The sequence below is a fragment of the Abramis brama genome, assembly GCF_963993115.1.
Source record: "Abramis brama genome assembly, chromosome: 18".
Lineage (NCBI taxonomy): Eukaryota > Metazoa > Chordata > Actinopteri > Cypriniformes > Leuciscidae > Abramis > Abramis brama.
The window spans coordinates 21802008-21946186 of NC_139980.1; the positions used below are offsets into that span (position 1 = coordinate 21802008).

A 144179-nucleotide genomic window follows, 5' to 3' on the forward strand; every position below is an offset into this window, starting at 1 on the left:
CGCCCGGGTACCAGCTTCAGTCCGGCCCTGATGGCCGCGGGTTCTGACCTGTGTGCAAAATTTCAAGAGTTTTCGAGCATGTTAAGGGCCCCAAAAGTGGCCGAAAGGTTGACAAAATAATAATAATAATAATAAATATAGCTGCGAGCAGCGATTACGGGCCCAAGCCGGTGGCACCGCAACCCCGGTGCCTTTAGTTACCTAAAGGCACCGGGTTGGCGGTACCGCCGGCTTTGGCCCTCCATCGCTGCTCGCAGCTATATTTATGTATATATATATATAAATATATATATTACCGTTCAAAAGTTTGGGGTCAGTAAGATTTTTAATGTTTTTAGGAGAAGTCTCTTCTGCTTACCAAGGCTGCATTTATTTGATTAAAAATACAAACAAAAACTGTAATATTGTGAAATATTATTCCAATTTAAAACAGCTATTTTCAATTTTAAAATATTTTACATAGTAATTAATTTCTGTGATCAAAGTTGAGTTTTCAGCATCATTACTCCAGTCTTCAGTGTCACATGATCCTTCAGAAATCATTCTAATATGATGATTGATGCTCAATAAATATTCATTATTATTTTCAATGTTGAAAACAGTTGTGTACAGATTTTTTTTATCAAAATGCTTTGATGAATGTAAAGTTCAAAAGAACAGCATTTATTTCAAATATAATTTTTTTAACATTATAAATATCTTTACTGTAACTGTTGATCAGTTTAACTCATCCTTCATAAATAAAAGTATTGATTTATTTTATTTCTTTCCCCCAAAAATAAAATTTAAATTATTACTAACCCCAAACTTTTGAGCGGTAGTGTTATGTTACAAAAGCTTTAGATTTCAGATAAATGCTGTTCTTTTGAACTTTCTATTCATCAAAGACTGTACACAACTGTTTTCGACATTTAAAATAATAATGAATGTTTCTTGAGCATCAATCATCATATTAGAATAATTTCTGAAGGATCATGTGACAGTGACTCCGCTTTGATCACAGGAATAAATAACAGTTTAAAATATATTAAAATAGAAAGCAGCTGTTTTAAATTGGAATAATATTTTACAATATTACTGTTTTTGTTTGTATTTTTAATCAAATAAATGCAGCCTTGGTGAGCAGAAGAAACTTCTCTGTTATGTGCGCGCCACAGACTGCACGCACGTCCGCTTAAGAGTTCCGCCTTTTGCGTTCCGTCAATATTACGTTATTAGAAAAATATTTTTTTAGAGAATCGATTTTTTGACATTTGTGAATTGATTCAGAATCGTCCACGTCCGCATCGCGATGCATCTAAGAATCAATTTTTTCTCCCACCCCTAGATTTCATACAACAGGTTAATAAACAGTTACAATTAAGTCACTTACATTTTAGATGCAGTATTGACTGTTTTTTGTTCTGTTTCAGCAGCGAAAATAGTTAAAGATCACAGCAGAACCATCACGCATCACGTGTTTTCTCATAACTGAACGATTCAGCATTTTTAAGGAATCGGTTGACTCAAAGTTTGAATGATCAATCCATAAACATCTGTCTTAATCATGATCGACTCATTCGAACGAATCGTTTGAACGACTGAATCAATGACTCGCTTATTAAGATGGATGCCTGGCGACACCTAATGGCGGTTTAGTGTTGTTTAAAAGCATCATTCTTTCCAACGTGTGTGTGATTTGTGTGTGCAACATTATCAATGTCAGTGTGGAAGTCTGTATTTTTCTTTCACTTTTATATTAGCAATTTAAAAGCACCCGCTTGTGTCACACGTCGAATAACCGGTGGGAAAATATCCTCAGACACATACCTAATAAATGTATCTTTAAATAGAATATTGGCCTACCTGGTAAAAAGTTTTATATACTATTTTGATGTGCTTTTGGACACAAGAGGGCAGTATAGCCCTATGTATGACTTGTTTTTTTTTATTTTTTTATTTACTGTTTTTAATTTTAGAATAAAATTAGAATAAAATTCTTTTTAAAAACAGGATAAAATGGGTTTAGTTGTGATATTTGTATACTTTTATATAGAAATAAATGGTATATAATTACATTTTTAGAAGATTTTAGGCTTTTAGTGTTTCCTTTTTGGACATTATTTTAATCCCTCGCCATAGCAAAACCGTTTGAGATATTTATTATTCTTTCACAATTTAGCATATTTAATGTATTTTCATCACGTTGAAAAAGTCTGGTGGGAATAAAATAAATAGTGTAAGAGGAGTGGCTAAAAATTCAGAGGCTGATTTTGCAAAAAAAATCCACATTCAGACCAAAATATCTGACTTCCTGATGGCCGGAGCTAATGAATGTAAATTAGAAAGTTGTCCGGCTTGATGAGAACAATATAAAAACTTTTTTTTTTTTACTGTACTTAAAACTAACCCCCCCATTTTGTCAAAAGCATGTTGAAAGTGACACACTTCCTGTTGCCAGTTGGTGGCGCTATAACTTTGACTCACAATAGTTGCATCCATCTGACCGGCCTCTTACCACGAACACACTGCTGAAGTTTCATCAAGATCAGTTAATGTCTGCAGAAGTTATAACACTTCGTGTCTCTCTTTTCTCGCCATAAATTTGTTTCCTCGCCACGGCCAAACCGTTCGAGATATCAAAAATCTGTCCGCAATTTAGCATCCTCAATGTCTTGACTTCATGCACACCGAGTTTGGTGGGGATGGGATGAATTTTCTAGGAGGAGTATTTCACATTCCACAGCAAGCGTTTTCCAAACAACCCATAATAGCTGACTTCCTGTTGGGCTGGCGTGAAACTTGACAGAGGGAAAGTTGTTCGGCCCGATGAGATCTATATGTGTACCGAGTTTCATATTAATTCATGCAAGCGTGTTTGATATATGGACCAAGTTTTCAGACCCCGTTCAAGGGGGCGCTGTTGAGCCCCCCTGGCACGCCCGTTTCTGAAACTTTTCACATGTCTACTGGCTAATAAATGGGATGTATCTGTCGAGTTTCATCCAATTTCATGCATGCTAAGAGTCTCAAACGCATCCGAAAAGAATATTAAAGTTTGATGCGTTGCCACGGCAACAGTATCTAAGATATCAATAATCCTTTCACAGGTCTACATCTGCCGTGTGTCTACATTATACACATAAAGTTTGAAGCAAATCGGGTAAACATAAGAGGGTGACTTCAAAGAATTTTGAAAGTGACACACTTCCTGCTGCCAGTTGGTGGCGCTATAACTTTGACTCACAATAGTCACATCAATGTGATCGGCCTCTGAAAACGAACACACTGCTGAAGTTTTATCAAGATCAGTTAATGTATGCAGAAGTTATAACACACTTCCTGTTTCTCTTTTCTCGCCATAAATTCGTTTCCTCGCCACGGCCAAACCGTTCAAGATATCAAAAATCCGTCCGCAATTTAGCATCTTCAATGTCTTGACTTCACGTTGACCGAGTTTGGTGGGGATCGGATGAATTCTGTAGGAGGAGTACATTAAATTCCACAGCATGCGTTTTTCAAACAACGCATAATAGCTGACTTCCTGTTGGGCGGAGCTAATAACATAGAGCGCGGAAGTTGTTCGGCCCGATGAGATCTATAAGTGTACCGAGTTTCATATTAATTCATCCAAGCGTGTTTGATATATGGACCAAGTTTTCGGACCCCATTCAAGGGGGCGCTGTTGAGCCCCCCTGCCACGCCCGGGTACCAGCTTCAGCCCGGCCCTGATGGCCGCGGGTTCTGACCTGTGTGCAAAGTTTGAAGAGTTTTCGAGCATGTTAAGGCCCCCAAAAGTGCCCGAGAAGTAGAAAAAAAAAAATAATAATAAAAAATATAGCTGCGAGCAGCGATTACGGGCCCAAGCCGGTGGCACCGCAACCCCGGTGCCTTTAGTTACCTAAAGGCACCGGGGTGGCGGTACCGCCGGCTTTGGCCCTCCATCGCTGCTCGCAGCTATATTTATATATATATATATATATATATATATATATATATATACACACACATACATATATATATACATATATATATATATATATATATATATATATATATATATATATATATATATATATTATTGTTCAAAAGTTTGGGGTCAGTAAGATTTTTAATGTTTTTAGGAGAAGTCTCTTCTGCTCACCAAGGCTGCATTTATTGATTAAAAATACAAACAAAAACAGTAATATTGTGAAATATTATTCCAATTTAAAACAGCTGTTTTCAATTTTTAAATATTTTACATAGTAATTCATTTCTGTGATCAAAGTTGAGTTTTCAGCATCATTACTCCACTCTTCAGTGTCACATGATCCTTCAGAAATCATACTAATATGATGATTGATGCTCAATAAATATTCATTATTATTTTCAATGTTGAAAACAGTTGTGTACAGATTTTTTTTTTTTTCAAAATGCTTTGATGAATGTGAAGTTCAAAAGAACAGCATATATTTCAAATATATATATTTTTAACATTATAAATGTCTTTACTGTAACTGTTGATCAGTTTAACTCATCCTTCATAAATAAAAGTACTGATTTATTTTATTTATTTCCCCAAAAAATAAAATTTTAATTATTACTAACCCAAAACTTTTGAGCGGTAGTGTTTAACGTTACAAAAGCTTTAGATTTCAGATAAATGCTGTTCTTTTGAACTTTCTATTCATCAAAGACTGTACACAACTGTTTTCGACATTTAAAATAATAATGAATGTTTCTTGAGTATCAATCATCATATTAGAATAATTTCTGAAGGATCATGTGACAGTGACGACTGGAGTAATGATGCTGAAAACTCAGCTTTGATCACAGGAATAAATAACAGTTTAAAATATATTAAAATAGAAAGCAGCTGTTTTAAATTGGAATAATATTTTACAATATTACTGTTTTTGTTTGTATTTTTAATCAAATAAATGCAGCCTTGGTGAGCAGAAGAAACTTCTCTGTTATGTGCGCGCCACAGACTGCACGCACGTCCGCTTAGAGTTCCGCCTTTTGCCTTCCGTCAATATTACGTTATTAGAAAAATATTTTTTTAGAGAATCGATTTTTTGACATTTGTGAATCGATTCAGAATCGTCCACGTCCGCATCGCGATGCATCTAAGAATAAATTTTTTCTCCCACCCCTAGATTTCATACAACAGGTTAATAAACAGTTACAATTAAGTCACTTACATTTTAGATGCAATGTTGACTGTTTTTGTTCTGTTTCAGCAGCGAAAATAGTTAAACAAAGATCACGGCAGAACCATCACGCATCACGTGTTTTCTCATAACTGAACGATTCAGCATTTTTAACGAATCGGTTGACTCAAAGATTGAATGATCAATCCATAAACATCTGTCTTAATCATGATCGACTCATTCGAACGAATCGTTTGAACGAATGAATCAATGACTCGCTTATTAAGATGGATGCCTGGCGACACCTAATGGCGGTTTAGTGTTGTTTAAAAGCATCATTCTTTCCCACATGTGTGTGATTTGTGTGTGCAACATTATCATTATTTTTCTTACACTATTATATTAGCGATTTAAAAGCACCCACTCGTGTCACACGTCGATTAACCGGTGGGAAAATATCCTCAGACACATACCTAATACATGTATATTTAAATACAATATTGGCCTACCTGGTAAAAAGTTTTATATACTATTTTGATGTCCTTTTGGACACAAGAGGGCAGTATAGCCCTATGTTTGCTTTTTTGTTGAACCAAATAGCACTAAATAGCCTGTTTTAACTTTTTCATTCTTCTTGAATTGCAAAAACAGAATAAAATGGGTTTAGTTGTGATATTTGTATACTTTTATATAGAAATAAATGGTATATAATTACATTTTTAGAAGATTTTTAGTGTTTCCTTTTTGGACATTATTTAATCCCTCGCCATAGCAAAACCGTTTGAGATATTTATTATCCATTCACAATTTAGCATATTTAATGTAGTTTCATCATGTTGAAAAAGTTTGGTACGAATAAAATAAATAGTTTAAGAGGAGTGGCTAAAAATTCAGAGGCTGATTTTGCAAAAAAATCCACATTCAGACCAAAATATCTGACTTCCTGATGGCCAGAGCTATTGAATGTAAATTAGAAAGTTGTCCGGCTTGATGAGAACAATATACAAACTATTTTTTCTTTACTGTAGTTAAAACTAACCCCCCCACTTTTGTCAAAAGCATGTTGAAAGTGACACACTTCCTGCTGCCAGTTGGTGGCGCTATAACTTTGACTCACAATAGCTACATCCATCTGATCGGCCTCTTACCACGAACACACTGCTGAAGTTTCATCAAGATCAGTTAATGTATGCAGAAGTTATTCCACTTCCGTGTTTCTCTTTTCTCGCCATAAATTCGATTCCTCGCCACAGCCAAACCGTTCGAGATATCAAAAATCCGTCCGCAATTTAGCATCCTCAATGTCTTGACTACATCCACACCGAGTTTGAAGGGGGCACGGTGAATTTTCTAGGAGGAGTATTTCACATTCCACAGCAAGCGTTTTCCAAACAACCCATAATAGCCGACTTCCTGTTGGGCTGGCGTAAAACTTGACCGGGGTAAAGTTGTTCGGCCCGATGAGATCTATATGTGTACCGAGTTTCATATTAATTCATGCGAGCGTGTTTGATATATGGATCAAGTTTTAGAACCCCGTTCAAGGGGGCGCTGTTGAGCCCCCCAGCCACGCCCGGGTCCCAGCTTCAGCCCGGCCCTGATGGCCGTGGGTTCTGACCTGTGTGCAAAGTTTCAAGAGTTTTTGAGCACGTTAAGGACCCCAAAAGCCCCTGAAACCTTGATTAACAATATAAAAGCAATAGTCAAATCCCCCCCTCCCCTCACACACACACAGACACAGAGAGTGAGAGAAAATTCTTCAGAAAATCCACATTCAAACCAAAATATCTCTCTTCCTGTTGGTCAGAGATGGTTCATGTAAATTAGAAAGTTGTATACATACATACATACACACACATACATATATATGTATATATATATATATATATATATATATATATATATATATATATATATATTATTGTTCAAAAGTTTGGGGTCAGTAAGATTTTTAATGTTTTTAGGAGAAGTCTCTTCTGCTCACCAAGGCTGCATTTATTGATTAAAAATACAAACAAAAACAGTAATATTGTGAAATATTATTCCAATTTAAAACAGCTGTTTTCAATTTTTAAATATTTTACATAGTAATTAATTTCTGTGATCAAAGTTGAGTTTTCAGCATCATTACTCCAGTCTTCAGTGTCACATGATCCTTCAGAAATCATACTAATATGATGATTGATGCTCAATAAATATTCATTATTATTTTCAATGTTGAAAACAGTTGTGTACAGATTTTTTTTTTCAAAATGCTTTGATGAATGTTAAGTTCAAAAGAACAGCATATATTTCAAATATATATATTTTTAACATTATAAATGTCTTTACTGTAACTGTTGATCAGTTTAACTCATCCTTCATAAATAAAAGTACTGATTTATTTTATTTATTTCCCCAAAAAATAAAATTGTAATTATTACTAACCCAAAACTTTTGAGCGGTAGTGTTTAACGTTACAAAAGCTTTAGATTTCAGATAAATGCTGTTCTTTTGAACTTTCTATTCATCAAAGACTGTACACAACTGTTTTCGACATTTAAAATAATAATGAATGTTTCTTGAGTATCAATCATCATATTAGAATAATTTCTGAAGGATCATGTGACAGTGACGACTGGAGTAATGATGCTGAAAACTCAGCTTTGATCACAGGAATAAATAACAGTTTAAAATATATTAAAATAGAAAGCAGCCGTTTTAAATTGGAATAATATTTTACAATATTACTGTTTTTGTTTGTATTTTTAATCAAATAAATGCAGCCTTGGTGAGCAGAAGAAACTTCTCTGTTATGTGCGCGCCACAGACTGCACGCACGTCCGCTTAGAGTTCCGCCTTTTGCCTTCCGTCAATATTACGTTATTAGAAAAATATTTTTTTAGAGAATCGATTTTTTGACATTTGTGAATCGATTCAGAATCGTCCAGGTCCGCATCGCGATGCATCTAAGAATACATTTTTTCTCCCACCCCTAGATTTCATACAACAGGTTAATAAACAGTTACAATTAAGTCACTTACATTTTAGATTCAATGTTGACTGTTTTTGTTCTGTTTCAGCAGCGAAAATAGTTAAACAAAGATCACGGCAGAACCATCACGTGTTTTCTCATAACTGAACGATTCAGCATTTTTAACGAATCGGTTGACTCAAAGATTGAATGATCAATCCATAAACATCTGTCTTAATCATGATCGACTCATTCGAACGAATCGTTTGAACGAATGAATCAATGACTCGCTTATTAAGATGGATGCCTGGCGACACCTAATGGCGGTTTAGTGTTGTTTAAAAGCATCATTCTTTCCCACATGTGTGTGATTTGTGTGTGCAACATTATCATTATTTTTCTTACACTATTATATTAGCGATTTAAAAGCACCCACTCGTGTCACACGTCGATTAACCGGTGGGAAAATATCCTCAGACACATACCTAATACATGTATATTTAAATACAATATTGGCCTACCTGGTAAAAAGTTTTATATACTATTTTGATGTCCTTTTGGACACAAGAGGGCAGTATAGCCCTATGTTTGCTTTTTTGTTGAACCAAATAGCACTAAATAGCCTGTTTTAACTTTTTCATTCTTCTTGAATTGCAAAAACAGAATAAAATGGGTTTAGTTGTGATATTTGTATACTTTTATATAGAAATAAATGGTATATAATTACATTTTTAGAAGATTTTTAGTGTTTCCTTTTTGGACATTATTTAATCCCTCGCCATAGCAAAACCGTTTGAGATATTTATTATCCATTCACAATTTAGCATATTTAATGTAGTTTCATCATGTTGAAAAAGTTTGGTACGAATAAAATAAATAGTTTAAGAGGAGTGGCTAAAAATTCAGAGGCTGATTTTGCAAAAAAATCCACATTCAGACCAAAATATCTGACTTCCTGATGGCCAGAGCTATTGAATGTAAATTAGAAAGTTGTCCGGCTTGATGAGAACAATATACAAACTATTTTTTCTTTACTGTAGTTAAAACTAACCCCCCCACTTTTGTCAAAAGCATGTTGAAAGTGACACACTTCCTGCTGCCAGTTGGTGGCGCTATAACTTTGACTCACAATAGCTACATCCATCTGATCGGCCTCTTACCACGAACACACTGCTGAAGTTTCATCAAGATCAGTTAATGTATGCAGAAGTTATTCCACTTCCGTGTTTCTCTTTTCTCGCCATAAATTCGATTCCTCGCCACAGCCAAACCGTTCGAGATATCAAAAATCCGTCCGCAATTTAGCATCCTCAATGTCTTGACTACATCCACACCGAGTTTGAAGGGGGCACGGTGAATTTTCTAGGAGGAGTATTTCACATTCCACAGCAAGCGTTTTCCAAACAACCCATAATAGCCGACTTCCTGTTGGGCTGGCGTAAAACTTGACCGGGGTAAAGTTGTTCGGCCCGATGAGATCTATATGTGTACCGAGTTTCATATTAATTCATGCGAGCGTGTTTGATATATGGATCAAGTTTTAGAACCCCGTTCAAGGGGGCGCTGTTGAGCCCCCCAGCCACGCCCGGGTCCCAGCTTCAGCCCGGCCCTGATGGCCGTGGGTTCTGACCTGTGTGCAAAGTTTCAAGAGTTTTTGAGCACGTTAAGGACCCCAAAAGCCCCTGAAACCTTGATTAACAATATAAAAGCAATAGTCAAATCCCCCCCTCCCCTCACACACACACAGACACAGAGAGTGAGAGAAAATTCTTCAGAAAATCCACATTCAAACCAAAATATCTCTCTTCCTGTTGGTCAGAGATGGTTCATGTAAATTAGAAAGTTGTCCGTCTTGATGAGAACAATACACATACCAAGTTTTGTTACTGTTGATAAAACTAACACCCCCACTTATGACTAAAGGTGGCGCTACTGAGCCCCTCACCACGCCCGTTTCTGAAACTTTGCACATGTCTACTGGATAATAAATGTGATGTGTCTGTCGAGTTTCATGCAATTTCAAGTATGTTAAGAGTCTCAAAAGCATAAAAAAAGAATATTAAAGTTTGATGCGTTGCCACGGCAACAGTATCTAAGATATCAATAATCCTTTCACAGGTTTACATCTGCCGTGTGTCTACATTGTACACATAAAGTTTGAAGCAAATCTGGTAAAAATAAGACAGTGATTTCAAAGCATTTTAATAGTGATGTACTTCCTGCTGCCTGTTGGTGGCGCTATAACTTTGACTCACAATAGTCACATCTGTGCGATCGGCCTCTTACAACGAACACACTGCTGAAGTTTCATCAAGATCAGTTAATGTATGCAGAAGTTATAACACACTTCCTGTTTCATTTTTTCGCCATAAATTCGTTTCCTCGCCACGGCCAAACCGTTCGAGATATCAAAAATCCGTCCGCAATTTAGCATCCTCAATGTCTTGACTTCATGCACACCGAGTTTGGAGGCGAATCGATGAATTCCCTAGGAGGAGTACATTAAATTCCACAGCATGCGTTTCCAAACAACCCTAAATAGCCGACTTCCTGTTGGGCTGGCGTAAAACTTAGAGCACGAAAGTTGTTCGGCCCGATGAGTTCTATATGTGTACCGAGTTTCATATTATTACATGCAAGCGTGTCTGATTTATGGACAAGTGTTCGGATCCCGTTCCAGGGGGCGCTGTCGAGCCCCCCTGCCACGCCCGGGTACCAGCTTCAGTCCGGCCCTGATGGCCGCGGGTTCTGACCTGTGTGCAAAATTTCAAGAGTTTTCGAGCATGTTAAGGGCCCCAAAAGTGGCCGAAAGGTTGACAAAATAATAATAATAATAATAATAATAATCCTACCGAAAACAATAGGGCCTTCGCCCTTTCAGGGCTTGGGCCCTAATAATCCTAACGAAAACAATAGGGCCTTCGCCCTTTCAGGGCTTGGGCCCTAATAATAATCCTACCGAAAACAATAGGGCCTTCGCCCTTTCAGGGCTTGGGCCCTAATAAAAATAATCCTAACGAAAACAATAGGGCCTTCGCCCTTTCAGGGCTTGGGCCCTAATAATAAAAATAATCCTAACGAAAACAATAGGGCCTTCGCCCTTTCAGGGCTTGGGCCCTAATAATCCTACCGAAAACAATAGGGCCTTCGCCCTTTCAGGGCTTGGGCCCTAATAATCCTAACGAAAACAATTGGGCCTTCGCCCTTTCAGGGCTTGGGCCCTAATAATAATAATAATAATAATCCTACCGAAAACAATAGGGCCTTCGCCCTTTCAGGGCTTGGGCCCTAATAATAATAATCCTACCGAAAACAATAGGGCCTTCGCCCTTTCAGGGCTTGGGCCCTAATAATAATCCTACCGAAAACAATAGGGCCTTCGCCCTTTCAGGGCTTGGGCCCTAATAATAATCCTACCGAAAACAATAGGGCCTTCGCCCTTTCAGGGCTTGGGCCCTAATAATCCTACCGAAAACAATAGGGCCTTCGCCCTTTCAGGGCTTGGGCCCTAATAATAATAGAAAAAAATAATCCTACCGAAAACAATAGGGCCTTCGCCCTTTCAGGGCTTGGGCCCTAATAATAAATAATCCTACCGGAAACAATAGGGCCTTCGCCCTTTCAGGGCTTGGGCCCTAATAATAAATAATCCTACCGAAAACAATAGGGCCTTCGCCCTTTCAGGGCTTGGGCCCTAATAAATAATCCTACCGAAAACAATAGGGCCTTCGCCCTTTCAGGGCTTGGGCCCTAATAAATAATCCTACCGAAAACAATAGGGCCTTCGCCCTTTCAGGGCTTGGGCCCTAATAAATAATCCTACCGAAAACAATAGGGCTCTTCGCCCTTTCAGGGCTTGGGCCCTAATAATAATAATAATCCTAACGAAAACAATAGGGCCTTCGCCCTTTCAGGGCTTGGGCCCTAATAATAATCCTACCGAAAACAATAGGGCCTTCGCCCTTTCAGGGCTTGGGCCCTAATAATAATAATCCTTACGAAAACAATAGGGCCTTCGCCCTTTCAGGGCTTGGGCCCTAATAATCCTAACGAAAACAATAGGGCCTTCGCCCTTTCAGGGCTTGGGCCCTAATAAATAATCCTACCGAAAACAATAGGGCCTTCGCCCTTTCAGGGCTTGGGCCCTAATAATAATCCTAACGAAAACAATAGGGCCTTCGCTCTTTCAGGGCTTGGGCCCTAATAATCCTAACGAAAACAATAGGGCCTTCGCCCTTTCAGGGCTTGGGCCCTAATAATAATCCTACCGAAAACAATAGGGCCTTCGCCCTTTCAGGGCTTGGGCCCTAATAAACAATAATCCTAACGAAAACAATAGGGCCTTCGCCCTTTCAGGGCTTGGGCCCTAATAATCCTAACGAAAACTATAGGGCCTTCGCCCTTTCAGGGCTTGGGTCCTAATAATAATCCTAACGAAAACAATAGGGCCTTCGGCCTTTCAGGGCTTGGGCCCTAATAATAAATAATCCTACCGAAAACAATAGGGCCTTCGCCCTTTCAGGGCTTGGGCCCTAATAATCCTAACGAAAACAATAGGGCCTTCGCCCTTTCAGGGCTTGGGCCCTAATAATAATAATAATAAATAATCCTACCGAAAACAATAGGGCCTTCGCCCTTTCAGGGCTTGGGCCCTAATAATCCTACCGAAAACAATAGGGCCTTCGCCCTTTCAGGGCTTGGGCCCTAATAATCCTAACGAAAACAATAGGGCCTTCGCCCTTTCAGGGCTTGGGCCCTAATAAATAATCCTACCGAAAACAATAGGGCCTTCGCCCTTTCAGGGCTTGGGCCCTAATAATCCTACCGAAAACAATAGGGCCTTCGCCCTTTCAGGGCTTGGGCCCTAATAATAAATAATCCTTACGAAAACAATAGGGCTCTGCGCCCTTTCAGGGCTTGGGCCCTAATAATAATAACAAATAATCCTACCGAAAACAATAGGGCCTTCGCCCTTTCAGGGCTTGGGTCCTAATAAATAATCCTACCGAAAACAATAGGGCCTTCGCCCTTTCAGGGCTTGGGCCCTAATAATCCTACCGAAAACAATAGGGCTCTTCGCCCTTTCAGGGCTTGGGCCCTAATAATAATAATAATAATCCTAACGAAAACAATAGGGCCTTCGCCCTTTCAGGGCTTGGGCCCTAATAATAATAATAATAATCCTAACGAAAACAATAGGGCCTTCGCCCTTTCAGGGCTTGGGCCCTAAAAAGGATTCATATGAATGTGATTTTTACAAATTCTGATTCACCATTACATCCTATAACAAAATATAGGCTATAACAATTACAAATGATCCATGACCATGAGTGTTTTCATTTTTATAATTTTGACATTATTCAGCTCAGAATGCTATGTCATTTTACTTTACCATCACGGTTCACTATAAGGTTGTTGAATATGGTGTGCCACAACCCCAGAAGTGATGTCATAGCCACAGAGTCTATATTTTTTTATCACATACTTGCTTATGATGAGCTCAGTGTTGATTTTTAGTAATAAAATCATTTACATGTAAAGATAGAAATTAAGAAGCTTAACTGTCCCACTTTGCCAGTATTCACCCTATAATTTTGTTTTTGCCCATTTCACAGGTGAGAATAATTTTTCAATAAAATGATTAAATCCCACATAAATCTAAACAAATTGACAAATGAAAGCCTGATACTACACCACAAATGTAAAGTGGAACAAACATTCTCACACACACATCCTAACAGCAACAGACAGCATTTTTATTGAATTTCACAAATTGAGAGCACTTATTTGAAGGGGTGAGACCTAGCACCGACACTCATCTCTTGTGGTATGTCCAGTAAAGGACGTCCAGGTCCTTTAGTTGTCCTGTCCTTCACAAAAAGCCTGTTAGCTAACGTTACTTCACTGGGGTTGGCGTAGACAACATTACTGATGTTGCTGTTGGTCAAGGCCACGAACTCATTTAACTTATCCAAAACGAAATGGCTTCTGAGTAAGAGGACATCTGTAGAGGATGTACTGTCATCAACTTGCTGCGCGAGCATCATAAAGTCCTCCACAATTTCACCAACTACCTCCATTGTTTAAAATAAATCGGCGTCTGTCTGTTCAGGGCATCACCTCTTGACCGTCGACTGTGAGTGACGTCACGTCCCAACACGAACACGCCCCATAGCAAAATCCCACCCTTGACACTGATTGACAGGTTTCCGTGTAAGGCATCGGATTTCATTTGAGTTTTGGCTGAGTGAAAAAGCAGACGTGGTAATTGAAATAGCTATTTAAATATGACAGGGTCAAGACTCGTAAGATATGTGAAACACAGTTGCAAACGGACTTTGCATTTCCATTTTAAATTTGGCAGTCACTGTGCGTTCGCTTAAACGAAAATGCAAACGGTAATGCGCGATTTGCATTTGCGTTTGGATTATGTCACATTTTATGCGTCCACAATTTGGAAACGCAATTGCAAATACAATTTGCAATTCCTTTTGAATAATGTCCGGAATATCATTCCATATAACACACCGTTTTGTTTAACATCAATTGATAGGCTACTCATATTAATTAAATAAATAAATATAATGTCAGAGAATGCACAAAGCGCATCCTTTTGAGATGTAAATTATAATACATTTGAATAAAACACACAAGGCCTAGGCTACATCATAAAACTCAGAAGATTATGTATTTTAATATATTATATTATAATACAAATAAAAAGGCGTCATACTTCAGTCGAGTCCCAAAATATAGGCTAAATCAGCGTCTTCACAGCAAGGGAAATGTTTGGAATAACAAGTAGCCTAGGACTGTGTGCGGCACAGCTTGCCCTTTATATTGTACAACAGACCAATTAAATTAGGCAGAATAACTTTTTATATGTTTGGTTGACTGTGTTTCATTTTGATAATGAACAGTCTGCGATATGAAGCAACGCCAGAACTGATAGCCTACTATGTTGTGTGAGAGCGCGATGCGCGAGCGCCATCACTTGGATTTGTTCCACTGAGAAATAACTTAATACTCTGTTATTTGTCATACAGATAATATGACATCATCCGAAACAGTAAAATGTATATTTTTATTTGTGTACATTCAAAATGACTACAAAATATCATGTCATTGAAAAATAAATAAAACAACATGATGCGCTGCTTTAGCGCGTCTCTGTCTCTTTAGATCTTTCTGGCGCTCACCAAAAATGAACCAAAATACAGAGAATAGCCTTCTTGGCGCGCCTACTTTTGAAAGTCAACATTTAGATTATTTAACGTTAAATGCATTATATATGCCTGAGTCATTTTGGAATAAATCACAGCGTGTTTCATGATAAAACGTGACTTAGCCTAATAGGTACAGTCCAAAAAATAGGCTAGGTTATAGCAAATTCAGACCAACTGCTGGTCTACACAGAGAAAAAGCCCTGCCTAGGCTCTTCTGTTTTACCGAGCCATTCGTTAGTCTAGTTGTTTGATGAGAAAATTAAATGTAGCCTATAGTTGCAATACACGCGTTTTGTAAGCTCCGTGCAACTGCTGCAGCGGACTATTATTACTAGAATATTAGAAATCTAATACTCAAGCTGTTTTCTCATTTTTCTACTCTTAATATTAAATAAAAAAAACGACTGAACGAAAGATACACGGATTCTCTTGAACCACCACCGCGTTTGCGGCAGAAAACTACTGCAGTGCAGCCAAAATGCTCTGTTCGACTTATCTGAGATCCTTTACTCTTCCCTGTGGATGACCTGTGACCTACTTTCTGTAAGATCTGAATTTTTGAACTTGAATTTTTGAGATTGAATTTTAGAAAACTGAATTTGAAGTTCCGAATTTCTTCATCTTGAAAACTTGAATCTGTATTTTTTTAAACTGAATATTTGCAGTATACGAATTCAGAACAAAAAAACTAGCTGTTTGAAAATACATGTCTATAAAATTCAGCCATAAAAACATTTCAATTTGTTAAATTTCAAATGTTCAATATTCGTTTAAAAAAAAATCTAATTCAGAACTATTTAAACTACCACCTAAAATTCAATTTTGTTAGATTTCACTTGTAAATAATTCAAATTTACACAATTCAAATTCAAATCATATTGTCATATTTTAAGCTCCATACATATAGGGCTGAACAGTGAACACCTGTATTTCATATTGCTTCTCCTCATTTGTTATTGCCATGGTAGGATTGGTACCTGGTAAAGGCCACACCCTCTTCTGGAAAGGGTGGGGAGCAGCATCTTATTTGCATTTAAAGAGACACACATGAGAACAGCGTGTTTTTGCAAATTGGACAAGCTATAAAAAATGATGTGTGGGGTATTTTTTTAGCTGAAATTTCACAGACACATTCTAGGGACATCAGAAACAGATATTACATCTTGTGAAAATGGACATTATAGGTCCCCTTTAATATATGTTCTCGTAATGTTGAGAGAAAACGTCCTTCCGATTGATACTCCTCAAGGGTCTCTCCGCGGCTACGGAGTCAGCATAAGTGTTATTTAATTATTTTTTCCGTTATTTAGCCTTCCTGAAGACATTTTTGCAGATCGCGTACTCTAGTTGTGACCGTGATCCTCTCCTCCAGATACTACATGCAGACCTACGGTCAGACGGAGAGGAAGATACAGGAGTTTGGACGCTTTCTCCGAATCTTTTGCCATTGTCACCAGAACTCCTGGAACCAGTCTTGCCTGGGCCAAATACGCTAAAGCTCCCTTAAGCAACACCTGACCCCGTTTCAGTGTGTGCTCGGCTATCAGCCTCCAGCATATTCCAGATGTGGATTTCTGAATCCGGGAGAGTGAGAGAGTCTGGGGCACACCATCATCTTCAGCAGGCAGTGGGCCAACAGAAGAGTCACGCCGATGCCTGGCGAACCGAAGCTCCATCCTACCAACCAGAAGGTGTGGCTCTCAACGAGGGACATCAAGCTGCACCTACCCTGAAGAAAATTAAGTCCCAAAAACACATGGGCCCTAGATACTTGGTCAAGTAAACCCTGTCACATACGAACTGCAACTCCCTTCTCATTATAGAATTTACTCCACCCTCCATGTCTCACCTCTAAAACCTCACCACCCTTCTGTTTCTTCTTCCTCCACAGAGCCTGGTCCCGTGTGGAGTGGAGGAAACTTAGTTTTAGTTACGTTACTATGAATTGGGGAAACAGTATCCCATGCAGTGTCCTCAGCATCAGATTTCAGTAAGTGTGGTAGGTAACCCGGGAATTCCATGCATACAGAAAATTCACATACTATTCACAGTACATACATTGTATACTTCAATATAGTAGGAGTTGTATGGTAGTATGCCATTCTGAACACCGATTTTAGTGTTCTTGAGTTGTAATTAGCAGATGGTGGCATAAATAGTACGTCATCCGGGTATTCCATGCATACAGAAAATTTGTATACTACGCACAGTATACATAATGGATACTGCAGAAATATAATAATAGTATGACAGAATGCCAATTTGAAAACAACCAATATTAATAAATGTTAACTGTCCCGAAATAAGCCAAAGGCAATAGTGGCAAGAAACCCAAACTCCTTCAGATGACAGAAATGGAAGGGTGAGGGACTTTGGGGCGAAAAAAGTGTGTGTGTGTGTATGTGTGGCCTGGTAAACCCTACATTACGGGGACATGTTTTGGTCCCCATGAGGAAAACAGCTTATAAATCAAAAAAGTGATGTTTTTTTGAAAATGTAAACGTGCAGAAAGTTTTCTGTGATGGGTAGGTTTAGGGATAGGGTTAGTGTAAGGGAATAGAATATACAGTTTGTACAGTATAAAAATCATTATGTCTATGGAAAGTCCCCATAAAACATGAAAACACAACAGGTAGGGTTGGGTTAGATGATAGAAAATATCATTAACCTAATATAAAATCAATGGAAGTCTATGCAATGTCCTCACTGATATAGTGAGAGAGAGAGAGAGAGAGAGAGAGAGAGAGAGAGAGAGAGAGAGAGAGAGAGAGAGAGTGAGAGTGAGTGAGTGAGTATGCACAGGGGAGGAGGGCACCAATCCTCCCAAACTCCTATGCAAGCGCCTCCAACACCTAATCATTAAAACACACACACGCTCCACATCTCCACGGAAACTAAACTTACACTCAACACCGCGTCCATCACAACCTTGAAGTATCGGGCTTGAACACCAACATACACCGCGCGTGAGTATCTTTGAGCAGATGTGATGGATATATCGGACCGCGAATGTCAATTGTTGCCCCTTTTGTTTAGGGGCTCAAGCAGGGGGCCGTGTTGCGAGTCTATCAGCGAGAAGACACGGTAGTTTATTCATGAATTGTCATGAAATTGCTTAGCTGTCGGGTTCATAACCGTGACGAATACGTTTAGAGATCCATAATTGTTTGTTACTGGTGTTTATTGGATTCACTGGTTGTAAAATTAACTTTTAGAGGTGAGAGGCCTGTGTGTTGTTTTATCAACAAAGCGGCTCGCGCACTAGCAGAGAAACAAGCACATTGAAGTCAGACTTGTCATGTTATTTTATCGTGCAGTTGAATTCGCTATTCCCTTTAATAGCCTTTTATCAATTCAAAGACGCTATTTTAAATAGACATGTTTAAATAGAAATGCATTAGACTTAAAACAAGCCCTCTAGTGCTGACTGTTAGCGACGTGCTAGCTGGCGAAGTCATGGGCCCTGTGATGCTAACAAACAACAGACAACCTCGATCAAATAAAAACATTGCTGAGACTAAATGTTTCAGTCTCAGAATCTCACAGCAAAATCCTTAAAAAGCAAAAGCAACCGCACCAGTGTTTAATTTTACATCTAACACAATGGCAAAATTTACCACCGTCCATTAATCTGTGTTAGCCGTTAGCATCCTGCTATTCCCGTTCACTCTAAACATTCACATAGAAACGCGTGATTTCAGGTCTTTATTTAAACGCATTTACTGTAATATATATTTTAACAGCTGCTTTTTAAAAAACTGAGTAAACAAGGTTTAGTTAGTGGCCACATTTATTAAGACTTAAAGACAATATGGTGCGGCTTTGTTCTTCTGACAGTTTATTTTGTTTTATTTGTTTGTATTTGATTGTATAGCTTTGTTATTATGTGTGTGTTTACACAGTTTACACTCAGTGGTGGAAGTGGCCAAGATTCACTGGGGGACCCTAGTTGGGGACAGATTTTATATTTTTAAACCACAGATTTAGAAAATCACACTATATTTAATTTGTATGTAATTTATGATATTTGCATAGTATTTGGAGGTTTTTACGTGGATAAAAGATGGAAGTCTTCTACATTTTGAACTCTGCACCCCCCTTCATGGACTCAGTCCCCTCAAAATAATTTTTTTTATTAGTTTTGTTTCACCGTGTTTCTGTATTCCAAATAGTTCAAAATAATACATTTATCATTAATCTGGGCTAATCTAATGCCATGGAGGTAAAATCACTTTTTAAATGCCATTAAACTTCCCTGCCCCTTTTTCTGAAGGTTTTTCCGTGGAATGAGCATTCCATGCAGCATCTTAGGTATGAATGACGTGGCCTGGCAGGAGACGCGAGGTGGGATGCTGCACACAAATGGTGCGCCAGAGACCGGAGTGGTCCGAGTCCATGCGGGGGGTTCTCTGGCCACAGTAGGAGGTGCTGGGCAGGGACCTGGAGGAGCTCACCCTCTGCCAGGTATGGACCGGGTGGCCAACCCCAACCCCGGCACCCCTCAGCCTCCTTTGAGCGGTCGTTCCCAAGATGATGCCACTGTGGGCTATTTCTTTCAAAGGCAGCCTGGGGAGCAGTTGGGTGGCTGCACTGCAGGCAAACACCGCTGGCCCACTGGTGATGGAAACCATGTTGACCAGGTATGAATGAATCATACATTTGCAGAGTGACAATCTCTTGTTCGATACTTTCTAAGTTAAGGATGGCTAGAGCTCAGCTACCCAAACGTGAGGGTATGTGAACATGGACACAAAGACATAGGGCTTTCTAATTAAACACCAACATACTAAAAATAATCAACAGAAAATCAGTGCAGATGCGATTGGTCAATCAACCAATTTCTGTGGTCAGATATTTTTGTAAAATAACCACTAAACAGCTGATTTTCTAATTAAATTTGATAGTTTTGTTTTTCACATGACTTTGTTCTCTCTTTAAAAAAAATTTTTAGTAAGTAAACCATTTAATACATAACCTCACTTTCGTCAGGGTTTGTTTTGTGATGGTAACGCTTGACTGTATTTTGAATCTTCTAGTAATTCTCCTTTTGATTTAAGGCTATGTTCAGACTGCTAGCGGAAATCAGATTTTCTTTTCTTTTGCATATCCAGATGGTTTTTTGAAATTCTGGACAGCAAAAAAAATCACTTTTTTTCAAATCTGATTCAGACCACATTTGGAGGTGGTTTAAAATGTGATTCCAATTAGATTTTTACAAATCTAATGTCTTAGTCTGGATGCTCTGGCTGCTCAAAGCTGATTTCAAATAGTCTTTTGCGTCCCTCTTAACACGATATACAATGATAACGTCAAAACGTAATGCCAAAAGTATTCATACAGTATTCGAACGGTATGTCCAAACATTACAGTATATACCCATCTCTGCCGTTGCTGAGTTTTTCTTGTGCAACTGAGGAGTTCTTCTCCGTGACTCGACAGGGCACTTATTTGGAGAACGAGATGATGTACCTGAGCAATTCCATATAAATGTCAACATTACCATAACATTTTTTTCGCTTTTACCACAAACCTATTTAGGTCTGTATTTTACTGCTGCAATAGAAATTTGAAGAAAATCACCATGTTTATTCACCACATGAGGTATGCACTGATAGTAAAATTACATTTGTTTCATTTTTTCAAAAGAGAGATCAAAGGCCACCTATTTTTTTAAATTTGTCTACAGTAAGCATTTTGTAGAAAGATGGAGACCTGTCTGAAAAAATTATATTCTGTTTTAACAGTGATGATTTTTGGATTTATAAGGACAAGATCTATGGAGTCATCATGCTTCAGTGCTGCATCATGTCCGTAACGTTTTAAATTTAAGTTATATCATATAATAATAATTAATACAATTAACCAGTATCTTTCTGCACAAAGCCAAGTTATGTCCATTCTTATTATGATTAACAACTCATCTCCCTTGTTTGCTCTGAACAACCATAATAACGTGTTACAGATGTGACCGTTACAGACATTTTGTATTAAATCCTATGCCTAGCCATAGCTATGACCGTATTGTACGTATACCTATTGCAGATGACTGATACTGTGGCCTACTGTGATCTGTTTCAGTCTTACTGTATCGTAACATTTTAGAAATTAATTTATTATAATAACAAAATTTTAGAAATTACATTCTAGTATCAACGAGAACATCGTGGAGATTTAGCCTACAAATGTTCTTGTAGTATTTGAATAGCCTAAATGAGAACGAGAGATAAATTGCGAGAGCTTACCTGCATGTTTTTGGATTGTGTATGATAAACATTTAATATATAGCTGTAGAAGATGTATCTCAGCGTAGTTTATATTAACGGGTGGAAAAATATTTCGATTGTCATTTGCTTTTCAACAGGCACAGGCCTGCAGGACAAATAGCCAAAACTTTTTTTAAATGTCAGATAATGCTCATTTCAGGGACGCACTAATAGGTATTTTTTTAGTTGAGACCGATTTTAACAAACCATTATTGGCTGATTCCAATACCAATATTTGTCTCTTAATCTCTTATTTGAGCTTTTGTGATTAAAATAGATTAGCGTTTTGATGAACAAAGTTCACAAACACGTGCATTAAGTTATAAGCTACTAGCTAGTTTATTGCTGCATCATCAAATAATTTCTATTGAACATTGGTTGGATCCATTTAACATTTAACAGGTCATTATATATATACAATAGAACAAAGATCCATATGAAATAAAGTGCTTTTCAGGTAGGTCTAACACTAGTTTTCAGGTACAGAAATAATCAAATGTAAAATATTTTCTTCATTGTATAAATAAAATATACATTAATCCTTATTAAAGTTACAAAAGTTATTTAGTCAGGAGTATGAGTGATTATTATTATTATGGTTTTGTTTTTGGGACTTTTGTTATTTTATTAACGTTAAAACAGACAGCTATCAGGCTGCTGTCACTTTAAAGGGGACATAAGTTTAAGTGCTATAATCGGGTCCCCGGTGCATCTACCAACCCAGAAAACGTGAAAAGTGACAACCCAGTAACTTATTATTGTCACGTTATTGGTTATTTTGAGCTCAAATTTCAGACACATTCTGGGGATTTATATTACATCTTGTGAAAAGGGGCATATTATGTCACCTTTAAAGGGATAGTTCACCCAAAAATTAAAATTAGCCCATGATTTACTCACCCTGAAGCCATCCTAGGTGTATATGACATTCTTCTTTCAGACGAATACAATCGGAGTTATTTAAAAAAAAATATCCTGGCTCTTCCAAGCTTTATAATGGGAGTCAATGGGTATATTTTTTTTCCATTATAAACGTGCTCGACTCGCCTCTAGCAGGTTGATAAAGGCCTTCTGAAGTGAAGCGATGCGTTCGTGTAAGAAAAATATCCATATTTAAAACTTTATCGACTAAAATAACTAGCTTCCAGCAGACGGCCGTACGCAAGTCGACTTACATATGAAATCACTCACTGCTCTTGACTGAATAACTTTTGTAACTTTAATAAGGATTAATTAATAATGATGTTTAATTTACACAGTGAATAGTATTATTTTACATGTGCTTGCTTTATTAATTTTCTGTACTTGAAAACTACTGTCAGACCAACCTGAAAACTTGAATAGCACTGTTTATTTCATTTTTAGCTTTGTTGTATTAATTTGCACTTTTGCTTGTAATTTGATTATTTGTTGTTGTTATATTACTGGCTGTTTACTTCTTTAATAATGTTTTACATTTGTATTAGGCTAGTAGTTTTAGCTGTGGTATTGATATTGCAATAGAGAATATAATAGAGAACCAAAATTAAATGTTTGTCTTTACTGCCTGTTTTTGCAAAAACAGTTTTATGGCCGGTACATTTTCTTAGTCCTCATGTAGTCAATCCCTTAAACTTCTCACACAGTGAGTAGAATTGAGTTCTCTTTCGTGTCTTCTTGCGCTTAATTAAATTTGCAATGCTTAAAAACATGTGCAAAGGATACATTTTCGTGAATATGTAACACTGGACAATTCTGTCAATTGTCCCGTGTGTCGTTCACGCTGGCCTCAGGCAGTCTTTATTGTCAAGCACTGCTGTACTTTGTACAGATTTCATTTTATTTTACCAAGTGTTTAATTGGTTTACCTAGAGAAAAACATTGGATTATGCAACAGACATTTTACAACTCGGTGCCTTCACACAGTTAATTAATAAACCATTGGTTTGCTATATTGCCCTTTTTCATACTATAGCCGATATGCCTATAGTTTTAAATAGATCAAAAAGCAGCCGATAAATATCGATGGCCAATACCAGAGATAGGCACTTAAATGATTCGGACTCAAGTCACACTTGAGTCGCATTTTAATAGACTTCAGACTCGACCAAAAATTACTTCAGACTTGACTTGACAAAAAGGACTTGTGAATATAAACAATAAATTCTATTTTGAAGCTCTTTAATGTGGCGGTAAATCTTGTTACTTGTTATCTGTTAGTATCTTTATTATTTAATGTATGTTTGAATAAATGTGTCATTAAAACAAGTTTTTATGACAGCCACCCATTTTAAATGATCTTGATTGGAGCGGCATCGGTCCGTTAGATCATTTAAATTTTTAGGTTACAACCGCATCCGTCTCTGATGTAGACTGGTGTAGATTTATATTAATGCGAGTCCCACACTGGTTACACTTGACAGCATGAAAGTTGGCATGAAAATGCTATAAATACATAACCATTTGCAGTACAATTTCAGTTTTAATTAGATTAACTGAGACGTCAAAGTTTGTTTTTTTAAATACCCACTAGAGGTCTCTTTTAAAGGTTTTAAAGCATTATACGCCTTTCCATAGTCGGATGAATTCCACTTTCAGAACGGTCGCGTACGTAACGGAGAGATGTCACATAGGGGTGGGCAAAAAAATCGATTCACATATGAATCGCGATTCAAACTTTACCGATTCAAAATCGATTCATAGAATCCCAAAAATCGATTCTTTTTTTTTCTTTTCTTTTTTTGAAATATATATTTTTCAGTATTGTCCTGAAATGAGTTTAGCTTGCCATTCCCATAGATGGCGCTGCATCGAATTCACACTTACGCCTGCACACTCTTTTCATAGCCAAAAGAAGAATTGCAGCAGAACCGGAGCAGAAGGAAGGCTGGCTGGCTGTGTGGTGGTGATTGAGGCTTATCATATGTCACCTAGCAGCAGCAGCGCCGCGTCAGACACGCTTCTGGTGTGCAAAGACATGGAAAACGCCACGCAGCTGACACGCAACAGAAACGCCACGCTCACGCCACGCAGCCAGTGTGTCACCGGCCTAGAGCTTGCACACAGCCTGCGTGACACGCGCGTCTCAGGTGTGGCCCGAGTCGTGCGGGAAACGCGTGCATGCTAGAAATAGAACCGACGCCTATTTTTCTCGCGACACGCAAGCGTGTTGGAAGCGTTTCCAGGCAAAATAGAATGTTTATATGTAATTTTGACACGAATATTCATATTAATAAATGACATTTTGATGTTTGAAAGTCTAGGTTTTGACATAAATGCAGATATAATGTAGGCTTATTGTATTTTTTTAATCGATTTTCAAAAATTGCACCTGTCAATACAGAACGAAATATTCTGTAGCCTTTGTTTGATCTGACTACAGCACTTTAAAGCTAAATGTAAAAAATAAATAAATAATGTATTTAAGTTTTAATTTAAACTTGAATTAAATGTATTTGAAAGCTGGCCGAAGCTTGGCACTTTGCGCTGTTTAGTTGCAAAAGTTTTTATGAAGACAAAGTAATATCAAACTTCATTTAATTTGTTATTTCTTTTATTTTAAATTGTATGTCTACTGCAATCAAAAGTCAACTACATTTACATACTGTGAATCGTTTTTTTGAATCGAGAATCGATTTTGAATCGAATCTTGAGACTAAAAATCGGTATCGAATCGAATCGTGAAATTTTCTGAATCGTGCACCCCTAATGTCACATCTGTTACTGTTTTTTTTCTCTACGAAAATTGAAATAGATATTTTATGTTATGAGGAGAGCCAACCCTTCTCCATTCGATGTGTGTTGTTTCTTCTGGTTTGTGCATTGTAATTCAAAAAAAGTCTACAAAATATTTTGTCTCCCAAAAACTTTTTTGTGCGTCCATAACCTGTTTCCTAGGCATGCCCACGACTAAAGATTTGTCTAGTCAACTTGTAATCATTCATTCAAGCCATTAGTCGTCTAATCGCATGTTTATATTAATTGAATTACTTAAATATATGCTGGGGGGAATACTAAACCATAATGAGCCTTTAATATACATAGGCTTAACATATAGCCTATTCTACGCTCAAGCGCATGTATAAAGCTTGCCACAAAGCACCGGCAAAAGTAATGATTATGAATGTGTCGGGGAAAAAATAGCAAGGAGACAGTTTAATTGTTTATCAATAAATTAGTGTTTTCTGAGTCAGTGTCTGCTGCAAAGATGAAGCTGACGATGCTGACTCGCCATCTCCACAGTATAGTGGGCACGCTATTAGAGAGAAATGCACCTTTCATATGGATTATGTAATCCTAGAGTTTTTTTTCTATTCTAATTGTTTTTTCGTTTTTCAATTGGATTTGTTCACTGAGACCGAGACGACAAAGCACATCCTGTTTGTTTTGCTTATTTTACAAAATAAAGTTTACACAAATAAAAGTAGGCCCTTTACAGTTTTGAATGATGTATTACTCTAATCTGTAAAATGGAGTATTTTAAGTTGTTTCTGCTGTTATCAGAAAAAAATGCAAGTTATTGCACCAGCGCCTCATGTCATGCAGTAAACACAAATACTTAAGCCTCCACACTGTGCACATACACTTGGATTTGCGCCTAATAATAGCACACACTTATCTACATTAACGTTAGAGTGATTGGCCAAGTAAAGTTGCTAATACATGTTTCAAATAAGCCATATTTGAGGTCGATGCATGAAAGGCGAACATTTTTATTTCCTGCCCGACATACTGTAATTACCACAAGGACCCGCCATTAACGATCTGTTCCTCACGGACTGCGTGACTTCGCCACTTCCTGTTGAGTTATTTTTTTCTGCGACTAACCGACCAATAAAATTTTGGTCGACTAAGCCTCTTCTTGTCTACTAACTTTTAGTCTACTATTAGGGGGCAGCCCTAGTATTTCACACATGTAAAATGTGTTTATAGACTGATATTTTTCTGATGTCTGAACTATTTTTTTCAAAGTAGAATTTAGAAAAAATATAAACAGATGGTTCAATATATTTGTAACAAATACTTTCTGAGAATTTATATTTCATGTTTTGACTGCAAATGTCACGGCCATAACGCTGGAATTGCTCAACAATTTTTTCTACATTCATTTTGAAAGCCTCGTCACACATGTGGCCCGTGGATACGCCTACGTTGTTACCAAAGCAACCCATGCAGATAGGTTGGTTATGTCTGGGGCACACAAATCTTATTTGATCACTTGCGATTAATAATGTGGGCAGTCTGCCTGGAAAGATCTGTTTTAAGAGAAAGTCTGAACATAGCCTAATTCTTAGACATGCATTTTCAGTCAATATAGGTGTTTACAAAGCAACTCTTAACAAAATTCTCTTAACTCTGAATAACTATTTTGTTGGTAAGAGTTTTATTAAAAGGAAGCAGGACAATCAAATCCTGCAACATTTTATCTTGCCCTCAGCTCTTATTTCTCCACCTTTGTGTACATAAAAATGAAAGTCAAGTGAACCACTGGCCACCCTCATAATGTATTAGCATATTGACCACAAATCTTTCCATTTATATACTTTGAGTCTACAAAAATGGCACTTTTCATGTTATTCTTGTTAAAAGCTTCTTTTTTTTTTCTTACCTGTGTTTTTCACTTCTTCTCCTAAAATTTTTCACATCTTAAAGGAGTTTTGTGGCTTTTCAAGTCTGTCTTCAATTTTGAGAATCATTTAATATATATTTTATCTCGGTAATACTTAATACCTACTTTTGACTTGCAATTGCAAGTAGCAAATCATGGTTCACTCTTAGTTGCACTCTTATGGGAGTATAGTTTTTGTATTAGATTAGACATTCTGGCTCTATCCTGGTGAAAATAAAATGTGCTTTATCTAGGTGCGCGCTGTGGATGAGATGAATTATGACTTTCAAGCCTTGGCTCTGGAGTCTCGTGGAATGGGTGAGGTATGTGATCAGAGTTTTTAAAAAGCCAGTTGTAATTCTGAGTCTAATAGTCCTTTTGAATCTTTTTTTGACCAGTATCAAAAGTGTTGATTTCCTTGTAATCCTTTAACATATTTCAACTCCACTTGTTAGATTTTTTCCTGTTGTTGTATGCTTTGCAAAAAGTGATTGCCACATTGATCCTTTTTGCAGCTACTTCCTGCAAAAAAATTGTGGGAATCGGATGAATTGGCAAAAGATGGACGTAAAGGGATGTTGCTGGGTGAAGAATGGAGAGAAAATGCCTGGGGTTCTTCCCGTAAGTTCTTCTGAAATGCTACATGCTACATAATTGTTTGATCATGAGATCATACTTGAGTTAAACATTCATACCAAAATGAAATTGGAGAAAATTGTTTCAAGCAAGGCTTGCTATAGTTAATGCCAATGGTGTACTAAATATTTGTAACTTGTAAATTGTAAAATATTTCTATGTTATTTGCCTATAATTTAGATTGCCCAAATAGTTATTGATTGAAAAAAAATTTTTTTTTTAAATGTGTACCTAGCCATTCTGGGGAGGGCAGGGTCCGAAATTAACACCCGCCAAGCGCCAAATGCGGGTAGATTTTCCGTTTGGCGAGTAAATCTCAAAAGGCTATCCGCCACAATGGCGGGTGAATGTTCATACCAAAATAGTAATGTAATAAAAAGTCTCGCGGCACTGTCTCGGTAAGGTAAACAGTGCCGCGAGACATGGAGCACTAGAGCACGAGGAGCTCACTAAATCATGGTGTGCGCCCTTTTCAGCGAGCACGCGCTCTTCTGCCTCTTAACGCTCTCATCCGTGCAAAACGTCTTCAGCACTCGCGGATCGTGCATACTCCGCCGCTGGCCAGGCTGCTTCTGCTTTACACCATGGCCGTTCTTTTCTCGAGAAAAGGAGTTTTCCCATAGCGTTTGCAACGCAATACTCGTTCCCTTATCTCTCAGGGAACCGAGGTTACATAAGTAACCGAGTACGTTCTGCCTTCCCTTCCACATGAGTCAGGTAACAAAACTGACCAAAAATGTTTTTATTTCACCCCAATGATAGTAAAATTTCATATATTTCTCTCATTTTGATCAATATATAGATTTTTTTTTTATTATACATTTAAAATTTTGCTCTGGACAATTTTTTATGTTTGTATTCAACATAATACCTTATTATCTCAATTAAATGTACTGAAATGAATGTATATGTGACAAAAAAAGGCTGTTTATTATTTTGGCCGGTAAAAAATATGCTTGGCTGGTGGATTTTTTCATCTACCATGGGGACTCATGGCAGGTGAGCCAAAAAGTTAATTTCGGACCCTGGGGGAGGGGATAGATAACTATTTATTTATAACACACCTCATGACAAGACCATTTTTATCTTATTTCCACTTTATATAAATAGATAAATAAAATTTCTTTTTGGAAAGAAAACTCATTGGAAGCCTAATGTTATAGCAATGAATGCAACTTTAATTGCATGGAAGGGGCAATTAAATGCCACACAGAATGAATTTTCATTCCAATGCATTACTTTTCCATCGTTTTTAATGTAAACATCACCCTAGACCTTGGGGTTTGACTGTTGCACTTGCATCTCGCTTCCATACTTTTGGAAGTATCGTCTATGACGTTGCTTTCTAAAATGTAGTACTCAAGTTAAAATGACTTTTAAAAATGCGTCTCTAGACATGCGTCTCGTGTTTTTAACCGCAAAACTGCGTTCTATTAGCCTGACGTCGTCATACTCAGATTCTAGTCAGAATATGAGTCTGATACTGCTCCATTGGGCTGTGATTAAGGGGTGTGTTTCAACCGAACCAGGAAAGAAAATGCCTCTGCACTCAATTGGATAGACCAATAACCAATCAGAGCAACGAAATAAGTGACGTATGCTCTTCATTCATCTTTCCGATCTACAAATGCCTTGATCGTGGTTCTCTGTTCCTCTTTTAAAATGAATGCACTGTCGATATCTTCTATAACAGAAGATCTTCTGATGGCGGAATCTACACATCTCAATTCTCCAGAGGCAGTCATCTTTGTTGTAAACAAATTCAACCCAAGCGCTCTTTGGTGACATGGATAATTACGTTAGTGTTGATCATCTGTCCATCATCGTATAAAGCCCGCCCTGACAATTTCATTGGTCTGAACAGCTCTGGTTCGAGCATAGTTGCTCCACAACGGATCAAGTCCAGACCGAACTTCCCTACCTCAAATGTTGTGGGCGGGGCTTAGTTCGGCTGGCATCCAGGCTCGCGCTCTATGTGAATGGCCCCTAACTGAATGAAAGATGAACAGCGCATTCTTATTTCAGCCCTCTTATCTAAGCAGTTTGCATCGTATATTCAGTTTAACAGCATTAACAACAATTAAACACTTACATTTATATTCTTGCTTCATCCAATGCAATAAATGCATATTCAACACATTAAATGAGCGAGGTTTTCTAGCTAATTTCAACTTGATATGTATCGTAAATATAAAATGTACATCTGATTTTATTTTTAAGTAAATATGAAGATGCATATTCAAAAAGATGCAACTCCTTGTAATTTACACCTTGATAGCACGCAAACATTTCTTCCCGTTTTCGTGTGTTTGTCAGCCTCTGCTTTTCTGCTACAGACTGAAGCGCGAGAGTAGCCTCTCCATTACTTTCAGCTAATAAATGAAAAATATTAATGCAATTTTTGTGGTTGTTTGGAGCATTCTACAGCCCTTCATCAAACCTTTAAACACAGAACCCACCTCAGATTGCTTTTAATCAATGCTTGTGCTATTGTAATAACAGATCAACACTATCCGTTCCTAAATTCTGATTGAGTGGGCAAGGCAAACGTTTGGGTGGGCTCAGCTCATGCCCATGCCTAGACAGCAAAAAAGACTATTTAAATATGAAGTCTACGTGTCTGTGAATGAATGGTGCGGTTTCATCAACTACACACTGAAGTGCGCGCAATGCTTGGGTTTTCAGCGTTTGCCATCTCACTATAATGAGGACATGAGCACATGAACTTTGTCTCTAGAGCTGCTCTGAGAGATTACTTCACAAGCATTTCACTATTTAGTTTTTTAGAAAAAGCTGTTATTATATATACACACAGAAACTCAGAAGTACTCAGTTTTTGAGACAGCCTGTCAGGAATAAAAGTTTGGTTTATCTTTATGAAGTTGTGACAGAACTATAATACTATTGTACAGTAGAATGTGCCTCTCAAAGTAATAATGATAATTATAAAATTATTAACTTTAATCTCTTAACAAGCTGACAATGATATAAACAAAATGAAATGGCTGCAGCTCTTGAACCCTTTGGGCTACAGGCATAATCCTGGTCTTGTTGAAAGCAGACACTTGATATTTACTTGTCAAATTATTGTTCATAGTAGCACAGGAACAGTTTAAGAGAAGCTCAAATAGAGTTAAGTGACTACCTTTTTTTAAAGATATACTTTCAAGAGAAATACTAGGATTTCGTTTTTTGTTTTAAAGTTTAGTTCATTTGTTTAATGGGGACCATCACAACTCAGAGTTAGCTATACAAGCTAATTTGCATCTGCGCATTTGAGAGGCTTGAAACATATTTGAAACAAATATAAATATTCTGGTTCAAGTTTGAGGATGATTCTGACACAACTATTTTCTTCAAGCTTTTTTCATAAATTTAAATGTCTTTCCAAAAGGGCTCCCAATATACAAATGATATAAAGAGTCAATTTAATTCATAACTATTGTGCACATCAAAGTGAACATTGACAACATTCCAGAACATGGTTTTCAGTTTTAAAAAGATACTTTTAATTTTCATAATTCATAATGTATGAAAAGATGAAAGTCATATGGTTTTGGAATGACATGAGGGAGATTAAATGATAGAATTAAAATTTTTGGGTGAACAACAATAATATTTGTAAAAAGCATCTAATTTATGTAGGAAACTGATATTTTTCTTTAATCCGGATTTTACTGAATTAACATTTTACTTCAAATAAAATTAGTTAACTAAACATTTAAGAGAAGAAAGCTTCATCCTTAATTCATGAGATCCATGCTTTACAGTTTTTCACAATTGCTTAGACACATTTCTTGAAACCGGCACCCATTTTTTTTTTTGCAAAATCAAGTAGTCACCTTTATTTATATGAAGTCAGTTCAGTGTTGATTCAGTTTCCATTTAATAACTGTGTAAAGTTCATCAAAGAATAAATTAATTAAATTCAGCTATAAAGCAGCTCTGCAGAAAACAGTGGTGTCATCATCCAGCTTAGCATTCATTACACTACATCAAAAAATGGAGAACACTCCAGAGCATATAGTTACAGAATAAAATGTGTACTGTATACAGTAAACACATTTTGATATTACATAAAGTATTGTAATCGCAACTTGGCAAGGTTAATAAATTGCATGCTGTATGTACTGCAGGTATAGCAATGTATTGAATATTGTATTGTATTGTATTTTTGTATATTCAGCCCTTGCATTCTGTAAAAATATAGTAGTCCTTCTACAAAAGCCCAAAAGGTTAATGAAAACTAAATGAATAGCATGTTACAGTGCAAAAAAGAAAAGGAAAAAATAGCAAAACAAATTGTTTCTTTCTGGGTCTGGACTGAGGACTTGTCCACATCAGACAATTATGTATCTTGCCAGTGCAAAAAAGAAAAGAAAAAATAGCAAAACAAATTGTTTCTTTCTGGGTCTGGACTGAGGACTTGTCCACATCAGACAATTATGTCTCTTGCCACGCAAAGGGAAAACCCTATGGTGTGCCAGATCCAGCCTTGACAACACTGTCCACACCTTTCTCTTTCTCGTTCTCATCCTCCTCGTTCACCACCTTTTACACATGCACTTTCTCCTCTTCCTCTGTTTGTTTCCATTCATTGTTCGTATCAACATTCAGTGCACCTGTGCACTCTGAACTGGCTTATATTTTGTACAGTTGGTTTAATCATTAGAAATCAGTTGTGACTGAACAATTACAGCTGTGTTGTAGTTTACCGCTTGTGTTTACGTTTTTTTAACACAAGTGCATCACAGTGCGAAGTGTGTTAGTGAGTGAGTGTTTTTTGCAAAATGAGTGCATGGGAATTGCAAACAGGGTGGGAATTATGTAATTTTAGGGGCAAGGCCATTTGGCCTCCACCTTTTTTTTTTTTTTAGGGGCAACAAGGCCATATGACAGGGCACAAAGGCCATCGTACAATTCAATGGTTTTCCCATTCAGATTGATACCATAACATCCTAATTTGGAATAAGACATGGATTATGACTTTTTTAATAAAAAAAAAAACATTTTTTAATGAGAGAGAGAGAGCGCCATTACATCCAGAAGGTATACACCCTCACACAACAATAGAAACAACATAAATGCCAATAAAAGCATTCAGAAACACCACAAATGCCAATAAAAGCATTCAGAAACAACACAAATGCCAATAAAAGCATTCAGAAACAACACAAATGCCAATAAAAGCATTCAGAAACAACACAAATGCCAATAAATTAATAATTTCCTGCATTGTCGAACGCTCTTCTTCATGCATTTCAAATATGGACTATAATGTTCAGTAGAGCGCCCTCAGGCTGCTGGAATTGAAACAGCACATCAGTATACAGCGCTCATAATGATTACATCGACGCATTTGGCTATAAATTCAATAAAATATTATTCCTGTCAATAGAAATCTGATGTAAACTGAGAATATATCAATATTTCTCCAAATCTGCACACTTTTGAGCTAAGAGCCGCGAGGGACGTTGTTTTGTGAATCGCTTTCATGACGACAGCACAGGAGTTTTTTATGAATGGGAGCGTCTGACGCTCATAATTCATATTAAAGGTATCACCTCATTTTTGGATTTCATAACTCCTGACACAAATTAAGACATAACTGTCAATATAAATTTCTCAGAATACAATAGTGGTCAAATACTGAAACGTGAGTCTTATATCTTTTTAATGATGTAAGTTATAGTTTGTCAAGGTAATAACATTAAATCTTATAGTAACTTTGAACTATTAAAAAAAAAAAACGCTTCAGTGCGCCGACGCCGTTACCTCTGGAACCTTGCATAGGGCCCTTTTCTGAAAAGGGCACTTATCTACTAGCAAATAGATTTTGATATTTTTAGGTCAAACTGTTCTTGTCTGTCAGTCATATAATGCAGGTCTATGGTCACGGTCTCAAAGAGCAGTCCAAATTAAAACAATTCCCCATCGTAAGTACACATTGATGGCCTAAGACACGAAACGAGCGGTTTGTGTGAGAAAACGAACAGTATTTATATCGTTTTTACCTCTTATAACACAGCAACGTCCAAGTGATATGAGGGCGCCCGCGCTTCCTGCTGTGTGACGTGTGCGCAGACTGGTGCATAGATAGACATATAGATTTCGCCTTGGCTACGGCAGTTCATGAACGAATGCCGTAGCCAAGGCGAAATCTAGTGTATATATCTATGCACCAGTGTAGACAACAGTGTCGTTCTTCTGTTGGTGCTGACGTTACATGCTTCTTGCACTGCTGTTTTGATGCGTGAGATCATCGATGTGATTATGACACTGCACCTGCGCGAATCCACAAACTAATTGAAGTTCAGAGACTACTTGGGTGGAACTTGGACAGGGCCAGGGCACACAGGCCACTGTGGCCGTACGATGATTTTTTCTTCACGGGGCATGAAGGCCAAAGTGTAGGGCAACGGCGGCCATGGCCGCGTGGCCGCGGTATAATTCCCACCCTGATTGCAAATGGTGTTTAACTACCTGAACTTGTTTAAGATTTTGCCAAAAGAGTGATTTGACAAATATGTTTAGGCCACTAATTTATTTTTTAACACTAGACCATGGGGGAAAGCAAAATCATGCACTTATACAGACTGTACGTGATGTATAAGATGAATCTTATTTACAAAAACAATTCATCACATCTTTCTGAGTTTTATTTCAGTAGCATCATACAGTACATACTCGGTTACCTAATGTAACCTCGGTTCTCTCTAGAAGAGGGAACGAGTATTGTGTAAGTTGCTTATGCTACGGGTAAAGTCATCTTTTCTCGAGATATGAAGCCAAAAAATTATCCTTAATTTTTTAACGCTGCTGGTCCATATTAAGAATATCAACCCTTATAGTGCAGCTCAACCAGGAGAGCTAAAATCGCGTGAGAATAGCCTGCACACGAACAATCTGGGCAGAACATACACACCACTTAGACTGACAAAAGTCTAGCCTGCAAGGCGGGAACTTCCAGGTTATAAAACCTAACAAATGTAGAGGGGGAGGCCCAGCCCGCCGCCATACAAATGTCGTGAATAGAAATCCCGCTGGACCAAGCCCACGATGAGGCCATGCCTCTAGTGGAATGAGCCCTGACGCCCAGAGGGCACTGCAGGTGTTTAGCTGCTGCGATAGCGTCCACTATCCATCTGGACAGGCTATGTTTCGAGGCGGCGAGACCCCTGGAGCGCCTGAAGGCGGCGGAGCACGTAATGTAAACTCTCAGCGCCCTGACAGGGCAGAGGAGGTTATCATTGCCCTCGCTACCGGATGCTGGCAGAGCCGACAGAGAGATGACCCTGCGCTCTGAAGGGAGTACCAATCACCTTGGGGATATAACCATGTCTCGGTTTGAGGATGACTTTAGAGTCATTTGGTCCAAACTCACGCACAGATAGCGCGTGTAGATCACACGTTTGACCGATGACAGGGCTATCAGAAAAACGGTTTTGAGCGAGAGGTATTTTAGATCCACGGAATCTAATGGTTCAAAGGGATATGTTTTCAGGGCCTCTAGGACCAAAGAAAGATCCCAAATAGGAACCGACGGGGGCCGCGGGGGATTCATCCTCCTGACTCCTCTAAGGAAGCGGATGATGAGCTCGTTCCTTCCTATTGACTGGCCGCGCGTCGACTCCGCGAACGCTGCAATAGCCGCAACATACACTTTGAGCGTGGAGGGGGACCTGCCCTCATCCAACAGCTCTTGAAGGAAGCAAAGCACCCACGAGACCCCACAGGTTCGTGGGTCTAGATTTTTGTCGGCGCACCATTTGGAGAACACAGACCATTTAGACGTGTATAGCCTTCTTGTAGAAGAAGCTCTAGACTGCGTGATCGTGTTCACAACCCCTTCTGGCAAGGCAACGGGTATCCGTTGATTATCCATGCATGCAGAGACCAGCGCTCTGGATGGGGATGCCAAATTGAGAGACGGCTTGAGAGAGAAGATCTCTCCTCACCGGAATCGGCCATGGGGCTACGTGTGACAGCCGCATCAGCTCTGGGAACCAGGTTTGGTTCTCCCATCGCGGGGCTATGAGGAGCACCGAGTGGCACGCTTCCCTGATTCTCTTGATTACCTGTGGTAACAGCGAGATCGGAGGGAAGGCATACAGTGGGCAACTGGGCCAGGTTTGGGCCAGCGTGTCCTCGTTCTTCGAAAAGAACTTTGGGCAATGAGCGTGGTCTTTTGACGTGAAAAGGTCGACTTCCGCTTTGCCGAAAAGGCGCCATAGCAACTGGACCGTCTGAGGATGCAGGGACCATTTTCCCGAGGGAACGTTGTCCCTGGACAGTCTGTCTGGGCCGTCGTTCAGGTGGCCCGGCACATGCGTGGCTCTCAGCGAGCGTAGCGAGTGCTGAGCCCAAACGAGGAGACGTTCTGTTAGACATGTTGTCCGTACGGACCAGGGTTATTATAGTTTTGCATTTTTCATTAGTTTTTATTTTTATTTCGTTTTGACTTTTTGTTTTCAAATTTAGTTTAGTTTTAATTAGTTTTTAAAGTGGGTTTGCTAGTTTAGTTTAGTTTTTATTTTTTGAAAATGCTTAGTTTTAGTTTAGTTTTTATTAGTTTTAGTGTTAGTTTTAGTCTTTTTTTGTAATTTGGGTTATTTGTCAGGGGCAAGATTCAAAAAGGTCAGAAAAAGTATTGTGTAATACTAACTCAACAAAAATGTCATACAATTTTAGGAAAAAATTCACACCCCATTGAAATTCCTTCACCTCTTACAAAATCAACACGCCGTACCAGAAATCTACACATCTTCTATACAGAAATCACACCCTATACAAATACCACAGCTGTACAATTTTCACACCCTATACTTAATTTATCCTATATAGTCAATAGCCTACTCATCTGGATTGAAGCAGCAAACATTCAGTGTAAAAGTAAAAAAATGACATAACATTATTTAATATTTGAATCACAGCTTATAGCCTATAGTGTTTTGACATCGACAACCACAACCAAAAAGTGCATTTTACCTCAAACTTGCGACTAGTTAACTTTCTAAAGAAGGCGCAATTGCTTCTCGGGTCAACATTAACACACTGACAAAATTATATTCAGAATTTAAAATATTTTTATACCACTTTTTAATGTGTGATTGTGTAAAGGTGTTCACGAGATGGAGATACCAACCTTTCGCGTACTTGCAACGTCGAACGAACACTCGTTCTCATGGAGACGGTGTGCACGGAGGGGAGGGGCTGTGTGTGTGTGTGTGTGTGTGTGTGTGCGCGCATGTGAGAGACGCATGAGTGACAGAGAGACGGAGGGTGAGCAGGGAATACGCTGCGTGTTTTAAATAGCATTAAAAAATTAAAGACCTTGACAAAGACGAAAACTAAGGACATTTACTCTATAATTTTATTTTATTTTAGTTAGTTTTGCCAAACACACATTACAGTTTTAGTTAGTTATCGTTTTTTTGTAATGCCTCGTTTTTATTTTTATTTCAGTTAACGACAATGTTTTTTCGCACCTAGTTTTCGTTTTTTCGTTCGTTTTCGTTCACGATTGGTACGGACTAGAAAAGAGCGCCCCAACCTAAATTGGAGGCGTCCATCGAGATGACCTTCCGGTACGAGACAGCTCCCATCATCACTCCCCGCCGGTACCAGTCAGCCGCTAACCAGGGCTCCAGGGCTGAAATGCAGCTCTGGGTCACTCTGATTCGTATGCCGCCGGAAGCCCTGGCTCGGTAAAGCACTCGAGCATTCAGTCAGCGTTGCAGCGGGCGCATACGTAGCAAGCCCAGCTGAAGCACTGCTGCAGCTGACGCCATACAGCCCAGCATTCTCTGAAATGTTTTCAGAGAAGCGATGCTGCCCTTCTGGAAAGACGCGGCCAGGTGTCGAACACGGCGCGTGCGCTGTGTCGACAAGCGGGCCGTCATAGCCACAGAGTCCAGCTCTATTCCCAGAAAAGAGACTGACTGACTGGGCAGTAATGGGCTCTTGGTCCAGTTGACTGTGAGACCCAGACTTTCCAGATGGCTGAGAAGCACTGTTCTGTGAGATACAAGCTCTATCTCTGACTGTGCCAGAATCAGCCAATCGTCCAAATAGTTCAGAATCCGCATACCCTGATTTCTCAGGGGAGCGAGAGCCGCGTCCATGCACTTTGTGAATGTACGGGGTGCTAAAGACAGTCCGAACGTAAAGACGGTGTATTGATATACCTGACCGTCGAAGGCGAATCTCAAGAATGGCCTGTGACAGGGTATTATCTGAATCTGAAAGTAAGCGTCTTTCAGATCGAGAGAAATAAACAAGTCCCTCGGGCGAATTTGCGCAAGGATTTGTCTGGTTGTGAGCATTTTGAACGGTCTTCTCATGAGAGCTTTGTTCAAATATCTCAGATCTAAGATAGGTCTGAGAGCTCCGTCCTTCTTGGGCACGAGGAAGTAATGGCTGTGAAAGCCTGACTTGCTCAGAGAAGGAGGTACCGGTTCTATGGCCCCTTTGCACAGCAGTTTTGCTGAAAACGGCAGTTGCGTGCAGGCGAGCGGGTTGTATTACCGGCTCGTTGGCTGCAAAATACACTTCTGCAGTAGCCTTTCTTAAGGGGACTGACTGAGCAGAGCGTTTTGACGGTGGTCCGGCCGCAGCGGGACTCAACTGTCTCTTCCTCCTTGCGGCCGCTAGGAGGACTTCGCGTGCTCAGGCTTCAACGCGATCTTAGGCCGTGTTCCCCGCGGGGGAGGCGGCCTGTGACGGCTGGATGAGCGCGATCTAGGGCGGCCGCCCTGTCATCGCTGCGAAGACGGAGGCTGGGTTGGACGCTGGGTAGAGCTTCGCGCAGGAGGCTGATCTCGAGAGCGGCCTGCAGCTGAGCTCGAGCGTCGAGGCAGGAAGAGGTTCATGGCCTGCGTGGTCTTTTGTACCTCCGAGAAACGGTCGACAATCCCGTTTACCGCTGGGCCGAAGAGACCAGTGGGGTAGAGCGGGGCGTTAAGAAATGCGGCTCGCTCAGATTCCCTCATGTCGGCGAGCATCAACCAAAGGTCAAGTCAAGTTTATTTATATAGCGCTTTTCACAATACAGATTGTATCAAAGCAGCTTCACAGTATTAAATTAAAATAATACATCAATGTTTGTTTCTAGTGGAAAACGTCCACGTTTGGTAATGCTGATCAATAGTATTGTTGATTGATTAATTAAATTAAATATCCCCAAATATCCCCAACTGAGCAAGCCAAAGGCAACAGTGGCAAGGAACCGAAAAACTCCATCAGGTGACCTAATGGAGAAAAAAAAAAACCTTGGGAGAACCCAGGCTCAGTCGGGGGCCAGTTCTCCTCTGGCGTTTGTGAACTAGAGGTCGGATTTAACTGTAAGATTAAAAGTATTATATGAATGCCTGGCTGAAGAGATGCGTCTTTAATCTAGTTTTAAACTGGGAGAGCGAGTCTGAGCAACTAACAGTATCAGGAAGACTATTCCAGAGTTATGGAGCTAAATGTGAAAATGCTCTCCCTCCTTTGGTTGATCTGGATATCCTAGGTATGACCAAAAGCCTCGAATTTAGTGATCTTAAAGAGCGCGATGGATTATAGGGCGATAGAAGATCCGTTAAATAGACTGGAGCTAAGCCGTTTAGGGCTAGCAATAGCAATAGTCAGTAGCAATACCTTGTAATTAATACGGAACTTTATAGGTAACCAATGTAGTGATGATAAAATTGGTGTTATATGATCATATTTTCTTGATCTAGTAAGAACTCTAGCGGCGGCATTTTGGACTAACTGTAGCTTGTTTATTGAGGATGCAGGACAACCGGCTAATAAAGCATTACAGTAATCTAGTCTCGAGGTCATGAACGCATGAACTAATTTTTCTGCATCAGAAACTGATAGCATGTTACGTAGCTTAGCAATGTTTCTAAGGTAGAAAAAGGCTGTTCTTGTAACATATGAAATATGATTTTCAAAAGACAGGTTGCAGTCTAGTATAACACCCAGGTCTTTTACTGTAGAGGATAAAGTAACAGGACATCCTACTATGTTAAAGTTGTAGTGTGTGAGGTTTTGTGGGCGGTTTTTTGAACCGATGATTAGTACCTCTGTCTTGTCTGGATTTAATAAAAGAAAATTGCGTGTCATCCAATCTTTTATATCTTTAACACACTGTCAATTTGGATAATTTAGCGTTTTCATCTGGCCGTGATGAAATATAGATTTGAGTGTCATCAGCATAACAATGGAAACTAATTCCATGTTTCCTTATAATATTTCCAAGTGGCAGCATATATATTGAGAATAACAGAGGGCCTAACACAGATCCTTGCGGCACTCCATAGTTTACTGGAGTTATGATCGATTTTTCTCCATTTAAATAGACAAAATGGTAGCGGTCAGATAAGTATGATCTGAACCAACTTAATGCTTGTCCTTGAACACCAGTATAATTTTGTAGTCGATCTAAGAGTATTGTGTGATCTATAGTATCGAACGCAGCACTAAGATCAAGTAAAACTAGTATTGAGATACAGCCTTGGTCAGAAGCTAAAAGTAAATCATTTGTAATTTTAACGAGTGCAGTTTCAGTGCTATGATGCGGTCTGAATCCAGACTGAAACTTTTCATAGATGTCATTTTCTTGCAAGAAAGAGCCCAGTTGAGCGGACACCACTTTTTCTAGTATTTTAGACATAAAAGGAAGATTTGAAATGGGTCTATAATTTGCTAGATTATGCGGGTCTAATTGTGGTTTCTTAATGAGAGGTTTTATAACTGCCAGTTTAAATGTTCTTGGAACATGACCTAAAGATAAAGATGAGTTAATAATATTGAGGAAAGGCTCTTCCACTATAGGTAACACTTCTTTCAGTAGTTAAGTTGGTATAGGATCTAATAAACATGTTGTTGTTTTAGATGAAGTGATAAGTTTCTTTAACTCTTTTTGTTCTATAGTTGTAAAGCACTGTAATTGTTCTTGCGGTGTGATAATTGAGGCAGAATTATAAGGCGCGATTGAGGATTGAACGTTTACAATTGTGGTTCTGATGTTTTCTATTTTCTCAGTGAAGAACTTCATGAAATCATTGCTACTAAACTGTAACGGAATATTTTGTTCAGGTGACATCTGTTTATTTGGTAGTCTAGCCACGGTGTTAAATAAAAACCTAGGATTGTTTTGGTTGTTTTCTATTAGTTTGCGGAGGTGCTCAGCCCTGGCCGCTTTTAGGGCCTTTTTATAACGTGACATACTGTCTTTCCATGCGATTCTAAAGACCTCTAAATTAGTTTGTTTCCATTTACGCTCTAAATTACGGGTTTCTCTTAGAACATGCGTAGTATTGTTTTACCACGGTGCTTTACTTTTCTCTCTGACCTTTTTTAATCTAATGGGTGCAACAATATCCAATTTTCCAGAGAGAATGGTGCTCATAGTGCTAGTTAATTCCTCTAGTTCATCTGTTTGTTTGGGTTCACTGAGCAGCTGAGACAGATCAGATAAGCAATTTGAAAAATTATCTATGGTGGATGGAAGGATTGTTCTGTCTGATCGATAACGCGGTGCAGCATGATATATTACAGGAGTACGTAATATGCAAGTTACCATGTAATGGTCAGTGACATCATCACTTTGTGGAATGATATCTATATCGGTTGGATCGGTTCCATGTGATATAATTAAATCGAGTGTATGATTAAAACGATGAGTTGGTCCGGTAACGTTTTGCTTGACCCCAAAGGAGTTTAATAAATCTGTAAACGCAGCCCCTAACGCATCATTTGGATTATCTACGTGTATGTTAAAATCTCCAACAATTAATGCTTTATCGACATTGACTAATAGGTCTGAGAGAAAATCTGCAAACTCTTTTAGGAAATCAGCGTAAGGCCCAGGCGGTCTATATACGGTAGCCAAGGCTAGAGATAATAGGGATGTTTTTCTAACATCTAAGAGCGTAACATTTAGTACAAGTACTTCAAACGAAATAAACTTATAACCCGTTTTCTGAGTAACATTGAGAATATCTCTATAGATTGTTGCAACACCGCCGCCACGACCAATCAGACGGGGCTCATGCTTATAGGAGTATCCTGCTGGAGTAGACTCATTTAGACCGAAATAATCATTTGGTTTAAGCCAGGTTTCAGTAAGGCAAAGTACATCGAAGCTATTATCTGTGACTATTTAATTTACAATAACTGCCTTAGGTGTGAGTGATCTAATGTTTAGAAGACCTAGCTTTAGAAATTGTTTTTGTTTACTAATAGCAACATTTTCTGTTTTAATAACAATTAGATTTTTCCTAGATCCTGCAGTAGATTTATTATTTGATCTCACTAAACGAGGAATAGACATAGTTTCTATGCAATGTTCTACACTAGTATTTATATCAGTTAAATTGGTGCAGCAGAGACTATGATTTGGACTTTTGGTTACTAGTCAAAAGGTATTTAACATTTTGGAGATGTTATCCGACAGAAGATCCGCTCCGAATCTGCTTGGGTGTAAGCCATCAGCACGGAAAAGCCTAGGACGCTCCCAAAACAGATTCCAATTATTTACAAAGGGCAGCTTCTGCTCATTGCACCATGACATTAACCATTCATTTAGCGCAAATAATCTACTAAACTTTTCTTGTCCTAGTCGGTACGTGGGAAGCGGTCCTGACACAACGATCGTTGTTTCAGGCGATGTGCTGCGTACCATATCGATCAGATTCCTGAAGTCTTTCTTCAGAACCTCCGTCTGGCGCAGCCTGATGTCGTTCACTCCCGCGTGCAGGACCACAGTTCCGACGCGCTTGTCACCGTTCAGAATCTCGGGAACGCGAGCAGCGATTTCAGAAACACGAGCAGCAGGAAAGCAGTGACTGTGCACCTTACTTTTACCTAACGTAGCGTGTACGTGCTGAACGATGGAATCACCGATGATCACAGCATCGCGTTCTGTTTCGCGAAGAGGGGAGAAGTGGTTTTGGGTGGATATCTCGAAAACCGGGAGGGTCGGAGAGAGTCTTCTTGGTCTAGACCTGACTCGCGTCTTCCGCTGCGGAACCATCCAGGCTTCGTGGTGACGTGTTGGAGCCGGAGTGAACGAGACCATGGCTGATCGCGACCTCGGCGCTCGGGACCGATGCTGAGAAACGCACGGAGTAGACGAGGTCGGAGTTAGCGGGTTAGTAACGTTAATCACTGATTTGTGTGCATCGGCACGTGATGTTTCAAGAGCTAAACGCCGGTCTGTCAGCTCGGCTTGTCTCACTAAAAGGTCGTGGATCTGTTTCTCAACAGCTTCCAGCTCGGACTGCAGTGCGTGAAGCTCAAATGTGTCCTCACCTGCACCAAAAGGTAGACTACTTACATCCGATATATTCGCCATTTTAACAGATGGACAGTAAGTTAGCAACGACGCTACCAGTGATGCTATCAATATTTATACTAATTTATGACTGAAGTCTTGGATATAATCCGTCTTTTTAGTGGTACGGGTGTAGAGTAGACGCACGATAGGCGAAAAAATGTTTGTTTGTAAGTGAGTGTGGAGAAGACACGTTCAGCCGTGATCCACAGGAGTAACCTATAAGAGTATCCGGTGTTGGATCACTAATAGGCTTGAGACGCGTCTGCTCAACAGTCCGCGTTGTAACTATGAGGTTTGAGCAACAGTGCTTCTCAGTGAGAAAAAGTAGAAAATGTTCGTTGTAAGTGAGTTTAAAGAGAAAAATCAAGAATTATAAATCAAATCGACAGAGCTCCAAAGACAACAACGCGTTCAGACTCGACGCATGCGCATTCAACAATAGAATTGGAGCCGCTGAAAGAGTGAGAGTGAGGTGCCTCTTCGTGATGGTGAGCGAGGCCATGCACCTTCCAATAGCCTGAGCCGTGGATTTAGTAGCACGAAGGGAGAGATCCGTCGCGCTCCGTAAATCCATGATGGCAGCCGGGTCCGGGCCTTTCTCGTCCATTTCCCGGAGGAGATCGGCCTGGATGATCTGCAGGACTGCCATGGCTTTGGACGGGAGGGCAGCCTTTGAACGCCATCCCGCAGAGGGCAGACAAACAGGGTGTCCGCGCGGTAGTAAAAAGAATCTACCAAAATTAATGCCCTTGAAAGGTAGTAAAAGGTAACAAACGCAATTTGACTTGGTAGTAAATTTTTCATCACCACCTCAATATACGAGTTTACATTTTTTTGCTTAATATTTGTGTCTCCATATTTTAGCTTCATCTAGCATAATTTATGCTAATATATACGGTGCTAACAACAGGACCTGACGGGCTCGACATTAACGCTTGTAAAAGAGAATTTTACTTGCCCGACCGGACAAGTAGCCTGATTAAACGTCAATAACAAAAAAAATAACTAGGGAATCACTAAAATGAGAGAATGATTCTGATTGTATTATATTTATTGTAAGTTGCGATCAATAGTGGATAAGTATTATTACTGACGGTAACAAGGTTGCGCTGTTGAGGCTCGCGCAGCCTCTCGAGGAGAAATCCAAACAAATGTAAACTCAGTTTAAACTCAGTTAACAACATACTGCCAGTGCCAAAATTCAAAATGTGTTTTAATATTTTTAACATATGATAGTTTAGCAACCTCACACGACGAGTGCTGTTTTCTTGAGTACCATCACGACAATGTGACATTGCGATTGATACAACAGTTTAATAAACAGTTCAAATTAAGTCACTTACATTTTAGACACAATATTGACTGTTTTTGTTCTGTTTCAGCCGCGAAAATAGTTCCAAACAAAGATCACAGCAGAACCGTATCGCATCTCACAGCAACACTTAACCGTGTTTCATTACTGAATGATTCAGCGTTTTAAACGAATTGGCTGAGTCAAAGATTCAATGTCCCATTCATAAACATGTCTCGTTCTTGAATGAATTAGTTGTTTGAACGAATCGTTTGAATGAATGACTCAATGACTCGCTCATTAAGACGGTCGCCTGCCAACTCCTACTGGTGGTTTACTTTCATGTTTAAAAGTATCATTCTTTCCAACGTTTCTTATTTGTATATTCAAAAATATTTTAAACGATCTCATATTCATAACATTATTTAATGCAGTTGTAAATTTTCAGTGTAAATTATTTAATTTGATCAGCCCTTTAAAGGTGGAGATATGACAATATGCAGATTTAAATATATCAGAGCTGATTGAACACAGATGAGGATATTTCTTCAGAATAAATTATTTTTACAGCACACACACACCAAAAAAATTCCGGACAAGCAACTTTTTTATTCGGACAAGTGAATGACAAAGGACAAGCACATGAAAAGGCTTAATGTCGAGCCCTGGCCTGAGTGAGTCGGAGTTGATAGCAATGACAAAGTGCCAAGGTTATTATTCACCTTATTAGGGCTAAGGGCTATGGTTAGGATAACTCAAGGGCTAGGGTTAAGATAAGGACAACTGAAACTCAACTCGACACTACAAAAAAAACATAATTGACAATGACAATACTTAATGATCACAATTAAACATTAGTGTACCTAATATGCATGATGGGTGTGACAGTGTCACACTTATACCTTATAGTAAGTAGTAAGTGATGCTTTGCATACCCCACACCCCCCAAAAAAGGGCTGCTGCTTGATGTCGTGTTGGTAGTAAAAAATATTGTGGAGGTGGTAAAAAAGGTAGTAAAAGGTAGTAAATTCATCTCTATGATTCCTGCATATACCCTGACAAAGGTGCGCTGCTGCCGCCTCCTCCACTGGGGGGATAGTGTTGTATCCCTTCTCGGCGGCGCCGTCAACCTGGGAGAGCGCCGAGGAGACATGGGAGTGGAGTCTCGCGGAAAATGGGGCATTCCACGAATTAGAAAGCTCCGCGTGGAGCTCCGGCAGGAAGGGTGCAGACCTGGATGCGGGCGCTTGGCGGCGGCGATGTAGAAAGTAGCCGCCGAGTCGGTTAGGCGCGGGCTCCTTAGGCGGTGACCACTCGAGGCCAAGCTGGTTGACGGCCTTCGAAAGGAGGCGCATAAGTTCCGCGTCCACACCTGCTTGCGTCCGGCCGGACTCCTGGACTGAAGAGGAGGCAGAATGGCGAGAACCGGACCATTCCTCACTGTCCGAGGCCAGGATGGAGCAGCTGTCACCGGCGGCATCTCCTTCCGCTTCATTCCCTGAAGCGACGGCAGTGAGGGCCGAAGCCGGCAGCTGCGTGTCCGGGAGGGGGGGCGGAGAAGGAGAAAGAGAGGCTTGAGGGAAGGGTTCCGGCGAGCTCTTGAATGCCACATCAGACTCCGGTGGCCTCTGGGAGCGGCGCTTCTTGCGCGGCCCAGCAGAGACGGGTGGAGTGACAGCTTCGCCGTTGAACACTTCAAGTCGAGCCCGCAGGGTCGACATTGAAAGTTCTTCGCAAAGGACGCAGCCACCCGAAGAGAGAGCGAGGGCTGCGTGTTCTCGACCCAGGCAGAGAGTGCAGATAACGTGGCGGTCTCCGGCACTGAGCGGGTCTCGGCAAGAGCCACAGGAAGTGTGAGGCATTTTGAGAAAAACACCTCGCGCTCTTTTAGACAGAGTGTGTTGCAGCGGATAGCGCGGCAGGCACGGATGGCTGAAGGCAGCAAAGACGACCGGCTTTTTCAGACGCTTTCCTCTGCTTGCTAGTCGCTTGATTCAACGGCGGCGGCTTCTCTCAGGATCCAGCGATGCGTAGTGCTTCGCTGAAGAGATGAAAATCAGGGAAACAGCCCCTGAGCCCGTCCTTTTATACGCTAAGTCACTCCCATTCTGGCGGGCTGTGACGCGTGAGGGCGCGACGTCACGCAGGGCTCAGTGGTAGGCTGCTGCAGTTGCCGCAGGGCAGCCAGTAAGCACGCTAGATAGCCTGCTATGGGTCTGCTGGCTGCTGCACTGCGTTGACAATAAATACAAAAATTAAGGATAATTTTTTGGCTTCATATCTCGAGAAAAGATGACTTTACCCGTAGCGTAAGCAACTTAATACGCAATACGAGAGAACCTCTCGTAAGAGAACTACATTCTCTTGAATGAATGATTCAATAATAAATAATTTAAGTCACTTGTCGCCACCTAGTGGCGAAAAAATGTAATCGATAAATGCATTATTTTAAGCGCCAAGTTTCTATCAAAAGCTGTTTTACTCTAGTTTGATCGCTACCGTAGACATCAGTGTGTATATTTGAACTTTAAACTTTCATCCCAGTACTTCAATGATAATTTGAACTATTTTATCACAGAAATAATGTTGAGAATACTGTTTATGAAGCTGTTTCATGACAACTCTCTCTGGGTCAGCGGCAACACAGATTTGAATGTTGCGATATGATTTTGTCAAAGTTTAATAGACAGACGAATTGAAAGATCACGTGGGTGTTTGAATCGAGATCAGTCTTTTAAAGATGAATCGTGCAGCTCTATTGTCTTATCTCTCTCTCAGCATATGAGTAGCACAAAGGCTTTTCAGTGCTTTCAGTCTCACGTCGCTTTCACGTGTCCACTTAGGATATTACGTCACTAAACTCTCATAGATAACGACACATTTCATCCTCTGTTGGAACAAAAGTGGCTAACTTCTGTCAACCTCGTCTATAAGCAAGGAAAAAAATAAAGCAATTTAATTTGTATTAATATCGATTCTGGATTTAAAAAAAATACATTTTAAAATCGTAAACAAAAAAATTTTGATAGTCAAGTCATCTTCATTTATATAGCGCTTTTAACAATGTGGATTGTTCCAAAGCAGCTTTACATTGATAATAGGAAATTAAAGTAACAGAGATTGTTTTGGCTTTATAGCAGCTCTAGAATAAAGTTATTGTTCAGCTAAAGTTAGTTTGATTGATTCACTTCCGTCGCAAGGATCATTAGTTATTAACTTGGGGGCCGCTAACACAACATCGTTTTAACAGAAAACTCTTAAGTTCTTTCTGCGCAAACTTCAAAAACGCGAACCAGTGAGAACGCAGATGGCGTGCACATCATGAGTTCAGTCTATAGGTATGCGTGTTTGAATATATGTGCGCAGGCGTGTAGTCCTTCCCTACAAATCAACCCTCAACAAACTACTTGTCTGGCCTAAAATTTATAATACAGAATTTTTATCGTTTCCGCGTAGCCACGCAAACCGGAATTATCCCGACAACGCTTTATCTGTAGAGAGGTAAAGGGAAGGGAAGGAGGCCTTCACAGGGGAGATGCTAGTTGACGTTTCAGGACTGCGCTGTCGTCGCGTCCAGGCGCAGGTCCTTCATCAGATCTGGATACAGCCTGGATCCGGCGGACTGCAGTAAACCTCAGGATAAACAGAGACTAATGTTAGCGTAGACGCCATTCTTCTTATGATGTAACGAGAACATCAGGATTTATGGGAAGTGTTCCCGGTTCCGGCTGACCTAATCTATGCAGCCTAACATTGAATTATAAAAGTCTATAATGTGTTGTGTATGCTAGGTCAAAGAGATCTAGCTTTGAACTGACAGAGTGTGTCTGCTTCCCGGACAATGTTTGGAAGACTGTTCCAAAGTTTTGGTGCTAAATAGGAAAAGGATCTACCGCCAGCAGTCAAATTTTTGATATACTAGGTATTATCAACTGGCCGGAATTTTGAGATTGCAATAGACGTGAAGGACTATAATGCGTTAAGAGCTCGCTCAAGTACTGTGGAGCTAAACCATTTAGTGCTTTGTAAGTAATCAGCAATATTTTACAATTTATACAATGTTTAATAGGGAGCCAATGCAGTGTTGACAGAACTGGGCTAATATGGTCATTCTTCCTGGTTCTGGTAAGAACTCGAGCTGCTGCATTTTGGACCCGCTGTAGTTTGTTTATTAAGCGTGCAGGGCAACCACCCAAAATAGCATTACAATAATCTAGCCTTGATGTCATGAACCCATGGACTAATTGTTCCGCATTTGTCAATGAGAGCATATGACATAATTTAGATATATTTTTTAGATGGAAAAATGTGGTTTTACAGATACTAGACATGAGACTTTCAAATGAAAGATTGGTATCAAAGAGCACACCCAGGTTCCTAACTGACGACGAAGACTTGACAGAGCAGTCATCAAGTGTTAAACAGTATTCTAGATTATTACGTGAGGAAGTTTTTTGTCCAATAATTAGAATCTGTTTTCTCAGAATTAAGTTGTAGGAAATTACTAGTCATCCAATTTTTTATATCACCTATGCATTCCGTTAATTTTGTGAATTGGTAAGTTTCGTCAGGACGTGAAGAAATATAGAGCTGAGTATCAACAGCATAACAGTGAAAACTAATTCCATGCTTCCTAATGATATCTCCCAAGTGTAGCATGTACAGAGTGAAAAGCAACGGTCCTAGTACTGAGCCTTGTGGTACGCCATACTGAACTTGTGATTGATGAGACATCTCTTCATTTACTGCTACAAACTGATTACGGTCAGATAAGTATGATTTAAACCATGCTAATGCAATTCCACTAACACCAACATAATTTTCGATATATTTAAAAGAATGTTGTGATAAATAGTATCAAATGCGGCACTAAGATCGGCCTGTAATTGACTAATTCTGTACGATCAAGTTGCGTTTTTTTTAACAAGCGGTTTAATCATAGCCAGCTTAAAAGTTTTTGGTACGTATCCTAATCACAAAGATGAATTAATGATATTAAGAAGAGGATCTATGACCTCTGGAAGCATCTCTTTCAGTAGCTTAGTCGGTATAGGGTCTAACATACATGTTGTCGATTTAGATGATTTAACGAATTCTTCCTCTTCTATAGCAATGAATGAATCAAATTTTTCCCTAGGGAGACTACAATGCACTGTCTGGTGCAATACTGTAGTAGACGGTTGCATAGTAATAATTTTCTATCAATCTTATGAGTGAAGAAGTTCATGAAGACATTATTGCTGTGCTGCTTGGAAACTTCTGGGCTTGAAGCTTTGTTTTTTGTTAGTTTAGCTACTGTTTCAAATAAATACCTAGGGTTTTGTTTATTTTCTTCTAATAGGGTTGAAAAATAAGCAGATCTAGCAGCTTTTAAGGCCTCTCTGTATGCAATCGAGCTCTCTTTCCATGAAATGCGAAATACCTCTAGTTTTGTTTTCTTCCAGTTGTGCTCCATTTTTTTGGCTGCTCTCTTAAGGACCCGAGTGTGCTCGTTGTACCACGGCGTTGGACTATTTTCTTTAATCTTTAAGCGCAACGGAAGCAACTGTGTCTAAAATGCTGGAAAACAGAGAGTTAAAAGTTTGTCGCAATATCGAGTTCTTCTAAGCCATCTGGGACGCTGAGATGATGAAAACTGATCAGGAAGTTTATTAATAAAGCAATCTTTAGTGGCAGAAGTGATAGGTCTAACATATTTGTAACACGGAATCGGCTTTGCAGCCTTTACTAAATGGTGAATCGATTTTTTTATTTATTTATTTTTTATCGAAATTTGATTAGCTGCTGGTGGCCATATTAGAGGATATGTATATACACTGCAGATCTCAATCTTTGCTTTAATCCCATTCAAGAATGTCTGTTATGATTATCTACATACTTTATCCACGTATTTATTTTTTATTATTTAGATAAAACTTGCCATGCATCATCCCCAGACCCTCATTAAGAAAAGTTATCAATTTTTGATTTGTCTAAGCATGGCAATCTTGCTTGTCATTGTTTTACAGATGTTTTCATTTGCCACACTTCTGATTTGGCTTGAAAAAAAATATATCAATTTGAATAAACAGTGCTTCTGGAAAGTATTCAAAGATTCAAAAGTACAAAAAGTATTCAAAAGCCCTTCGCTTTTTCCACATTTTATGTTACAGCCTTATTCCAAAATGGATTAAATTCATTATTTTCCTCAAAATTCTACAAATAATACCCCATAATTAAAACGTGAATGAAGTTTGTTTGAAATCTTTACAAATTTAATAAAAATAAAAAATGAAAAAATCACATGTACATAAGTATTCACAGCCTTTGCCATGACACTCAAAATTGAGCAAAATTGAGAGGTGCATCCTCTTTCCACTGATCATCCTTGAGATGTTTCTAAAACTTGATTGGAGTCCACCTGTGGTAAATTCAGTTGATTGGACATGATTTGGAAAAGCACACACCTGTCTATATAAGGTCCCACAGTTAACAGTGCATGTCAGAGCACAAACCAAGCCATGAAGTCCAAGGAATTGTCTGTAGACCTCCGAGACAGGATTGTATCGAGGCACAGATCTGGGGAAGGTTACAGAAAAATTTCTGCAGCATTGAAGGTCCCAATGAGCACAGTAGCCTCCATCATCTGTGAAAGGAAGAAGTTTGGAACTACCAGGACTTTTCCTAGAGCTGGCCGCCCGGCCAAACTGAGCAATCGGGGGAGAAGGGCCTTAGTCAGGGAGGTGACCAAAAACCTGATGGTCACTCTGACAGAGCTCCATCGTTTCTCTATGGAGAGAGGAGAACCTTCCAGAAGAACAACCATCTCTGCAGCACTCCACCAATCAGGCCTGTATGGTAGAGAGGCCAGACGAAAGCCACTCCTCAGTAAAAGGCACATGACCGCTAGGGGTGTGACGATAACCGCATCACCGCAATATCGTGTTAATGAGATGCCTAACGCGGTGTGAGGTCATCACCGCACCTTTTTTTTTTTTGCTGAAAATTACAGGAGTGCATATGGTGTGTGTGATGAACTATAAACACATTAATCTTTGCTTATTATTTACTGTATTCCGCGAGTCCCATGTTCAAGGGCTTCTGGAGAGAAAAAAACCCCACTTCCTACGCAAGGGAGGGACAGTCCATTAAACATATGGGGGATTTATTTTTTGTGTGTGTCTGATTATTATTAATTAACTGCTAGGTTTCAGTACTTGTGATGTTTACAGATAATGTTCAATTAAATACACACAAACACAGGCATAAAAGACAAAAGCATAACGTAAACAGAGTAAGTAGCGATACTTCTCTTATGTGGTATAGGCAATAACAATTGACGGCGCTAGCCGCATGACATTATTCAAAAAATGGCCACGAATCTAGTGTCTAAGCCAAATACTGTGTCGCCTATTTGGGCACATTTTGGCTTTGAGGCAGGTGACAAGGGGCAGCCGGTGAATTTGGACAAGGCAGTATGCCGTATTTGTCGCACAAAAGTATCCGTCTCGTGAGGAAATACCACTAATTTAAGATCACATCATAGAATTAACCATCCTGTGGCGTTTGCCGGACTTGGGTGCAGCACACCTACCTTAGCTGGCGACACACTGGCTGCGTGGCGTGTCCGTTTTTATTTCGGCTCCCATGTTAACAGGTTAGAGCTTGCACACCGCCTGCGGTACACACGTGTTACGTTCGAGCTGCTCGCAAACGTTCGAGCTGCTCGCATGCTAGAAATAGAACCGACGCCTATTTTTCATGCAACACGTAAACGTGTCGGTTAACCGCCAAACCGCGAGATTTATTGCTTCTTCACCGCGGTAAGAAAAAATCCCATACCGTCACAGCCCTAATGACAGCCCACCTGGAGTTTGCCAAAAGGCACCTGAAGGACTCTCAGACCATGAGAAACAAAATTCTCTGGTCTTAAGAAACAAAGATTGAGCACTTTAAACTGAATGTCAAGTGTCATGTCTGGAGGAAACTAGGCACCGCTCATCACCTGGCCAATACCATCCCTACAGTGAAGTATGGTGGTGGCAGGATCATGCTGGGGGGATATTTTTCAGCGGCAGGAACTGGGAGACTAGACAGGATCGAGGGAAAGATGAATGCAGCAATGTACAGAGACATCCTTGATGAAAACCTGCTCCAGAGCGCTCTGGGCCTCAGTCTAGGGTGACGGTTTATCTTCCAACAGGACAATGACCCAAAGCACACAGCCAAGATAACAAAAGAGTGGCTACGGGACAAGTCTGTGAATATCCTTGAGTGGCCCAGCCAGACCCCAGACTTGAACCCGATTAAACACCTCTGGAGAGATCTGAAAATGGCTGTGCACCGACGCTCCTCATCCAACCTGATGGAGCTTGAAAGGTTCTGCAAAGAAGAATGGGAGAAACTGCCCAAAAATAGGTATGCCTTTCTTGTAGCATCATACTCAATAGGACTTGAGGCTGTGGCTTTGGCTGTGGTGCCAAAGGTACTTCAACAAAGTATTGAGCAAAGGCTGTGAATACTTATGTACATGTGAAATTTATTTTATTTATTTATTTTTCTATATAAATTTGCAAAGATTTCAAACAAACTTCTTTCACATTGTCATTATGGGGTATTGTCTGTAGAATTTTGAGGAAAATAATGAATTTAATCCATTTTGTAATAAGGCTGTAACATAACAAAATGTGGAAAAAGTGAAGCGCTGTGAATACTTTACGGATGCACTGTACAAGTTCCAAGATCCCAAGGAAATGGAACACTCATCACCATAATGGTGACTTCAAAACAATTATGAACAATAATTTTTGTTTACAGTTAGTGATGACTTTATGTGAATTCACAGTAAAACAAGAGCAGTTCATTACTGTGATGGCTTAATTTTGCTGTTTGTTCACAGTAATTTTTAAAGGAACACTTCGACTTTTTGGGACTTTAGCTTATTCACCTTATCCCCCAGAGTTAGATAAGTCCATACATACCTTTTTCATCTCCGTGCGTGCTGTAACTCTGTCTGACGCACCCACCGCTAGCCTAGCTTAGCACAAAGACTGGAGGTAAACGGCTACAGCTAGCATACTGCTCCCAATAAGTGACAAAATAACGCCAACGTTTTCCTATTTACATGTTGTGATTTGTATAGTCACAGCGTGTACGAATAACAAGGTCACATGAGACACAACCATCTTTTAACCGTATACATACTGGGAACTATATTCTCAGAAGACGATACAAATCACAACATGTAAATAGGAAAATGTTGGTGTTATTTTGTCACTTATTGGGAGCAGTAGGGTCAATTTTTATAATTTTTTTTAAAAAAAATTACAGATTGGGCTTTGGTCAGACTCGGGCTCATTTAGCTTTTCTCCTTTCATCGTGCCCATAATATACGTGCAGAGCGCAGGCTACTGTATGGAATATTGTTATATTGATAGGCTAATATTATAAATATGCAACGCAATATGCGATCACGCGAGTAACGCAACGCGCGTGCAATGCATTAGGTGACAGTTGACCATGCAGAGCATCAGGGAGAAGTTGGAGCGTAAGGAGTCACTAAAAGTTCCCAATACTTCAGGAAAAGCTGCATTTTGAAAGAGTTTTGATTTAATTACCGAGCCTGAAGCCTTCAACAGTGGATGCTATTCTTTTTCTTCACAACGATCACAAATAAACAGTTTTTTCTTTATTATATTTTTATTATTATCTAACGTTAGCCAGTTGGCGAAGAGTTCTTTGAAACGTTGTTCTTCAGTAAAGTTACTTGACATCAAAAAAAGGTAGGCCATAAATCTTTATTTACTGCTGGATCACATTTGGCTATATAATATTCTCTACTGCATGCTTATGCTTCTCTGTAATGGACAGTCTGTATTAATATTTGTGGGCATAATTGTCGGTGGTGGTAGTTATGTTTGAGGCCTATAATAAAATTTGACCTAGTAGTGTGTGTGTGTATGTGTGTGCGTCTAGCAGAGACAGCGCACATCAGAGAGTGCGCCTCAGAGAGAGCTCAAAGTGATATTGATGTTGGTCTCGGGTTGGGTTCGGGCTGAAAAATTGCAGACGTTTTCGGGCTGGGGCCGGATTAGGGCTTGGAACACCACGGGTCAGGTCTCGGTTAGGGCTGGATGTTTTGCCCCGTGCAGGGCTCTAGGCAGTATGCTAGCTGTAGCCGTTTACCTCCAGTCTTTGTGCTAAGCTAGGCTAGCGGTGGGTGCGTCAGACAGAGTTACGGCACGCACGGAGATGAAAAAGGTATGCATGGACTTATCTAACTCTGGGGGATATGGTGAATAAGCCAAAGTCCCAAAAAGTCGAAGTGTTCCTTTAAGAAAATGTCCCGGCCTGCATTGATTTCACAGTAAATTTCTGATTACAGTAATTTAATTCTGTAAATTCTTACATGGTCGTGGCTAGCTTCACCACAGAACCTTTAACCCCCTGGGGTCGGCGGTATCGCCGGCGATACCAGCTCGCTTTTTTCTTATCAGTTCAAAAGAGATTCAAAAATACGAGTTCTGCCTACTCTGTGTGTCAGTGAAGTCAATTCTGAAACGCGTCCGAAAATGAACTGTAACTCAGCGAATACTCAGTCAAACAGGCATACAGACACACAGGCATGAAGCTTGAATTCTCTTCTTTTAAATGAAGTAATTTTTATAAAAAACAAATATTCACAGTTTATGTAATATGTATGAAAAGAGAGAGATGTCACTCGTTCTCATCTAAGCTCATTATGTTTTAATGTGACTCCGCCCACGGAGCACTATCCGCGCACTATTCAAACGCAAATGATCTGAGGACGCAAACCTGTGAAACGCCCACATCAGCTGGATAACACACACCACGAGTTCACTTTCAGACTCATGTACTTTACGACGCTGTGAGGAATAATACTATCTTAATAATAATCCTGGAAAATTTACCTCAGAAGTGCTGGAAGTTTCATTTCGAGGAGCAACAGATCCAGATGAGGAATAGGTCAGTTATATATTTGCTTTGTTCTAATCGCAATAGTGTCTGTACACGCAAAAAGACTGTATATATGAATCGCGTTTCTGCGTGTGAATGAATGAATGCACAGATGCGCGCTGTTGTGTAGCTACTACAGCTGGCAAAAATACTGTTTCAAAATGAATCGCGTTTTTGTGTGTGAATGAATGAACAGCTTTTACCGAACTCTATTGCTATACTGAGATGAGTAAAAATCGACTAGAAAAATCGGAGAGATTATAAAGTTTTTACTGCAAAATACTGCCACATCAAATAAGCTTATAATGTTGCCAATTTCTGTTCATATATGTTATATATATATATATATATATATATATATATATATATATATATATATATATATATATATATATATATATATATATATATAGTCGCTGTCGGGCGGAATCCTCGTATCTCCAAAACCATTATTTTTCAGGAAATTAAAAAAACTGCATATTTTTTGAGTTATTAAACATTGTGTCGTTAAAGTTGGTATTATAACTTATATTTCTATCATATACTGTTGTATACCAACATTAACACAACATTTCCGCAAAATCATGTTTAATCGGAGATACGAGCTTTATGACTTGGGAGCAGGGAGATACGAGGTTACGCTGTCATTGATTAGAACGGTACAGACACAGACGTCGCTGCTGCCGGTAGTGTTCATCAAAGTCTGCGGTCGCATTGAGCCTTTTGACAAGAGATAAGGCTTTAAGAACTATTCAAATCTAATGATTGTGGTTACATACATCTTCCTAAACTCCATTTTAAACGTTTAAGAGATATGAGTGCGCAATACCAAAATACTAGGCTGTCTAAAATAGGCGGAAATTAATCTGCACGCAAACAAAGTCGGCGGTCGCGTTGAGCCTTTTGACGAGAAAAGGCTTCAATAGTTAACCAAAGCTAACGACTGTGGTTACATATATCTTCCTAAACTCCATTTTAAAGGTTTAAGAGCTATAAGTGAAGCAGAACAAAAAATGATGAGCTGACTAACGTTAGCTGTCTAATAATAGGTGGAAATTTGCCTAATCTGCACGCAAACTTACCTTCGTGGCTCACGGGCTTCCTTCTGCACCGAAGCATTACAGCTATCGATTTTTAACAAAACAAGCCTACTCAAATGTATCTAACCTAACTATTTTCACTCGTTATTGTCTAAAAAACAGACAGAGCTATGCAATGATAGGCTTACTGGCGCCAGTAGACAGACCCTTTTTCTCCCATAAATAAAACCTGCTACTTGGGGTATTTTACATGCACAGTGCCAACTTCGAGTCAGTAAAATAATAATAAAAACAATAATTTAATGCTGGTATCCAAAACATTTATTTCAATTCAAGTATTATATTAGATACATTTTAAAACAATGCACACGTATAATAAGCCTAGTAATAATAAGCCTATAATACGTAGACATTTAAAATACATCAATAACTGATATCATAGTTTAACACAGATAAAATCAGAGTTAAGGCTTGCTTTACGTGTTGCTCGACGAGGATTTCTTATCGTTGCGACGTTCAATCCTGAGGAGACAAAATGCCGGATTATGCCGCGTAAGCTCCCGCCGCGGAGTGAAGAAGAGGTGGAGTTACGAGGATTCTCAGATAGTTGAAGTGTCCAATGGAGTTACGAGATTTGCTCTCAAGCTATTTTCAACACTTTAGATTGGTTAAAAATTTGTAAAAATAACAGAACCACGTGGGGACTGACCAATAGCATCGATTTGTGAAAAAATATGAAATTGACCAAATTTGGACATACGAGGTTTCCGCCCGACAGCGACTATATATATATATATATTACAATTTCTCATTAATGCAATTATCTAATCAACCAATCACATGGCAGTTGCTTCAATACATTTAGGGGTGTGGTCCTGGCCAAGACAATCTCCTGAACTCCAAACTGATGTCAGAATGGGAAAGAAAGGTGATTTAAGCAATTTTGAGCGTGGCATGGTTGTTGGTGCCAGACGGGCCGGTCTGAGTATTTCACAATCTGCTCAGTTACTGGGATTTTCACGCGCAACCATTTCTAGGGTTTACAGTATGCAGTAGTCCTGTGGGCGAAAATGCCTTGTTGATGCTAGAGGTCAGAGGAGAATGGGCCGACTGATTCAAGCTGATAGAAGAGCAACTTTGACTGAAATAACCACTCGTTACAACCGAGGTATGCAGCAAAGCATTTGTGAAGCCACAACACGCACAACCTTGAGGCGGATGGGCTACAACAGCAGAAGACCCCACCGGGTACCACTCATCTCCACTACAAATAGGAAAAAGAGGCTACAATTTGCACGAGCTCACCAAAATTGGACAGTTGAAGACTGGAAAAATGTTGCCTGGTCTGATGAGTCTCGATTTCTGTTTTTCATCTTTCGTCTTGGTATGTTTTTCGAACCAAACTTGGGTCTTCAGCCAGGAGAGATCCCGTTTAAATCCCATCTGGCTAGAGTGCTTCCCATAATGTTTACGCATTAGGTCAGTAAGCAGAAAGTAGGCGGTCTTTTGTTGCATTTCAAATATTTTCAATCACATTAGTGTCTACACTACAAAAGCAATCCGGTCCATTTCGTTTTTGACTACCTCTGGAAGTGGTCAAAAGTGGACAAGCTCAGAGCATTTTAGACTCTGTTTACACGTGTGTTTAGTGTCGTCAACTTGTGATCCGATCGACCAAAACGCATCTTAAAGGGATAGTTCATCCAAAAATGAAAATTCTGTCAGTAATTACTCACCCTCATGTTGTTCCAACCGCGTAAGACCTTCGTTCATCTTCGGAACACAAATTAAGATATTTTTGATGAAATCTGAGCCCTGTCTCACTCCTCCGTAGGCTGCTAGGTGGCCCAAACTTGCTGGCCCAGAAAAGTTATTAAAGAGATCGTTAATATAGTCCAAGTGACTACAGTGGCTCAATCTTAAGTATATCAAGCGACGAGAATACTTTTTGTGCGCAAAAACAAACAAAAATAACGACTTTATTCCACTATTCATTTCCTTCTCTCTGGGCTTCGTAGTGTTTTTGCGCTGCGCGTCTGTGTTATACGTCATCACGCATCACACACATGACCAGCGTCGGCCAATAGTGAGCCTACGTGGTGACGTGTAACACAGACGCAAAAACACTACGCGAACCAACTAGAGGTCCAGAGAGAAGGAAATGAATAGTGGAATAAAGTCGTTATTTTTGTTTGTTTTTGCGCACAAAAAGTATTCTCGTCGCTTGATATACTTAAGATTGAGCCACTGTAGTCACTTGGACTATATTAACGATCTCTTTAATAACTTTTCTGGGCCAGCAAGTTTGGGCCACCTAGCAGCCTATGGAGGAGTGAGACAGGGCTCAGATTTCATCAAAAATATCTTAATTTGTGTTCCGAAGATGAACGAAGGTCTTACGCGGTTGGAACAACATGAGGGTGAGTAATTACTGACAGAATTTTCATTTTTGGGTGAACTATCCCTTTAATGCCAGGTGTAAACAGGGCCAGACTGTCTGAAATGGTTTGATCAAGGATTCAGTCTCTCTAAACCCCTTCTTTCTGAGAGCCTGCTCTGCTCTGATTGGTCAGATTGGCCCAGTCTGTTGTGATTTGGTCTACCATTTACAGTGCGTGTCAGAAATGAAATTCGAAATGCTGAATTTCAGCTCCGGAGGCTTCCACTGCACTTACATGATGGCATCATGATGGCATTATCATATCAATTTGAGCTTGAGACCTCAACCTTTGGAAGTGCATGCAAAGTAGATTTGCTTTCGCAGCATGTGCAGCTACAACTGCAGTATTTGAGGGTGGGTCCAAGTAGTTGTGTTTGCATGTAGCCAATTACTATTGTTACTATCCTATATATGTATGTGCAGGAAGTAAGACTGGAATTACTGACGGCTCGTTTCAGACAATTGGTTCTTTTTGGGAGACAATAACTCCGTTTGATGTGCATTTTGAAACCCAGAAAAAAATTGTGTTGATCAGATCGGCTTTATGCATTAAAGCATATTTTTAATGAATTAGCTAATTAGGTAGTGGCTCCAGTTGAATAAAATGAAAGGGAAAAAAATTCTCTGTATTGCCTACATGAGGTTGTTGATTATTGCTTGAAATTTCATTTTGCATGTTATTATGGTAGTATTACCATGGTTTTCTTAATGCTTAAATGTTTTATTTGTGCTCTAGTTGTCATTTTCATCATTATGTCATATTCATCATTGGTTTTCTTTTTCCTCTGCTGTGTCTAGATCATTCTGTGTCTCAGCCCATTATGGTGCAAAGACGACCAGGCCAGGGCTACAATGGGAACGGAGACGCGAGCTCAGTGCTGTCCCCACGCTCAGAGGGGGGTGGTCTGGGTGTGAGTATGGTGGAGTATGTCCTCAGCTCTTCTCCTGGTGAAAAGATGGATGGTCGCTACAGAAACGGAGGCTATGTGAGTCAATTATTATTTTATTATACTCTTTGGGCATCTTAATACATAACTCTAGACTTTTATTTCAGCATATGTGATCTAAAATCAGAGCAGATTTTTTGAAAGGGAAATCTAAAAGAAACACCAGTAAATACATGCAGTTTTTAATTTGTTTTATTAAAAATAAAGATTGCAAATGTCCTTTTTCCCAACAGAAATGAATAAGTTATTGTTGGGGTGAACAGTTACTTATTTTTCTCCCCCCACCATGAGTGGGCGGGACGTCCTTGTTGACAGCTGTTGACAACTTGACAGCTGTTTACTAGTGCTGGGCGGTGTGACCAAAAATCTGTATCGCTGTATTTAAGATTCTCGCGGTTTCACGGTATATCAAATTCTTATTTCACTGGACCTTTATTGTAGCTTATTTTACTGTCAGGAGTACAGAGAATATAAAAACATTGTAAGGACAAATACAAATTTACTTTAAAACTTTATTATTATTACTTTAAGAAATACATTTTACTGTGCAATTTCTTTTATAATTTCTTCAAGTTAGACCGAACTTTTATTTTTGCGGGTGTTGCAATAAACTTTATTATTATTATTATTATTATTATTATTATTATTATTATTATTATTGTTCTTATCAGGGCTCCAGACTAACTTTTTTTTTACTAGGAGCACTGTAGCCCCTTACTGAAAATATTTAGGAGCCCACGCAGAAAATTTAGGGGCACACCTTAAATCAACCTGCAACGCCGTTATTCACATTTTCATTCACATTGCTGATAAATATCGTAGTAATAAATAGATTTAACATACATAAATTACATTTTGCAGTTTTTATTTTAAGTTCACAGGGCTCCAGACTAATATTTGAGGGTAGCCGCATCGGAGCCACTAAGTTTTACAGAAAGTATTTGGTAGCATTGCGGGGCTGACCATAAAGCACTGAGCTTCAGTTGAGGTGTTAATCAAATCAAATTAAACTTCAATTATTATCATTCATAATGTCTTAATATGAATTCAAAAGCAAAACGAGTGAAAAAGGAAATAGGGAATTAGGGAGTGGAAATAGCTAATAAGCCAATAAGCGCTTGCATGTCAAATGTCAAAAATGTTTTTTGTCTCTTATCAGCAGTTTCTCGGCATGAGTAATGTCCTAATGTAATTTATATTTTCTAAAAATTTGAGAAGTGTTCTATCAAACTATACCTACCTTTTGACTCTCCTTGCTATAGTTTTGGGGTTATGAGTCTTTAATTTTGTCTGTGTCACTCAGAAAAAAACAACTCTAAAAATGCCCTCAGGGCTTAAGGGGTTAATTTTTAAATAAGTGTGAGTTTTCCTACATCGTATCTTTTAGTTTTATAAATGGGGACAATCTTTGAAGGATGAACACATAATGTTTTGGTCATCACATTAAAAATAACATTTAAATATATGATAATATTAGAGTTTAAAGTACTGGAAAAAGATGTATAGTGTTTGTTAGTGTTTGACTATTTCAGCCTTACAATACCATTGTAACAGTTAGTGTTACTACATTCAATCAAATGTTCCTAATTTGTGGACTTAGAGTCTTCTATAACTTGTTCATTCATGGCACGATGTTTCTCCTGGTTTCCACGTCAGCGCTGTTTGACCTGATATCCATGGTTTATAACAGAGAACTCGGCACCGAATCTGAATGCCTCTCACTAGACCTTGAAGCGATGTTATTAATTCTGTGGCTAATTCAATGGATTTCTTCACTGGATCTCCCAGCACTGTGTAGTAAAGGTGCACTACACTGCCTATTATTCTGACTGATAAACAGTCTGTGAAGCACAATTGAGTAGCGCAGTTTCGTTATGCTTTCATTTTGTTTGCCATTTGATGTTGAGCAACGTTGTTCGCTTTCTGCATATCAGAAATCATATGGCTCTATGTGGTATTTGCAATATTAAAGAGAGTTCGTTTTGTGGGTTATTTATTGTTGTGTTTTAAAATTATACGTTATAACCATTAATAAGAATGGTATGCAGTTAATAGAAGTCCCCTCTCAATTCACTCTACATAGCGTTCATCGTGGCCAATGAATAGACACAGCAATTGTTTGTTACGCACTGATGTGGCGGTATTTGAAAAATACATATCATTTGCGAATTTGAAACCAGTATACCGGATGAACCGGTTTACCTCCCAGTACTACTGTTTATAAACAAATGCCCTTCAGAATAAAAGGAGAATTTGTAGATTATGATTATTATTATTACTAGGGGTGCACGATTCAGAAAATGTCACGATTCGATTCGATATCGATTTTTAGGCTCAAGATTCGATTCAAAATCGATTTTCGATTCAAAAAAACGATTCACAGTATGTAATGTTAGGGGTGGGAATCTTTAGTCACCTCACGATCCGATCCAATTCCAGAATGATTCTTTATCTACTCCTCCCCCCTCCCCTCCCTTCCCTATTAATTCATTAGTTTACATAGGTAATTAAGTACTTTTTTTTTAAAAAAATTACAAATTAAAAAAAAAAAATTAAAACAGTTGTATGTTAAGAATTTTAAACTAATATAACTTCAAAACATACAAGTAAGTAGCAAATAATAAAGAGGAGCATAGAAACATAACAAACAAACAAATAGTGCTTTCAGTAACCTATTTAAGATTATCTGAACGTTTTCCATTAAATTACAAATAAAAAAAAAAAAATTAAAACAGTTGTATGTTAAGAATTTTAAACTAATATAACTTCAAAACATACAAGTAAGTAGCAAATAATAAAGAGGAGCATAGAAACATAACAAACAAACAAATAGTGCTTTCAGTAACCCATTTAAGATTATCTGAACGTTTTCCATTCAAGAACTGCGAGTGATTTTTCTTCATCTTTACTGTTGTTTTTTTACTATGACATCATAGACTGCGGGAGATCATCTATTAAGCTGCATTCACGCACGGATCTCTTTTGAAATATAAGAAGTAAAGTGTTTTTTCCTGTCCGTTTAATCGCTTAAGACATAACTGGCTGTGTTTACGTTAATTTTGCACAAGTATACACGGAGTCACACAGCCGCATGCGCGAGCAGTCTACACAAACAAAGCGCGCGTCAGCATTTGAAATTGAAAGCAGCCTTCTGTTAGTGAGGTTCATATTTTAAATATAAAAGTCCACTGCATTCCAAACCACATAAATGATGACTTCGTAGAGCATTTGTAAGGAAAATACCGAAAGGCGAGACAGCACGCTTCAAGTGTAACGTAACATCAAACAAAGCGCGCGTCTCTCACAACGCATCCTGTGCAATGAAGCCGGTGAATGTCCTTGTAATTCGCTTAAACCTTTCCGAACTTATGAAAGATTATTTTACGGAAAGTTTGATTGGTGTATGTATGTGTGTGAGGAATTGGAAGAAAGCAGATTACGGGTGTTTCTAAAGCAAACTCAGCGTCATCGCATATCTGGTTAAAAACTACGTTCAGAATCGATTCTGAAATTCTCAGAATCGATCCAGAATCGTTGGAGAGAGAATCGCGATGCATCGATGAATCGATTTTTTCTCCCACCCCTAATTATTACGCATGTAATGTCAGGATTTGAGACATTAGGCCTATGTACCAGTCTTGCCTGCACTGATACGTACTGGCTCTTTGTAAAGACATAAGCCAACATGACATTTAAAAGTAGATTATGACATTTTGATTAAAGACTAAAAATTGTGTATATATTCATTGATAAATTTTTGACAATAAGACCAATAACATGCATTAAACGGTTAGTTCCCCCAAAAATTTAGTTTTGTAATTTTCTCACTCTTATGTGGTTCTAAACCTGTATGCATTTCTTTAGTTTGTTGAATACAAAAGATATGTTTAGGTGGCCATTGAAAAACCTCAAAATATTATCTTTTATGTTCTACAGAAGAAAGTAATGCAGGTTTGGAATGACCTGATGACAGAATTTTCATTTTTGGGTAAACTGTCCCTTTTAGTAAATAGGTTTTGATTTAATGAAAGCTTTAAGCAGTAAAGATGCATATCGCATGCATTTTTTTGTATGTCAAATTTCTTCTCAGACTTTAGAAATGTTGCCATAAGCTTCTTTTCTGATGAACCTGTAAGCGTTGACAAATTCATTTTACTAGATTAAGATGACTTAATGATTCAAACAACCTAAAGTAAATTGGCCTCATTCTCTCAGGAATCCCTGTGTTTAACTTTGATTGATGGTGATTCCAGGTTGGAGCAGATGCAGATCCAGATGGCAGGGAAAAGAGCGATTCAAAAGAAAAGGCTTCTCCATTTGAGGAAGACAAAAGTCCTGAGATGAAAGTTGGAGATGAAGGGGATGCCTCAATAACAAATGCCAGAGGATTGCTGAATGGGATGGACCGTGACTGTAAAGACTTCAAGTATGATAGTTCTTTTCCAAGCAGAGTTTTACTTGGCAACTGTATTAACTAGGGATGCACCGATACCACTATCAGGTATCGGGCCGATACTGAGCTCATGTACTCGTACTCGTACTCGTAAAAATGCCCCGATACCAACAACCGATACCAGGCAGCGTGTGTACAGTGTTCGTGTCCAGACAAATGGCTCGTTTCCACTGAGTGGTACGCTACGGTACGGTACAGTACGGTACGGATCGGGTCGGTAAACCATGAATCGGCTAGCGTTTCCACTGCCAACAGTACCCTTACTTGATAGGCGTGGTGTAGCCTATGCCGGAAAGAAGCGATCAACGTCATTTTCGCGCGAAAAAGAAAGCGACATAAACAACAATGGATGACATACAGCAGATCTGGTTCTTGCTTCTCGGCATGTTTGTCACAAGAAGCCAAGCGCCGCCGCCGACATTAGGCGTTTCTCAATTGCAAGTACGCAAAGTTCGGACTTGCCAAGTCCAGCTCAGGAGAATGACAGAATTACCGGACGCGAGTCCGGTAATTCTGCAAATGGAACAGCGTGTTCTTCAAAGCGTCACTCAGCTCGCTCTGCTAACGTTACTCCAGTTATCTCTGTATGTACATTTTAGGCAACAATAAAACGAAATATGTTATAAAACACCACACTGCCTCTTTACGTTTTCATTTAAAGAAATCTTAAACATTATAGCCACACAAATGTGGTTCAGCAAATTGTCTCTGGGTTCAGGCAACGCGTATTGATTATATTCACTGCATGTAACGTTAGCAATATATAACAATAAATATATATATATATATATATATATATATATATATATATATATATATATATATATATATATATATATATATATATATATATTTATATTTATATTTATTTATTTATTTATTTATTTATTTCACAACCCTGTCTCTTTTCGTATAAATTTTAAAAATATTAAACTTATTAATATGGTTCAGGGTTCAGGCAATATGTGCATTTGTACTGTGATCATCTTCAGTGTAATAAAATAAAAAATTACAAAACTAAACCCTGTCTCTTTTTGTTACATTTCAGTTTTATCAATAATACCCATTATAAAAGTATAAGTAAAAAATACAAGAAGCTATACAATAAGAAATAAAGCAAACAATTCAGCCAAACATACAAAGTCAGCGCTCTAGTCTAACGATACAACGGTAAAGTTAAATAGCCTAAATATAAAGTTATGAAATTTCACTTAGCCCTCAGTTCGGCCAGGGAACAAATTATAGATTCACAAGACCAAAGATCGCCGGTTAGGTCTACACAAGACTAATTATATCTCATGTTTAACCACTACAGAGACGTCAGAGTCAGCGGCAAACTTCAGAAGGACCAGCCGAGGAAAGGCGCCGAGCGCCCGGTGATTGCATGGATCTCAAATTTTCATAAATCTTTATAAATAAACCACAGATTTGAGCTTTAAACAACTACATTCTCGCCTGAAAAACTCTTAAAATTACATTTCGTGACAGTAACAGTAGTATTATATTAAAAAATGGCGCTTCTTATGTTGTCATTCCCCTTGTAGCACGCGCAAGTGACGATTCTCTGTCAACCAATCAACGTCCTGTAGTGAGTCTAGCTCCACCTTTTAGTACCGTACCACTGTGCTAGGTACCCCAATGGAAGGGTACCTAAAAAGTGGTACGGTACGGTTCGGCATTTTGGTACCATTCACAACTTTTGATAGTGGAAACGCAAATAAATGCGTACCGTACCGTACCGTACCGCTCAGTGGAAACGAGCCCAAAGAAACACTGACAACAGAAATTATAATGGGGATAAAAAAGAAGGCTGTCTATGAGGTAAATATATCTTATTAGTGAAATATTAAACAGAATATAGTAATGCCTGTGGTGCGAGCTGATAAGAGAAAAACGCGCAGTGGATTGAGCACAGACGTGCGAGCTGGTCGAGCACATCAGACGTCAGTGGAAAGTTTGTAGTTCAGTCGGATGTCAATGGCAAAGAAAGTAAAACGAGGCATGTAGCTTATTATTAACGTTAACTGACCAGAGAGAGAGAGAGAGAGAGAGCACTTCTGTTGAATGCTCTTGATTGCTGATCGTTCACTCAGCACGTGTTATTTGGATTAAAACTAAATCGTATATGTAAATCGTAAAACATGAACTGTTACCTTATTTATGTTTAACGAGTGGTTGCCTACATTATTACAGGACATTTGCAGGTCAAGAAGTTACATGAACTTCAAACATTCAAAGCGCGTGCCCCGAAAACCATCGCCTCAGTCAGCGTGCGATATTGAATGGAAGTCTTTCACGTCTTGCGCTTGTACGGATGAATTCACTTTTCACTCTTGGCGAGTATCCTAGTAAACAAAGTCTGTTATATCTCAAGTGAATGTAGACAGTATATTTCAAATGGGGTCCGTGCGTTCGGTCTTAAAGGTGCAGCAGTTTAATTAATCTGCTGCTGTGTTTTAATGTTAATCAAACAAAGGACAAATAAATTACTCACTGCTCTTGACTAAATAGGCTACCCTTTTCAACTTTACAAAAATATCTATCTATATATAATTTATACAGTAATGAATATGCAGTGCATTAAATATATATTTGATGAACAAATTAAGTTTAAATTTAATAAACAACTAATATGATTGATATTCTTTTGGTTTCTCTACCAATGCAAATGCATGAATTAAAAATTAATTAAATTAAAAATACAGGTATCGGTTACGGTATCGGTATCGGCGAGTACCAAAAATGAAAGTATCGGTATCAGACTCGGTCTGGAAAAAGTGGTATCGGGACATCCCTAGTATTAACATGAAAAAAAAAAAAGTTTTTTTTTTTTTTTTTTAAATACCTGCTTAGCCCTCAAAGACATGTAAAGTGACCAATCTGTTTTTTTTACTTGCTGTTGAGGCTGACACTAGCCCATTGTGGATCCATTTAAAGGGTTGTTCATCCAAAAATCTGCAATCAGATCTGTCATAATTTACTCACCCTTTGTTGTTCCAAACCTGTATGAGTTTGTTTCTTCTGTTGAACACAAAAGAAGATATTTTGAAGAATGATGGTAACTAGACACTAGACACTTGACGGTAACCATTGACATCCACAGAATGTTTTATTCTGTCTGGTTACCAACATTCTTCAAAATATCTTCTGTTTTAGTTCAACAGAAGAAAGAAACTCAAATAGGTTTGGAACAAATTTTGACAGAACTTTCTTTTTTGGGTGAACTAACCCTTTAATGTTGCTGAATCATAAATGCCCCCAGAGATGTCAGAGTTGTGGTAGCTATAACTTTGTGCTAAATAAAGCACAAAAAGAGTGGCACATTTATAGCACATTCTTTGCCAAGTAGTAATAAACTGACTGGTTTTGTGCGTGTGGCTGATAATGCAAAATCTCCCTTAAAGCTTCAAATGTTGAGTATAATTTAATTTCTGATCGGCATCATAGCCAATGATGGAACAATTTGTGATATAATGCTTAACAGGCCAAAATTTAAATATGTAATTTTTTTTCCAAAAATATTCTAATCTCTGCTTAAAAGGCCATTCATAGTTTAATTATCCCAAAATGTTTTAACACTGGATGTATGGAAGCATGAGCACTCTGAAACAGCAAGATTGTCTTAACTAATGACGTGAGGTTGGGGATGGGATTATCTGTCTGACCAATGTTAGTGGCATTAAAATTGATGCTTCTCCTTGAAATCCAGAACAAAACAATGTACGCCTTATTATAAAGCAATAAGCCCCTTGAAGCCATGATTTACAGTGAATTTAGAAAACCCCCTTATCTGTTCTAAATTCACTGTAAATCACGGCTTCAAGGGGCTTATTGCTTTTATAAAACGGTTACTCAATAAAAATATTCATTTTACTATTTATTTTATTCATAAAATAAACACCAGCAACAAAAAATATAATGTTATAACACATTTATTCCTCTGCCAAGCATTGTAATTCCAAAGAGATTGCCAAGCAACACATGCAGCAACAAAGAATCAGTTGCACAGTAATACTAATGTAATGCGGTCACAGGTGTTTGTTGAGTAATTTACAACGGCTTTGAACGCGGCTCAACCAATCAGAATCAAGGACCGGAACTATCCGTTTTATAAAAACAAATGTAAACTGATATTGAAAACTGTAAACGAATAAAAACTGAGAACTTTAATGGCCTTCAGTAGGGCAGTGATTAGTGACCCTGCAACAATTTCTTTGCTTCATTATTTATATATGAAGTAAGTATACTTTGATTTAAAACCGATTTCCTTCAGCCCCACCCCAGGCAGTCGCCAGGCATCCCCCACAGAGGCAGTTGAACGACTGGGCCCCAGTCAGGCCGGTCTGGAAATGATGGTGCAGCATCACCCGCACGCTCTGCAGCCACCCAACGTCACAAACAAACCCCCCACCGAGGACTTCCAGAGCCAGGAAGCCCAGAGCATGGGCGGCATGGAGCAGCAGGTGGGCATGGAGTCACTCCAATTTGACTATGCTGGAAATCAGATCCAGGTGGACTCGTCTGGTGCTCCAGTCAACCTGTTTGACTACAACTCCCAACAGCAGGTACAGATACTCATTTAGGGCTGGGCGATATGATAAAATTCATATTTTAGGTATGAGCAGTTTTTATTTTTACGAGAACAATTTATTTCACGTGATAGTTATTTTTGTAATTACATTTTTTTTGGTAAAAATAACAAAGCAAATTACAAACAATTGAACAAATGACTGAAGGTGTATTTAACATGTAGTAATGAAATACTAAAGAAATTGAATTAAATGTTAAAAATAAAACGCTTTACTGTATGAATTAAATTAAAATTTCTGATTAAAGATTCAAAAATTGTCAAGAATTGTTTTTTTAAATGTCATTTGTTGTTTGATTTAACATTGATACAAACGGCAGCAAGTATATTAGGCTGCTGTCACTTAATGCACAGATCTGATATACTGACATCTGGTTTTTGCTCAACTGATCCCAAACATGAACAGTATTGTGAATTTGGAGTATTTCTGGTTGCTGCTTTATGCAGAAGAAAAAATGTGTTAATAAAAAGATGTAATAACTTGTTTTTGTTTTTTTAGTTGTTCCAGAGATCTGGTCATCTCACAGTTCAGCAGCTGACTGCAGCACAGCAGCAACAGTACGCCCTTGCTGCAGCCCAACAGCAACACCTCGGTAACACAACCTCTTACTGACATTTACTTTAATACAGAGACTCCCTTATCCCTTTTCTGCCACATGGTGCTGATCATACATGTTTTTGGAACATAAATTCATAAACATGGTATTTTTAGCTAAATAATTTTATTTCAATTGGCTGGGGGAAATAAAGTGGCTGGAGTAGCTATGCCTGGGCTAGGTACCTCACTCGAGACTCAATTATGATGCAAGCTTGTGAACTTGCCAAAAGCTCAACTCTAAAGCTCAAGTCTTTAGCAGCCAAAAACTTGACCAAAGTGCTTTTGATCCTGCTGAATTATTATTATTTGTTTTGCACAATTTTATTGTGCATGTGTATTTTGTGGTGTAACAGGCAGTCTCCAAATGAATCTGTCCTGTGTTGTTTTGAATCTAATGCTCTTTTCTGTTCTTTTTTTTTCTTTTTTTTCCCCCGGTAGGCCTTGCACCTGCGTTTGTGCCAAACCCTTACATCATCAATGCTGGCCCTCCTGGAACAGACCCTTACACCGCTGCAGGATTGGCAGCAGCTGCAACACTTGCAGGTATACGCATGTACACACTTTATAAATATCAATCATAGCATAGACAATCCTGGGATCTTAAATATGGAGAGTCCTTAGAATGCAGCTCATTATTTATTCCTGCAGGTCCAGCTGTAGTCCCTCCTCAGTATTATGGAGTCCCGTGGGGCGTGTATCCAGCCAACCTCTTCCAACAACAGACTGCAGCTGCCGCCAGTCATTCTGCCAACCAGCAGGCATCCAATCAGGGACCAGGACAACAGGTTAATGAAATATCAACATATAAGCCTTTTTCATCAAGCTAACTTGTACTGAACCAAGGCTATCAACAACACTTGTGGCATAATGTTGATTAACACAGTAAAAAAAAAAGGGGGAATTGCAGTGGGACGTGCAGTGGGAACACACAGGATTATTTTAAATATTAAAATGCACACGGTTGTATAACATTTGTAACGTTCAGCCTTCTCGGTTGAATTACATTAACTAAAATTGGGGTCAGATTAAACTGTGAGAGTTTGTGAAGTGTTTTAAAAGATGAGGCAACAACAGATATAACCGGAATAAAAGTGTATTAAACAATATTCACAAGGAACTTAAAACAACACAATAAATACAAGAAAACTAAGTCTGTTGAAAGCGTGGGGAGTCCGTTGCACCATACCATAAAACAGTCCAAAGAATCCTGGTGTATTGCTTGTCCCAAAGTGAATGTGATTAATGTCCACCGGTATATATACAAAGTCCACAGTGATAATCCAAAGTGCTAGAAAGGTAAGTCCACTGAAGTAACTCCACAGTCCAGTTTGCTGGTGATCACCTGGTCGTCTAGTGAGCAAGGACCTCAATTGTTTGGCATGCTGCCTGCTTTATACTGTCTTGTTCTTGTTTCCTGTCATGTGATTACTCACATGACAGGCAAACTAATAATAATTTAAAGACATACACACATACAAAAGATAAGAGGAATAAAATGGATTAAAATGACTAAGACAACATGTAAACCTATTAAAACTCTAATATACATAAAATCAATATAATATATAGAGTGGTAAAACATGTGTCATGTGTGACAGTGTCACACATTTCACAGGTCTTCAAAGGTAAAAACCATAGTGGATCTGTACTTCACTTAGGGCCTGTTTACACCTGGTCACTTCATGTGTTTTTACTGATCAGATAGCTATCTGCTTTATCAAAATTATTCAATTTACACCTGGTCACATAAATGTGTTTTTTTGCAAAACGGATATAAATCCGATTCCCACGCTATGTGCAGATTTAAATGAGTTCATGTCACCGAAAGCAACAGATATGAGCTGCATTTTATTGATCATCAGCTAATTTCAAAATCAGAGACTGCGATAAAAGAGAGCGACAACAGCACTGGTAAGATCATTTAGTTTCTTTACCTTTAATGAAGATTATTGTGTAAGCGTCTGCAACATACTTTCACTTTGATTTGCGATAGTTTATTTATTTTACATTTACACCTGGGGCCTCATTTATAAACGTTGCGTACGCACAAAAGAAGGCGTACGCCGCTCTCTACGCAATAATTGGTATTTATAAAAAGCAAACTTGATGGGAAAATGTGCAACCCTAAAATATGAGAAATGGCGACACCATCGGCAGATGGAAGAAACACGTGAAAGTGTGTGAAACTGTAGACCGTTGTGTAAAAGAAATGGCAATACTGCCTCTTATAAATAACATGAAGACTTCGCAAAGCAAGTTTTACAATTAACAGCCTACACGAACGTCCGTTTGATTGATCTGCAGTGTAAAACAAACAAAATCAAACGAATATTACAACAGAAATGCAAATGAACACATATTTGCAAAAAGAAAAGTGAAATATGTTCTGCAATAATATTGGCATGTTATGCAATTCATCCTCATAACACATCTGTAGCTTGTCAGATGCAATCAAATGGATAGTAATAAAATGCCATGATGCCATCACAATGCGTAATGACGCAATTAAAGTTACGTTTCTTGGTTTTCCTCTCTGTGTTTGCCATGATTTTGCAATCGATGAATATTAACTTGCGGGCGTTTCACAGACTATTTATGGGCAACTATGGGCGTGACATGAAGCCGCAAAAGCTGCGCTACATTTAGAATTGATTGTGATTTATTAAGGGCAAACTGCGTAGGATATGCGTGCGCACGGTTTTTTAAATCCGAATATTTCTGTGCGTACGCACGTCCTATGTTTCATCCGTACGCCACTTCTGACGCAAATCCTACGCAAAGTTTTATAAATGAGGCCCCTGGTCTTTTCACAATCGGACAGCTATCCGATCGCCGAAAACGGCCAGGTGTAAACAGCCTCTTAGATCTTCACTCATCCCGGTTTAAAATGGTTAATAATAGAATAAGACCAAATTTATGTAGTCTATTTGCTGTCATTTGTCCTCCTGCCAAATACAGTCTTTGGTTGTGGTCGTGTGTGTGTGTGTGTGTGTGTGTGTGTGTGTGTGTGTGTGTGTGTGTGTGTGTGTGTGTATTAGTGCTAGATGGAAAACCGGTTCACCCGATATACCGGTTTCAATTTTGCGAACGATATGTATTTTTCTCTGTGTGAATGAGCGCCACAGTTTCTTCTTCTACACACTGAAGCTTGCGTGGTGTTCGTTTTGATTTAGTGTCTGCCATCTCACTTACTTTATCAGGGTATGGACACAAACTTCATCTACAGAGCTACTATCAGAGTCACTTCATGAGCATTTCACAATTTAATTTGATAAAACTATCATATATATACACATAAACTCTAAGGTCTTCACTACAACCCGTCAAAATAAAAGTTTGCTGTAACTTGGAGAAATTATAACAAATATATTACTATTGCACAGTAGAGGATACTTCAAGTAATAATGCAGTTTATTAAAACAGCAACTCAAATGTCTTCATTACAGACCGCCAAAATAAAAGTTTTGTCTAACTTGAAGTATGTATGTATGTGGGTGTTTGTGGATAAACGGGTGCATTCTGACCAGTGAGAGGACAGTTTTACTCTCATGTGACATGCATAGCCATTTTGGTTACATTTGAAATGTGATAAGTGGTTCCTTGTGAAAGTGAACTGAAACAAGATGAAAATGCAACATTGTAAAAAATAAAAAAAATCCCTGTTTCAGAAAACAAAACAAAGGTCTAAAAATTCCCTTAGACAGGTTTACAGTTCAAATAATAATCGGGTTCATACTGAAAAGTGAAAACCAAAAGTTATTTTATTTTGCCTCAACCTCCCAAAGCGTAATCCTGATACCGTTGTGTTACTATAACTATGATTGTTTCTTTAAAAAAACATGAATAAGTCAGTTATTTTCTTTGGTAATCAGCATTATGCCACTATGCTGTTGACAAAGGTGAACTAGTATTGAACCAGCAACACTTATTTAACAAGCTTTCAAAGTTCAGTCACAATTTAGACCAAAGAGCTCCTTAAATATTGAATGCTGTGACCTTAGCATTGTTTACATGTTATAGTTTCTTGCTATAAGGTATCTTTGCTTAACTCATCCCTCAATTAATAGTTTAAAGAGCTTGTGTTCTGATTTCTGATCCCCTGCACAGTAGAATGCATTTCAATTAAGACTAATGTTATTGACCATGAATAGTCAATGATTAAAGAACCAATTTGCTTTAGAGGCTAGTGGTTTACTTTAGGCTATTTTGCAACTCAACCCCCATCCAGGTGATGCGTGCGGGGAACAATCAGCGACCTTTGACCCCTGGCCAGAGCCAACAGAGTCAGCAGGAGTCCCTTGCCGCAAACCCAGCCCTGGCCTTTGCAGGCATGCCAGGTGAGTCATGCTCTGACCTCCTCTTCCTTTTACTCTTGCAGGTATCTTGGATTGGGTAAACTTTATATCTTTGCTATGCTTCATTGATGTTAATTTACATAGTCTAGGAATCTAAGGTATCCTGTGTATGTAGTTGTTAACAGTTCCATCAACTCAGTTGCTGGTAGTGTTAATTTTGTCAGATATTTTTAAATGTAGTAGTCCTGTCTCAAATGTACTTTTTAGTTTTTGTCATATTTAGTCTACATTGTCCTGTTTTTGTTTAGTCAAGCTTTAGTTGACCAAACCCTGGTTTCACAGATGAGGCTTATAGCCTAAATAATAATAATAGCCTAGTCCCAGACTAAAATGCATGTTTTAACTGTTTTAACTGAAATCAGCCTGCACTGACATGTATCTTAAAATATGTCAGTGCCATTGTTTTGCCTCAAGATGCACACCAGTAATGTTTTTTTCTAAAGCCCTATTCAGACTGAATTAGTTCAACATGGAGAGGTGGGGTAAAGTAATTATTACCTGAGCTTCTCAGTGATTTTTGTCCATTTCAGTAATCATTACGGACAATGTCAGTAAAGTTTAAGTCGACTTTTACCTTCTGTAAAATGATCCGGAAAAATTACCTTGGGTAATACTAATCCAGTGTGAAATAGACCTGCTATAAATATGTACGTAAATATTCCATAATCTCAGTTTAAAAGTAGTTTTCCGTGGGTTTTCAAGTATGGGGGCGCTTGAAGAAGCATGCAGTCGGGTTCTCACCTTTTTAACGAACAAGAATTGTAGTTTGCGGCTAAAGCTGCAAATTCCTCCACGAAAGTCAGCTGCCTCCGTAATAATCTTCTGATGCGTGCAGCACAATCAAGTGAAAATCGCTGTGCGGCATAAATGATAAATCTATTAGGCAGTCTATTAGCGAAAGCACTTTTTTTCCTGTTTTCAAAAGAAAAAGATGCATCGTAAATGACACAAGCGTGCTCTGGCCCAGTAATTAAAAGATATTTTCACAATGACATATCCCAATAACATTGAAACAAATATTTGTGTGTGTGCAAGCATGCCTAATGGAGTAAACATGGAAAAATTGCCTTGCTTTAGTGGCGATTACGATAACTGTTGGAAACTAACTAGTGGTCCTCTGCTGACATCTGCTGGTTATAATAGGCTAGTTGCACGTTGCCGCCATTTTGGATTTCGGATCAGCGAGTGTGCGGTTAGACACTTCCGGTTTCGCATTACGCCTGGTGCAGAGAGCCGGAGAAAGCCGAAATGTATCTTTTATAGTTGTTTATAGAATCAATTATCACTTAAAATACTACTAAGATCCATATTACTATCACACGAGCCAATGGCAATTAAATGCATGGATGCATAGTCAGATTAATGAATGAAATACAACTGTTCACAAACAGAAGATTGTATTTGACTCATGCTACATACGCATACGCAATGACAATTATGCCTACTGTAAATATAGTGTTACAACTACGATTAGAGTTGTTTGCATAAAATGCACCGTGAACATTCACACGTTTGTCCTGTGATAGGCTACAATTCGCTCCGTGCACGGCGACCGTTGACGTTTGAACTTGAGTGCGTGGGCCAGTACCTCCAGTGAAAACTAACGGTGATCTGACAGCGAGAGCGAGAGACAACAGCGACCGAGTTCCATTACCACAGAGATATTTTTTTTTTTTCACAATGAGTATTCAAGAGAGGTGACTTGCCTTTCAGACAGTGATAGCCTCAGCACTTCATCGTTGTGTGCCGTTTTGTACCATTTCGTCACGTTACAACAGAGAAGTCAGCTTTCATGCATTCCCAGTTGACGCTGCGGTACGGGCTGAGTGGATGCAGAAGATCCGGTGGGATGACTTCAACCCGACCAAATTTTTAAATGCATATAATTTTCAGTGTATTTCACCTGTGCGTTTATATGCTTTCTATTACTGCATTTATTTTGTGCAAGTGAGATGAGTAAAGATCTGTTTCATAAATAATAATAATAATCTGTCTGGTGTTTATAAGCAACACATACAGTACTACGTGTAAAATATACACAAACTTACCTATATTAAATTGTTTGTGGTACCTACAGTAAAAAATGTAAATGTAAAATATGTGATGATAATATTGATCGAGCAATTGATGCAAGTAAGTAAAAATGCATGCAGAATTGAGAAAATAGTATTTATGGATATAAATTCACAGTGCATTTTATGCAAACAACTCTAATCGTAGTTGTAACTCTATATTTACAGTAGGCATAACTGTCATTGCGTATCAGTCAAATACAATCTTCTGTTCGTGAACAGTTGTATTTCATTCATTAATCTGACTATGCATCCGTGCATTTAATTGCCATTGGCTCGTGTGATAGTAATATGGATCTTAGTAGTATTTTAAGTGATAATTGATTCTATAAACATAAAATTGGTCTTGTTAGATTCAGGCCAACATGCCGATTCAACTGATATCCAATTATACCATATTGGCCATTTTGACTGTTGGCCATTTAGAATTTTGTGCTAAAATGCTGTATTTTAAGAACGCATGAACAGATTGTTACGAAACTTTGTATGGGTCATCAGCATGATGTCCTGAAGGAGCCTGAGAAGTTTCGGAACAGCGCCACCTAGTGGTGATTTTTTTTTTTCCAAATGCTTATAACTTTGGGTGTGGTCGCTTTATTTTCACGAGACTCATCTCATTATACTCCTGAATCCTTGCCGAGTCCAACGATACCAAACATGCTAGGTTTTGCCTTACGGTTTGTGTAGCGTTGTGATTTAGCGCTTAAAAAACATTTGCCAATATCTTCGAAACCGCTAGTCCGATCGAGAGGAAACCACCGTCAGAAGTTTGGAAACATAGGTCGATAGTGATATTTCAATGCCCAAATGTGAAAATATTGATAGTAAGGGGTAGTAAAATCCAATCAAAGTCATGTGTCAGTCATTTTTTACGTGTTTTTTCATATAAATGTCTATAACTCGGAAGCAAATTGAGATATTTTCACCAAAATTGACACACATGTATGGGCTCACTCTGAGGACACATAAAAAAAATGGTGGGACTGAGCCTCTTGGTGGCGCTATAATAGAACAAAACATGAAATTCCCATTGACTTCAATACAGTTTTGTGAAATAAAATGCTATACTAAACAAATGCATTGGTGTAATATTACGAAACTCAGAATGTGCCATCAGCACCATCCCCTGAAAGTACTCAAAATATTTCGAGACAGCGCCACCTAGTGGTCAAAAGTTATAACAATTTCCAAAAAGGCTAATAACTTTTGAATAAATCTGCCTATTGAAATGCCACTGGTCTTAATACATTCCTTGGGTCACGCTGAGAACATATATACCAAGTTTACCTTATTTGGCCGAACTTCCTGTCCGCCATCTTGATTTTCATTCAAAACCTACTTTTTCGAACTCCTCCTAGACCGTTTGTCCGATTTTCACCAAAATCGAATCGTATCATATCCAGACCGTGCCGACTAAAAGTTATGGATTTCGTGTCGATTGACGAAACCGTTTTCGTATAGCGCAGCAGCAAATTTGAGGCATGATGCCAAAAGCACTATTCAGGCTTTATCTCTGCAATGCCTTGACATATTGACACCAAACTTTGTATGTGTCATTAGCCGCGTTTCCACTGTCGGGCCAGTGCGAGCCAGGGCTTTAAACGGGCCGTGCCGGGCTAATAGCACCGGGCCTGCGTTTCCACTGTCAGGCCAGAAGCTCCACAGCGCTTCACTAAAACACGCCCCTAACACACCTCTCTGGAACAACGTCACGTCACACTAACCTATCATTTCACCAACAAATGGAAGTTTTATCAGAAAACTAATCAGAAATCACTGGAAACAGCGTTGAAAACAAACATGATAAAAGCGGCTGTTTTGCTGGCATTTTTTTTGTTTAACGTTACTTGAATATTTAAAACCCAAGCATCGATGTTTTACCACAGGTTTACAATAAAAAGTGATACATTGATCATAATGAATTAATTTGTCAAAATTGCACATTAGTCACTCAGAAATAAATTACCGTTAAGGTCTATTTCACAAAAGAAAGAGGACACACTTACTACTTCAGTCACTGCTGTTTCTGTTTATCTGGTAGTTACAGGCAATATTTACATCACATTTAGAAAGAATGATAATTTCTACAAATATATGCCACCAAAAATACACGACCTGAGGAGCTTTAGCACTCTCTCGACTCCCATACAGATAGCCTATTTTCAGTCAGAGAAACAGGAAGCTCCCGAAAAAAAAGTTGCTTTATTTTATGATAGTCCTGTATATAGAGAGGCTACTGACAGAAAAAATAAAAACATGACTGTGATAGCCTTTATGATTGGTCTGATTTCTTCAAGCGTTTACTATGTTTTTTTACTATGTGTATCTTCAAGCGTTTACTATGTTTACTATGGTAATGGTTAGCGCGCAGAGTCTTTTGCATCACAAACAGAAGGCATTCAAACATGAACGCGAGTTAAATTATTTTAAAAGTCTTTAATGCTAACAGAATCATCCGGCGCTGCCGTCTCCCGACTCAGGTGAACTCCGCCTCTGTTGGTAACCACTCCTCTTGCCCGAGCTGGCCCGCTTTGGCCCAAGGTATTCGATGGGCCAGAAATACTGGCCGTTGGCCCCGAGTAAGCCCCGATCAAGCCCCGGAAGTGACAGTGGAAACGCGACTGGCCCTGGCACGCACTAGCACGGTCTCCGGCCCTGGCCCGACAGTGGAAACGCGGCTATTGTCACTTCACTCTGACCACATCACATCAGTTTTGTAACTACGCCACCTATTGGTCAAAAGTGATAATCAGTTAAATCAAATTTTTAATAATTACTGTTTCAATGATTTTTCAGCCATTTCACCTAAAATCCTCTTTAAATGTATTTAATTGCTCATTGTTGTTCATTGCTCACTTACTAATAAAGTCTTTCACATGTTTTGCTTTTGCATTCATATTTAGACATTATAAAATCACTATTACAACACTCTATCATAACACAATTAAAATCACATTTTGTCAGTTTATCACTTAATTTGTACTGAGCTCTCCGTTTTAACTATTGTGCCACACAATGATTAATGTGAAACCTGAAAATGGTGTTAATACAGAGGAGATTTGCAGTGAGCATTTTGTTAGCTATCATTTATTTCAAATATCTATATCTACAACGAAATGTGTCTAAGCATACTAAGTGCTTATTAAGTCTTAGTTGTCTTGTTGCACCAACAATGATTAATCTTAAACCAGATTAAATCAAGGTTTATCTAATAATTCTGTTGCACCATAACTTTAAACTTACATTTAAATCTCAATTAGGGATTAACTTTAAACTTGCAGGTGATGAGGTTTAAAATAATGTGCACCTACAAACCCTAGATTAGCTCTAAACTGTGCTTAATTTAATCCTTGTTGGTGCAACCCACCCTTATTGTTTAAGCCTTTCATTCTTTTGTGTATGTGTTCTTCATCATGGATATTTTATGGTTTCATCCCTACATTTCGGGTTGGCATAGAGCCTAACAGCATAGATGGAGGCAAAACGGTCTGTGTTTGATTTGTAAATCTTCTCACCAAAGAAGTGCATGGAAACCTTCTACCATCTGTTACAAATTAGTCTGCGCAATGCCCTTGTGCTTAACTTTGGTTTACTGACAAAAATCGGCATTGCAATCAGGGTTTGAAATGAATTTTTTCACTCACCAGTAGGGCTGCACGATAAATCGAAATTAAACTGCAAGCGATTTGGCAAAGGCTGCGATTATTTTATGTGCAGCTTGTCAGTGCAGCTTGTCAGTGCAGCACAGCTCTGTGATCAGTAGTAAATGCTGCTCCATCTGAAAGCCAGAAGGCACAGAAACTCCAAATATGCCCTGCCGCAAAAGTACAAAAAAGAATGTCATTCCAGGAAATTGGAATCCTTGTTGCAAGCCTTGCACATCAGCAAATAGTTCTAATGACAAATAAAAGTGACAGGCCTCAGTTAATAGAAATGTTACTATTTACATAAAATTAAAGTAGCCTGTGATCCAACAGATAAACACAAATAAAGTAAAACTAAGAAAATCCCAAGACTAAAATACTCACGTTTGCTTAATGGGAGAAGTTACATTTCCCCTTCGACACTATCTTTTTGACATCGGGCTTGACAGCTGCTGTCAGGCTTATGCGCAAGCAGTCCTCCAAAGACTGGTTTGACAGTCGGTTCCTCTCATGCGTTTTTATAGAGTTCATTTTTGAGAACGCAGCTACACAGGTGTATGTTGATCCGAACATGGTGAGCACATACATGGCCAATGTCTTCTGTGTGTCATACTCTTGGGGACAAGCCACCCAAAAGGCGCTCAAGCTTTCAGCACCACGGAGAGCAGCTTTCATGTCACCAGCGGCCTGGATGTCAATCAGTTCACTCTGAATAGCTGCCTCGTCCAGCGGCATCACCTTCCTCACGTTAGCGGAGAATTCTCCACCTGGGCTGATAGTGAACGGGTCACGCACGAATCCAATGACATCCCTGGAAATGGCAAAGTCATCAAATCTGGCAGAGAAATTTTCCCTCAGCTGTGTGATAAATGTCTTCATGTTCTCTGTGACTTTGCTGTGACCCACTGTCTTAAGTGTGCTAAAGTGTAGCAGCCTCCCCGACAACAAATCTTTGTGGAAAAGATCAAGTTTGTTTCCAAAGGCATCAAGTTTTTCCACCATATTCACCACGGGTTTTTATTTCCCCTGTAGTTGTAGATTTAGTGCGTTCAAATGTGAAAATATGTCCGTTAAAAATGCAACGTTGCACATATATTCTGTGTCTTGCATGATGCGATCCGAGTCCAACGAAACGCATCAGTGCTTTGCCCTTTCTGAGTCAGCGCACGTCGTTGTGGAGTAAGAGCTCATCATGAGAGGCTTCAGATTCCTGCACAAATTTTCGGAATAAACGGTGCTGACGATCGCCACTTAATTTTGCGCACAGCACACTTTAGTGAATGAGACAGTGAAGTGCGTTAATGCTGGGAGCGACAGCCTTAATTCTGCTCACTAGTCCCCTGTTTCTGCCAATCATGGCAGGAGCACCATCTGTGACAACCAGGTTGACTTTTTCAAATGACAGTCCATGCTTTTGAAATTGTTCCTCCAGCTTACCAAAGATAATAGCGCCAGTGGTCAGGCCCTCCAGTGGAATCAAGGCCAGCAGCTCCTCTTTGAAATCTTTGCCATCAAAATATCTGACGAAAACGCACATTTGGGAAATGTCTGTATTGTCGGTGGACTCATCAATAGCCAGCGATAGGTATCTGGCTTCTTTGATCTCATCAATTACAAGTCGCTGGACATCCTCTGCCAAAACATGGACACGGCGAACAACAGTTTTAGCAGACACTGGTATCTGCTTAACCCTCTGGGGGTTTAACTTTATTTTTTCCCAGGATAACCAATCAAATATATTTTTGTTCTATAATATTTTCTGATTATTATTTAGAATTTTTAGAGTTTTTTATGATACTTTGCATTAATTATATAAATTTTATGAGCTATTTTTTCCATTAGAATTAATATATATATTTTTATTTTATTTTTATTTTTTATTTTTTTCAATAAATGCAACATTTCACATCAAAATAGAGTGCAGGCCTAAAAAAAAAAAAATTTCAAGTGAGAAGAGCGCCATCTAGTGGCTTCAAAATATATAAATGTGTCATGTCCTATAACCGCCTATAGGCTGCCTATAGCTTTTTATTTATTTATTTTATTTATTTATTTTTATTCCCATTCGGAAAGAAAAAAATATTATAATATAATATATTATAATATAATATATAATAAATATTTGCACTCTTGATGTTTTAGAGTGTCACCCCTTTATTGCTGTGCACTTTTTTTCTGCACAGTGGCTGATTTGTAGTTTGTACCACCAAAAGTTTCTCTGAGTTTTCGTATTTCCCATTTATTTCCCATGTCGGTCATTTTTGACCGGGAGGAAGCTAAGTGTGACTTTTTTTACGACCCTTTAACATATCCGAATCATGTCCATGATTTTTTTGTGTGTTCACATAGCTAATACAACAAAAGTTACCAAGTGTCATCCCATTCTGATGAAGCAAAAAAAATAAAAAATTCAAAATGTAAAAGTTTTCGGTCATTTTTGACCGAAGAAGCCCAGAGGGACGCAATTATCCTGTCCGTAGATTTGTCAGTGGCAAGTTCCTCCAGAACAGCCACCATGCACTCCTTAAAAACCTCAGCATCGGTAAATGGCTTGTTATGCCTGGAGAGTACCCAGGCAGCCTGCAGAGACGCACTTGTTGCCCTCTCTTGCTCAGTTGAAGTTCAGTTAATAATTCCGCTGGCATGGGAGTACTGAGATTTCAAAGCGGCAACTTTTCTCTGACGGGCCTCTCAACTGTTCAGGATAAGACTCCTTGAAGCTTGCATGCTTTGTGCTGTGGTGACGCCTCAGATTGTACTCTTTAGCGACAGTTTTGTTGCAAATGAGGCACACAGGTACAGCATTTCTAAAAGTAGGCACTATGAATACATACTTATCAGTCCATTCTTCATTAAAACTACGGTTCTCTGAATCAACTTTCCGCTTAAGGCTCTTTGAGTGCCATTTTTCATTCAAATATATTCAGAAGGCCTTTCTTCTAGTGTTCTCCACAAACTACGACCTGCATGTGACAGTGATGGACAGCTTGACAGCCTCACAAATATGAAGCCTAAAATATCGCTGTCGCCCCTGTTGGCTTGCTGCAGTACAGGTAATATGTACGGTGGCCGACAAGGGCAAACGGCAAAACGCTGCAAAAACGGGAATGTGCAAAACCAAAAACTTACAAACCCACAAAACAAATGCCAAAGAAAAATGTTGCAAATATAAAAAACACACAAAACAACAAAACAACTCCAAGAGAGAAATGCTGCAAATTCACTCCTCAAAACGGAAGTACGCCAGGCCACTAGGGAGACCCGACCTGAGGGATGGACCAGTCCTGTGGGACCAGACCCGAAAGACATGAAGAAAAAGAAGAAGAAAGTTGGCTAAGTTTTGGAGAGGAGAGTACAAATATACCATTTCCTTTGTCTTTTTTAAACACTTGGCCGTAATCTTTTATAATATTATAGAAGATAATAATATTAAATAATATTATAATATTATAAAATGTTATGGGTTTAACACTGGCTAAAAACTAACAGAAATTTGGAATGGGAATTAGTATATCAAATAATAACGCATTACTTAGGATACAATACTAATTTTATTTTATATTACGAGCATCTGGCCCTTACAGTGTCTGCAGAGAAAAATTCTGGCCCTTGGACAAATATAGTTGATGACCCCTGCCCTATAGGTATCATACTATCTGTAGCCGAATAAACAGAAGATTGAAATGCTTTGATAAAACATGACTAATAAACACATGACTGCCTTATTCTGTGTAAGAAGCCATATCATCTTACAGAAGGATGCTCAATTGTCATTATGAAGTGAATTTGGAGTAAAAGCATGTTATTGAATGTTTTCTTTAGTTGGACAAGAGGTTCATAAATGCTTCTCCTCTTTGGAAAGATGTTTGACGCATGTTGCTTTTTCAAATGCACGTTATAAACGACTCAAACTCGCAGGGCTTTCAGATGGAGCAGCATTTACTACTGAACACAGAGCCGTACGTCACTGACAAGCTGTGCATAAAAGAAACTGCAGCCTTTGCGATTTCATAAACGCAAAAAGCCAAATCGGTTTAAGCGCGATTTCATGTTGATTGCGATTAATCGTGCAGCCCTACTCACCAGCTGTAACTGGCCATTCAGAACATCTGCTAACCATAACAAAAATATCAGAAGTAAACCAGATTATCACAGTTTTAAATATATGTATTAAATCTGATTCTGAATCATTGAATGACTTTCAAAGATACAACTGTTTAACACTGTTTGTGGATACTATAAAAATGAAATAAAATGGAAATACAAAACTAAATTCTCCATGACTTGTCTTATAAAATAGCATTTATTTTGTTGTAATTTCCAAGTATAGCTCGCTCTAAAATAGTTTAATTATAAGCACAACAATTCATAAAGTGATCAGCTGTTTCCTCCCAAAATTTGAGCGAAAAAAAGTGAAGCTTTAACATCCATTCACAAAAGCCAACCCATTCTCACTTCAAGGCATTCGATTATAATAATATCATGTCATGACGACAAAATTATATTTCTGTGCATTTCATGAACGATAATTGATTCCGACCCAATTTCAGTCTGTTATGTTTTAACATCAGGTTACCAAGTTCTAGCACCGGCTGCTTACTACGATCAGACTGGAGCTCTGGTAATGGGTCCTGGAGCTCGCACTGGCCTGGGTGGACCTGTCCGACTGGTCCAAACCCCTCTCCTTATCAACCCAGCAGCCGCACAAGCTGGTGAATATGCCTTTTTTACCTACTCTTTAAACAGACTATTTAAAATAATTCCTAAAAAGATTTTCTGTGTCTTTTTTTTTTCTACTGACCAGACTGATCATCTTTTTCATTTTATTACTTTCTTTTAATCTTCTTGTTGTTCTTTCTGTCCTCTGTCTAGCTGCCAATGCGTCAGGCTCTGGTAACAGCATGTCTGGTCCTGCTAACGGTCTGTACCGGTCCATGGGCTGCCAACAACCCCAGCAGCCTCAGCCTCAGCAGCAGCCGCCTCCCCCCTCCAGCGGTCTGCAGTCCAGCTCCTTCTATGGGTCTGGCTCAGTGGCGCCCAGCTCCCAGAGCAGCTCGCTGTTCTCCCATACAAGCGCGGCACCTCCACCTAGCACATCTCTGGGTTTCGGCAGCACTGGGGGATCTCTGGGTGTTGGGCTAGGCTCTGCCCTTGGTGCCTTTGGCTCCTCAGGTCTGTTTCACTATTTTGTTGTGTGCAGTAGTGATTAAGTTGCTGCCTGTGAAAAAAGTCTCAAATCAACCCTTTATTAGGTTCTATTTTGATTTGGAATGCTGTTCAAATAGACATCCGCCTCTGTAGGCATTAGACCACGTGTCAAACTCGAGGCCCACCATCCAAAATCTCATTTCATGTGGCCTGTGAGATAGTTTCATTTATACTGATTCCTTCATATTTCCACCTTATTTCATGTTGCCTGCAAGTTAATTTTTCAAATCAATCAGTTAGTAGTGCTTTGCTTGTGAACATTAACCCTTCACACGTATCACATCGGTGCAGTAAGAACATTCAGTTTGTAATGGTTAAATTCAAATCTCCTTTCGTGCTCTGGCTGGCGACAGACTTTTCTCAGCACTTGTCATGTATCAGTATTTTCAATTTAATGTTTATTTTAGGTTTCAGATATTTAAATACATTCAAGTACTAGTAAAACATTTGTAGTTTGTTAAAATACACACTGACTGTCTTTTGAAGTGACAATATAAAAAAAAAAAACTAATATGCATTAAAATGCGTTTTTACTCATGTCAAACACACCTCATGTAGGTAACTATGTTTACTCTATTTTCCTAGTTGATTGGCCACTCACAGAAGTAAATGAATTTACGTTTCATTCAAATCAATCAATCAAAAAGTTCATTCAAATCAATAAATCACAAAATACATTTACTTGCACATATATAAAAATTGCATTATCAAATTTCACAATCTAATCTAGTTGGTTAAAAATATGAAATTTAAACTATTTTAAGGGGGGGAAAAAAGTACATTTGCAATTTTAGCAAGGCCTGCAGTAAATAACTAATAAAATGATCTGCAGCACAAAATTAATGTTTATTAAATAAATAAATCCTCCCAAAATAACCAGAATTAAATGCTTTGGTGCTGTTGTTGCAAAAAATAAAAAAAAATGAATAGATAGATAGATATAGACATAGAGATAGAGAGAGAGATACAGTGAGGAAAATAAGTATTTGAACACCCTGCTATTTTGCAAATTCTCCCACTTAGAAATCATGGAGGGGTCTGAAATTGTCATCGTAGGTGCATGTCCACTGTGAGAGACATAATCTAAAAAAAAAATCCAGAAATCACAATGTATGATTTTTTAACTATTTATTTGTATGATACAGCTGCAAATAAGTATTTGAACACCTGAGAAAATCAATGTTAATATTTGGTACAGTAGCCTTTGTTTGCAATTACAGAGGTCAAACGTTTCCTGTAGTTTTTCACCAGGTTTGCACACACTGCAGGAGGGATTTTGGCCCACTCCTCCACACAGATCTTCTCTAGATCAGTCAGGTTTCTGGGCTGTCGCTGAGAAACACGGAGTTTGAGCTCCCTCCAAAGATTCTCTATTGGGTTTAGGTCTGGAGACTGGCTAGGCCACGCCAGAACCTTGATCCTTGATATGCTTCTTACAGAGTCACTCCTTGGTTATCCTGGCTGTGTGCTTCGGGTCATTGTCATGTTGGAAGACCCAGCCTCGACCCATCTTCAATGCTCTAACTGAGGAAAGGAGGTTGTTCCCCAAAATCTTGCAATACATGGCCCCGGTCATCCTCTCCTTAATACAGTGCAGTCGCCCTGTCCCATGTGCAGAAAAACACCCCCAAAGCATGATGCTACCACCCCCATGCTTCACAGTAGGGATGGTGTCCTTGGGATGGTACTTATCATTCTTCTTCCTCCAAACACGTTTAGTGGAATTATGACCAAAAAGTTCTATTTTGGTCTCATCTGACCACATGACTTTCTCCCATGACTCCTCTGGATCATCCAAATGGTCATTGGCAAACTTAAGACGGGCCTTGACATGTGCTAGTTTAAGGGAACCTTCCGTGGGAACCTTCCGTGCCATGCATGATTTCAAATCATGACGTCTTAGTGTATTACCAACAGTAACCTTGGAAACGGTGGTCCCAGCTCTTTTCAGGTCATTGACCAGCTCCTCCCGTGTAGTTCTGGGCTGATTTCTCACCTTTCTTAGGATCATTGAGACCCCACGAGGTGAGATCTTGCATGGAGCCCCAGTCCGAGGGAGATTGACATGTTTAGCTTCTTCCATTTTCTAATGATTGCTCCAACAGTGGACCTTTTTTCACCAAGCTGCTTGGCAATTTCCCCGTAGCCCTTTCCAGCCTTGTGGAGGTGTACAATTTTGTCTCTAGTGTCTTTGGACCTGTGAGGAAAATAAGTATTTGAACACCCTGCTAATTTGCAAGTTCTCCCACTTGGAAATCATGGAGGGGTCTGAAATTGTCATCGTAGGTGCATGTCCACTGTGAGAGACATAATCTAAAAAAAAAAAATCCAGAAATCACAATATATGATTTTTTAACTATTTCTTTGTATGATACAGCTGCAAATAAGTATTTGAACACCTGTCTATCAGCTAGAATTCTGACCCTCAAAGACCTGTTAGTCTGCCTTTAAAATGTCCACCTCCACTCCATTTTTTATCCTAAATTAGATGCACCTGTTTGAGGTCGTTAGCTGCATAAAGACACCTGTCCACCCCATACAATCAGTAAGAATCCAACTACTAACATGGCCAAGACCAAAGAGCTGTCCAAAGACACTAGAGACAAAATTGTACACCTCCACAAGGCTGGAAAGGGCTACGGGCTACTGTCAATCTCCCTCGGACTGGGGCTCCATGCAAGATCTCACCTCGTGGGGTCTCAATGATCCTAAGAAAGGTGAGAAATTAGCCCAGAACTACACGGGAGGAGCTGGTCAATGACCTGAAGAGCTGGGACCACTGTTTCCAAGGTTACTGTTGGTAATACACTAAGACGTCATGGTTTGAAATCATGCATGGCACGGAAGGTTCCCCTGCTTAAACCAGCACATGTCAAGGCCCGTCTTAAGTTTGCCAATGACCATTTGGATGATCCAGAGGAGTCATGGGAGAAAGTCATGTGGTCAGATGAGACCAAAATAGAACTTTTTGGTCATAATTCCACTAAACGTGTTTGGAGGAAGAAGAATGATGAGTACCATCCCAAGAACACCATCCCTACTGTGAAGCATGGGGGTGGTAGCATCATGCTTTGGGGGTGTTTTTCTGCACATGGGACAGGGCGACTGCACTGTATTAAGGAGAGGATGACCGGGGCCATGTATTGCGAGATTTTGGTGAACAACCTCCTTCCCTCAGTTAGAGCATTTAAGATGGGTCGAGGCTGGGTCTTCCAACATGACAATGACCCGAAGCACACAGCCAGGATAACCAAGGAGTGGCTCTGTAAGAAGCATATCAAGGTTCTGGCGTGGCCTAGCCAGTCTCCAGACCTAAACCCAATAGAGAATCTTTGGAGGGAGCTCAAACTCCGTGTTTCTCAGCGACAGCCCAGAAACCTGACTGATCTGGAGAAGATCTGTGTGGAGGAGTGGGCCAAAATCCCTCCTGCAAGTGTGTGCAAACCTGGTGAAAAACTACAGGAAACGTTTGACCTCTGTAATTGCAAACAAAGGCTACTGTACCAAATATTAACATTGATTTTCTCAGGTGTTCAAATACTTATTTGCAGCTGTATCATACAAATAAATAGTTAAAAAATCATACATTGTGATTTCTGGATATTTTTTTTTTAGATTATGTCTCTCACAGTGGACATGCACCTACGATGACAATTTCAAACCCCTCCATGATTTCCAAGTGGGAGAACTTGCAAAATAGCAGGGTGTTCAAATACTTATTTTCCTCACTGTATGTATGTATGTATGTATGTATGTATGTATGTATGTATATATATATATATGGATGGATGGATGGATGGATGGATGGATATAGATTGATTGATTGATTGATAGATAGAGATAGATGGATGGATGGATGGATGGATGGATGGATAGATAGATATAGATAGATAGATAGATAGATAGATAGATAGATAGATAGATAGATAGATAGATAGATAGATAGATAGACATACATAGTGAAATTCTTTGGATGCATGTGGCCCAGTAAACTCTAGAAGATGTTAAGATGCTAAGGTCTATTTGAGGGTACACATAAGCTGATGTGGCCCGAGCTGAAAATAAGTTTGACACCCATGCTTTTGATGAAGTTTCACTTCACTTCCGCGTTCTGTTCCGTACATACTAAGAAAATGTTTTGTGTTGTTTTGTTTTCTAGAAAGATGTGCGATAATAGGTGGGTATAATTTATATCGGCTTCGGGATAAAAGGGATGTGGATGGGCAAGCAATGTAATGCCAGATTAATGTAATGCTTACATTTGACAACAGTGTACTTGTCATCATTTCTCCCGACAAAGTCAGAGTAATATCAGTGTTTACATCTGCTGAATGTAAGCTCTTCCATATTCCAAGCTAGCTTGCTGCAATGGTGATGTCACATGCTTGTCTTGTTCTCTTCTTTGTCCTTCCCACTCTTGTACTCCTGCAGTGTCAAGTTCCACTAGCAGCAGCGCAACCCGTCGGGACTCCCTTTTGGCCAGCTCTGACCTGTATAAGCGTGGTGGTGGTAGCAACCTGACTCCCATTGGCCAGTCTTTCTACAACAGCCTAGGATACTCCTCCTCCCCCAGCCCTATTGGACTAACACCTGGCCACTCACCTCTGACACCTCCACCCTCTCTGCCCTCCTCCCACGGGTCCTCATCCAGCCTCCATCTGGGTATGATCTCTTGGTTCTAACCGATTGATCCAAATCAGGGTTTGTTTCCAGGTTTGATTGGATTGCAAAACACTTTTCACACCAAGCAACCCAACCAAACTCAAATGGCCTCTAGTCCATTTCAAAAGCTTTGAAGAAATGCTCTCAGCCCTCTGACAGGTTTCTGAGCTTAGTATGGTTTGTTTTGCCCTTTATTACACCCCATTCTTTAAGTTTGGTGTATGAACAAACAAATATGTAATTTGATGTTCATGTCTCAATTTTTTTAATTGTGAATTTTTCGTCTTGAGTGAGCTACACAATCACTCCACATATACAAGTGAAGAAAAAACTCAATCCTGTTTTCCTCTCTCTCCTGCTTTTCACAGGTGGTCTGCCCAATGGCAGTGGCCGTTATATTTCTGCTGCTCCGGGAGCAGAAGCCAAATACAGGAGCTCGGGCAGTACCTCCAGTCTTTTCAGCTCTAGCAGTCAGCTCTTTCCCCCGCCACGAGCCCGCTACAGCCGCTCAGATGTCATGCCTTCAGGACGCAGCCGCTTACTCGAGGACTTCCGGAATAACCGCTTTCCCAACCTGCAACTACGAGACCTGCCTGGACACATGGTGGAGTTCTCACAAGACCAGCACGGATCCAGGTTCCCACTCCTCCTCTTTTTAAAAAAAAAAAATAGTTTTACAGTAATGTTTTAGTAAATGCATTAGTGCTAGTAAATGCTATTACTAACTAGTGCATGTGTATGTTGGTCTTGCACAAATCACTATGTCTGACATCTGTTTCTATATCTACGTGTTAAATGTATTGTCAGCATTTCTCATAATACCAGATAAAAATGATTTTTTTTACACTGACACAGCTTTTGACACTGTATTTTTTGATCATACATGTCTTTAAACCATGCAAAAAAAAAAAAAAAACACTTGCATGCTACTATAATACATCCTTTTTTTACGTTGTTTTTTGTCACGCGTCTCTATGCTTAATGTAAAATATTTTTCTCAATGTCCAGGTTTATTCAGCAGAAGTTGGAGCGTGCAACTCCTGCAGAGAGGCAAATGGTGTTTGGGGAGATCTTACAGGCTGCTTACCAACTCATGACTGATGTCTTTGGGAACTACGTTATACAGAAATTCTTTGAGGTAATTAAATGTAAAATGTTTTGCTCAAAATCGTTATATTTATATTTAAGGGCTGTCTATAAATAAAAAATTTAATTGTGATTAATCGCATACTTATCTTGAAATTAAGCATACATCATTTATATTTTTTAACGCGTTTATACGCGTTGCTATATCTATTTCTATATAAAAAAGTAAACTATCAGATTAAAGGATGGTTCTCACAAAACTGTGTTTTATGCAAGTCTTTCCAAAAAAGGACACTTGGTAACTCCAAAAGGACACCTAATAACCAACTGAAATAAAATATCCCTATAATCCATAGATTTATGCACACCAAAGCACACATGAAAAAAAATTACATAACAAAATTTAGTTAACAGTATGTGTACAGTGCAACAGCAAAGAGTTTGTTTGTAAGAGTTTTTTAGAGCTTGTTTACATTAGACGTCAAGTTGCGATACTAAACATATTGACCTGACTGCTTTATCTGCCTACACAGATCCATTCAGAATTACTAAACACAGCAACATACACATGACAGATAAAAACATTATCCTGAATGTGTGTGGAAACATGAATGTACTGAAATGTGTCTTAAATACAATGTGCGTCGAGAGCGCACATACATGGTTTGTTTGCACATCTATAATAACCGGCTCGTGTGCTCACTGCTTACTGTACGATTCCTGTCCGTCATTGTGATCGTCTTTACCTTGATTACAATTCGCATCCATCAAAACTTTACTTGCAAGAAGCTGGTTTGCTTTATCCAGCCGAGAAACGTAGTTTGCTTAAAATCTGGCCAGCTGTGGATGTTTTGACGTTCCGTTCAGTCTGTATTTAATGACAGAATTAGGGATGCTTTCATTGCAATGTATTCTTAGCTACAATCATACTATATTGAACCGTACCTTTGGATTGAGAGACTTCAGTGAGTCTGACTAACTAAGAATTGCTATCACTGGTTCAAAAAAAAGCAGAGCAGAAAGAGAAGAGTGAGTGGCATTTTGCTCTCAAAATGGTAGCCAGGAAGGGGTATCTGCTTGAACGATACCTGGAAAAGAATCTCACCAATATATTAATGTTCTGCAATTTACTGCCCAATAATAATGATAAAAAGTTGGGTAATCCCAGACCCCCCCAAATGAATCTTTTAAATGGCAAACTCTGAATGAAAATTGGATCTATGTTGTTGCTGATGTGCATAAATTTACTTTTTTGCTAATTAAACGTACAGTATGGAATTTTTTCTCCACTAGGGGTCGCTAACCTATTTACAATAACAAAGGCGTAGTTTGATGACGCAACATTTGCTAAGAATTATGGATCTTGTCGTCAACGTCAAGCCGACCGATCTAATAATGTTTATGGATGACTGAATACATCGATGTTTTTATCATGACTGTGATATGAAGCAGTTCGGGATTGCTAAGAGACAGCTATCAGCTCCACACGCAACGCGAGTCCCGCAGATATAAAAGGAATATGGACATTTCATTCTATCGAACTACACGCGAGTGCAAAATTACTACTCACAGGTCAGTTTATTAGACAAATTAAACTTGTGAGGTAACGCAGCGCTGTTTCACTTGGTCTAACATTACACTAGCACACTAAACTGCATTTGAATGTGTTGAAATGTATGTGTTAGTTTGTCTGTATGAGACTAGCAGTAAGCTAGATCAACATTAGAATAACATACAGATCATATTCTAACATTTTATCATTGTTGAACTATAAAACATTGATTAGTTTTATGTAAATGTGCTCACCTGTTTAATAAAGTACATGTAGGAGCGGTCGAAGTCTCGGACGTGGAGCTCTCGTTTATATACTGTCTATGGTAGCTCTAGGCATCTCGAAAACACCGTGCTGATATTGATTCTCGTTTTAGTTCTCCTTTTTTATCCAAAGTCTGCTTGCCATGGTCCATAATGTTTGAACGAAACAACAACAGCGTGCAAATAGACATTGCGACCTACAGTGGTCCACGTCTGTCGTCTTGGTTACTATCAGACGGCTCTGGTTCATAGCTCTGGTTACCATGGCAGCACGAGCGGAAACCAGGGACAACGCGGATATGACGCCATTGACTGCGACAAAACGGAAATAAAGAAACGTGCCGTGTCTTCGAATTAAATTAAAATTTCTCCTGGTTTGAAAGTTGTTGGAAACAGTCGGGATAATGTAAGTACACAACTAAAAAAAATATATAACATAGATATAGTGATTTTTGCTATTTTTAAAGCAAAAAAGTTACATATTGTGCCTTTAACAGAATAACCAGAAAGGCTACTAAATGAGTCTATTAAATCTAACAAAGGGGGATAAGAGCACTCAGGATCTGAGAGATAAAGAAGAACGTCATCAGCATAAAGAGATATATGATCTACCTGACCTATGCTTAAGGGCAGAATCTGTGGATGGTGTCTTAAGGCTATTGCCAAAGGTTCTATGACAATGGCAAACAGCAGGGGTGAAAGTGGTCTCATTTTTAGGTCTTAAATTTTAGATTACACTTTGACTTAGTTTTAATTTGGAAGGCATTTAGATCCATCTATCAAATTAGCATGTATTATTTTTTGTATTATTCTATCTTTGTGGATTTGCTTGTTCACGTGACAATTCGCGTCATTCGCTGCAGCATATTACGCCTGTCTCCTGCACACGAAAGCAGTAGAGAAGGAGAAGAAAATGAGTAAATGTCAGGTCAATTGCAAGTTCATTCTTTATTTGCTTAGGAGTGTGCAATATTGTCTATGAACTATAATGATATTGTAAACATTGTTTCAATTATGTACGAGGCACTGCTGACATCGCATTTGTCTCTCGTGCTTTCACTGCGTAATGTGTCAGTGCAGTTATAGGTAGGCCTATGTCCCCATGAGTTTTTGTCTTATATTTATATCATATTATGTTGTTATATTAGAATATCACACGAGCAAGAGTGCCGTTTTCCTGTGCACAATTGCAAATGTGCTATTTATTTTATACAACAGTTAAGTTAACAATAAAGTTAGGGTTACTAACCCATTGTGAATTACTTTTTAGACGCAATATTGTCAATTGTCAAGTACCCTTTAATTAAAACGTTAAAATTATAAATCATTTCATATTTAAATATTGAATAGCTTTATTTATGCAATTGTAAATGCATGTTCTGATGCCGCTTCTGTCAACTCTGCACTGCAAGGATGGATTTTAATTTAATTATTCAATTTGACAGTGGTACTGTGTTATTCTAATAGAATTTAATTTGAATGTTAGAATTTGACATAAAAGGTGATGCATACCTCTACGTTTAGAAAAAATGTCCATATATAGGTGAAAATACACCTGGAAATCAATTCAAGGAGGCAAAAAGAACCCCTTAATAAAAAAAATAATTTCTGTCACTGCTGTGAACTGACCACTGCATATAATATGAAAAATATGAATATATTCGTGAGTCTACTGTCAACAACAGGCCTAAACCAGCCATGGTACCAGTACAAAAACACAATCAGTAAAATCTTATCTAATTATTATCAACAAAACTTTGAAAATATCGAGATATATTTTTGTCAATATTGTGCACCCCAATGTATGGTATTAATTTTGATTTCTTCAGGTCTTTAAAAGCCTTAAATTTGACTTTAAAAAGTGTGCAGCTATCCTGTATGCAGCTCAAACTGCTGCAATCTATCGAGATTAATTTGAACTGAAGCGCATGGATGGTGATACAACATGCTCACCCAGGAAGAAAGTCTGTCTCCTAAATTATATTCTTTAATAGTGGTTAAAATGTAATTCCATTAAACTTTTTCAAAGCCATTTCTGCATCTAAAGTGATAATTGCTAATTCAGAGTAAGATTTTTGCAATTGCGATTTAGAAAATGTCTTTCTTTTTTTTTTAAAACAGCATTAAAAAAAATCTTGTCGACTTGGTTGGGGTGCAAAATAGTTGAAACACATTTGTTTTATCTAGCTGCCAAAATTTTAGTAAACACTTAAATCTGTGTTAAAAGCAATTGGACGAAAAGAACACACTGTGTTGTGTTTGTTTCATTTTTCTGTTTAGAAGATAACTAAGCCTTTAAACCTTCTTTGTAAAAGCTTTACGAGGCATAGGGTGTTTTCATATATAGTTAATTTTAAAAGAACCAAACCCAGGTCACTTAAAGTAAACCAGAAAGGGAACCAGCCTCAGTCCTTTTGGTGTTCTCAATATAGTGGATTCAAAAGAGAACCTGTTTTTTTTTTTTTTTTTGGTCCTCTTCAGCATTGAAGTGATCTCAGACCCTTTTTTGTTCACACTACAACCTCAAAAGAACTCCAATCCCAGCTTTTTGTGCATTTTGCATGTCCACACTTCGACAACATCTGCAAGACAAGTGCTTGCACCCAAAATTTCATTCAGGTTGTCGTAGAAGGGACAGGAATCCCTAATTCCTGCGGACTCCCCACTTCAAGTATAGCCTTAGGTACAGGGTCTACTGAAAACAAAAAAAAACACAAAAACACATAAATTACATCAAAACTTCAAATAGAAAAATACATTACAAGATAACCTTGCATCGACACAAATTAGGGTTAAAATATCATTTCACGATTTTTTTTCAGGAAAATCACTATTCATGATTTTATCATGTTTTTTCTATTTTGCAAGTGACTGAGCAGTGCAGCCAAAATAATTTCCATATTTTAAAAATGTAGCATTACAAGGGAACAAAATATAATAGAAAAAATAAAAACAGACCATGTAGGCCATAGTGGGTAAACATAAACATATTTATTTCATTATTTTATCTTTGTCTTATTAAAAATAAGAAAAAAAACGCCAACCCCAATTACTGTTGACAGCCCTAATATATAATCTCAGTCTAAAAAAACAAAACAATCGTTATTATACTTCTGAAACTGTAAATTAAGTACTGTGAATGAAATCTAAATTTAACGTGTTATTTTTCTGTCTTTGAAAGTAACGGCTTTCTTGTTTGTTTTTTCTGCTGCAGTTCGGCAGTGCAGATCAGAAACTGGCTCTGGCGACTCGTATCCGTGGCCATGTGTTGCCGCTGGCTCTGCAGATGTATGGTTGTCGTGTGATCCAGAAAGCTCTGGAATCCATCTCCTCCGACCAGCAGGTAATTGTAAGTTGCCTTTTGTTTACTTATACTTTACACATTATGTTCATTCAAAAAAGTCGACAATTGTTTATTAATAAGAATTTCAAAAACCTTTGACAGAATGCAAAGTTTAGAAGTTTTTGTGAGATCTCCTCCTTTTAACAATGGCCCAGATCTTTGGAATTTAGTTTAAACAAAGTAAAAGAATAAAAATATGTCAAAGGAGAAGCTATAAAATCTGCAGCTAATTTTAAGAATAATCATTCTAATTGATCAGGGCCAGCTGACTTACTGTATTGTTCCGAATATAAGACATTGTTTTGTCTTGGAAATACGTCTGAAAAAATGGGTTTGTCTTATTTTCGGGGTCTAGACTTTTACATGTCAATAATACACCCACAACAATACGGAGTGCCAAATACGTGTAAAGCGCCCAAAAAGACAGTCTTAAAGGGCACCTATTATGCAAAATTCACTTTTACATGGTGTTTGAACATAAATGTGTGTTGGCAGTGTGTGAGCAAAACCACCCCAGAATGATAAAAATCCACCCAGTGGTTTTTTTACAATCTCAATAAATCATAAGCACTGTTTCAGAATGAGCTGTTCTCAGATTCGGTGCAATGTGACGTAGAATTGCGCAGGCCCCTCCCACGACGTTTGATTGACACTTCAGTTTGAGCATAGACCCGCCCTGAGTGAGCTGGACACAGAGTCCGCCATTGTCCGACGCTTGAGCAGCTGTAGACAAGAATGTCTCCTAAGCGATTGAGGTGTGTTGTTGTTGGATGTAAGAATGAACATAGCAGTCTTCATTTACTCTCGTTGTTACTCGAGGATGGATCAGTACTGTTCGTGATCCAGCTTACAGTCTCTGGAGCGACAGGACTAACGTTACTGACCACGGCAGAAGTGAAAGTGAGAGCGCGCTCTTTATGACAGCTCATCGAGTCGTTTTACGGATATAAGGTTTACCAGTTTATTTAGCACTCACTGAAAAGGTGTGTGTATATTTGTTTACTGTTAGTTCTAACGAGTGTTTTGTGTATTTCGCTGTGTATGTTGTTGATAATGAGAGGGAGAGAGAGAGAGAGAGTTTATGGATAAGACTTTAATGCTCACTTCTTATACTGTTTATTCAGCTCTTACTGTGATTCTCTGGAGTAAAACTAACGCTTCATCTTTTGTGTGATGTACAATAAACTTCACTGAACTCATCAGTATATTTTGGTCATCATTCGGACGGGTTTTGCTACAGCAGGCTTGTATTAGTGGATAAAAGCAGATGACAAATAAGTTATAACCATAATTAAACTAAACTATACCTGTTCTATCTCTATACAGCATATATTCTCTGGCTCTGTGGGCATTATTGTCCGACTCCGAGTCGAAATGAACACCGCAACTGAGAGTTTCTGTTCTGATATTATCAGATGAGATTGTCCTGGCTCGAGTGCGAGCTCGTGAAGCACCGCCCCCTGTGACGTGCAGCAGCAGTTAATTTGCATTTAAAGGGCACACACTAAAACAGCGCGTTTTTCTGAGCCCCAAAAAATTACAATTTAAACATGCTGTAAAAAATGATCTGTTGGGTATTTTGAGCTAAAACTTCACATACATACTCTGGGGACATCAGAGACTTATTTTACATCTTGTGAAAAGAGTCATAATAGATGCCCTTTAAAAATGCTAACAGTCAAAGATAAGCTTACCATGGTCCTAAAAGCAGCCACTTTAAAGAAACTGACAGGCAAGTGTGTCAGTACGTAGCCGAAAAAAGAAATGAGGGGCTGCCGCTGCTCATAACCAGAGCCATCATGCAGCTGAAGGCACTGGAAATCGCCAAACAGCTGAACTTACCCACCATCGAGGCCCATCATTTCTTATTTCGGCCACGTACTGATGCACTTAAAGGTAGTGTAGGTAGGATTGTTATAAAAAACTTTTTTCCAAATTTGTTTAAACTTTTTATATATATCAATGCATAATTAAAATGTAAGTACTCTGATAAAAAGAGTATAAAAATCGAGTGACTCTAGACCGTTTAATCTGTATTAAACACAGCTCATTATTTCCATTCGGGACGAAACAAAGGATTGGCTTAGGCGACTGTCACTCTCTCGCAACCATGGCAACCACCCTTTTGCCACACAGGATCTGCCCATATGCGCGCGCACCCGTTTGATTTGAGGAATTCAAGAGGCACGGAACCTAGGAATAGCAAAACAATGGCAGAGAAAGAGCAATCAAAAATTCACATTACCGGCATATGCAGTTAGCGAAGGCAAAAAAGGAAGACAGTACTAGAAAAGGTAATGAACAAAAAGTCTTTGAATAAAACGCGTGTCAATATCCTCGGACCCTAGTTGCACGGCCTCTTGCACGACCTCCTCTGCTTCGCCCTCGACCCCGGACCTGTCCTCGAGCTGACGATGCGGTACTTGTCTCTGGAGTGTAGTCCTCATCAGAGTCAACAATGCTTTCATCATGGAAACTCTTACATGCAGAACACCATATATGTTATGAATCTTACACAAAATTCATCTTCATCACAGTGTAAATGATGGTAATGGAAAAACGTGTATCATGCAACCTGTTTTTAGCTTTGCCTTATAGATAACTAGCTCGTTAGCGAATCAAAAAATATATATTTTAAACTTTACCAATATCAATATGCTAGCTTGATAGTGAGTACTAAAATACATCTTATTTGTTTATCTTCATAATGATAAAGTTAGATTTTTTTTATTACATGTGATTCTGACATGATGTCACTACATGCACTGTGCTCCTTCCTCTCCGCTCGTCTCAGGTAAATAATGCGTCTTCAGCTCAGCGGTCGGCGTCGCGCGTTCATGTGTTTTGGGGTCGTGGCTTTGGAAGGAGCCCAGAAGGGAGGGGGTGGAGTGAATGGAAATAATGAGCTGTTTTTAAAACAGTCGTGAGAGGTCTACAGACACTCGATTTTTATACTTTCTTTTTCAGAGTACTTACATTTTAATTATGTTTTGATATATAAATAAAGTTTAAACAAATTTGGAAAATAAGTTTTTTATAAAAATATAAAATGTATATATAAAACGTAATTTACATCACAAGTTTTTCAAACTCGCATCTCGCGCATCTGTATGCTTCTGTATGCACCGTATTGATAGAAATAAATGATGTGATGTTATTTCAATCAAGAGCTGCATCAATTTTTGGTCGAGATCTTATATTGACAATGATCTTGATGATTAGAAATTAGAGCCCTGCACGGGCCTCAAATCTAGGCCCGGCCCTGGCCCGAGATCGAGATGCGTTTTTTTTTTTTTTTTTTTTTTTTTTTCACATCGGCAGACTGCCATTAAAATATGTCCGTTTTGTTAGTTATGTTTCTTTTCTTTTCATTTCTTTATTAACCCTCTGAGGTCTGAGCTGTTTTCTGGGCCCTGGAGGTGTTCTGACATTTCTGGTTATTTCTGTTACTTGACATTTTCATGGCTAAAGTCTAATTACACTGTATTCAGCACAAACTCTGCTACAATAATATATCAACAGCATGTATGTAAAAGTTTGTAGTTTTGAGATAATGACATTTATGCGTGGTTTGTGAAAATACAAAAAAAAATTCTCACTGAAATAAGGCTATGAAACCCATACTGATTATTTCTTCACAAGACTTTTGAAAATTGTATCACGTAGCCTAGAATATTTGCTCTAAAACTATGTGAAAATCACCCTGATTGCTCATTCAGATAAGACAATATATTGATTTAAAAATTTTACGACGTGTTTTGTGTGAAAAAGCCTTATGCCAGAGGTCATTAATATGTAAGCTTTTCTCACCTGAGAAAGACAAAGACCCTCCCCTAACGGCCCTATTAGGAGCTATCAGGCCCTGTCATTCTGGGCAACCTTGCACAATACTGTAAATGAAGAGATTTAAAAAAAGAATGGCTTTTAAATTGTTTGGATTTATTTACAACACAACATAGTCCAAAGATACACACAACAAATGCCAAAAAAGCACTTATTGAAAACAACGATCCAAAGACAGAGACCTTTGTGCCATTCCTAAAAACATTGTACATACCTTTCATTTCCAAGGTGTTTGATTTTCACTTTACCATGTTCATGTTCACTGAAGTCCTCAGTGGCATCTGGGCCCTGAAAAAAAAAGTGAACATACTGATATCAAGAGAAAGGCCTGCACGATTTTGGGAATAAATTTTAGATTTTTCTGGTTAAAATTGCTTTTTAAAATTCACAGAATGCACACACACACACAAATGTTTCCAACAATATATAATATAATGAACAGTGAACACCAGGTTTGTTGTGCCTTGTAGGCATAAGCTATGCGCAGTGCTGGATAAAATATGATACATTCAAACGTGATCACGATCCAAAATATGATACATTCAAACGCGATCGCGCTGCAAAATATGATACATTCAAACGCGATCACGATCCAAAATATGATACATTCAAACGTGATCACGATCCAAAATATGATACATTCAAACACGATCGCGCTCAAATATAAAACATTATGGTTACCATATCTACGTTTGAGCAGATATCCACAAACACAGTAACCGTAAACACGGGTCTAAATATTATAATATTCACCATATATCTAGCAACAGTTCAACTGCAATGTGAAATTTATGCAACAATAGCAAACTAATATGCAAGTATATAATTTCTTACCTTATCTTTCTTGTCTTCAAATCGGGTTCTTCTTCTTCTGATGTAAATCCAATGTAAGCTCAGGCACGTCTTTCAAACTCGACGAAAAGTGAAGTGAAGTGTTTTGTTGTTGAGGTAATGAGCGCGATCGCGTTCCATGTGGAGATTTGCATGTGAATATCTTTTGCGCGAGTGGGCGTGGTAAATTAAAAAATAATTAGGAAGCGTTTGAGAAGCTGGACATCTTGTTGGTTTTATACAAATTACTTAAACAGAGAATATTTGTTTTCGTTTTGAATCCGATCATTTAAAAGTACACACTTAAATGTTTATAAAGGTGTATGGCTCATAAATGTGTGACAAGTATTCGCTGAGTTTTGTTTCAGTTTATAGACGTGCTCAAGAAAAAAAAGTTCACCGCAACGGAGAGGCAGAACGCACACAGTCTATTTTCTTTATTTTACAAAAGCACAATGTTTTGATTTGATAGTAAGTGGACACATACAAAAGTAGAAATATCACAGATTCTTTTTTTATATTTCTTTTTTCTGTATGACCATAAATGACGAAGAAATTTAAGTTTATAGTGCTACAATGTGGAGAAAATCCAGCAAAACGCGCCCGCGCGTTTGTCGACCTCAGAGGGTTAAGTTAATTTAGACAAATGTTTGGAGCATTAAAAAAAAAAAAAAAAAAAAAAGACGACCAAGCAAGCCGAGCCAACAGCGAGTAAAACATGTTTGATCAATTTAGCCTCTCAAGTCAACGCTAATAGGCTACTTTACTTAGATACAATAAAATCCATAGATATAAAACACTTCAAGCATATCACACAGACAGTTAGTTTAATGTTTATTTATTAAACCACATCGAGTAAAAAAAAATTTAAATACTGAGGCAGGCTCAGGCTGCTCGCAACAGCGCTCGCAAACGAAATGAACAATAGTCAATCGAAACAAATTAAATTAAATAAATCAAAAACAAACTTGCAGGTTATCTTACCTCAAAAATGCACCACAGAACATGGCCATTCTTTTTTCCAGTAGTTTCCAACAGTTAAACGAAAATAAAGTCCAATCAAACGAAAAACGAAAAACATCAGTAGTTTCCAACAGTTAAACGAAAATAAAGTCCAATCAAACGAAAAGTTAGAACAGTCTCTTACAGAGCATCGTGGAGAAAAAGAATAGCATCCACAGTGGAAGATTTTAACCCAGTCCTCTCTTCTGTCACTCGTGATTTTTCTCTTAATATTCTCCATTATTTGCACATGAGGTGAATCGTGGGTTCCGCTGATGGGAAACCCTCTGTGTGTGTGCGTGCGACTGTCATGTCAATCATATGTCAGTGTAATTATAAGATTATGAAAGTTATGAGGTTATTAAATGTCTTTCTATGGTTGTTTTTCTGTCGTCGACGTCAACTTCTCATATTTTTTTTAATTAATGTCTAAAAATATAAAAAGAAGGATAACCCAAAAAAGGCCCGAGGCCCGGCCCGCATGTGAACTATGACGTGAAAATTGGCCGAAGCCCGGCCCTAGGGGCGTAAAAAAGTCAGGGCCCGTCGGGCTCGGGCTGAAATGCAGGGCTTTATTAGAAATGGTGGTAGTTCTCAGATTTTTTTCTTTTTCTTGTGTCAGAGTGACATCGTACGGGAGTTGGATGGCCACGTCCTGAAGTGTGTGAAAGATCAGAACGGAAATCATGTGGTGCAGAAATGTATTGAGTGTGTCCAACCCCAAGCTCTTCAGTTCATCATTGATGCCTTCCAAGGCCAGGTATCTCCACAGACACTCATGCTTGTTATAAAGCCCAGAAACGGGATTTCCACACATGGTTGTGGTAGACAAAATATAGATGAATATTACTGCATGTCTGTTAAATTCCTTTAAGAACCTTTCTAGTCTAGTGTAGTCTCTTAAGAATGTGCTAATTAAATTAAAAGAAGGAAAATAGCTGAGATTTTGCTGTAACGTTTATACCATTGTAAATACATTTTCTGGCTTTATAATATATCATTAGGCAGGACTGCTCTGTTATTTACACCTGGAGCATGTTGCTTAAACTACTACTTCTAGTATTAATACTAGTACTACTAGTTTTAAAGGTTAGTCATCTAATTTAAGACATAACTAAGTTTTAAGCGTAACTGACTTAAAAATAGATTACCCTAATTTGAGAATGTAAGATTAAGACTGATTATTCCTTATCTAACTGCTGCTAGTTGGTCAGATGAGTTTTTAAGGCACAGACTAATGCAAAAATGCAGAGTGTCCTAAATAAGTAAAGATGAGGATTAATTTAGGATGAATTTAGCTCTACATAAGGTTCTAGCTAGTTAGTTGATTACATTTGTGATGTATTTTTAGTTTGATGTAAAATCCCCCCAAAAATTTAAATAAAAAGGAAATTCTCATATTATGCCAAAAGATTTTTCACCGACCCTAGATGTTGGTAGTTAAGAAAATCACTAATTTTGTTGCAGATGTGATCAATGTTGTAATCTTTTTTTTATTGACCTAGGGATGCACCAGGATGTGTGTCAGTGTTTTATGTCCTTTTTTGGTGTGTAGGTGTTTGTTTTGTCTACTCATCCGTATGGCTGTCGGGTGATCCAGCGTATCCTGGAGCACTGTACCCAGGAGCAGACCCTACCCATCCTGGAAGAACTCCACCAGCACTCTGAGCAGCTGGGACAGGTATGACTTCCCCAACCTGTTCATCCAAAAAGGAAACTCTGATGTGTACCACTCTTACTGCAGTTAGGTTCTTATTGTATGGCCTCTTTTCATGTTTAAAAAAATAATTCTAGTAGGAAATGGCAAAATTGAAGTCATTAACCTACATTGGCAATGGTCTTCCAAAGGGCTGTTTACACAGAACTTGTTTTTGTTACATTGTGCTTCTTTTCCATAGCTTTTCTTTATAAACAGACGCTAGACAGACCTGTTTGACTTGCGCTTGCATATAGCACCTTTGGCAGCATCTAGTGCAAGACCCAGCATTCTAAAAACATGGCTCTCATGTTAAAAGTTAGACTTTTAAAAAAATCTGTCTTTAGACCTTGTTTACTTCATTCCATGCCCTGTGTCTTGCATTTTCAACACAAAAACATTGTGTGATTGGCCCCTAAGGCTGCATCCTAACCTGTGACTGATTAGAAATGGACAACAGTGCTTACTCCAATATATGAGACTCAACTAATGCTCAGTTGATTCCAATGCAGTCTGATGTCAGCATTTTGTTAATAACACAACTCTGCTTTTAGAGTTCCCACAAAATTACAGTTCTATTTTCCTATTGAGAAATCGATGAGGGACATCAACTCAAAGACCTTTTTAAATGTCCAGTAGCTTTTAGTTTAATCAAATATTATTTACTACTAAAGTTGGTGGCAAGTGGTATGCCTTATTAAATGCATGCAATACTTCCATGTAGTCAAAATCAGGTAACTAAAAAGCCAGCATAACTTTTCGCACTAGACTTTGGAACAGTATGTCCCTATGATGCCTAAAAATGTTGTCTCATAGCAAACCAAGTGTAATACCTAATAAGTTGTGGGATTTTTGGCCTTTTGAAGATGACCCCATTGCAAAAATTATGTTTTGAGATTGTTCACTTTATAGACAAATACACTGTTGTTCATCATACCATGTGTTTGAATTGAAAGGAGGCCATGCAATGAGAAGAACACTCAGGGTTGTAGTACTTTTTGGGGTAAGGTGTGCATGACATTTTTCTGCATGACCTGTTTGTTCATTTTATACCTTTTGCCTACTTTGATGTAGCATTCAGTTGCTATGAAGGATGTTCTTATGTGCAGTTAGATGTGCTGATGGATTTTGATGATGCAAAACATTACCCACCCCTTGCTCCCCTCACTTATTTTATCTAGAAGTATCAAGGCGTTTCATTGGAGATGACCCCCAAAACATTTTATACAGTGTCCAGCGATGCACTGTTCAAGGTCAGAGTCACGCGCCTTCCTCCCACTCACAAGAACCTCCTGGCATATCCTCGTCTACTTCCTAACCAGCCTGTGTCTAACACCTAGATGCTTCTTCTCCAGTTGCTATTTGCTTTGCAGGGTTCCATTCACTCACCCTTTTCCTTACACAACTTTCTTCCTTCCTGGCTGCCACCTGCCCTGTCTGCCTAAAATCCAATCCTGATACTATTTAGGCCTTATTCAATACAAATACCTATTTGTTAGACAATAACAAGGCTGTGAGATATAAAGTATATAGTGGTGTCATGAGACCAACATTTTAATAGTCTGTACCAGTACTAGTAAAATTTATGATACTTTGTTACCAATAACAATTTCGATACCTAGGTATCATTAAAAAAAAAAAATCATTAAAAAAATTTGAACATGTTTTTTTTTTTTACTATTTTATTATTTTATTAAACTAATAGAGGCTTATTAAAGCTACTAAACATAAGCTTTTCTCTTCTAAATTACAAGTGTGAAACGCTCCTTTACCCAGGGTTAAAAGCGCTGTTTAGAACGATGATAACTCGGGGTTAAACGTAGTATGAAAAGCCCTATACTCAGCCAACACTGATTTTCGTGAATGTTGCTGTGGCAGGTCTATTATCAGTTTTTGTTTACACTGCAAGACATAATGCACACATCTGATTCTTTTTTCATCGTATATGGTTATTGCTATGTCAGTCATCACACTTTGGGGACTGTTTAATGTAACGATAATTTAGCGGATTCACTCCTTTCCGGATTCGCTCTGTGTACATGACTATTGGTCCTTATAGTGAGCAAAAGTGGCTCCCTTTTTAATCATTGAAGCTGTCACTCACTTCGATTACAAGTTCAGCACAAGCTCACTGACTGAGTTTTGCACATTTGCAGAAATAACAGCTATAAAAATAAGCGCTATATAAAAGCTCTTATTTATATCATGTCTGCCCTTTGTTGGTTCTAATGAGACGATTCAGAGAGTTTGAACAGACATGCCTGTTATTGGCTACAGTTTATCACTGTAATTGACAGAGAGCAGCCTGACACAGTCCCACCCAAAACTCATGCCATTGCTTGAGCAATTGATGCTGTTTGTCCTGGCCGATGGCAGATAAAATATCTCACTAGTTATCATGAATGAATGTGTCAACATGCAGTTCAGTCAACTAAAACCAAATTCTTAGGTTTTAAGGCACATGAATGTAAGAAAGAGACAACATAGCACATCAGTCCTATCAGTTGGCCAGGGCCATCCAGCCATGCTTGAGTCCTAACATTTTCTTTGTACCCTCACAGCCTTGTTTGTTTTTGTCAAACTAAATAGTGATATTTCTCTTAAGGGGGCGTACACGATGCGAGTTCGGACTCTCGGGAGGACATGAGATATTGCACACGTTTCGAGTCAGTTAACCTGATAATCGCGTCAAAGCAGCTGGTACACGGCACGACTGTCCTGCACGAATTTTATCCCGAGCCGTCGGCAATCACGTGAGCTTTCGCGCTAAACACAGAGACCGGAGCTTTCAGTGTTGCAGGCAACTATAGCTTCAGATAGAAAAATGACAGAAATGTGTGTGCAAATGATTTGTTGAAAAGCAGAGAACAGTAGCCATTCCTTTAAACATAAATAGAGAGAGAGAGAGAGAGTGAGACCGTGTATATAGTGCACACTGTCTGGTTGCTGCCACTGTGGTATAGCCCCATCAATCTAGCCTGTGACGTGGTTGTGTATGATTTGGCAATAGGGGACAGCCTATACGCTGGTGAAAATCGGGCCAACTCCCTGAATTTTTTTAACATATTTAAAAATTATCGGGAGGTCAGAAGGTGCTCGTAACGTACTCTGCTCGTAATTCCTCTCGCATGCTGCGAGCCTAACCAGCCCAACCATGCGAGCATCACGGATTTACACACGATTTCTCCCGAGTGAAAAAAATCATCTTCAAGCTCGTAAAACAGCAAAAATCGCACCATGTACGCCCTTAGTATGCCATGTATGCCTTTAGTAAGGTCTGTTTTTCTCTCTACATATGAATGAAACTTTTTTTGCTTTGTTAATCTCGGAAATTCAATGTTTCTGGCACTTTCAATGGTTTTCTCTTTCTGCCCCACTCAGAGCACCTCAGACCAACAACTTTGATTTCTAGTGTGCATCCTTAATAGTTGAACTAATCTTATGCAAATAAACCAACCCAAAACAAAGTAGTGACCACTCCTTCCAATTTGAGGGATTACTCTAGAGTTAGGAAAGACAGCGGGTTTAAACCAAATGCTACATCTTGATTGAGCTATTGACATTGACTTGCACTTTTATGCCACCTTCCAGTTAAATGTTGGTGTGTGTATTTGAGTGGTTGCTGTGTGGTTTCTTATAGGGTTATTTGCCAAATGGCAATTATTAGGGTAAATCATTGCTTGGATAAAGTGGGAGTATTATTTCATCAATGGCCTATTATTTAAATGAGTTCAGTTGTTTTATTGTGAGGATGTGGTTAAAGCCTTGCTCAACCTTGTTGTACTAGTCTTTCATTTCTTGTTCTGTCTTAGGTTTATTTATTTATGAAGTGTAATGGTAATATTATACATGTTCTTTATTTCTCCTTTCCACTCTCCTGTGCCTGTCTTCACCTACAGGATCAGTACGGAAACTATGTGATCCAGCATGTTTTGGAGCATGGGCGTCCAGAGGACAAGAGCAAGATAGTGGCGGAGGTCAGAGGGAAGGTTCTGGCTCTGAGTCAGCATAAATTTGCAAGGTCAGTCAGGTCAAAGTTTTTCTTTCTATAAAAATTATTTTAAAATATAACTAATACAATTTAAATAATTTATTTTTTAATTTATATTTCCTTAAAATGGGTTTTACAGCACTTCTTCCAATTTTCCATAGTAATTGTTTTATGGTATTACAGTAAAAAACAGTTGTTATTTTTTTTTAAACAATATCAAGAACAATTAATAGTAAAAAAAAAAAAAAAAGAAAATCCCATATTTAGATCTTTCAAAGACACTGTTTCCATCCAAAGCTGCAAGTTTAACTTATGCGTTAAATTGGAATATCGCATAAAGCATTTGCTATTTATGAGATATTTTTCCTCCCATCTATGTTTTTTTTCACATCACCATGTCTCTTTAGGGGCTCCATATTGTTTCTAGCGCAGAAAGATGTTAATAACACAACTTGTAAACAATGTCATGTAATGTTTCTTTAAAAGAAGCAATTCAATGTAATTAAACTTGAGTTAGCTAGAAAAAGGAACTATAGAGGAGCATTTTGCTAAATACTATTTTATATATATATATATATATATATATATATATATATATATATATATATATATATATATATATATATATATATATATATATCCATCCATCCATCCATCTTCCTCCGCTTATCCGGGGCCGGGTCGCGGGGGCAGCAGTCTAAGCAGAGATGCCCAGACTTCCCTCTCCCTGGACACTTCCTCCAGCTCTTCCGGGGGGACACCGAGGCGTTCCCAGGCCAGCTGGGAGACATAGTCACTCCAGCGTGACCTAGGTCTTCCCCGGGGTCTCCTCCCAGTGGGACACGCCCGGAACACCTTCCAGGGAAGGCGTCCAGGAGGCATCCGAAACAGATGCCCGAGCCACCTCAGCTGACCCCTCTCGATGTGGAGGAGCAGCGGCTCTACTCTGAGCTCCTCCCGAGTGACCGAGCTTCTCACCCTATCTCTAAGGGATCTAAATGGGTTTTACAGCACTTCTTCCAATTTTCCAAAGTAATTGTTTTATGGTATTACAGTAAAAAACAGTTGTTATTTTTTTTTAAACAATATCAAGAACAATTAATAGTAAAAAAAAAAAAAAAAGAAAATCCCATATTTAGATCTTTCAAAGACACTGTTTCCATCCAAAGCTGCAAGTTTAACTTATGCGTTAAATTGGAATATCGCATAAAGCATTTGCTATTTATGAGATATTTTTCCTCCCATCTATTTTTTTTTTTCACATCACCATGTCTCTTTAGGGGCTCCATATTGTTTCTAGCGCAGAAAGATGTTAATAACACAACTTGTAAACAATGTCATGTAATGTTTCTTTAAAAGAAGCAATTCAATGTAATTAAACTTGAGTTAGCTAGAAAAAGGAACTATAGAGGAGCATTTTGCTAAATACTATTTTTTTTATATATATATATATATATATATATATATATATCCATCCATCCATCCATCCATCCATCCATCTTCCTCCGCTTATCCGGGGCCGGGTCGCGGGGGCAGCAGTCTAAGCAGAGATGCCCAGACTTCCCTCTCCCTGGACACTTCCTCCAGCTCTTCCGGGGGGACACCGAGGCGTTCCCAGGCCAGCTGGGAGACATAGTCTCTCCAGCGTGACCTAGGTCTTCCCCGGGGTCTCCTCCCAGTGGGACACGCCCGGAACACCTTCCCGGGAAGGCGTCCAGGAGGCATCCGAAACAGATGCCCGAGCCACCTCAGCTGACCCCTCTCGATGTGGAGGAGCAGCGGCTCTACTCTGAGCTCCTCCCGAGTGACCGAGCTTCTCACCCTATCTCTAAGGGATCGCCCAGCCACCCTGCGGAGAAAGCTCATTTCGGCCGCCTGTATCCGGGATCTTGTACTTTCGGTCATGACCCAAAGCTCATGACCATAGGTGAGAGTAGGAATGTAGATTGACCGGTAAATCGAGAGCTTCGCCTTGTGGCTCAGCTCTTTCTTCACCACGACAGACCGGTACATCGACCGCATTACTGCAGAAGCTGCACCGATCCGTCTGTCAATCTCCCGTTCCATCCTTCCCTCACTCGTGAACAAAACCCCAAGATACTTAAACTCCTCCACTTGAGGCAGGAACTCTTCACCAACCTGAAGTGAGCAAGCCACCCTTTTCCGACTGAGGACCATGGCCTCGGATTTGGAGGTGCTGATTCTCATCCCAGCCGCTTCACACTCGGCTGCAAACCGTCCCAGTGCATGCTGAAGGTCCTGATTTGATGAGGCCAACACGACAACATCATCCGCAAAGAGCAGAGATGAAATCGTGTTGTCACCAAACCTGACATCCTCCGGCCCCTGGCTGCGCCTAGAAATTCTGTCCATAAAAATTATGAACAGAACTGGCGACAAAGGGCAGCCCTGCCGGAGTCCAACATGCACCGGGAAGAAGTCTGATTTACTGCCGGCAATGCGAACCAAGCTCCTGCTTGGAGCCCTTAGCAAAGGACCCCGGACCCCATACTCCCGGAGCACCCTCCACAGGCCGCCGTGAGGGACACAGTCGAATGCCTTCTCCAAATCCACAAAGCACATGTGGACTGGTTGGGCAAACTCCCATGAACCCTCCAACACCCTGTAGAGGGTATAGAGCTGGTCCAGTGTTCCACAGCCCGGACGAAAACCACACTGTTCCTCCTGAATCCGAGGTTCTACTATCGGCCGTATTCTCCTCTCCAGTACCCTGGCATAGACTTTCCCAGGGAGGCTGAGAAGTGTGATCCCCCTGTAGTTGGAACACACCCTCCGGTCCCCCTTCTTAAAAAGAGGGACCACCACCCCGGTCTGCCATCCCAGAGGTACTGTCCCCGACCGCCACGCGATGCTGCAAAGACGTGTCAGCCAAGACAGCCCCACAACATCCAGAGACTTGAGGTACTCAGGGCGGATCTCATCCACCCCCGGTGCCTTGCCACCGAGGAGTTTCTTGACTACCTCGGTGATTTCAGCCCGGGTGATGGACGAGTCCACCTCTGAGCCCTCAGCCTCTGCTTCCTCAATGGAAGACGTGACGGCGGGATTGAGGAGATCCTCGAAGTATTCCTTCCACCGTCCAACGACATCCCCAGTTGAGGTCAACAGCTCCCCACCTCTACTGTAAACAGCGTTGGTAGGGCACTGCTTCCCTCTCCTGAGGCGCCGGACGGTTTGCCAGAATCTCTTCGAGGCCAGCCGATAGTCCTTCTCCACGGCCTCACCGAACTCCTCCCAGGCCCGAGTTTTTGCCTCCACAACCACCCGGGCTGCAGTTCGCTTGGCCTGCCGGTACCCGTCAGCTGCCTCAGGAGTCCCGCAAGCCAACCAGGCCCGATAGGACTCCTTCTTCAGCTTGACGGCATCCCTTACTTCCGGTGTCCACCACCGGGTTCGGGGATTGCCGCCTCGACAGGCACCAGAGACCTTACGGCCACAGCTCCGAACGGCTGCTTCGACAATGGAGGTGGAGAACATGGTCCACTCGGACTCAATATCTCCAGCCTCCCTCGGGATCTGGTCGAAGCTCCGCCGGAGGTGGGAGTTGAAGATCTCTCTGACAGGAGACTCGGCCAAACGTTCCCAGCAGACCCTCACAGTACGCTTGGGTCTGCCAAGTCTGTCCAGCTTCCTACCCTGCCATTGGATCCAACTCACCACCAGGTGGTGATCAGTTGACAGCTCCGCCCCTCTCTTTACCCGAGTGTCCAAGACATACGGCCGCAGGTCAGATGAAACGACCACAAAGTCGATCATCGACCTACGGCCTAGGGTGTCCTGGTGCCACGTGCACTGATGGACACCCTTATGCTTGAACATGGTGTTCGTTATGGACAAACTGTAACTAGCACAGAAGTCCAATAACTGAACACCACTCGGGTTCAGATCAGGGGGGCCGTTCCTCCCAATCACGCCCCTCCAGGTGTCGCTGTCGTTGCCCACGTGGGCATTGAAGTCCCCCAGTAGAACAACGGAGTCCCCAGTTGGAGCACTTTCCAGCACCCCTCCCAGAGACCCCAAGAAGGCCGGGTACTCTGCACTGCCGTTTGGCCCGTAGGCACACACGACAGTGAGAGACCTATCCCCGACCCGTAGGCGCAGGGAAACGACCCTCTCGTTCACCGGGGTGAACTCCAACACATGGCGGCTGAGCTGGGGGGCTATAAGCAAACCCACACCAGCCCGCCGCCTCTCACCATGGGCAACTCCAGAGTAGTGAAGAGTCCATCCTCTCTCGAGGAGTGTGGTTCCAGAGCCCAAGCCGTGCGTAGAGGTGATCCCAACTATCTCTAGTCGGAACCTCTCAACCTCACGCACAATCTCAGGCTCCTTCCCCGCCAGCGAGGTGACGTTCCACGTCCCTAGAGCTAGCTTCTGTGTCCAGGGATCAGGTTGCCGAGGTCCCTGCCTTCGACTGCCGCCCGATCCTCTCAGCACCGGCCCCTTACGGTCCCTCCTGCAGGTGGTGAGCCCACGGGAAGGCGGCCCCACGTCGCTCCTTCGGGCTGAGCCCGGCCGGACCCCGTGGGGGGAGGCCCGGCCACCAGGCGCTCGCATACGAGCCCCAACCCCATACATATATATATATATATATATATATATATATATATATATATACATATATATATATATATATATATATATATATATACATATATATATATATATATATATATATATATATATATATATATATACATACAGGGTGGGCCATTTATATGGATACACCGTAATAACATGGGAATGGTTGGTGATATTAAAGTCCTGTTTGTGGCACATTAGTATATATTAGTACACACCACCCATCTTGAGGAGTTTGCCCCCTCACATATACTAATGTGTATTTTTTTATTTTATAAAATGAATTATGTATTGCCTACAATGTAATACTATAATAAAGTTTTAGGGAAAAAAAGGATTTGGAAATTATAGCATCTTGAATCACCAGCTTGTCAAAAATAAGGTGTGTGCCAAATGATGGAAGGCTGTTGGAGTTTCCATTGCTGTCAGAAAGGTAAAATACACAAATAACATGTTACTTCTGTATCTGAATAAATAATTTTTGATTTCATGGTCAGAAGCTTTCCTAGGCTACATGACAAATAAAATTATTTTATCTTAGGGCTGTAATGATACGCGATATGAAACAAATCGCGACACACCCCTTTCAACTCCCAGAGTTATCCTTCCCGTCCAGATCCAATGCTATCTTTTAAATATCTATTAAATTAAATATCTTTAAATTACTATTATTTACTATTTATTAATACTTATTACTAGTATTATTTGAAGTTAACATTATAAAATACGTAGACCTACACCACAAAACTAGTTGAGGATAAATTCTTTAAAATTGGGCAATTCCAGCATTATGGACGTGACATTTGCAGTAAAAACTTGAAATATAAATTCTCAGAAAATGCATTTAATACCAATATATTGAAACGTCTGTTTATATCCATACTCCCTTAAAAAGAATCGAGGTTTGTATCAAATCGTGGGTCAAAAATCGTGATACGAACCGAATCGTGGGTTTGGTGTATCGTTACAGCCCTATTTTATCTACCAAGTGTCATGTTTGTGATTTTTATAAGTACCATTTATTAATATCTCATATCATTTTATCTCAAACAAATGAGGAAAATAAAGCGTGTTAAATCCAAAAAGCCAATCCAAAAATATTTGTCACAACTGCATCCGTCTCTGACAAAAACTATCAGCAGCTATTTGATGTTTTTCATCGATTTTAATGTTACGAAACAAATTCCGTTCTCGGCCACGTCAAACTACGACTGGCTTGCATGTCCCAGGGTAGCTTATGTTAAAGGTTGTTGCTATATGCAAAGACTGAACATTTTACTGTACCAATCTTTTTATGAACTCTAAAATTGGAAGGAAACAGGCTGAAGACTTTTTTTGCAGTGAGCCCCACCCTTCTTTCCCCCATGTGGAACACAATTTGCATAGTTAATGGATTTGGATGGATTCTTGTGACGCATCGTTGTTTCAGCCGCCGCTGCTGCTGCATCCAAAAGGTCCTAATGAATTTTTATGGCGGTCTGGCATAAAACTGGGCCTTGGAATGGGCTTTCACTTTTTTAGGGTTGAAGGCCTCACCTTTCTTTGGCCAAACAAAAGCTACATCCATGTGGCTAAACAGTTTTGTTTTACCAGATCACATGACAGACTTCCAAAACTCATCCCCATCTTTTAAATATTAATGGGCAAACTTCAGTCTTACTTTGTATTGCTGTGCGAGCAAGGGAGTTTTATTTGTGCGTTGTATTTGAAGTTCTCCACGATGAAGATCCCACACAACAGTCTTCCTTGACATTTCAAGTCCAGAAGAGGGCATTTTAGCAACTATATTTTCTGTCCAAAATTTAGGGCACTAAATCTTGCACTTGCAACCACACACAGGTTTATTTTTAACAATGTCTCTCCTTGTACTTTGCTATGATGGAAGGTAAAGCTGTTCTAGACACTGTGGGAACGCTTCGAATTTGCTGTATAGCTATCCCCCTTAAGATGAGCATCCGCCATCTTCTTTCTGAGGTTCAGATTTATTTCTTTGCTCTTTGGCATGATGTAATTCTTTGTTACATAGAATGTAAGAGTGAAGCCTCAATCTTCAAATGCCACTAGCTCTGTTCATTGAAGTCAGTGAATTCAGTGCTGATGTTGTTTTAGACGTCTCCCGAATCAATTAATTGACCTCCCTGTTTTTTTTTGTATACATGTCTGTCTCTTACAGTAATGTTGTAGAGAAGTGTGTGATTCATTCGTCCCGTGCAGAGAGGGCCCTGCTCATCGATGAAGTCTGCTGTCAGAAGGACGGCCCTCACAGTGCCCTCTACACCATGATGAAGGACCAGTATGCTAATTATGTGGTGCAACGGATGATTGACATGGCTGAGCCCGCCCAGCGCAAGATCATAATGCACAAGGTATAAGCAGAGAATGCTTTGTCAAATCAGTCTAAAAATTAAAAGAATGATTAATGGCTTTTAAACGATTCATGTTGTCAATTCCAGATCCGGCCCCATATTGCCACTCTCCGTAAATACACATATGGAAAACACATCCTGGCTAAGCTGGAGAAGTACTACATGAAGAGCGGATCAGACCTAGGCCCCATTGGGGGCCCCACCAATGGCCTAATGTAGGGGCCTGACACCCAACCCTCGCCCCTTTCCCTCAAAACCACATTTGTTATGGGCATCTCCTCCACCGTGGAGTTCTCTGTCATAGCCTTTAGGGGTTTTACCAAAAAATTAAAGGAAAAGAACGCTGAGACATCTGACCAGCCCCCTACCCCCAAAACCCACCAGAGAGTGCATGGTCTGTAAGCTGTTTCCTGGGTAAAGCACAACACCCTCGTTTATTATGTAATTGATGTAACTGACTGTTTCTTTTTGTTTTCTAGTAAATATCTTGTACATTTTTTTTACCTTGTACATTCTCTGTAGAAAAAGAAAAGTTTGCTGAAAATTTACAGTTCTTACAATTTACACCAGCAAGTGACTTTATAAGGCCAAACTGAGTGATCCTTTTTAATGATTTTCCTATTCTATTTTTGTTTTTATATCCAGACCTCTTAATGGCACAGTTAAGAAGTGTGATACGTTTAAGCCCTGTTTTAGCACTATGGTACACAAGCCAAAGCTGCTGATGAAAAATAATGAACCAGTCAGCTTGATCTTCACGTAACTTGCTTGTAGACGTCAAGTCTGCCATGCCATTGAGTTAGTTGGGTTAAGAAATCCACAACCAATCATAGAGCCTTGCTGCCTACAGTTTGCTGCCTTTAAATGGGAGTGGTATCATCCGGACGTGCTTTGACGTGGCTGCACATGCCATCTCTTTTCTTTCCCTCCCTCATTTTACTAACTGCTCCATCTTTGGTGTGAGTGTTTCTTTTCTTTTTAAAGAGCATGCGTGTGGCTGCAATATACTCTACATCCCACTGACCAAGTCTGTTCCACACATAGCTATTGTCTCGGTTTTTGTGTTTCGAATGACGTATAAGGACACCAGAGCTCCTGCCATTTTATACAGCTATGAGACCGACACCATGGTAGACAGATGAATCCTGGAATCATTTTTCTATTTTGGGGTGCATGGGAGATATTGTGAGACACGAAGGGGTAGGGAGATTTGGCATGCTGTGTCTGGATTTAATGTTTTAACGGAATGATTTTTCTTTGTCATGTTTGTTGAACATTGTCGATCGAGTAGTTTTTTTGAACACTGCCCTAGAAACAGTATGGTTGTGTACTGATTATCATCTCTTTACATTGTAATAGCTTAGGCAAAATGTATAGCTTCTTTATGTACAAGTAAATATGAAATTGTTGCTGTTTTTCGGGTGTGGGGGGAGACGGCGCTTAAGTTTTTAGAGGAGCAAAGTCTAGAGGTAGGTCATCCCAGGATGTTTGGCTTCAGAACGTGTAGAACAAAACTGATTTCATGAACGTGAGATGTTGTGGGGTCGGGTCAAATGTGCGGCATTCAACTGTGTAAATTGAGTGCAGGAGAGTACTTTTTCAGAGAATGGACATGGGGCTGCCGTCTTCTACACAATTTTTCTGTATGGCTAATATATTAATGGCTTTCGTTCTTTTGCTTCATATGAATAAATGTAGAATACATGTAGTATATGTGGAGTTAAGTGTAAGTTTATTAGTTGAATAGAAGAAAAAAAAAAGAATCTAGTTTGTTGGACAGGCTAAATTGCATAGTGATTTGCTTTTATTTTGTCTGTACAGTTGTACATTTGTAAACGTTAATGCTGTAAATGGAATGTCTTTTACACTTTTTGGGGAAGAAAAAATTAGCAAAATGTGCATTTTGATGTGTGAATATTCATCACTCCTTTCCCTTTGAATATAATGTATACAGTTTTCTTTGAACAAGCATTATTTTAAAAAAAAAAAAAAAATCTTTTTATGCATCACAATATCAAGAGGGTTTTGTTTTTAATCGGTTTTTGGAAAAGGTCAGCCTCTTTATGTACCTGGAGCAGTGACACATTCTGTTGACATTGTCATTTTGACTTGTGGCAGTTGAATAAAATAATAAAAAATTAATGAATTAAAAAAAAAACATGGGGCTGTCTTTGGTCCTACCTGCTACCATGGAAATTTCACACGACAAGAATTATTTTTGTATAAAGGAGTGCTGTATTTTGGAGCAGCCACTAACTTGTAAGCAAAATAATTGTAAGATATTGTCAATTATATAAATATGAACATATGAGTTTTGTCACACTGTCAAAGTCATGTACATTTTCAGGTGGCCTTATGTACATTTCCAGATGTTAGATGAGGAAAACAGATTTTCTTTCTTTTTTCGAAGCAGAATTGTGACTATGTATGATTAAACTGTTCTTCTAACATTTGATTTTGTTGTCTGAAGCTTTTATTGTTCACTCTGATTACACTATATTCACTGCACACTCATTGACCGCTGAAAAGAATTATTAAATAAATAGTCATTATTTAAATGTTTCGATTATCGCACAAAGTATGTTAATGTTTGAATTCAGATTTCTAAATTTTTGCAACCCCTTTAGCCTCAAGTACCTTATTGCTTTTATAAACTGTTACCACACAATCAGTAAAAAAAAAAAAAAAAAAAAGAGTTGCTGCCTTAAACATTCAAGTTGATTGTACTTTAAGTCATTTAAATTTAAATTACATTAAACTGACTTTAAATACGTTGTCTTGTATAACTTGTAAAAAAGTTGAGAATTGTTTAACTTATTTTGATTAGTTAAATCAATGTTAAAACGTCAATCTACTAATCATATATATTTTTACATTGTATACAAGACGAAAATACATGCATTGCATTTGAAATGAAATCATTAAATGTCATGTTTCTAACATGCCACATCTGACTCATACCATGGAGTTTGAATGAAGACAAACTTTTTGCGCCCCCTTTTGCTTTTATTTGTTACTGCAATTGGGGAAACTTTCTTTGCCCCTGCATGGAGTTTTAAATCTTAAAACTATTTGTTCTTTCCTTCAAAAAGATGCTGTCACCATTTCGAACTGTACTGTTTGTTGGAATAGACTGGTGGAAGGTTTATTGTGGATGGCCATCTGGACTTTACCAAACAAACATTTATTAGTAAATAAAGTTAAGGAAATAACTTTAAAAATTTTACACAGATAAATCATTTTCTTGTTAAATTTAAAAATACATATATTGTTTTGAACTTTTTACTTTTACATATTACTTTTTGTAATATGTTGGCTGAACTTGTTTAGTTTATTTTGGCTATGTGCTCATGTAAGGACATTTTGGAATGATTTGACTAGATTTATAATTGATAACATCTGACCCCACTTTTTCTTTGTATTTAGAAAACGTTATATTTGGTTTTACTAATATTCGCTCAAATAAAAAGGAAATAATACTAGCCTATATTATACATTTTATTTTATTTTTGCTCAATTTCATATACATAGGCTAAATCTAAGTACAGTAAAACCCAACCTGTTTTTTTGTTGTTGAAAAAGAAATTCAAAAATATATCAAGACTATTTTTCATTCAGAAAGCAATTAAAACTTTATATATGTGAGTCCTTTTGTTTTTGTTTTTTAGGGAGGGGTTGGGTGTCTGTAATGTTGTATGGTTTTCTAATGGACCCTGAGTGTGTCAAAAAAGTTGAACTGAACTGAACTGAACTTTAATATAATTACATAATATTTAGCTTACCCCCTGGCTGTAAGTTATTCTGTGGAATTACTTTTATGTCGTTTTTATTCAATCAAACATAGGCCTGTGTTTGAGTGCAAAAATAATTATATTGTAATTAAAAAATGAAAGATTGCAAATAAAATGTCTTCTTAAAGCTGTTTTAATTATAAAAATAATGTAATTGATAAAACTTTGCAGTGCGAGTATGTTTTTTTTTTTTTTTTGTACAGTTTTCGTCACGCACTGCAGGCACAAATTAGTCATCCAGCGAGGAGGAGTGAATGTAATTTGGGCCTGATGGGTGGAGCTAGAATATGTAACCACACCCACTACTCTCTCTCTCTCTCCCTCCACCCCATGAGACGTCCAGAGAGGAGGAGCTGGACACCATTTGACTCATGAGTACCTCTTGGTGGAGGGTCGCATCTGTCACTTTTTTCACCCCTGATGAAAATTTGCTTCCCTCCAAACAAGCTAGTTATTGGCCTTTTGGCCTCATCTTCTATTAATGCAGTCAAAGCATGCTATTTCTTGCAGCGTGTAGTCAAACATATCAGAAACAATTGGATGTGTGAGTAAATTAGCTCATCCAGATATAATTTGATATAATTATATTATGTTCAAACCTGTTTTCACTGTTCAAACCGGGGCATCAAACGTGATCTTTGCCGTCAGTGTGTGTGTGTGTGTGTGTGTGTGTGTGTGTGTGTGTGTGTGTATTTGTTCTCCATTGTGGATGGAGGTGTTTTTTGTTTATTTGTTTGTTTGTTTGTTTTTTGGACAAATTATGTAAGATAGAGCAACTTGTGTAGTCTCACCTATTCTCTCTGTGTGTATGTATGTCTGTGTGTGTGGCCTTGGGGGAGTTCTTAAAATTCAAAATGGTGAAAAAAATGGAATAGATGGAAATGAAATGTAGGACAATGAGCTTTTTTTTCTTTTCTTTTTTACTGGTAATTATCCCAGAATGAGTATCAATATTTTTTACTGTAGTGTTTATCCCACAGTACTTTGTGTTTGGGTGACTCCTCTAATGAAATAGTGAAAAAAAACTGTCCCGACAACACTTGACTCATGTGGAAAGAGAGTGAAGTCAGAGGCATTCCCTCACACTGATTGGACTGCTATATTAGGAACTCACAGAGTGCTTATAAAGTCTGACACTTCGTGTTTAATGTTCAGAAACACTGCCGCCTACACAGTTTTACTAGTTATTCCGCTACTTTCAGTTCGTGTAACTCTTTATGGCGAACATTCGTAAAAAGCTGGTGGTGGTTGGTGACGGGGCATGTGGAAAGACTTGTCTTTTAATCGTTTTCAGCAAAGATGAATTTCCAGAGGTTTACGTGCCCACCGTTTTTGAAAACTACGTCGCGGACATTGAAGTGGACAATAAACGAGTCCAGCTGGCTTTATGGGACACGGCGGGACAGGAGGACTACGACCGCCTCAGACCCCTGTCCTATCCGGACACTGATGTCATTCTCATGTGCTTCTCAGTGGACAGCCCGGACTCTCTGGAAAACATCCCAGAAAAGTGGGTGCCAGAGGTGAAACATTTCTGTCCTAATGTGCCCATCATTTTGGTGGCGAATAAGAAAGACTTGCGAAGCGATCACAGTGTAAGGAGTGAGCTGTCGAGAATGAAACAGGAGCCCGTGAGAACAGAGGACGGGCACACAATGGCTGCTCGCATCGGGGCCTGTGACTACATGGAGTGCTCTGCCAAAACCAAGGAGGGGGTTCGGGAGGTGTTTGAGACCGCTACTCGAGCCTCATTACAGAGGAGAACAAGACCACCCACTGGCTGTTTGAACTGTTGCAGACTGATGTGAAAGACTTTATATCCGTTAAGTCACAGAACACGCTATGTATTGTGTCTAATTTTTCAAAGCAAGTAAAGTACAGTATGATCCACTGAAAATAAGAGATCAAGAGGCTACTGACCGTCTTTGAAATGTTGCTGATTGATGGAATGAGGAGTTTGAACCCACCGTTAAGTTTGTAGACGTTGCACAGGTTTGTTTTTGTAAGCATGCTCACTATATAAATGGATTTGCTTTCAGAATATGCCTCACAAAACTGTGTTTATTATTGTTTTCTAAAGATACCCTGTCAAAGCTGAAGGATTTATAAGGACATTTCTATCATAATTTTGAACATCTCTTAAAAGATGTTGCCTTGGCTTTTGGCTTGCTTAGTTGGGGACATTTAATATTCAACAATATTATTGATCTGCCTTACTTAAGGTGGACGATGACGCAATTTTCTTCTAGAAACAAACTTTGCTTTATTATTTTCATGTTATCACTGTGAAGCTGCTTTGATACAATCTGCATTGTAAAAAGCGCTATATAAATAAAGGTGACTTGACTTGACTTAAAAGGATCATATAATAATTTTCTAAAATAAAAAATAAAATAAAAAAGAAAGAAATAACATCATAGGAAATCCCTGTTAATAGGTCTACCTGTTTTTTTTGTTTGTTTTTTTTGTTTGTTTTTTTCTGACCTTTGCCGTTCATCAGTGTCTGATTTGTTTTTTTATTTGAGTAGAGGATTCTTATGTGATTCTTTTACACAGCCTCTTAAACCATGGACCACATCATACTGGATGTGGTCTACACAGGCCCCTAGGCTCAGGGATTTCTTGAGGCCCCTAGGCCTCCCCCAAGACAACACACACGCACAATACAAACACAAAAAGTATGATTCAAATGTTGCATCACAAATTATCATCATAAATGTTAGTGATAAAATAAGAGTGAGGTGATTCAATCTCTGTTGGATTTTTTTAAATGGGGTGGGACAGAGAGAACCAAGAACCAGTCAGGGAGACCAGGGAAAACAGAAATAAATACTGGCTCCATAAGAGGATTATAGGTATTTAATATTTAGTAGTAAATTATGCAATTTATCATCTGTATTACCATTGTGAAGCCACTTTGGCTGTATAGCCCTATACATAAATATATATAAATATAGCTGTGTATTCCCTTGCTGGGAACATTGGATTCAGACATAGTGCATTTGGTTTTGTTTTGCATTTGGATATGTATATTTAGACATTATTAAGGACTTCTTTTGTCAAAGTTGAGATTTTGTTGTTGTTGTTAATTTGTTAAGTTAGTTTGAAGTGTCAGTTTTTTAATTATTGTTACAGTCAAATCTGGACACAGAGAAAGCATTCTGTTACACATACAGTAGCCTATTAACTATTTAATAACTTCATCAGAATATGCGCGTGAGCAAGTGTATAAAGTCATGTATAATATATTTGATAATTCCACTGCGCTGAACCTTAAGTTTTTTCCATTCCACTGCACAACTTTTCTATATTTTTTTCTAAGTAAACATGCTCTTGAGGAAAGTGTTTGGCTGTTGAGCTCTGCTGTGTTTTTGTTAATGCTCATAAAGCTGCTTCGCCAAGCGCGCTCTTGCAGTGTTGCCATGTCCATTTATTAGATATCTTTGGGATTGTTATTTTTCCATATTAAGAGGGGAAGTGACAACTATCAGTTCAGCTGGAGTGTGTACATGGCTATGGCTTTTGTGCCAGTGTCATAGTTATTAATGTGTCATCTGTTAATGTGGTCAAAATGCTGGCTCAACAGGGCTGGCACTGGTCACACGTATAGCTATGTCCCTAATTTTTTGTTTTTATTCCTGTGAATTTGTTGCTTTCATGTATTTATGGGAAATTAGAATGCATAGGTAAAGCAATGTGAATACATGGCTTTTCTAGTAAATTACACTTATAAATACAGATGTATTTTAAAATAATGAGAGTGCCTGATAGAGACTTTTCCTAAATGGTTCTTAGTTGTTCTTGCTTCAGTGTGACCCAAGTGGTGACCCAATTTAACATTTTATTTCCTTGTATTTCCTTTTCCTTTTACATAATCAAAAGATGTGGAAAGCATTTTCACTTCCCTTAAAAGCTGATAGGCCTACTTTACTATCCTAACTGCAGTATCTTAATGTTACACACACACACACACACACACACAAAGTGAAGTGACCATGTCATTTATTTAAAATGCATTTTTATATTGATCTAATCAATATATCCTGTTTTGTTCCATTTGAACAAAATTAAAAAGAAACATATTTGTATAACAAAAAAAGACATCTTATTTAACATCAGAGTCTTTCGAAGATATATTCCTGTTCTCTGTTTTATAGAAAACATTGTCAAAATGTTTATTAACCATGTCATAAACAAAAAATTAAATAAAAAAAATAACTACACAACACAATTGCTTTGCATGGGACTGTTGAATGTTGAAATCATGTATATTTTTGTATTTTTCAGCAAGAAGATAAAAGCAAGAATGGAAAGTGTTTCTTGTTTAGTTATGTTTGTATTTAGAACTGTTTCAATGATACTGGGTTACCATTGTGATGAAGAGTGGAGCTTTTGCTTGCTGAGAATGGGAACATGAAGAGTGTGGCTGAATTCAGAACTGCATTCTGTTACTCTTACTTTTTGTACCATATCTTTCTATGACAGTAAAAGTACAGTATATGCAGTTCTGAATTAAGCAATGTCTTTGCTACTTTCCTTAAGGAGCAGACTTAGCATTTGGCGTGCTAATAAGTGCTGTTCATTAGCTAACTATTATTCAGTGATGTGACAAATGACAAAATATATATATATACAAATACCATATAAAATCACTTTGTTTTTAAGTGACCAAATTAAGTAGTCTCAATCTAATTCAATGATAATAAAGTTACATGAACAGATTACATTTGTGTGTTTGTGTTACTTCATTAATTGTGGAATTGATGTACTGTACATGATTTAATCATGCAAATCCAGTTTATGGTCTTTATAATAAATAATCTTGAATGTTTTTTTTTTTATCTTTGGGAACTTTTCTTATTAATATTAAATCAAAATGTAAGGATTGAGTCAAAACATAATTATAATTAGAGAAAAAAAATGGCTGTATTTTTTTTATTTAGAAACACTTTCTAAGACCATGCTTATAATGAATTATAGCTAGCTCCATTTATACTTATTCATAAGTATTACTATTTTGTAAATACATTTATAAAGACTCATTAATACCTATTCTGCATTATAAGAACAGTTATAGTCACATTTATATTATTTTTATAATAAGTTATGCATTTGCTTTTTCAATGCGCATGCTCATAATCCATTATACACTGATTTATATTTTTAATTAAGTATTAATTAGTCAGTCGTATGGTTCCATGAATGTATTTATGAAGATGCAACCTGCATTGCTATGATATTATATTATAGTTGCAATGACTTTTTAGTAACTCAGATTTCTTTCCTTCAAATAAGTGAATATATTGTGATTAATAGCCGTGTTGTGTTCTTATAAATACTTAAATGCAGTTTTCCTAAAGCAAAGAAATCATGAAGATGTGCTCATTATACATTTTAAGTTATTTGTATATGTAACTAATGAACAATAATTCCTGTATTAAAATAATAATAAAAAAAAAAAAAACAGAAATCAATAATACAAACAGTTTTTTTATGTTACATACTAGCAAAACACTGCAACAATATTTTTTAAAGTATAATTCCAAACTGCTATAAACAATACTATGCATATGGCTGAGGAGATATAGATTTTAACAAATCAAAATTAGCATTCATCACCTCTAATGCAAACATTAGCCATTCATAATATATCATAATAATAATAATAATCATTATTATATATCATATCATAATTGATAACTAATTGGTAATTGTCTCTGGAACTCTTCTATATTTGATCATTTATAAATCAGTGCATAATGGATTATGAGCATGTGCATTGAAAAAGCAAATGCATGACCTATAAGTAATTATAAAAAATAATATATTTCTAGAAAAGTAATACTTATAAATAAGTATAAATGGGGCTATAATTCATTATAAGCATGGTCTTCACAGAAACTGTTACCTTTTATTTTTCTAATATATAATTTTTTTCAGTCCATTTTTGGGTCAGAATCATGTTTAGAACCACTGACTTAGTCTTCAACTACATGTCAGAGACATCTGTGGATTTGGAACATTTAATTGGGACACCAATACACCACCCCCAGCAAATTACAAACTCATTTGTAGTGCTATTTTTAATGGGAAAGTGTGTCATTTGAATTAAACAAGTTGTGCCGCTTCCTCCTGGTACATTCGGAATACTTACAATGTTGTTAAATGTTTCACACAAGTTCCTAAATGAATTTGGATGGATTTTCAGTCTTTTATCAAACTTACATATTAGGGTTTATAATTTTGCTCTCAGTTGAACAAACATTTAACCTCCTCAGTCCCCGTGTCCACATACGTGGACACCACATTTTTGGCTGTGTGCAGCTTAATACTTAATTCTGTGTAACTGGAACATGTTTTTCACAAACATGGACACTTATACTGCCATCTGGTGGTGTCAGGAGAAAAAAAGATTTAACATAAATAATTTCAAGATGGCGGAGAACAGAGGCGAAATGTCACGCAGCCACATCAGACCAAAACGCCCACAAGGTAAAAAATGTAATAACATTTCATCGTTGATTCTTGTTAAGTTATGCATAATAGTGTTGTATGATTAAAATGGCATGCACATTTGACAAACTTTTGTAACAGGAAAGATTTACTAGGCTGCTAAACTTGATGTCCACATATGTGGACATTGGGACTTAACTTCGATGAAACTGTATAAGAATTTTAGCAAAAAAAATGACAATTTGTAGTTGCACAACTTGCACTGAGCTTCGTGGCGCGGGTACACACACACACTCTCTAGATCACTCGCGATCGCACACACAGACACTCTCTCTTGCCCATTCACGATCGCGTGCGCGAACACACACACACACTCTCTTGATCACTCGCGATCGCACACACAAACACTCTCTCTTGCCCATTCACGATCGCGTGCGCGCGCGCACACACACACACACTCTCTTGATCACTCGCGATCGCACACACAGACACTCTCTCTTGCCCATTCACGATCGCGTGCGCGCGCGCACACACACACACACACACACACACACACACACACACATTCTTGCTCACTGCGATCGAGCGTGCACACACACACAAATAAAAATAACATTCCTAGTTTGGAGAAGTTGAAGTTTTGGAGTGTTACAAAAAAGAAAGCAAATTTTCTATTTTTTTTTTGGATATGTTTTTTATTTGGATATAAATTTTGTTTTTCCATATCAATGTTCAGAAGTGGTGATCAGTTGACAGCTCCGCCCCTCTCTTCACCGAGTGTCCAAGATATACAGCCAGAGGCCAGATGAAACGCCCACAAAGTCGATCATCGACCTCCGGCCTAGGGTGTCCTGGTGCCACGTGCACTGATGGACACCCTTATGCTTGAACATGGTGTTCGTTATGGACAAACTGTGACTAGCCCGCTCGGGTTCAGATCAGGGGGGCCGTTCCTCCCAATCACGCCCCTCCAGGTGTCACTGTCGCTGCCCACGTGGGCGTTGAAGTCCCCAAGTAGAACGATGGAGTCCCCAGTCAGAGCGCTATCCAGCACCCCTCCAGGGTCCAGGGATCAGGTCGTCGAAGCCCCCGCCTTCGACTGCCGCCCGATCCTCTAAGCACCGGCCCCTTACAGTCCCACCTACGGGTGGTGAGCCCACGGGAGGGCAGCCCCACGTCGCTTCTTCGGGCTGAGCCCGGCCGGACACCATGGGGGAGGCCTGGCCACCAGGCGCTCTCATACGAGCCCCACCCCGGGCCTGGCTCCAGGGTGGGGCCCCGGATAAATTTTCCAACTCACCTGGGCTGAGCTGTGGGTCATGACTGAAAAGACAAGATCCCGGATACAAGTGGCCGAAATGAGCTTTCTCTGCAGGGTGGCTGGGCGATCCCATAGAGATAGGGTGAGAAGCTCGGTCACTCCGGAGGAGCTCAGAGTAGAGCCGCTGCTCCTCCACATCGAGAGGGGCCAGCTGAGGTGGCTCAGGCATCTGTTCCGGATGCCTCCTGGACGCCTTCCTGGGGAGGTGTTCCGGGCATGTCCCACCGGGAGGAGACCCCGGGGAAGACCTAGGACACGCTGGAGAGACTATGTCTCCCGGCTGGCCTGGGAACGCCTCGGTGTCCCCCTGGAAGAGCCGGACGAAGTGTCTAGAGAGAGGGAAGTCTGGGCATCTCTGCTTAGACTGCTGCCCCCGCGACCCGGCCCCAGATAAGCGGAAGATGTATGTATGTATGTTCAGAAGTTATACAAGAGTAACAACGAAAAATGTTCAGGCACAGGCTGTAAATAAAAGAGATTTGCACTTTGTTACACAATGGTGTATTGATTTTTTTCTGTGAATTCAGACCCAGTGTCCACATATGTGGACATCATTTTTTTCAAAAAGTGCTTCATGTTCAAAGATAATATCTGGTTATTATATATATTGGTCCCCTCCTAACCCCAAAAAGCTAGAAGAAATCTAAAATGCACGCCAAACCAAAGCTCGGGTCTGAGGAGGTTAAACATTGTGTTAAACATCCCAAACATACCAAAACTTGAGTCTGTCTAAACATTATGGTCCACTATTAAAATTATAGTTTCGACACTGTAAAATCACTTTGAATGTATTGTCACTGCAAATTCCAAATTAAAGGTTTTCTGAATTACTAAACACTAAAACACTAAATCCCACTCTCTGAACCAAATTCTCAATAGCCTAAACCAATTTGTCGAATAAATCACACGAAATTTCTGTAAAACATTAAACAGGTTCAGGTAGTTACTAAAGACACCATTTGCAAATCTCATGCACTCTTTTTTCAAACCTCTAAACACATTCTCACTCACTAAAACACATTTTGCACTGTGATGCACTTATGTTTCAAAATGCTAAACACAGGCAGGCAAAAGTTAAACACAACTACAACACAGTTGTCATCGTTTACACACAACGACTCAAAATTGTTCACACTTATTTCAAATGATGTGATCAAACCAACTGTCAGTCAGTTCAGAGTCCCAAAATTGACTCAAAATGTTGCACTGAATGTTGATACCAAAAATAGATGGAAACAATATACAGTAAGGGAGAGGAGGAAGAGTATGTGTACAAGGAGGAGGAAGAGGAAGGTGTGTAGAATGTTGTCAAGGCTGGATCCGCTTTAGGGTTTTTCCCTTTGCCTGCAGAGATTCACATTATCTGTGATGTGGAGAAACTCCTCCGGCCGGACCAACATGAAGACCTGGGGCCTCATTTATAACCGTTGCGTACGCACAAAACAGGCCCTGAAAGAGGCGTACGCCACTTCCGACGCATAAGTTGTGATTTATAAAAACAAACTTGACGGGAAAATTTGCGCACCTGCACGCAAACTCTGACCCATGCGTACGAACGTTTTGGAGATGGAGCAGTTTGGCGACACCGATGGTGAGCTGGAGTTAAATGTCTTTTTGGTCACTTTTAGACAGAAAATCTAAAGAAAATTAAACATATACAGAAAGATAATACAAATTTCACTCACCAAGCTGTTACATGAAACAAATATCCATCCCTTCTTAAATGTCCGCGCCAGCGAGCGCGTTGAGCCGTTTAGTGAAACTGACGCAAATAACAGTTTAAATAAATAAAATAATGATTTAAACTATGTTTTGCTTCTGATATAAACATTTAGATTAAATATGCCATTCAAATGAATGGAGTTAAACACTTAAACATGAAATTATTACTGAGAAGTTACAACAAACTAGGCGTTGTAAGCTCCATATATGGTTATTTCGGGGTGGAGACGCATGTGCGCACAATCTTCCGCTGACTGGGATTTATAAACTGAATTCTGCGCAGGTTCTGGCGTACGAACGGTTTTATAAGTCTGAATATTTTTTTGCGTACGCCATTTTTGGCTTTCGGGCGCACGTACATTTTTAGTAAGGTTCCTACGCAGAGTTTTATAAATGAGACCCCTGATGATGAAACATGATGCTAAAACACTAAATCCCATTCTCTGAACCAAGTTCTCAATAGCCTAAACCAATCTGTCGAATAAATCACTCTTTCTGCAAAACCTTAAACAAGTTCAGGCAGTTAGACACTGTTTGCAAATCTCATGCATGTTTTTTGCAAAACTCTAAACACATTCTCACTCACTAGAACACAATTTGCAGTGCGATGAACTTGTTTTGCAAAACACTAAAACAGGAAAGCAAAAGTTAAGCACAACTGAAGCACAGCTGTCATCATTTACACACAACAATTCAAAATTGTTCACACTTTTTTCTAATTATGTGATCAGAAGGTATACAAAACATAAGCCAGTTCAAGGTGCACAGATGGCACGGGTGCATCCATCAACAATGAATAACAATATGAGAGGTAGAGGTACGTATACGAGGTGGTGGATGAAGAGGACGAGGAAGAGCAAGGCCAAGAATAGTAATTTCAGTTGAAATTAGAGCTATAGTCCATGTTCTTCTCCATGGAATGACGATGACAAAGAGTTCAACCTAATTTGAGCAGATTGTCTGTGGCCACCATAATCAGAACATTCAGAGAAGTGAACGGAATATTTTTTACACTGTATTTTCATAATTTAATTTCATACAGTTTTTCTTGATTGCTTAAACACTATAACCAGTCTTTTGAACTAAAATTTCAAAACCATAACGCCATTTATCAAAAAGCACACCCATTTCCCTAAACCAGGGATAGGCAACTCCGGTCCTGGAGGGCCACTGTCCTGCAGAGTTTAGCTTCAGCCCTCATAAAAACTCACCTGCCTGTATCTATCTAGTAATCCTGAAAACACTGATTGCCTTGTTCAGGTGTGTTTAATTAGGGTTGGAGCTAAACTCTGCAGGACAGTGGCCCTCCAGGACCGGAGTTGCCTATCCCTGCCCTAAACTATAAACACTATTCCCCTGTTTTGACACAAGTCAGATTTGTTGAACTGCCACTGCAAAACTCTACACACAAAGCCCTTCATTTCTCATGGCACCATGCTGTCATTTAGAAAGCACTAGCATTCATTATTGTTCACTTAAGTCAGCACAGCTTCAGCTCAGATAGCACACAATTACCCAAGTGGAAACACTAAAAGTCAAAATTGATCACACACCAATCAGATCCTTCAATAGATAGATAAACAGGCCAGAGTCAGTTCACTGGGTTTTGGAACAATGAATCCAGAAAGACATGAAGGAAGAGGTCGAGGACACTAGAGTGGAGGAGGTGGAGGAAGGTGAAGAGGAAGGGCAAGGCCAAAGAGACAAGCAGTGCTAGAGTTAGTTGCCCATGTCTTTGTCCATGGTATGACTATGAGGGAGGCTGGGCAACGAGTACAGCCAAACTTGAGTCGCTTCACCGTCGCCTCGATCATAAGAACCTGCTTCAGGTGGAAAAACAGGTAGATGTACTTCAGACTGCTCTCTACTGTAACTTCTGAGTGCAGTACACTGTGCTGTGACAACACATACTGTAGCTGTTGCCCTATACTATTATAATAAAAAGAAATGCATCAAATTGCCTCACATACAGAGAGTTTTCTGAATGCTTCCATTTTGTAAAAAGGATGTGTTACAGTTACAGTAATCAGTACTTCTATTTTTCTAGGACACAGAGATGATGAAATGGAAGAAGCCTGCCAAATATTTCAGTTGATGCGTGCCAGCGGGGAACAGGCATGCAAGAGGATTTTACCCCTCTGCCTGGCTAGGGCCAATATAGCCTGTGATGCTGACGAGATTCTCTGGCCTGACCCAGACCAAAGATGGGATGCTGAGGTGGATTTTTTTTTGTTTTTTTTTTTGTGTATTGTACTGTAGGGAGAGAAATAAAAAAATGTGCCAATGTATCCATTGGTTGTGTCTTTTGTGTTCATCACGTGAAAAGGTGTGTGAGGGGGGAACCACAAGCAACACAACTTGGAAATGTTGTTTTGAATTTATTGCACCAGTGTGTAAGACTATGTTGTAGTGTGTGTGTTTGTGAGGGCTTGTGTCTGAGGGCAAAGTTTGTTTTTTCAGTTTGTTTTTTCAGCAAGAGTGAATGGTTTTGAGTGTAGAGCTTAATTTTGACCTAAAAATAGGATGTTTGGGGAATTGGGTGAGACGTTATGGATTTGTGTTTACTGTTTTCTCTGCATGGCGGTGGAAAGTCTATGACCTAAACCTATATACAAATGAGAATCTCCCTATGGGGTTATGGGCAGGAACAGACACCGGCTCAGGAACAGGAACAGACAGCGTGGGGGCGGCCATCTGGGGGCGGAGACACTGGCTCGGCAGGCGTGACGTGAACAGTCTCTGGCTCGGCAGGGCTGACGTGAAGTAGCTCAGGCTCGGCAGGGCTGACGTGAAGTAGCTCAGGCTCGGCAGGGCTGACGTGAAGTAGCTCAGGCTCGGCAGGCATAACGTGAAGGGACTCAGGTTGGGCAGGCATAACGTGAAGGGACTCAGACTTGGCAGGCATGACGTGAAGAGATTCAGACTTGGCAGGCATGACGTGAAGAGATTCAGACTTGGCAGACGCCAAACTCACAGAAAAAGTTGAGCCGCTCAGTTGCAGGGCCAAGTCAATATAATGTTTCAGAGTCCAGCTAGGGTGATGAAGTGGCATAAGGGAGCTGAACGGCTCGGATAGCCCTCCACGGAAAAAGATCATTAAACATAACTTGTCCATACAGGTCAAGTGAGCCAGCTCCAAAAAGTCCATGATGTATTCCTCTATGGGCCTCTCTCCCTGATGGAGACACAGGGCAGGGGTCAGAGGCAAAAGAGTAATCCACGGAACAGGCAAAAAATCCAAAACCCAAGAGACATGAAACCAGGGGAAACGCTCGGAAATGCAGTGCAACAACATACAAAACTTCACAGTGAGTGAATGACTGAACATGGTATAAATAGGCTGAGACTAACAGGGTGATGAGACACAGGTGAATGCAATCAGTGATGATGAGTCCGGGCAGTGAGTTATGGGAAATGTAGTTTGTGAGGGAGTGATAATAGTCTGGTGGCTCTCAAGGGCACTCCAGCTGGTGACCATTACACATGCTTTGGACACTGTGTTCTCCATTTTTCTCTGTAGTGTTTAATGAATGACCTGTAGTGTGTATATTATTGACTGTGTCTGATCTGAAAGCATTATTTGATTTTGAGTACAGATGAAAATGGTTTTGAAGCAATTGTTTGATTTTGCCAGAAGATTTTGGTTTCGTGAATTTAGTTAGAAAATCTGGATTTGCGTTTAAGGTTTTGAGAAAATTAGTGATGATTTCAAGAAATTTGTTTTAGCAATTCAGAAAAACTGTATTATTGTAATGTTATGTGCTTTGAGACATGAGGTAAATTTAATGCCGCCTCTCTTCTCGTGACACTTTGCAGTGTGCGCTCATGTGTTTTGAAGGAGGCGTGGCTTTGAATACGCTCTGAAGGGAGGGTGGGATCTAATCCTTTCAAAGCTTGCTATTGGCCTCTCTGAAAATTGCCTACCCTACCTTTAAAGGAAAAATAATGTCCTTATTTCAGTCCCTTTTTGCAGAATATCATGGGTAAGACAGAGAGCAGCTTCTGGTAAGCAACATTGTAAGAAAAGTGAAATGAGTCATGAGAAAACCACAAACACAACACCCTTCAGTCTCACTATAATAGTTAATTTTTGTAGCATCATAGAATAATTCAGGAATCTGGTTTTGAGTGAAATATATATGAATAAATGTATTTATTAAGCATTTATAACATTTGAGTTAGAAATGGCTCATTATTTGGCAGATCTAGCCTACTGTACGTCATAATAAAGTCACCCTTTTTATTCATGCAGTTCTAACTTCTTATCAACAAATTATAATGAATCTGTAAATGAGTTATTAGTTATTAATAAACACTAAATAATAAAACCTTTACAAAAGGAAGTTAAGGAACCTTAATGTAAAGGGTTACCGGAATGATAAAAGACCATTCGCCAACAGTGAACACTGAACCAGACTACACTGTAAAAACTAAAGGAGCCTCAAATATCCTGTTGGATACTCAAGGAACTTCAAAATGTAATTTAGGTGCCTCTAATGCCTCGTTTCCACTGAGCAGTACGGTACGGTACGGAACGGTACGCATTTATTTGCGTTTCCACTATCAAAAGTTGTGAATGGTACCAAAATGCCGAACCGTACCGTACCACTTTTTAGGTACCCTTCCATTGGGGTACCTAGCACAGTGGAACGGTACTAAAAGGTGGAGCTAGACTCACTGCGGGACGTTGATTGGTTGACAGAGAATCGTCACTTGCGCGTGCTACAAGGGGAATGACAACATAAGAAGCGCCATTTTTTAATATACAGTTTAATATAATACTACTGTTACTGTATCACGAAATGTTATTTTAAGAGTTTTTCAGGCGAGAATGTAGTTGTTTAAAGCTCAAATCTGTGGTTTATTTATAAAGATGATTTTTTTTTTCCCGGTTGTGAGATCCATGCGGTCAGCGGGCGCTCGGCGCTCATGTTTTCTGGCTGGATGAGCCTTTCCTCGGCTAGTCTTCTGACGTTCGTCGCTAAGACGCTGACTCCGACGGTAGTGGTTAAACATGAGATATTTCGTCTTGTGTAGACCTAACGGGCGATCTTTGGTCTCGTGAATATATAATGAGTTCCCTGTCAATCGTTTTGGCTGAGGGGAAGTTTAGTTTCATATTAACGTTATAGGCTATTTGTATTTAACTTTACTTGTAATGTTAGACTAGAGCGCTGCATTTGGATATTTGACTGAATTGTTTGCTTTATTTCTTATTGTATAGCTTCTTGTACCTTTTACTTAAACTTTTATATAGGCTATTATTGATAAAACTGAAATTTTACAAAAAGAAATATGGTTTCTTGTCATTTTTTTTTTTACAAGATTATCACTGATGTTTATTGCAACATTTGTACAAACGCATATATTGCCTGGAATATGTTTAATTTTTTTTATTTAAACGAAAAGAGGTAACGTTAGGGTTGTGTTTTAAATTTCGTTTTGTTATAAATAGAATAACGTATAACGTGCAGTGAATAATCAATATGCGTTGCGCATGAACCACATTTGTGTCCCTATAATGTTTAATTTATTTAAATGAAAACGAAAAGAGGCAGAGTGGTGTTTTATAACAGATTTCGTTTTATTGTTGCTTTAAAATGTACATACAGAGTAACAGAGATAACCGGAGTAGCAGAGCGAGCTGAGTGACGCTTTTAAAAACGCGCTGTACCATTTGCATGTAGGAGTCGCACATGGCAAGTACAGACTTTGCGTACTTGATATTGAGAAAAAGCCTAATGTCGGCGCTTGTCTTCTTGTGACAAACATGTCGAGGAGCAAGAACAAGATCTGCTGCATGTCATCCATTGTAGTTTACTATGTTCTTCTTCGCGCGAAAATGACGTCGATCGAAACACCACGCCTATCAAGTAAGGGTACTGTTGGCAGTGGGAACGCTAGCCAGATCATGGTTAACAGACCCGAACCGTACCGTACTGTCCCGTACCGTACCGTACTGCTCAGTGGAAACGAGGCATAAGATCTTTCTCCTATAGTAGGGTTACTGGAGGAGCATTGACAATCTTTGAGGTTCTTGCTGGAACTTATGGGATCCTTTAAGCACTTTGTATTTAGTTCAGAGGTTCTGGAGTCACCTTTTCATTACCACGAGACCTCAAAGTGCTTTGGGGGAAAATAGAGGAACCTGAATGCGATAAAAGGGTTATTGGAAGATCTTTTAACATTTAAGTGGTTCCTGGAAGATCTCTTATGTTAGAGCCAGCATCTGGAGGAACCCAATGGTTCAGTGAGTCCAGAATAAGATTATTATTATCCTATTATTATTATTATTATTATTATTATTATAGGCTACTTAAGTTTGATTCAGTATACATACCCAGGTGAAAAAGACGTACTATTAAATGTATTAAAAATGTACTTGAGTGTGTTTTTAGTAGACCTACAATACAAATATACTGTAATGCATTTTAATACATTTAACAGTAGCCTACGTCTTTTTCACTTGGGTAGCTTACATATATTTAGTATAGGCCTAGGCTATTTTATTAAGTAATTTAAACCTTAAACAACAACACTAAATAATAATAATATTAATAATATGAAGAAGAAGAACCAGGAGGAGAAAAGTTTTATTCTGTCACGAAACTGCTGCTATTCCTCTGCTGTCGTCGCTTCAGTGATGCTCGCGCTGCTCGCGCGCATCAAAGCTCAGCTGATCGACGGGTTTGAAAGTAACGGCTCCTCTCATCAAAGCTTCCGCCGTTTGTTCGGCTCTCCATTACAAGGTTTGTAAACTCGCAAATAAATATAAATACAGAGTCTACTCACTGTATATTCAAACACACATATATATATATAAACTAAATTTATTATACATTACTACGTTTTTACAGTGTTTACCACTCGTTTATTGCACAGTATCTGGTATGAAGGTTTTAGCCGCGATGCTAACTAACGTTACGTTGATCTAATGTAATGAACAAATGGAAATTATTGACTTATTGTCTTAGATTGATTTAGTCATTCAATTCAACATATTCTGTACAACTGTGTCTTCAAATTGCTGATATAGCCTAACTAATTTAGCTGATTCCTGCTGTCATTATGAATAACAAAAGCAGGTTAGCTGCTAATATAGTTTGGTCTGTTTTTGTTTCGCCTAACTTTACTTATTACAGGTGCCCTCATTCTCTCAAATACGTTACCATTTAAAGCCATTTACTGGTCAATAAATATTATGTTGTGAATAATCAGCTTTTTTCTTTTGTATCCCCAGAACAACCATTACATTTCTAAAATAATCTGAACATTTCAGTGGCAACATTGAATTACAGTAAGTTAACTTACCTGCACAACATGCAAGTACTTTATTACTATGAACTTTCTCTATGTGAAATTGTGTTGTTTTACTGTGTACTTGTGTTTTTTAATCAGTTATTCTCTGAAAATCTTCCCTCATGCTCTCAAATCTCATTCATGTTACTCAGAAAAATAATATTAGGTTTGGTTCACAAATAATGCTATGCATTTTTTTCTTATATCTTTATCATTTGCATTTGAATATAAGACATTTTAACTCTGAATTATAACTTCAAGTTTAGTCTTTTTCGACAAAAAAAAGGAAAAAGCTATTATATGGCTTCAGAAGACTTACAACACAACCCATAACACATGAGTTGTGAATTCATTGATTATTTTTAGGATCTTTTCTGGGACATTTTTGGAGCTTAACCATTTTTACATAAATTGTTGCATTGAATTGAACTAGACAAGTGTACATAAGAATGGTTTCCTGAATGATTTACACACATTTGTTCTGCTTGTTTCATGCAGTGATCGGTAAGCGATCGGTGACTGGGGCTGCATTATGCCTGAGATCTGCTTTTGGGTTCCACAGACAGAAAGTCAAACAGGTTTGGAACGTCACAAGGCTGAGGAAATTATTTAAATTTCACATCTGTCACTTTAATAACCTTACTAACAGTAAATTTTGTACTTTGCAGGGACCTCGGTAAGCTGAAATACAAGTTTGAACAAGAATAAAAATCCTCCTGTAGACCTTAAAATCATTGAAGTGCCTGGACCATCCACCAGAACAGAGGAAAAACACACGGAAATCGAAGCTTCGGCACCTCTTCACTTTTCTAACTCTTTAAGTACCTCACACCAACTTGGTCCCATAGTGACATTTTTGACCACAAACGAAATTGCTGATCGTGTGGATTCTTATTGAAATGACTGGAATTCACCAGTGAACATTCACAGAACAACAGATCATTTTACTGCACCTTAACTCTGTTATAATGGAAAATGTTTTCTGCTTGTTGTGGCATAAGGAATACTGTTTCTGGGTCAAAGCCTCTACTTCCTCTATCTTGTTTCATGAGAATACTCAACAACCATTTATGAACACTGTTGAAGTCACACATTTAAGCTTTTCAAAAGCCATAGTGTAGATTACAGTCTCCAGTCTAACGGCATCCCAGACTTCAACATTTTATGATTCAAAATATCTGAATAACTAACCATCTAAGATTTTGGTATAGAGATAAAGGTTGGGATCATAATTTTCAGGAATATTACAGCACAATGAGTGTATATTAGCACTGTTTGTTTTGGCATCTGATAGAGCTTTTGTACTTGGAAACAGTGATGTCAGACTTACCATCGGACTGAAACACAAATGTTTTATAGTTAAGTAAAGATGGACATTTTTAATTAGTCAAAATGTAATTTTTTTACATTGATTTATTTCGTGGAACATATGCGTTTCCATGCATTTTGTTGAGATGTCTTTTCTTGTATAGCCTATTGTATATACATGGTTGATTATTCATGTTACTTATGTATTGTACTATTTTTTTGTGTATTCATTGATGTTAATCTATAGTTAGCTTTTTTCCCATGTGCATGGAAGTGTATGTATAAAAATTAATATCAAATATGTAATAAACAATTCCTATTTTGCATTTGGTTCAATTTGTTTATTATAATAGAAGTGAAAGGTAACCATAGTAACAACATGAAATTAAATATTTAAAAAAAAATGAAATTTGGTTCCTGGAGGCACCCACAGTGGTTCCACACAGTGCTTCATATAAGAGTTCCTCAGGAAACCTGTATGGTTCCTCAGAGAACCGCCCCTTTTTAAAGGGTGCCTAGAGGATCTACAGACGGTTCCGCCGGTGTGGCAAAGTGAAGAACCCCAAAAGGTTCCTCCAGGCACCTTTTATTTTTACAGTTTTGAGCAAGCAAGATTTCAGATTGAACAGTTTACTCACATTTTGATTTGTAATATTTCTATTATTTATTTCTTTGTTATTATTTTTACTATCAGACTAGAATCTGTGGAATATCTGATCAGTGTTACCCTGTCTCCTAAATTTAACTGAAGTGCATCTTAAAACGTATCTGTTTTCCCCTGCTGTTTAGTGACACCCAGTGGTGAGTGTCTGGTCAACCTATGATTTTCAGAAAATGAAGATGTACATACCAAAGAATGAATAAAGAAAATAAGAACTGTATATAAGAAAATGCAATGCAAGTGTCAAAGTATAAGGAACACATAACACCTTATATGCAGTACAAATGTTTTTTTTTTATTGATACTTCAATGTCATTGCTTATTAAATAAAATAAGACAGATTGTAACATTCAGATATTTACTTTAAAGAACATTATTCTAAATTAGTCACTTACAAAACAAAAAGAGGGAACCAAAGCAGCATGGGCTAAATATTTTGTGGGCATAACACTTTTAATGAGGCAATCTTAATCATTACTCTTGGTAAAGAGTTTAGCTAATTAGTGACTTGATACAAGGATGAGAAATCATTCTATTGAAGAAATCACATATGAATGGTATAGGAATGTCAATGTCCATCTCTGTGTCACTTACTCTGACATAAAACGGGATGCTCTTGATGGCATCTTTGAGGGTCTTAGTAATTTGGTCCCTGAGAACTTCCAGTTGGTTCATTATAGATTTAATCCAAGCCTGGATGTCTTCAATCAGTTGCTCAATGGTCATCTCAGCAAAAATGTCCTGGGCCTTGGCTTTGACAGTTTTATAGTAGTCTTCAATAATTGTCCTGAACTTCTCAGCCTGCTCAGTTATTTCACTCAGGCTATTGGAATTGACAGCATCAGAGAAGACTTTAGAGATCCAGGATGAGAGCTTGTCAAGATCTTGAAATTTGATGGTGTTAAAGAGCTCCTCTGCTTTCTCCACACTAAATTTCAGGATTTCAGACAGTTTCTGCACAATGATCTCAAAGCTTACATCTCTTAGACCCTTCACAATGGCGATAATTTGGCTTTGGATCTTCTGAAATGCAACATGGAAGTCATCCAACACATCTCTTCCAGTGATAATATGGGTAGACCCAGGAATTGTGACTTCTACTTTTCTAATATGTTCAATGACAGCTTTAGCACATGAGGTAAAGATCTCTGGCACCTTTGTGATGGCCTCCTCGATGACATCAAAAATGAAGACACTAATTTTATTGTAGACCTCAAGTCCAGAGAGTTTCTCAGCATGTCCAGGAAGCTGGAACTGGGTGTCCCTCATAAATGAAATGGTTGCTTCCAGTAGGGCTTGAATATTCTTCTGGTATGCTCTTAGGATCATTACAATGTTGTCTGAAATCTTACTGCTGATTCCTGCGAGATCAACAGCAGCAATCTTTTCAGCTGCTCTCTTGTACATGACTTTACCTTGATCTTTGATGTGATCAATGGCACTCTCTAGCTTCTCATACTTCTTGCTGATGCCATTGTAAACTGCAGTAATGTAATATGTCATTGTGTCTTTCAAATCCTTTAATGAAGCAACTTTCTCCTTCAGCCACAAAAGAATCTGACTTGGGACCTCCTTGTTCCACTGTGTCTGGATGCTCAGTCTGTTTGAGTTCATTACTGCAATGTCAACCTTCAGAATGTCCACATTATCCTCAGACTGTAATAAAGAAACAGAAAATATTATAATCATGTCACCTTGTAATTGAACGTTCAAAATATTTAAGATATCAACAATTGATTGATATGTAAGATACACTAAATGTATAATAAATTGTAATATTCTAAAATGATAAACAAATTCTTACTGGGATTGCACCAAAAAGTCTTCCTGTATGGTGGGATAAGTTCTTGCTCTGTAGCTGAAGACCAAGAAGTCCAGCAGACGGAGAAGATACAGAGACAGTAAGACCTTCTTCTGCATTTCCAGTTAATTCGTGGTAAAGCATAAATTTCATATCTGGCAGATTGACTTTGGCAGTATTTGAAACAAAAGCCTTTGAGACTTCTGTGTTGGCCTCAAGAAGTCCATTATAGTTGTTCTCAAAATATTTATGCTCCACTATCAGATTGGTTAAAAATGTCATCCCTGACTTCATGTTAAAGGTTGCAGAGCCACTGGTTTTGCCATTAAAAACCCCAAACTCAGATGTAGCCAGAGTTTCAAACTGGGCAGCAATTTCATCCTGATTAAGGATCTCAGCCTTGGTATTAATGGTGATCATAGCAGTTTTCACAGACAAGTCATAGGTCAGGTCTCCCATGACAGGGATCATAATGGATTCCTTTATACTGGGAAGAGGGATCTTGGCCAAATAAGGACATTCATATATATCAGATGAGATTTTGGCAACTGTGAAAATGGGTATTTGAATTTTCCTAATAACAGAATTGAGGGCTGGCTGAATGTTGAACATCTCATGGTTCTTCACATACTTAAGCTTTGCATCCATATCAAAGGTCTGCTGAGGTGTGATCAAGACTGTTTTAAGGCCTGTGTCCTCCCATAAAGAAAATGTCTCTACATACGGTGTTTCCTTGTTAATGAAAGGGATAGTCAATTTAGGAATATTAATTGGCAAGGTCAGCACATTAAAGTCAGCCTCACCATTAAGTGATGCAGAGATCTGAATTTCCTTCTCGCCATTAGCCATACTGATATAATGAGAGTACTTATATTGATTGATTCTAGCAAGACCGGTCCAGCTTGCCTGTTGCACAGAGGGACTCAGAGTTAAAGTCATATCGTTTTGCAAATCAACCTTACTGGATAACTTAAAGGGAAGCATCAGCTTTATGTTTTCCTTGTTCTTGGTATCAAAGATCATTTCAAAAGGCACAGCCTTGAAGTTAATTGTGTTGGTAATGGTGCCTTCAACTTTGCCAATCAGTTCAGCATCATGAGACCCACTTAGCTCAAACATGAGTTTCTTCAAAGAAATCTGCCCCTTTACTGCTGCAATGCTTCTCTGGATGAAGGGAGTTTCTGTCTCTGCATGCGCATTAAACTTAATCTGAGTCAAACCACTGGTCTCAGCATCCACTTTCTGCTTCATCTTGAGAAGACTACTCTCAGTGTCACCATTAAAGATCAGTTTTATGGACTCCACATTCATCACAATCTCCAAGTTACTCTTATGGTTTCCTTCATCAGAATAATCAAGGATAGAGTATTTTCCTTTGCCATCATTTCCAAGGGTGAGAGTAAATATGCCAGATTCAAGCTGAGCGGCAGCTTTTTGGGTCATTGTAGCTTCACTGAAGATGTTGGCCACTGGCATGTTCACACTGTGGATGTAAGAGGTCTCCAAAGTACATGAGAAGCCATTCTCTGTGCTCAGTAATGCATTGTTCTCTAAGTCAGCAGTGTATGGTTCTGTGGTTACCTTAGCTGTGGTCTTGGAAGATACCTGGGCAAAAACATCATTGATGGACATTTCTCCCTGGTGATCAAGAGAGAAAGCCATGTGATTGGCTTTCACTGTCTCAGTCAGGGACAGCTCTTTCATTCTAGGGATGTTAAGGTGAGCAGTGGCATCAAATGTATAGGCCAGGAGATCAACGGGAGTCTGGAACTGAGAATTCAGATTAGCAGTGATCTTGTCTGTTGAGTTCTTAAGTTCAGTGATGGTCTTCAGAGTGTGCTCAGAGGATTTGATCTCAATCTCACTATGCAGCATTCCAAAGCAGGGGACTTTAATGAGGTCAGTAGCAATCTGCTTTACTTCATCAGCCAAGGTGTCAAAATCATAAGCAATCATTTCATTGACTTTGGTAATTAGTTGTTTTGTCAGTTCATTAATCTGTCCAAAGATTCTTTCAAACACTGGTTTTATGTCAGGATGGTTTAGGTAACTTGCAGCTGATTGCATAGTTTCTCTTAGCTCATATTGTTTCATTAAATACACAGCATTATCAATAATTTTCTCGACCTTTGCCTCAACCTCATATTCTGCCAAAACCTCATCAATTTTGCTGAAGATTTCATTTATCTTGGTGATAATGCCAGTTCTTCGATCCAAACTGTCAATCAAGTTCCTTAAATATTGCAGATGTTTGCCCATTTCCGTTACTACAGCTGTCATGTAGGAGGCAAAAAGTCTCACATCATCCAAGAACATATCTACATCAAAATTTTCAATTACTTGTGAAAGTTCCATTCCTTTGCTGTAAAGAGTGGCTGTAATGTCATATTTATCATCAATGCCGTGAAGCATGTCAATGCTATGATCTTTCATGGTGAGAATTGAACTTTTAACATCCCTAATGACAACAGGCAGCTTCTCAATGAAAGGCAGGGAAATAAAATGACTATCACTGTTCTTTTCATATTGCAGAGCACTTGTTATGGCAAATTCCTGATTATCATTTGCTTTGTTCAAGAGGTTGGTGGACACTGTGCCTTTCAGTGCAATACCTATGTTCTTTGGAGTGTTGAAGATTTCCAGGGAGTGGCCAAAGGCATGGTCATTCAGCATAGACTTCATATTCATGTTACAATTTTGCTGCTGAGGGGTGATAGCGCTGGTTATTTTATGCTGGAAGTTAGTTTCAATGGAGTTTCCACTGTTCAACTGGTGAGAGGTTGATGCCTTGTATTCATGCTTGTGTGAGTAAGACTTAGGTTCAGCTTGAATGAGCAGCATGCTTTTCACCTGGCCACTGTGTTTTCCATACAGGTTTAGTGATCCATCAGAATTGAAGGAGCTCTCAACATTCACACTAAAAGGTTCGGCTTTAGTGAGGATGTTGCTCTCCAGTCGGAGAGAGGGAGAGATGAAGCGCACCTCATTGCCGAACTTTGTGGAAAATCCAACAATCTCAAACTCAGAGCTCTGAGTCATTTGAGTGCCCAAGAGTTTTCCAGTGGTGCTGCACTTTGCAGTGGCTGTCTGGTCAACATAGGTGATCTCATATGTATGTCTTAGTTCCTCTTCACCAAATGCCCCTTTCAGAGTTCCAGTAGCTTCCATCCTGTAGGGCTCTGCCATCATCTGGGCATCATTGATGTAGTTGACACCAATTACTTTAAATTCATTGTTGACATTTAAAGATGCTTTAAAGTCATGCATGTCCACTACAATTTTGTGCTTGTAGAAGTTGTTCTCATTCAGAAAGTTGTCTGACTCAGAGCGGATGGCCAGAGATTTGAGGGTAAGTATCAGAGAGTCAGTGTTTTCTATTTTCATCTCCTGATTTGATGCAATCAAGTTGTTGGAGAGGTTCAGGCCATCTCCATTCAACTTGAAATTGATCCTGTTTCTAGTGTTGACATTGAAAATGTCTCCCTTGTACATACTGTTTAGGTATACCTCTGAGCTTGCAAGTCTTCCCTCAACTTTGAGTTCAGCACTGTTCTCGTGGACTGTTCCTTTGGTAGAGACAGACATTGTTGCACCAGTGGTTGTAATGCCACCATGGAAAATGTTTTCAAAGGTCAGAGAGCTGACCTGGGCACTGGTGGTACAGCTAGTGGTCAGGCCATCTTTGGTGAATGACAGGGTGCCCTTGTTGGAGGCACGGTTGGCAGCAAAGCTGATAGTGGCATCAGTATTGAGCTCCAGTCCCTGGGTGTTCAGGGATCCAGCAAGCTGGGAGAAAGCTCGGTTTGTGTTATCATCAGCCTGGGACTCAATCCTGAGAGCGACTTCCTTCATGGTTGCAGTAAAGTCTACCTGGTTTTGAAGCTTTCGCTCATTAGATTTGGTGACAGAATCAGACTTAATGGTAAACTGAGCTTCTTTCAGTTCAATGTTGAACTTGGTGGTGTGATGGACTGGGTCATTCTCTATGTCAGTGATCGATTCAAAAGAAAGTTCTCCATTGACTGCTGCAGCTTTCATCTTGTTTACAATTTGGAGAATGGGACATCTGACACTGAAAGTGGATTCAGCTTTTGCCTCTCTGGTTTTGGGTTGAAGTATAAAGGTTTGGGTGGCAGTGGTTGTAGTAGACATTGATCCTACTTTTAGTGATCCATCTAAATTGCCATCACCTGTCATTTCAGAAGAGAATAAAGCCTGGGTTGTGTACATCATAGACATCTGCATACCCAGAGGGCTGAAGGCTTCAATCTTGTAATTTCCTGTTGTTTTCACTGCATCTGTGATTTTGGCTGTTTCCATTAGACTGAAATTTGCATCTAAGAGCTTATGCTTCAGGGAAGAAATTATGTCGAACTTCGCAGTGTCCTCTGAAATGCCAGCAGTTTGTGCAGATCCTGTATATAACAGATATGGAAATTACAGAAATTATAGAAAAATGTATCCAAGGACCGATATCAATACACTAAATTCATGTATCATGTATACTGCATGTATGCATGTGTTTACCTTCCACAGTAAAGGCAAGAAGTTCCAACGGGCTGTTAGCAACAACCTTGTAGCCTGTAGTGTAGCTGGACTTATCGACAGTGTTGTTGCCACCAGAGAAAACCACCTCTATATCATAAAAGTTAGTGCTGACTTTTGCAGATGCCTCTACCATTCCGAGAAGAGGCATTGAGAGATCATAGCTGGAGGGGATGGAGAAGGTGGGTAGACTGAACTGTTTAGAGGGCAGCATTAGACCAATTTGAGGCATAGTTAGGTCAGGGGTGGCCATGGTGGGAGGGATTTTCAGGTCCTCAGATGTCTTTCCACCAAGAGGCAAAGGAATGGTGAAAGTGACACGATCTTTGTTGAACTTGTATTTGAACATGCTCTCACTGTAAAGAGAATACACATTTTTGGAAGTGAATAGATATGCACCTTAGAAGTTGGATTATGTAGATTAAAAAAAAAGTTAGCATTAATCTTACGTGTTCATGAACACCCTCTCAGGCATAGATGGAATAACCAACTCAGGAATGTTCTCTCTTAGTGTCTGAAGGTAGGGCACATCAGAAGCAATCTTCTCCATCCAAATGAGGTAAGCCTGTAAAATGAATGAACATACTGGTATGAACATCATTAAAACAAAATTATGTATGTAATGAATACTGTTTTCAATTGAAATTATATACAATCATACCTCCCAGAGTTTTGCATAAATATGACGGAGCTTCATGTCAGTCCTTACAACTTTATGTTCCATGATGTCATCAAAGACCTGATCCAGGCGACTCTGAAGAGGTGCTACATTAGGCATCAGCTTCTGTATCTCAGAGTCTATGTCAGACTTCATCTCTATCTTCATCTCATCTTTAGCTGTTGTAAAAGCACATTTTCACTTGTCATATTTGACAGAATAGATGATTGATTTAATATATCTTTTTATAATTATGATTTTAAATTAATAATCAGGAGTTTACAAAAAACAGTGACATGAAATAGATACAATACCATATTGGAAGGTAATCTTCTGCACAGAGTTGGTCTCTGGGAGCTTGATGTTACTCTTGAGTTCCACGGTCAAATCTTCAACACAGTTCAGGGTGGCAGTAAGAGTGCACTCAGTGTTAAGTGAGGGCACAATCAACTGAGCTTCCAGCAAGCCATCTTTCATGGTATCAAACCTGTTATTAGCAGAAACTTGTCTTTAGATGAAAAGAATTTTGGTTGTCCATCGACAAGTGTTTCAAAAAGTTATCTGGATCTCTACTTACTTTGCACGACCAATGAGAGAAAACTGGTGAATATTTTTGTTGGAGATATCAATGGCGATCTTCTTTCCTTTGGCAATGCTGTCAGTGACACCAACTTTGATTCCAGC

At 39.0% G+C, this 144179-nt stretch overlaps 3 protein-coding genes across 12 annotated transcripts in view; 2 read left to right on the forward strand and 1 right to left on the reverse strand.

The window, feature by feature from the left end:
* Positions 1-18057: 18057 nt before the first annotated feature.
* pum2 (pumilio RNA-binding family member 2) lies at positions 18058-116391 on the forward strand. Of its 10 annotated transcripts, none has more exons than XM_084091097.1 (24): positions 18076-18259; positions 19567-19933; positions 27398-27466; positions 27659-27764; positions 59633-59820; positions 64035-64207; positions 68508-68799; positions 69322-69415; positions 69859-69963; positions 70069-70205; positions 73649-73757; positions 84063-84203; positions 84364-84663; positions 88859-88876; positions 89131-89361; positions 89730-89997; positions 90370-90499; positions 95477-95611; positions 101904-102041; positions 102837-102962; positions 104159-104230; positions 106877-106998; positions 113744-113936; positions 114024-116391. In XM_084091097.1, the coding sequence occupies exons 2-24, from the start codon at positions 19580-19582 to the stop codon at positions 114153-114155; spliced, it is 3633 nt and encodes a 1210-aa protein (XP_083947223.1). In that variant the 5' UTR covers positions 18076-18259; positions 19567-19579; the 3' UTR covers positions 114156-116391. The 10 variants fall into 10 exon arrangements, with proteins under 10 accessions (XP_083947224.1, XP_083947223.1, XP_083947225.1 ...); XM_084091096.1 differs by having other exon boundaries at positions 18089-18259; positions 95477-95605; XM_084091094.1 differs by lacking the exon at positions 18076-18259 and adding an exon at positions 18330-18377.
* A 2440-nt stretch (positions 116392-118831) lies between these two features.
* On the forward strand, positions 118832-120078 carry LOC311068563 (rho-related GTP-binding protein RhoB). Its single transcript, XM_084091078.1, has one exon. The coding sequence runs from the start codon at positions 118945-118947 to the stop codon at positions 119533-119535; it is 591 nt and encodes a 196-aa protein (XP_083947204.1). The 5' UTR covers positions 118832-118944; the 3' UTR covers positions 119536-120078.
* Positions 120079-136280: 16202 nt separating this feature from the next.
* The window catches only part of LOC311068097 (apolipoprotein B-100-like), a 16245-nt gene continuing 8346 nt past the window's right edge, over positions 136281-144179 (reverse strand). The window contains exons 20-26 of the mRNA XM_084090315.1: positions 144073-144179; positions 143810-143982; positions 143499-143674; positions 143287-143402; positions 142820-143193; positions 138296-142707; positions 136281-138147 (exon numbers count right to left, since the gene is read on the reverse strand). The exon at positions 144073-144179 is cut by the window's right edge and continues 95 nt beyond it. Of these exons, the coding sequence (XP_083946441.1) occupies positions 136984-138147; positions 138296-142707; positions 142820-143193; positions 143287-143402; positions 143499-143674; positions 143810-143982; positions 144073-144179 (6522 nt within the window). The 3' untranslated portion in view covers positions 136281-136983. The remainder of the gene's footprint in view (positions 138148-138295; positions 142708-142819; positions 143194-143286; positions 143403-143498; positions 143675-143809; positions 143983-144072) is intronic.

Excerpts from the sequence above, each read along its gene's own strand:
- pum2 (XM_084091097.1), top strand. The coding sequence starts at position 19,580 with ATGAGCATTCCATGCAGCATCTTAGGTATGAATGACGTGGCCTGGCAG. Across the intron at positions 69,416-69,858 it reads AGCCCAACAGCAACACCTCG|GCCTTGCACCTGCGTTTGTG; the intron begins GTAACACAACCT and ends TTCCCCCGGTAG. Across the intron at positions 89,362-89,729 it reads CTCATCCAGCCTCCATCTGG|GTGGTCTGCCCAATGGCAGT; the intron begins GTATGATCTCTT and ends TGCTTTTCACAG.
- LOC311068563 (XM_084091078.1), top strand. The coding sequence starts at position 118,945 with ATGGCGAACATTCGTAAAAAGCTGGTGGTGGTTGGTGACGGGGCATGT.